This window comes from Amblyomma americanum, chromosome 1 (genome assembly GCF_052857255.1).
Source record: "Amblyomma americanum isolate KBUSLIRL-KWMA chromosome 1, ASM5285725v1, whole genome shotgun sequence".
In the NCBI taxonomy this organism is placed as follows: Eukaryota; Metazoa; Arthropoda; class Arachnida; order Ixodida; family Ixodidae; genus Amblyomma; species Amblyomma americanum.
The window spans coordinates 52,708,118-52,836,111 of NC_135497.1; the positions used below are offsets into that span (position 1 = coordinate 52,708,118).

At 47.4% G+C, this 127,994-nt stretch overlaps 1 protein-coding gene across 1 annotated transcript; it reads left to right on the top strand.

The window, feature by feature from the left end:
* The first annotated feature begins 20,600 nt into the window (after window positions 1-20,600).
* LOC144132771 (carboxy-terminal domain RNA polymerase II polypeptide A small phosphatase 1-like) lies at window positions 20,601-111,872 on the top strand. Its single transcript, XM_077665423.1, has 6 exons — window positions 20,601-20,730; window positions 55,611-55,706; window positions 55,759-55,908; window positions 76,803-76,901; window positions 97,422-97,508; window positions 111,410-111,872. Exons 1-6 carry the CDS (start codon window positions 20,653-20,655, stop codon window positions 111,671-111,673), a joined length of 774 nt encoding a protein of 257 aa, XP_077521549.1. The 5' UTR covers window positions 20,601-20,652; the 3' UTR covers window positions 111,674-111,872.
* Window positions 111,873-127,994: the final 16,122 nt, after the last annotated feature.

A 127,994-nucleotide genomic window follows, 5' to 3' on the forward strand; every position in this document is an offset into this window, starting at 1 on the left:
TATTATTAAACGACCACCCGACAAAATCTAAAGCAGTCGAGCTGTAATTGCGCCACAACGGCGAGGAAGTCAAAAATACAATATATTCAGTGAAACTAAACTTTATTCAGGTGCAAAAAAGGCAGTGAGCTTTGGCTGTTTCAAGTTCTTACCGGGCGCGTGCAACCCCTGCTCTAATCTGACCAAGGATATTGCACGACGCCGCGGTCGCCGCGCCCATGCATACAACCTTCAGGGTATTTCGAATCGCGAAGGTAGTGGCCGCTCTTATGGGGGTATTTCTTGGTATTTCGAAGGCAGTGGCCGCTTTAATGGGGGGGGTCACGGAAATGCCGTGCCTCGAGTGTGAGGTTGTGTTTGTTGAGCTCAAGAAACGATTAGCCGCACATTATAGGTACGAAGCGCGATCGTGAAAACTGAACGGTTTTGGTTTGCTTTAGGGAGGTTTAACGTCCCAAAACGACTCAGGCTATGAGAGACGCTGTAGTGAAGGGCTCCGGGAATTTCGACCACCTGGGTCTCTTTAATGTGCAGTGAAATCGCACAGTACACGGGCCTCTAGAATTTCGCCTCCATCGAAATTCGACCGCCGCGGCCGGAATCGAACCCGCGTCTTTCGGCCCAGCAACCGAGCGCCATAACCACTCAGCCACTGCGGCGGCTGAACGGTTCCGCAATGGGGGCTTCGCATGATTACTGGGCAGTTTATTTTTCTCCCCGATATGTACAGCTGTGAAGTTTGCAATGGAGTTTTTCGGCGAAGGTTTTATCGGCGCACAGTTGTCAACAACACTGTTCTAATTTTACGGTTCGAGTGTCAGTGTTCGCGCAGCGTCGCGTCCGCGCCGTTGACAGATGTCTAGGAACAAAATTCAAAGACTCTACCACGCATTTCGATCGTTTGTCTAGTCGGATGGCGCGAATCAAGCATGACCGGCTCGAGAAAATCGCCGGGGAAACATCCTGGTTTCGTTGACCCGCCATGTGGACAGCCTGACTCGCCGCTGGCGACGCTCGAATTTTTTGTGTTTTCGGCAAGTTATCGATCTATTTAACCGTTAAAAGTGCAAGGGGCGGTGTTTTATAGCGATGCAGGCCGAATATGATGAACGGCAAGCATATTTCTCGACCGGCTTCTCCAAAGTCGTCTTCCCGATTTGTTAAAAGGCGCGAATATAGTCCGACGTAACGCAAGCGAGCAAGCAAGCACACGCACGCTGCGTTGCGTTTGTGAAACAGCTCCGTCTGTAGTTCGACGCACTGCAGCGGCCAACGTAACCAGCGGCTGCCAGCCTGCCCCGACGGGCCCGGCGCATATTTTGCTCCTGCTCCAATTGGGCGCCGGCGCGGTCGACCGCGTCGGCCCACAATGCATCACGCGGAGAAAAATGGCGGGTGCCAGTGCGAGCGGCGTGAGTAGGACGAGCTGCCCAAATATTGAAATTGTGGCGGATATCGTTGTGGAACGGTTTATCGAAACCATCAAACAGCACCCTTGTGTATACGACACCAAACGGCTGGATTTCAGAGACCACCAGGGCAAAGAGAACACTTGACAACGGAGGGCGAAGCACCGGTCTCTCCACGGGTGAGTTGTTCCCGTAGAGAGAGCGATCTTTCGCGCTTACATCGAGCGCCTGCGCTTTCGCCGCAAGCGCTCATGACAAACAAGACCTACTAGACCTACTGAACTAGAGACCTGTACACTTGGCGGGGTCCTATGGGATTGCGTGCGCCAACTTTCGTTAACTTTTGGTCGTTGAGGGCGCTTGGTTGACCTGTTTGTTTGTCATGATCATCATCATCGTCTGCTTTTCACAAATTATTTCTCTCCTCTCACTGCCTCTCTCTGCATTAGTCCTCTATTATTATTTGCAAACCTAGTAATAAACGGTGCGAATATGACATTTCTTCAAATCCTAGCGGTGAATATTCTGTTTGCGCGCATGGATGGGTGAGCAATGCCTCCTGAAGGACATGCCTGAATCGTCAGGGGTTTTTCTCAGTGATCTCTACTATGTGGCTGGATGCTACATTCACGCTTTCCGCAGTGGGCGCAAGTGAAGCCACCAAAAGTTCGGAGGAATGTCCCAGAAGTTGGGTGTCTGCTGTGTATTTCAATGAAAAAGTCGCGTGTTTCGCCCTTCTGTTCTCAGTTTTTCGCTTTGGTTTCGTGTAACGTCTACTCTAATAATAAAGGAATAAGCAAGCTCAACGCGAGAAATGAATGCATTGCTTGGGGAACCCTGTAATTTCAGAGAAACCGAACAAACCAGGCATGCAGGTCTCACCATGTCGCGGCAAAGGGGTATGTGCATTAAACACTATTTTATGATCTGGTTCTTGTCTTACGAGCGTAATGAGGGTAAGTAGCGGAATGACGATCAGTCTAGGCCAACTTAGAAACAAATTTTTGTGTAGCAAAGAAAAGGCAATGGCGCGGAAATCCTGACACTCGAACTGCCGCTGTCTCAGTTTTGGTTTGGTGGCGGACGATGTCTCTTGTCATCGACGGCAGCTGATGTTTATCGCTTTAGGGTGTCATTTACCTTCCAGACGTGCTGTTAATCTAACTCAGTAGCACAGCCATGTTTCATCTACACAGCGCGAGAGAAACGACTGACAAGAAAGATGAATGCTGCAGCGCATGTGACAAGCGCTGTTAGAAGTCAACAGCACCAAGCATCACGAATAACAGCCCATTCCGGCATAATTTGCTACAGTACGAAACAGTACTTGATGCACTAGCTTCGTCGAAAGAGTAGCACCACATACCTTTTGTACGCACTAATGTGTACCAGCAGAACACCGACGGCACCCCACCAGATTGTGGCCTCGCACCCACTCCGCTTCGGTCTAAACATAATTCTGTAAAATGGTCACTGCAAATTCGGCTGCCTAATGAAGGTTTCCACCTATTCTTTCTTAAATTTATACACCATTGATGGTATAACTTGGGCTTAGAGCGCGACAACGTGCATCGAATCAAAGAGGAGAGTTGGTGACGCAAGCGCAACACAAAGCTGACCACACGAGGCTCCGTACGTACTGTGTGTAGCAACGTTCTGCCGTCTGCTAGTGTCGTCCCATAGCGATGCAATGGATCCTTATTTTTGATACGTCTTTCCCGAGGACTTTGCTGCCCTCCTCATGCAGTTTCCGGCGCAACAGGTAGGCATTGTCATGAAAAAAGACGAGAACGTCGAAAAGACAAGGTTCTAAGTGGAAAACGAAAACTAAAACAGAAAAACCGTGCCGAGGTTTGATTTCATGCACTGCCAAAGGCTGACTTCCGGGACATGCTGCGCAACTTCTGGTGGCTTCACTTTCGGGCACCCGATGCGGCATCCAGCCCCCTAGTGGAGATCAGTGGTTTTCTGCCCGCCGTAGAGCGCGCGTTTGCCGTATGGCGGCGCTGCCAGATGACCCCCTAGCAGACGACACGCAGGCAGTGCAGAATTTTTTTTGACTGCCGTTTCAGCAAAAAGTATGCCTTCTGGTGCGCTGTTTCTTAAATTATTTGTGTGGTGTGTTTAGTGTTACCGTATGAGAAGTGACGCGTCAATGACAGCAGTTGCTGGAGGGAGTAGCGAGCGAAAATGCATTGCTGTTGCATTCCGTTTTTCATGTTCAGTCAGCGAAACAATTAAGAAGCCCTGCGTTTCGTTCCATGAAATTCCTGCTGACTTATAACACCGGGAAAGACGACTCAAGACAATTCGAAGAAAGAACTGGCAGTCAAGCACAACGTGAAATTATTCTGCGGTTTGTAGCTTGCATTTCCAGCCAAGGAAATGCTACTGTAGACGGTTTGACTGCCCACCAATACAGGGGTGGACTCTTTTACCCGACGTGAGATGCTCCGAAGAGTGCTACAGCGTTTCAAGAAGTTTGTCAATATCATGCTCAAAGACCGGACGCATCTTCAAAGGCCACTGGACACATGCTTGCTCTACAACTATTGTGAATAAAATCGCGTGTGTGCCTATCCGGACGTGTGAGAATAGGGATAGCGGCCACTGAGAAGCAGTACTGCATATTATGTGCAAGAAGTTAATTAAGCCGTTGCTAACAAACCATGTATGCATTTCACATATAGCAACGGTTTAATTAACTTCTTGCAGATAATATGCAGTAGTGCTTCCCTGTGGCCGCTATCCTTCAGACAAGAACGCAGTTGCGAAGAATTACAACAAGAAACCTCTTTTGCGAAAATTCTTGAAACTTCAGTAAGAAACGATTTCCGCCGCCTTCATCGCACCGACGCATGCCATTTTTTCTTGTAAGTGCGCACGTGTCTGTGCCTTCAAGCGCAGTTTTTTTTTTTTAATATTCACAAGTCGCTCGCCATGTCTGATACTCCCCTTGTTCCAGTTGTCATTTCAGCAACGCACGTGCTTGTCGTTTGGAGAAATCCGGTCAGTAAGGCCAGCTGTGTTGCTCCCAAAGTCACTTTGCGCGTGTGCATCACACAGGAACCTAGTGAGCTGTGTTTCTTGCGGAAAGAATTGAGGAGAGGGGCATGGGTTTATTTGAAATTTGTCAACGTTATTCAAGGAGGTACCGTTCGGCGAAAGCTCGTCGGAAAAATGACCAGAAACAGCGCAGGCTGGGCCTTCCAAGATCTGCTTCACCCGGTAGAAATATCCCTCGCAATGCTCTGCAGCAAGATTGTAAGAAACGCGCGCTTCGCAAACATTTAAGGACATTAAATATGAGAGATGTGCCCCCTGCGGGAAAACGACTCCCCAGGCAGGTTACCGCGACGTCTCCGGCTTCCATCTTTTGAGCGCCATGCAGTCCTCCTTTCCCACGGGTCACCTGGCTACAGTTGAGAGCTCAGATCATTCCGGACATCCTCCTGTCCTTATTCTATCTCATGAATTATTTTCCCTTTTTGTTTGTCCAAAGTAGTTATTTATTTCTTGCCATTGCAACAGTACAATATACAACCATACACCATGCAGTGTAAATACTTATTTTGCGGCATTTCTAGCCACTTCAAGCACGTGTTTCGATATGAATGTTTCGAACATGTTCTTTTTGTTGTAAATCGTCGCAAAGTTACTGATTATGCAGCAGACAAAAACCTTAACGGCATGATAGAACGGCGTGCAGAGCACGCTTTCAGATCTCGAAATCGAAACTGATGATCCTCTTTCAGTATTATGTGGAAGTCAGCTCATACTTTTTAAGCATTTGCTGCACACGGAGACCTTCAAAAACATGTTTTTGTCAGTAGAAAAAGCAAATTTGTTGCTCAAAACCCCAAAAAAGGATAAAAGAGCACATGATCGAGAGCCTCACATCACAGTCTCCCAGCCATTGAAACCGAAATTGAGGGTCACCTTTTAGCGACGCCTAGAGGCCAGTCTGCGCAACGTTGGGGTGATCTCGCACAAAGCATCATGGGTTAATGAGTTACTTGGTGCGGGACGGTAGGTTTTTATCAGGAACACAGAGTGGCGTTACTGAGATAACCCATTCTGTACCCACGGCGCGCTCCGCGCGCAGCCGACTTCAGCGTAAAAGTAGTGTGCAAAATCCATAGTAGCAAAAACGCAACAGCACACAACGTAATAAAAGATTTTCTTTTCCGCAATGTTGTGGAAAAACCTTTTAAAACGTTGAAGGGACAACATTTTTTTCAAGAACATATATCTTTTTTAAAATGCGCCTGTTAAGCACGAAATATTGGCTTTTGAGGTCTGCAATGCCTGGCCAATAGGAGAAAAAGCCATCGCTTAATTTGAGCAAAATTTACATTTACATGCTTTTCTGCTCGTTTGCGGCGATTTATAGAGAGGATATTGAATGATAGGACATTCTTGATTATCGAACAACGTTTGTATTTTCATTATTTTTGGCCAAAATTTGTAGTTATGCAGTCGGTAGCTCTCCGCCCCATGATGATCAGAGCGCCCATGGTGGTACAGGTGGTCTCGAGGAAGCTCCATGCAAACTCCAATATGCGGGGCGCCAGCTTTCCGTCTAGTTAATAGTAACGGTTTCTTCGACTGGTCGCCCCCGTGATCCGGTTAGGATTTGGCAGAGTGGGAGCCGCTCTTGCTCTGAGAGCCTAGCGAGTTTGGTCAAGCCGAATGGTCAGCGAGTTTTTACTGCGGAAGCGCAGGAAGCAGATGGAGGACGTAACTTCCGGAACCACGACTCGGCATCGCTGCTGGCGGCTGGGTGTCAACACGCACACAGTCTGCATCGCGGTCCCCGCGTAGCCTGTATCGATCGCTATCCCGGATCTCCGTCCCGCGGGACGCTCATTTTTCGGACATCGCCTAGTGGATAGCACTGTCGTACTCGTCTGAGCTGCTGCTGAAATCGCTGTTGTCATGTGACAGCAACACATACCGCGTTCCTAGCGTAGTTATCCGGCGTCTCTTGGATAGTTTGCCTCACACAGCGTGGCACCCGCAAAGCACAACGCAGCAAGGACGCTACATTAACTGCGTGACCGCGTCCAAAGCCTACACTTGATTCTGCCTGCGCGTAGGGGGCGCCGAGGCCTCGCACCAGTTTAGCGAAATGGCGGAAGTGGCTCTGTCACGTGAACTCATCTCGGAGTCGCTCAGACTTTTTTCTCGGAGCGCGTCAGAGCGCTCTGAGCTGGAGGCGAGCGCTCAGAAAGAACCAACCGAATGTAGTCAGAGCGGCCGGTTTCGACCAGCCGAATGTGCGGTCGCCTCTCAGAGCGCTCTGGAGCGTTATGAAGCGACCAGTCGAAGACGCCATAAGAAACTCTATGGGCGTGAGACTTTCTGGCATCTTTGCTAAGGCAATGAATGAATGATGAATACTCAAAACGTAGGCAAATGACAAAACTATTACATCCTTGAAGTAAAATAAGCGACACCATATTGCTCAACAAGTTAAATCTAGCGCTACGCCGCCCGTAGCTGCGCTACCCTAGCGGCAAAAGATACGAACTAGAAGGTGCGCGCAGGATTAGTGCCAAGTGCGCAGGTCTCTAGTTCAGTAGATAGGCATGCTCTTCAGGAGGCATTGGATAGAGATTGCCGCGATGGTGTGCGCGGGGTCTCTCTACCTACCTGAAGATAAGCATGCAGTGAAGTACGTTCACTACTGTTCTTATTTTAACAGCACGAATTCACTGAAGAGCAGAAACACCATATAATGATTATATCGAGAAGACGGCGTACTTATGGTGATGATGATATGCTAAAACACTGTATGCAATAGCACGGCAAGACAACAAGAGTAAAGTTTTAGACAAAAAGTTGGACTACATAAACTACCGATATGATTTTGTGAGCTGGTCGAGCGTCAGCAAATCATCTGAAAATTTAATCTAACCGAATCCAACCGAATCCAACCTCAATCGCCTCAATCCAACATGGCGACTTCCACGGCAGTGATTCGTGCATTGCAGTGTTGCGGTGGTTCCTGGAGGATGTTAATGGTTTGCGTGGATGCTGTTTCTGCAGAGTACGCTGCCGCATTTCGCGATGCAACACTTTCTTTACAGGTGACCGTAGATAAGCGTATTTTATTGTTTTGCATTCAGTGCATTGTTTGTGTAGTGCAGCGCCTGCCTTCGGAGCATTTTCACAGAGTGCATACAGCAGTAAACGCATATAGGTATCCGTTCCCTAATGGAACAGGATTTGTGGTAGTGTTATGTCAAAGTCCGAGCAATCTTACGTATCTCGTGAGCTGTAAGCGTCGATGCTTCCTCTCCTGAGCACTGCGAGCTGTCGGGAAGCAACTGCACACTTATTTAGGATTTCTAGCTTTTTGCTATATCCCTGGCTTGTGCGGTCCGTATTCAAGTCGTTTGCCATTGTGTATGGTTTTTTTTGTTACTGATTTCCAGTTTGTTGTTTATTATTGGTTGCGCGCCATCAGTTGTGCTGCCGGCGATTCTCCGAGCTCGGAACTCTTCCCAGGCACGGGATCCTACCCACAGACCTGGATACCTTCACAGCACTCACCAGTGTTCTTTGGTATTTTTTGTTTCCCTTGCCCTTACTTGCATTGCCAGTCGACAAATGTTTGCAGTTTTTAATTGTATGTAGATTTGTTAAATGCGCTACCAATTTTTTTATGATGCTACGCTGTGCTGTCAGGCTTCTTGCTAGTGAAGACATGCTTTTTCCATTCTTTCTCCTGATTTATCCAAGGCAGGCTGGTCGCAATGTTCATTTTAATACCTAAATATTGGTGCAAGGCACCATGATGGGAATTAATGAAAATCTGTGCCTCCTATATTCAAATTTGTGTGCGGTATTTCAGACAGCTAATCTTTTAGTGTGATTATGACATTTATCCTGACTCTTCTCAAATAATGTATTTGGGTGCAGTACATAAAATCTGTTCATTTCTTTTGTCATGGGCTAGCTCATCGCTTTTTTGTTTACTTATATTTCGTCTAATTTTAGTTTCTAAAGCAGTTGACAATTTCCCCTCTTGCCATTCATGACATTGCTACAGCCACTGACAGTTGTTGCTCTGGATGTATTTATTTGCAGTTGCCAGCTGCCGGCATCTATTGGGCCATGCGTGCTTCCTGCCTTCGGCTGTGTCATCCCTCCTGAGCTGTTCATGGTAGTTATTCTTTTTCAGTGATGCATATCTTACCGGCATTTTTAGAAACTTATTTTCAACATCGGCTTGTAGCTAGGTGTAGGAATGCATGCAAACTCTACATGCACTTCACAGCAGTAGCTCAGCTTATAATTAGAGCAACTGTAGACTTGTTTGATCATAGAAGGTACTTGTAGACTTGTACAAAATATAGTCGCTCATGTAGCTCTTGATGCAGCTGCTGTTAACATAAAGGAGTTGAGCCTGCTTCAGGTGCTTTCTTTTTTTATTCAAGAAGTGTGCGATGAGGCATAAGTTGAAAAAGGAAAGGGGGGGAAGGAATGCACGGGATTGAAAGTTAAAAGAAGGAGTGAAGAACCGTTGCGCTGAGGTAGTCGCAGAGGTTGTTAATGAAACGGTTGTCCATTGTCCACTTCACGAAGTCACTTTCGCGGTTCCACCGCAGGCCCACCTCTTTGATGAGACGTTTTCTGATAGCAGCCGTCGCTGGGCACGTCCACAACAAGTGCCGCACAACACATATGTCCGGTGCAGCGCTACAGTGAGGGCACCTGTCAGGTAGTGGCGGATCTTTGACACGCCACCGATGACGTACAGATGGTGTCAGAGCCGCCCCTGACCGAATCCGGCGCACGGATACCTCCTCCTGCCGAGTAAGACTACGGGGGAGAGTGTGCGAACACGGAGGAATTAGAGCGCGTGTTCGCTGGCGCAGAACTTCGGAATCTTGTAATGAATTATCTGCACAAAATATGGCATTCGTTGACTAGACAAACTCTAAAACCTCATCAATGCTCACTCTCTCTGTAGTGAACTTTGTAAACCCTGTTAGTGACCACTTTGTTGCATTTGACCCCTTCACTACAACGTCCATCATAGCCTGAGTCATTTTGGGGTGTTAAAGCCAAATAAACCAAACTAAGCATGTCACCTCAAATGGGAGCCGCGGCTATGGTTCGACTGCAGTGACGCTTTGTAACCGTACGGCAGTGAAACGAGTCTACTACTGGATTCTGGAGATAAGAATACACGAAGGAAGGAAGAAGTACAAGTCCTAACGCAAGTCCCGTAGAATGGCGAAAACGTCATCATGGCCCTAGACGTCAAAGGCGCCTTTGATAATGTAGGCAACGTCGCCATCATGGAGGGACTCAACGCCAACTGCAGAAAGAAGATCCACCATTACACCAGGGCCTTCCTAAGCGACAGGACAGCCACGGTGGGAATCGGGGAGCTCAGAGGAGAAAAAGTCAACACGCCAAACAAGGGCACGCCAAGGCCGGTCATATCACCGGTACTCTTCAACATAGCGACGATAGGGCTAGCAAGAAGACTTGAAAATATTGAGGACATCGGCTGCACAATCTATGCGGACGACATCACGATATGAGCCAACGAGGAACGCTAGGACAAAAAGAAGCGGCGACGTGTGTGGAAGAGTGTGTGAAAGAAAGAGGACTGGCGTGCTCCACTGAAATGTCGGAGATCCTCAGAATTCAGAGAGGGAAGAAAAACCCGGAGAAGGCAGAAATCCTGCTCGAAGGAAGCCACATTCCGGAGAGGGAACAGGCCAGAATCCTAAGAATGTTGATCCAAACAAACAGGCGATGCGGATTCACAATCAACCGGCTTAAGCTGGCTGCGACACAAGTGGCAAGAATGATAACCAGAGTATCGCAAAGACGTATCATAAAAGAAAGCGACACTGATACTCGTAAGAAGTTTGATCATAAGTAGGGTGACCTACTCCCTCCCATACTTCCAAACAATTCAAGGGGAAGGCGTATAAAACGTCCCTTCATCTGCAGATGCATACAACAAACGAGAAGTTACTAGCTCTGGGCATTCACAATACATTCGAAGAGCTTGAAGAGGCACAGCTAGAGACGCAAAAGGAAGGGCTAGTGCAAACAAGAAGCGGCACAAGGAATCCAAGAAAAGTTCGGATACAACTTGGAAAAAATGCTAGAAAAGGAAGCAGACATCCCCGACAACATTTGAGCCACTATCAAAGTCTGCTCGCTCCCCAAAAACATGGACCCAAACCTACACCCGGCTACGAGAAAGGCGAGAAAAAAATACATAGAAGAGAAACTGGCGGTCAAAGAAAATACAGTATATGTGGACGCGTCCAGATATAGATAGGCAAGCCAACAGAACAACTGTAACGAAATTAGAATGTGTGGTTTAGATCGTTTTCATTCTTGGTTCAGTTGAGTAGATTGTTTTGTCTTTTTAGGTGTGCACTTTGCCATGAGACTAAATGGTATAAATATGGGTATCTTCGCCTAATAAGCGTTCTTTCGTCTACCATTCGACCAGTCAGCTTTGTCTCCCTCCCTTATCGGGCTTAGGCCCCCACCACGCTTTTTTTCTTCGATAAAAGTTATTCGCTTTCTCCGTCTACAAAGAGGAGACAAAGAACTGAGCCGGAGCATGAGGTGAGCAAGCGAAAAGGTACTAGTGGAACACGGCAGCGTTTCGATGGAGGCCACCGCGACGGTCGTGTACTGACTATGTCTATCGCCCGCTACGTAGGCGACCTCCTGAGGCTTGTCACCGTAGGTGCGTTAGTGAACGGAGCGGTAGCCCCATCACGGTCGCAACTATCCTAGGGACAAACACCGAGACGGCGGAGGAGGGTCGCAATAGCACTAGATTGCGTCGGTTCTAAAGCTAAATACGTCATAAGCGACAGCAAAGCTGCAGTCCAAAATTTTAGTAGAGAAAGAGTCTCTCCCCTCGCCGCCAAAATTTTAAGACAAACGACATTGAATAGATCAATATAATCTGGACCCCCGCGCACGAATCTGGTCCGTGGCAACGAGGCGGCCCACGAGGTAGCTCGAGATCTCTACCACCGAGCTGCACAAGACGGGCCACCGTTCGCAGATCACGGAGAGAAGGGAGACTAATCTCCTGTCAGGAAGTTACAGAATATTATAGACAACATCGCAGGTACTTTCCCCCACCTAGCAAAGCACTCAACAATCAACAGGCGGTGGCGTGGAGGCGTCTACAAACAGATGTCTACCCACACCCAATTCTAAGCAAACATATCATTCCAGAAATAAAGGACGATAATGCAAGAAGTGCGGGGCGAGAGGGACGTCGACCACATAATATGGGAGTGTAGCCAATCCCCAGGCAGGGCAAAGAACATTATTAGTAGAGACGCCTGGGAGACCTTGCTCCGGAGCACGGACCCTGAGCTCCAGCTCACCGCCGTCCTACTGGCTGAAGAGGCCGCCGGGATACAAGTGATCCCGGCCAGCATCTGACGCGACGACCCCATGCGGCTGGATCTCTCCTGATCTTCCTCCCTCAACTGAGGGTATGGGACAGGGGGGGGGGGGGGGGAAGGTCTGGATGAGGTGCTCTCATTCTGTTGGACAATAAAGGTTTTTTCACTCACTCACTCACTCGATGGAGGCCAAACACTAAGGCGCGCGTGTGCTGTGCATTGTCAGTGCATGTTGGGGATCCCCAGGGGGTCGAAATTACTCCGGAGCCCTCTACTACGCTATCTCTTTCTTCCTTTATTATTTCACTCCCTCTTTTATCCCTTCCCTTATGGCTTGGTTCAGGTGTCCACCTATATGTGAGAGACATACTGCGCCATTTCCTTCCCCCCCCCCCCCCAAAAAAAAACAATTTTCAGAAACCAATTTCCCTTCCTTTCCTTGTTATGGCGCTCGACTATTGATTCTGAGTTTCCGGGTTCGAACCCGACCGCGGCGGCTGCGTTTTTATGGAGGAAAAACGCTAAGGCGCCCGTGTGTTGTGCGATGTCAGCGCACGTTAAAGATCCCCAGGGTGTTGAAATTATTCCGGAGCCCTCCACTACGGCACCTCTCTCTTCCTTTCTACTTTCACTCCCTCCTTTATCCCTTACCTTACGGCGCGGCTCAGGTGTCCAACGATAAATGAGACATATACTGCGCCATTTACTTTCCCCCAAAACCAATTATTATTATTATTATTATTATTATTATTCCTTGCGCTCCCGTCGGGCGCTATCTGTTGGGGCAGTGGCGTACATTGCGAGGCAGAGGACGAGTAATAATTGGTTTTTTGGGGAAAGGAAACGGCGCAGTATCTGTCTCGTATATCGTTGGACACCTGAACCGCGCCGTAAGTGAAGGAATAAAAAAGGGAGTGAAAGAAGAAAAGAAGAGAGAGGTGCCGTAGTGGAGGGCTCCGGAATAATTTCTACCACCTGAGGATCTTTAACCTGCACTGACATCGCACAGCACACGGGCGCCATAGAGGAGGAGGGCTTATCGTTCACGGGGAGGAGGAGGGATTTTAACGCGACAGCGTTAAGGAGCTCGTGTCGCAAAAAAGCTGGTGTCGGCGGCGTCGGCCGTAAGCGAAAAAATGGCAGTGGCTTAGCTAGGCTATGCCAGGATATATGTAGCGAAAGCAAGTGTGAAACTCCCCGGTTAGCATTGTTCACATGTTCCACAACGTATGAAGCACAGGCATAAACGTTCAGTATGACCAGTAGGTCCATGTTTGATTTCAGCACCGAGGCTATCCAAGGATTGAAGGGGCCGCGTCACTCTTATGCCTGTTCTCTAGGCTAACGGCACGTTGTTTCTTGAGCCCTCCGCTGAAGTCTCTTGGTCGCATTCCATCGTTCATCACGGGCCGTCTTCAGTGAAGCAGGACTCAGGTCTCTCCTCCGGCTGCTATCGCTGCTGCTAGCGGTCGAGACACCGGACGTTAAACGTGCCTGTCTCGCGGCGGCATATTCACGGTGGCGTTTAGCCAGTCGTTCGGCGCGCTGTTCTGCTTCCTGGGCGATTCGTTTCCTATTTATCTCGTTCCGCTGTCGATTCCAGGCCTCCTCCAGCTTATCAGAATTGTCGCTGTCCATACTGTCGCCTCAACTGTGGTTGCTGCGCACGCCAGCTCTCCTTTTTAATCCTGTGACATCTTATCACACATGCGAAGCAGCTGTCGAAGCGAGCGCAACGACGAGGAACGCGGTGTCACGTCGTGCCAGATGGCGCGGCGAGCGCGCGAAGCACAGTAACCTTCCGCGGCGAGGCGCGCGTTGTGACGTCACGTGCCACCATGGAGTACCGCCACGGCGAAATCGCGAATTTGCGGCCAATAAAGCTTTCACGTTAAAATTCTAAGACTAATTAGTCTAATTAGCGATGGCATCATGTGAGTGTGACGTCATACTAGGTCACGTGACAGCGATGTAATGTGCCATCAAACCTAGTCACGTGACGACGCTGTAATATGACATCACACCTACTCACGTGACGATATAATTTCTCGTCATACCAGGCCCCCATCCACCCCCTTCCACCCCATTTCAAGACCAATATGGATCCCACATTAATACACATGCTCGCATGACGCATTACAGCGAGTGCCCAAAACCCGGTCGACATTAATGACATTCGGATTGTCCAGCAGGTAAACGCGCTAGTTCTCATGTACGACATACTGCAAAGATCATGCAACGACACATGCCTTTGACTCTCGAGATGATGGCGATGATAATGATGCTAGCAATGTATCCATATGGAGCCCGTGGAAGTCTGATATACCGCTACCAAATTAAAAGTTGCCAGAATATTGATTAAATATTGTATATTACCCAACAGTCGAAGACAATTATTGTGCGGTAAAATAGGAATACCTGCAGCTAATAATTAAGGATGATGATGTTGATGCTCCTGGGAGGTCAAGACCCCCCCCCCCTTTCCGCCACTTCCCTCCAGGTGGCGAAGGTAATGGTTTCGCAATCCTGGGAATTCTCTGATGACTCGGTGAACCCGCGGCATTTTGAAAGAAAGGACTAGATTACGTCTTCGAACACTGTGCCAACTATTAAAATCACACGGGCCAAAACAACTGGTCTAGAGTGGGCAGCGTGAAGCGCTCTCTGTAAAGAGCGCCACGGCTCTCCGCTCAAATTTCCCCGCAGCGAAATATTTTTCCGACCCCCCCAAATGGCGCAATGTGAAACAGGTGTAATTTCCTTTGCTTAAAACCAAATTTCATTTCGCTTTCCTTCCCTTACGGCCCGGTTCGGGTGTCCACCGAGATATGTGAGACGCGTCATTTCTTTTCCTTAAAACCAGCTTTGTTTCACTTTCCTTCCCTTACGGGGCTCACACAAGACAGTATATAATATAGCTTCGGTGATATTTACAACTGTATTATTGCTCGTTGTATGCGGAGATATGGAACCAAATCCCGTTCCAAACGACGCGCAAACCATGCAAACAATTTCAGAAAGCCAAATTTAAAATGAATTTGGTAAGCGCGAGTCGGGTCTCCACCGAGATATGTGAGACAGGCGAATTTCCTATCCTTCAAACACTTTATTCCACTTCCCTTCCCATACAGCGCGATTGGGGTGCCCACCGGGATATGTGAGGCTGGCGTAATTTCCTTTCCTTAAAACAAGTTTATTTCGCTTTCCATCTCTTACAGGCGCAGTTCGGGTGTCCACCGAAATAAGCGAGACAGGCGTAATTTCCTTTCATTAAATTGTCCAACGGGCCAGGCGTCGCGCCGAACGTGCAGTGGATTCTGTGGACCCCTTGGCAACGCGAGAGACTTGGACGCCTCCATTGCCGCCCTTGTGTAATTCACTACTCATTGCTGCAGTGTTATTTCTGATTTTTTTGCATTTGATCATGGTTAAGGGTGGCCGCGCGCACCAACGCACGCAGCCCCCACTACCAAAAATTATATGCTCCACCGAAGCGGTGGCAGGGTCAGCGCGGACGCAGTGCAATGTCGAGACGCGCCTCGACCTGGAGGTTCCCCCTTCCGATCGGGGAATCCTCAGCATTGGGTATGCATGCCAGGAATCTGCAAGCCTGGCGAAGCCCTTCTCTGCGACCGTATAGACGTGACTGCGAATATTGTGTTATGAGTGAATTGTAGATCCAACAACAATGATGTAAAGCGCTAATTTTAAGCATTTTAGCTTTCACTAGTTACTTCGTGCGAGACCTTTACTTAATGTGCTGCTTATTTGCTTTAATTGAGAACTAAGTTGTTTAGTCTTGCCTAAAACTCTTCAATACGTTTTCTTTCTCCCCTTACGGTGCGCAAGCCGTGCTGGAAGAAACTCGAGCTTCAGCACCACAAGTCCCTGCGCGTGTGCCTAGGCCTGCCCAAAAACTCGCAGTGCGCCGCAACGTTGGCCGAGGCAGGAGCGTGGCCACTTGAGCTCCAAGCAACGCGCAGGGCATTGAATCACATCGACCGGTTTCACCGCGCACCGGACGGCGGCTCGCTGCTGCAGCGTATGCGCTCGCACCCGCGCTCACGAATGGGCGCGGCGCTGCTCGAGTATGAGAAATTGACACAAGCCCCAGCCCCCTACGGCTCCTGCTACGGCCTGCAGCCTCGGAGGTACAGCTAGAGATTGTCGGCATGGCGGGAAAGCGGAGCACACCCCTCTGTGCTGTGCAGCAGCTGGCCAGAGCCGTCATACACGAGGAGCTCCAGGGCCATCTCCTCGTGTACGCCGACGGCTCAGTGGGCCGCGACAGCTGCTCCCTTGCTGCGGCAGCTACCATCCGCGCCCTGCGACTGCACAGCCAGCAACACGCAACCTTCCTGGCTCCACCACGGCGGAGTTGATGGGTATCCGGGTCGGGCTGGACCTGCTGCTCACCCTCGGACCTCCGCCGCCCAGGAGTGGTCTGCTGTGCGACTCCCGCGCCGCCCTCAGCCGCCTGCAATCTAACGGCCGCGGTACCCCACTAGTGCGCGAAATTCGCTCGCACATCAAGCGCCTCGCGCAGAGAGGTTGTGCCGTGCGTCCACAGTGGGTGCCCGGTCACTGCGGCATCGCAGGCAACGAAGAAGCTGACGACCTCGCGACCGCTGCACACCAACTACCTGCCAGCGATCTGCCCCTTGCGCTGGAGGACGTGCGTGCGGCCATCCATGACCATCTCCGAAAGCAGCACCCCGACCCACGCATCGCGGAAGGTGAGCGCATCGACAGTGTCACCGGCTGTCGCGCACTTACACGGTCACAACGTGCAATGATCCTCCGCGCGCGCATTGGCTGTGTGTGGCCCGGGGAACGACGAGTGCGTCACGGAATCGCGACGAGTGATATGTGTGACGGATGCGGTGCAATGGAAACACTAGAACACCTGCTCCTTCACTGTGCCGCGTTCGCCGATGCTCGTCGCGATATGCTCGCGGCCTATAGGGCGCAGGGCATACTACCAGACTCCATCAAGACTCTATTGCGTCCGCAGGGCAGTGCGCGCACTCGTGAGCGAACTTTGGTGAGCCTCTGTGCATTCCTCGAACACACGGGCTTGACGGCTCGTCTGTTATCCGTCAGGAAGTTACACGCAGTGACCGAACGCTCCGCGAGTTCTACCTTGAACGATTAATAACTGGACGCCCCACTCCAGTTGTAACCAACACAGTGCAACGAGCGTGTGTGATTTAATTCCTCTAAATGAACTAATCACGCGCACAACCTGGACACATTTCTTATTGTGTAAATAGTTTGTATATATTACTTCTCCCCCTATCCTCTCTTCCTGTCCCCTCACCTCTTTCATTTCATTTCTCCATTCTGCCTGCTATACTTTATTTCCACTGCCCCAGCTCAGGTGCTTCAGTATCGATAGCAGATGCCGGGGCTAACAAAAATCTTTTCCTTCCTTTTTACTATTATTTTTAATAAAACCACTACCACCTTCTCCCCTTACGGCGCGGTTCGGGTGTCAGCCGAGATGTGAGACAGATGCAGCGCCATTTCCTTTCCCCAAAATAATAATATTAATAATTGGTTTTGGGGGAAAAGAAATGGCACAGTATCTGTCTCGTATATCGTTGGACACCTGAACCGCGCCATAAGGGAAGAGATAAACGAGGGAGTGAAAGAAGAAAGGAAGAAAGAGGTGCCGTAGGGGAGGGCTCCAGAATAATTTCGACCACCTGGGGATCTTTGCCTTATTGCATGGCGCTGTCCCCTTGCACGCTGGTCCAGCTGTCGGCATGCAACGAGATGCTGAGCGCAGAACTAATTTTAACGCGATAGCGTTCAGGAGCTCGTGTCGCGGAAAAATGGTACCCATAGCTGCGATAAAAATACTCTTCGAAAATACTGCCATGTATACCAATGTTCCCATGTGTGAAACGGGACAGGGCAAAACAGTACAGCTGAGCGGTGCTCACGGTGTTAGGTTTTCGCTCGCGACGAGAGCAGTGCAAAAGGGGAAGTACAAGTAAAGCGTCTCAGTAATTTAGACTGTCTTATAAAACGGTGTCATATCATATTGCTACCAAAACTAATTACAATAAATGGAGAATGGCACGCTAGCTGTGAATATTTGTGATACTTTTGACGCAACCATTTAGTAGGGTTGTATTGTTCAGCACATGAATTTTCCTAAGATTTCAATTGATTGGCACCAGACAGTGCCTGATTTTTTCCGGTTTTCCTACCTTGGGAAAAACAGAATAATAATAATAATAATAATAATAATAATAATAATAATAATAATAATAATAATAATAATAATAATTGGTTTTTGGGGAAAGGAAATCGCGCAGTATCTGTCTCACATATCGGCCTACACCTGAACCGTGCCGTAAGAGAAGGGATAAAGGAGGAAGTGTAAGAAGAAAGGAAGAAAGTGGTGCCGTTATGGAGGGCTCCGGCTTTAGCGTTTTTCCTCCATAAAAACGCAGTCGCCGCGGTCGTATTCGAACCCTGATACTCCGGATCAGTAGCTGAACGCTCTAACCACTGGGCCACCGCTGCGGGTTCGCATTTGTACCGCTGTCATGGCATTCGCTGGACGGGCGGCTTTTGGAAGCTTACTACGTCCGGGTGATGGCACAAATGGAAGAAAAAAAACGGAGGACGTTTAAGCTTCGCCTTTAAGAGTGGAACGCGACAGCGTGTTGCAGCACTGCCAGGGAGTCCAAGGAACGCCATCGCCCGTTCGGCGCGACGCCTTGCACGTTAGACAAATCGCTCTGCTACCCACCCCGTGAAACGGACGCGCGGAGCGGCAAACCACGTAGAAGCGCTGCCAGGCGCCCTGCCGAAACGCGCCGGACTCAAGTCGTAGTCGTAGTTCGTCGGCACATCGTTCTCGACAAACCCGATGCCACGAACGCCAGCATAGCCTCCGCGCCGAATGAACGGGCAGCAAGCCGCAAGCTTCGTGGTTAACGCGCTTTGGATAATAATAATAATAATAATAATAATAATAATAATAATAATAATAATATTAATAATAATAATAATAATAATAATAATAATAATAATAGGTTTTGGAGGAAAGGAAATGGCGCAGTATCTGTCTCATATATCTTTGGACACCTGAACCGCGCCGTAAGGGAAGGGATAAAGGAGGGAGTGAAAGAAAGGAAGAATAGGTGCCGTAGTGGAGGGCTCCGGAATAATTTCAGCCACCTGGGGATCTTTAACGTGCACTGACATCGCACAGCAAACGGGCGCTTTAGCGTTTTTCCTCCATAAAAACGCAGCCGCCGCGGTCGGGTTCGAACCCGGGAACGCCGGATCAGTAGTCGAGCGCCCTAACCACTGAGCCACCGCGGCGAGGCGCTTTGGATGTGCGCTGCGTTGTTCGCCGCTCACCGCGTGGTTCCTGCGTGCCCGCACGGCCCCACTGCGCCCGAACAAGAGATACGTCACACGCGTGACTTCCTTTCCTTGTAATCAATTTTCATTGCATTTTCTTTTCCTTACGGTGCGGTTCGGGTGTCCACAGAGATATGTGAGACAGGCCTCACTTCATTTCCTTAAAACCAATTGTCATTTCTTTTTCCGATCCGGAGTTCCCGGGTTTGAACCCGACCACGGCGGCTGGGTTTTTGTGGGGGCAAAACGCTAAGGCGCCCGTGTGCTGTGCGATTTCAGTGCACGTTAAAGATCCTCAGGTGGTCGAAATTATTCCGGAGCCCTCCATTACGGCACCTCTCTTCCTTTCTTCTTTCACTCCCTCCTTTATTCCTTCCCTTACGGTTCGGCTCGGTTCAGGTGTTCAACGATATATGAGACAGATACTGCGCTATTTCCTTTCCCTAAAAACCAATTATTATTATTAAGGCCCGCGTTCACAATCTCACCGTCATTGGTTGCGAGCTATACAAGGTGTCCAGGCTAACTTTAGCCAAGGGTTAAATATATAAGGTATTTAGGTAGGCCAGGGAAATTACATACACCTACCAACCGGCTTGCGCATCATAGGCAATATTTTGTTTTGCAATTAATTAATCAGCAACTAAGATAATTTTTCTAAATGCGTAAATATTACCTTTAGACAGAAATTATGATTAGCAAAGTTGGAGAGCACTTTCAGAAACCCCCATTCCATTTATTTGCGATAAAGAAAGCCTCACGTGTATCTTTTTTTCCGAGCGCCAAAGAAAGCCAGCGAAATACAAAAAAGTCACATGACTAGCGCATTCGCGCGCCACGATTGTGCTGCTCTCAATCCTGGCTTAAGTGAATGAAATCAACTGCAGGCGTGGCGCGACGATCCCATTGCTCCGGCAGGCCGATATGTCGACGGTGGTTGCATCGTCACGCTTGCAGCCTGGCTCGCGCGGGCGTCACAACTACCGTCGACATATGGAACGAAACGCCAGCTTTTTGTTTCGCTGACTGGACATGCAAAACGTAACGCAACAGTACTGCATTTTCGCTCGCTACTCCCTCCAGCAACTGCTGTCATCGACGCGTCACTTGTCATACGGTAACACTAAACACACCACACAAATAATGTAAGAAACAGCGCACCAGAAGGCATACTTTTTGCTGCAACGGCAGTCACAAGAAAATTCTGTGTTGCACGTGTGTCGTCTGCTAGAGGGTCATCTGACAGCGCCGCCATACGGCGGACGCGCGCTCTACGGCGGGCAGAATAACCTCTGACGCTTCAGGCATGTTCTTCAGGAGGGATTGCTTATTACAGGCGGGCGTCCGCAACACGCGATTCGTCACATTCAGCGCATGCGCGTTTCTTACCGGCAGTGTCATTGCGTGCGCAAGATCAGCGCGCATTTCCTGTTGAGTGTCTAATGGCGACTTATTCTTCGATGGATTTGTATTCTTCTTGTCCCACAGCAATGTTCGTCGGCACAGCACCTACAGAAAATGTGAGTCTTTCACGTCATTTTCGTCTGTTCGACTGCACTGAGAGTCGCCCTCCAGCAGGGATCATAATAGTTTGGTTTGGTTTATGGGGGTTAACGCCCAAAGCGACTCAGGCCATGAGAGACCCCGTAGTGCAGGGCTCCGGAAATTTCGACCACCTGGGGTTCATTAACTGGCACGGGATCAAAATGATTCATTACAGCGATGTTCCGTTTCATGTGGCTTGCTCATCTGCATTGTTCTTTTTGATGGAGTTTTTATTTTTATTTTTTCAAGTTTTAAAGGTTGCCTTCGTAAGCACCGTTCGTTGTCGGTGGTAACCACGGTGCGAAGGCATCACTTCGAAATCCATGAACATCGGGAAGCAGATCCTGATTACAGCATAGATCGATTAATCTACTGAGTGTATAGAAAGCCTACACTGTCTAGCTGCAAGTATTTTCAATGGAAACCCCGAAATTAATGTTGAGTTCTTCGTCTCAATAGCTGGCGTCCGTGGGCACGTTTTCTTCACAGCGCACAATATGGCGTCTCATTCGAACGGGCATGCGAGACCCCAGTTCTACAATCCATTCGCATCGACAGAAAAAAACAGCCAAGCGGCCTTAATCCAAGGCGTAATAGAGGGACAAGTAGAAGGACAGGGCCAAGTACATAGTAGTTTTGTGGGGAACCAAAAAAAATCTTTTGTAACATGAATCGCAAGTGTACGACGGCGGCGTCCACTTCCCCGACACGTGGGAATAGCGCAAGGCGGCAGCGGTCAGACGCGAGGCCTAACGGAGCCGAGAGAGTTACACGCTGCGTAGTAGACATGGAAGGTCACCATTCATAAAAAAAAAAACAGTGACTTTCAATTTTCTTTTTTTCTTCGAGGAAGACTCCAGTTTTCTAGAAATGCCTCAGTACGCGGTTATAACGAAATTGAACATGCAGCCTCCACCGGCGTTCATACTGAAGCCGGGCCGGCCTTGGGTCCCGGTTTCTCTTTAGATGGTACCAAAGGTCGCTGTAAGAAGGGTCGCGACTGCCAGCAGAGCACAAAGGTGCACTCCTGATTTATCCCCTCGATGATTAGGATTATGGTGTCAATTATTATGCACTAAAAGCTACTCAGCCACCTGTAACGACGACGAACGCAACTGGCTAGGACGCCCCAGACGAAGAGCTACATTCTGAAGCAGATATGTTCCCTATCGTCACATGTCATCATCGAGCGCCACCGTTTTCAACGCAGATGGCAAGATCAGGGGTGGGGGGGGGGGGGGGAGGGACAATTTCCGAGTATGTTACAGCGCTCTGCGGGACTTGGTGAACGCGTGCTACTATAGCGCGTCTGAAGAGAGGCCTTGCGACCAGTTCATAATGGGACGGGCGTCTGAGAGAGTCTGTGAAAGACTATTGGTACTGGGATGATCAGTGATATTATAGACGGGTGTCCGCATTGCAACGCTGTGTAAACAAATAGTGGCAGACGATAGGTGGTTTGACGCAGTAGTGCAACTTGAGAGGACATATGCCGCACCGTCCGCATCAGAAGTGCGTCTGGCGACGAGGCAACGGACATAGTCAAGCCAAAAGAACAACTGCAACCAAATTAGTATGTGCGGTTTAGATGTTTTCATTCTTGATTCAGTTGAGTGGATTGTTTTGTCTTTTTAGGTGTGCACTTTGTAATTCGCTTATATAGGTTTCATGCGACTAAATGGTATAAATATGGGTGTCTTCGCCTAATAAGCGTTCTTTCGTCTACCACTCGACCAGTCAGCTTTGTCTCCCTCCCTTGTAGGGCTTAGGCCCCCACCACACTTTTTTTCTTCGATAAAAGTTATTCGCTCTCTGCGTCTACAAAGAGGAGACAAACGAGGGAGCCGGAGCATGGGTGAGCAAGCGAAAAGATAGTATTGGAACACGGCAGCGTTTCGATGGAGGCCAAACGCTAAGGCGTGTTTGTGCTGTGCAATGTCAGTGCATGTTTGGGATCCCCAGCTGGTCGAAATTACTCCGGAGGCCACCTCTTTCTTCTTTCACTCCCTGCTTTATTCCTTCTATTACGGCGCGGTTCATGTGCCCGCCGATATATGAGACAGATACTGCGCCATTTCCTTTCCACAAAAAAAAAACAATTTTTCAAAAATCGATTTTCCTTCCTTTCCCTGCGACCCGCCGCGGTGGCTCAGTGGTTGGGGCGCTCGACTACTGATCCGGCGTTCCCGGGTTCGAACCCGACCGCGGCGGCTGCGTTTTTATGGAGGAAAAACGCTAAAGCGCCCGTTTGCTGTGCGATGTCAGTGCACGTTAAAGATCCCCAGGTGGCTGAAATTATTCCGGAGCCCTCCACTACGGCACCTATTCTTCCTTTCTTTCACTCCCTCCTTTATCCCTTCCCTTACGGCGCGGTTCAGGTGTCCAAAGATATATGAGACAGATACTGCGCCATTTCCTTTCCTCCAAAACCTATTATTATTATTATTATTATTATTATTATTATTATTATTATTATTATTATTATTATTATTATTATTATTATTATCCAAAGCGCGTTAACCACGAAGCTTGCGGCTTGCTGCCCGTTCATTCGGCGCGGAGGCTATGCTGGCGTTCGTGGCATCGGGTTTGTCGAGAACGATGTGCCGACGAACTACGACTACGACTTGAGTCCGGCGCGTTTCGGCAGGGCGCCTGGCAGCGCCTCTACGTGGTTTGCCGCTCCGCGCGTCCGTTTCACGGGGTGGGTAGCAGAGCGATTTGTCTAACGTGCAAGGCGTCGCGCCGAACGGGCGATGGCGTTCCTTGGACTCCCTGGCAGTGCTGCAACACGCTGTCGCGTTCCACTCTTAAAGGCGAAGCTTAAACGTCCTCCGTTTTTTTTCTTCCATTTGTGCCATCACCCGGACGTAGTAAGCTTCCAAAAGCCGCCCGTCCAGCGAATGCCATGACAGCGGTACAAATGCGAACCCGCAGCGGTGGCCCAGTGGTTAGAGCGTTCAGCTACTGATCCGGAGTATCAGGGTTCGAATACGACCGCGGCGACTGCGTTTTTATGGAGGAAAAACGCTAAAGCCGGAGCCCTCCATAACGGCACCACTTTCTTCCTTTCTTCTTTCACTTCCTCCTTTATCCCTTCTCTTACGGCACGGTTCAGGTGTAGGCCGATATGTGAGACAGATACTGCGCGATTTCCTTTCCCCAAAAACCAATTATTATTATTATTATTATTATTATTATTATTATTATTATTATTATTATTATTATTATTATTATTATTCTGTTTTTCCCAAGGTAGGAAAACCGGAAAAAATCAGGCACTGTCTGGTGCCAATCAATTGAAATCTTAGGAAAATTCATGTGCTGAACAATACAACCCTACTAAATGGTTGCGTCAAAAGTATCACAAATATTCACAGCTAGGAAAAACGCTAAGGCGCCCGTGTGCTGTGCGATGTCAGTGCACGTTAAAGATCCCCAGGTGGTCGAAGTTATTCCGGAGCCCTCCACTACGGCACCTCTTCCTTCACTCCCTCCTTTATCCCTTCCCTCACGGCGCGGTTCAGGTGTCCAACGATATAGGAGACAGATACTGCGCCATTTCCTTTCCTCAAAACCAATTATTATTATTTATTTCCTTGCGCTGCCGTCGCGCGCTATCAGTTGGGGCAGTGGCGTACATTGCGAGGAGGAGTAGTAATAATAATTGTTTTTTGGGGGAAAAAGAAAACGGCGCAGTATCTGTCAGTGCATGTTAAAGATCCCCAGGTGGTCAAAATTATTCCGGAGCCCTCCACTACGGACTTATTTGTTCCTCTCTTCTTTCACTCCCTCCTTTATCCCTTCCCTTACGGCGTGGTTCAGGTGTCCAACGATATACGAGACAGATACTGCGCCATTTCCTTTCCACCAAAAACCAATTATTATTATTATTATTATTATTATTATTATTATTATCTGTCTCGTATATCGTTGGACACCTGAATCGCGCCGCTAGGGAAGAGATCGAGGGAGTGAAAGAAAAGAGAAAGAGAGAGGTGGCGTAGTGGAGGGCTCCGGAATAATTTCGACCACCTGGGGATCTTTAACGTGCACTGACATCGCACAGCACACGGGCGCCTTAGAGGATTTTTCGTTCACGGGGAGGAGGAGGGATTTTAACGCGATAGCGTTAAGGAGCGCGTGTCGCAGAAAAGCCGGTGTCGTTGGCCGTGAGCGAAAAGAATTACTGTGGATTAGCTCAGCTAATCCAGGATATACAAAGCGAAAGATATCGGTGTTCACGATGTTCATTTATTATCGCGCGACCAACGACCGCGCGGCATGTCAGCGTCTTATATACGGGCGAGAAGCAGGGAAGTCTGCGAGATTTCGTGCAAGTGCACAAATTACTCTCATGGGAGCATCATGTGCTACGCTGTTTCTTTCGTGAGGATACATGCTGTGCCGCCTGCCTCTTAGTCGCAAAATAAAAAAACAGGTTTTCAACGGGTTCCACATGAATTCAAATTGAATGCAATTGGTTCCTATTGGATAATCCAAATGGACTACAGTAGTCCATTAGTTCCACGTATATGCGTGTTCAGGAAAAAATCTAACCATTTGGAACCAGTCGCATCGGTCCCAACTGGGAACCTAATAAAGCAGCGTCAGAATGCAGTTCTTGCAGGTACTTGCGCTTCTTTCAGGGCACATGCAGTATGCACCGGCGAAAGGTCATACTGAAGATAGAAGCGTCAGACGGAGAAAGGACCATCCAGAAGATGCACAAGTTCCTCAATAATGATTTTCACCTATTGTATATATGTACCCCCCCAAAAATTATATATATATATATATATATATATATATATATATATATATATATATATATATATATATTACAGCGACAGCTCTCACTATTCCCCGCGTCTGCGCGTTCGTGGTGCTCTGGTGCTCAAACAGCTTTCTTCAAAAGGGGATCGGTAGCAAAGAAAAAAATACTGGATTGCACTTAAAGGGCCGCAGAAAGGGGTGTTTGAGCTTGGCTTTAAAATGCTTGCACAGCGTAGAGTACAGGCCACCGAGCGTCCATGCCGCGTACGAGACCTCAAAAGCGAGCGGGAAATTTACAATACATTTTTAAAAATGACCGCTTTCGCACCTCGCGGCGACGCGCTGTGCCGGGCTTTCACGCGAAAATCTGGCAGACAACGTCACGTCGTGCAAATGACGTCAGCAGTCGGGGGTTATCATTGGTTCACAGCGCCAAATTCTTGCAGACGTCACGTGCTACCGCGGTCGCGGCCACTCCGCGCGCGCCGCAGCCGGCGGAGGTAGGGGAGGGGCCGCGTGCATGCTTTCACATTCACGGCACGCAAGTAGTCCTAATTGCCCTCCGTATTTTTTCTTGCACTTTTAGCGCATCTTAAAACACAATTTTCCTATAGTATACTTAATCTCCAGCCGAGTCTGCAGCAAGGATATGGTCCACCTACCAGAATTGTAAGAAAAAAAAACAAGTGCTCTGTGCTGTCCCAACTTTACTGCTTTGCTTTTATGGTCGGTTTATTCGGGCAGAGCCGCATAGTTCTGTGTTAAAGAAAAACACATCGGGCAACATGAGATTGTTTCCTATTTCAAGCAGTAGTATTCTGCATGTTTAATTGCAAATATGCGAAGAAAATTTCCTGTCACCTTTGTATAGAACATGTACTTTTCGATGAAGCACAAAGTGCTTTTCAAGCGGACATGGTGAATTCGAGCAGCACAGTAACGGTCATAACAATACGGAGCATGCTTCGGCAATAAAACTTTGAGGTTCGTAATACATATGCGACTAAATTCAAAGCACATCTAGGGTGTGCATAGGCACTCCGGGCCAGCAGCAGCAGCAGCACATGTTAAGAGCTGGTGCAGTTAAGAGAGCCATGCTCTTTCAGCAGTCCGAACCTTCGGAGATCGGATCTCAAATTAATTGCGTGCATAGCTGGATAACTACACCATATGACATCACAAAAAAGCGCACAAAAAATCAGTGAAAATGAAACTTAACCGCCAAAAAATCCAATCCATAGCACACACAATCTACCAGATGTCAATCTGAGGCAATCTTTCCGGCATGCCGCGGGCGGCCATGGTAGATGAAGTGCAGGGCAGCCAGCTTTCGTTCTAGTCGATAGTAAGAAACTATGGCTGGCAGCGAGGGGTAGGCAGTAACGTGCACTGTGTTACGCTTAATTAAACATGTCAATTCCATTCATGCCAAGATGTAGCAAAAATAAAGTGTACTAGAAGAGCACAGTTGGCTTACTCCCTGGTCAAGCTTCTGCTAAGCACTATACTAACTATACCCCTGCTAACAATGTGCTGGGCAAATCGCCGAACGTTTCGAGACGAGGTATGTTACAATCGAGTTTTTCAGTGTAGTGAAATTTGCACAACATAATGTTGCGACTGTTGCACCAGTAGCCATGAGTTGAAATGGCACAAAGAAAACGAGTTAATTCTTATGCATCGTAACTTGCGGCCTAAGAACACCACCGGTTATGCCCTAGGCATGGCTCGCAGCCAACCAAGTTATATCCAGTGGATATTCACCAATCCACAAGATATCAATGTCCACATGATGTTCACAAAAGCACATACTACGTCCATATATCTTCAGGCTGACGATAGTGGACGTTCATATAGCATTCATATCATGCCTATATATGGCATTCCTAGACATTCAGAGGATGTTCACCAGATATTCAGCCAGTCTATTTTCAGGTTGGGGGTGGGCTGCTGTCCCATTTATTTTATGCACTGTACAGCTCACAACAAACAAATATGATGCAAAATATGACAAAGAGAGACTGAGCAAAAACCAACAATTGCTCATTACCCAGGACAGGAAACTTCCATCTTTTGTACATAATCTGGGAATCACATTTCAAAGAATGCATGCATAGCAAGAAAAGTACACAATTGTCCCTGATAAATGCGATTTCATAAACATGTCACAAAGTATCATTTTCCTGGTATGCACGTTACCTGAAATGTCATTTCCAGCTCGTGCAAGACAGAATGAACATACATGTGTAATGAAGTTGTTAGTTGGCACCCTATATGAACTTGCATCATACTCATTCTGTTCTAGTAAGCCGTACAATGCTTAAAATAAACAAGTATAATCGAACAGCAGCAGTTCTCGTTTATTCAGAATATTCCACCACATGGGATTACATGGGCAAGGAATATGCATAGGCACAGGCTTCAAGTATGGAAGAACATCAAGGAATACAGTCGCTTGTGTTTTGCCCTCAGCCATATTTATTGCCCAGTAGCCATAATGATCAGCATCTGTTGCCACCTATTCTTTTACTCCAGGTCCTAGGAGGCCTGTGAATATAACAGTACACCGTGTTGAACAGTAGTGATGAAGCAGCAGGAAATATGGACAAAAAAAATGGGTGCACAAGAATATGCTAAAGTTAATGTTTTGCCCACATGACTTGGGTATCTTTACTGAAAAGTAACAAGAGCAAAAAGCATGCGATAAAAGCCAAGTACACAATTGTGCATCCACCACCTTACAGAGTTAAGACTGAAGTAGCTGTAATGCAAACAGTAGCACAAGTTTATTAGTTTACCCTCTAAGTCAGCTAGAAGCATCAAGGAAAAAAGTGGCACTAGTGAAAAAATAGGTATGGCACAAGAGGAAAGAAAACAGAGACCGTTAGTCAAAAACACAAATATTTCGTTAGGTTTGGAGCAGTTCAAATAAAAAGGAATCCTTAGATAAAAGCAGACCAAAATCCCAACAAAGGTGTTAGTGTACCAAGATCAAATGCGACAGTGTGAATGCTCAACATGAAAAAGAAGACCAAGCCACAGCAAACTGAAACACAAGGACAATAACCAAGAATTTCAAGTAAATATATGCAACGGCACTTTTGCAGAGGTTAAAAGAAGTTAGCATGTGCAGTACAATAATGAATAATGTCGGTTGGCGACTACAGTCGGATAAAACTCAAGAATGAAGCGGCAAATGCCGCTCAAAGCAGGCCCTCCATACAGTGGCATCAACAGGTTCTCATCACATGCTGGTCAATCCACTTGCACCAGCTAGCGTGACATCGCAGATGAAAAGGGATTAACCACTGCGTCATGAAAATCGATCCACGCCATTGGCGCCAGATGTACAGTTCACCTCACCCCTATTTTTCGTTTTTTTCCTTCTCTCCCTGTACATAACCCATTCCACATTGAGACTATGTTTGCTTTCGCGGGGGGAATAATGCCACGTGCCTAGCACGCCGCGCGGCCTCCACACTTAGTCGAAAACAGCGACAAAGCGGTGGTTGGCTCTCGAAGTGCTCTGGCTCTGTGACCTGGACCCTGGCTCTCTAGTTAAAAGCTCTCAGTTTTAGGTTCTCCCCGATGCCTACCTGCACGGCTCCTCAGGTCGTGACTCATATATCACCAAATTTGGTGAGGTATGTTGACTTCGTGAGGGTGGTTAACTGATGCACACAGATATGAAGTGGCAGGTGTGACAAAAGTGCAAAAAGAGCCAGTTGTGGTCTTATGAAAATGACAAGAGGACACCTTATGGCAAAGAGTAAGGGGGGGGGGATATTAGGGTTTTTTCATGTCCATGGTACTTGCAGTATGCTAAGCAAGCAGGATGACATGCACTGAGCAAGTGTGCACATTCTTGAGGGCATTTATTAGCAGACCAGCCAGAGCCCACATAGAATGAGGATATTGTAGATTAAGTCAGACATAGGTAGGGTACAAATGCTTTTTCGGTTCCATTACAAAAAATGTGTTCTATATGCATCAGCATGCAGCTAGATTTTGATGTTATGTAGTCAATATTAGTTGGACTTATATGAATTTTTTTAAGGTTGTAAAGAAAGAAGTCAAGGCAACTATTCTTAAAATATAATAGAGACAGGGTGAATGGTTATTAGATATGGTCAAAAATTTGTAACAAAAATTAAAGATTATAGAGATATCATTAGAGAGTGTTACTGAATTCAGTACAAAGTGATGTAATGTCAGAACTATCAGTTATTTTGCAGTAGATGACACAATAAGCAGCAAAAATAGAACTAGAAACAAAACTGAATGAACTGCTAATACAGGTCAGAAAGAATAAACATGCTAAGGAACATCCTTGAGGCATGGCCGAAAGTATGGGAACACCATGAGTTGGTTGCATTAGCAGTCACATGACGCGTTGTTAGAAAGGAAATCAGTGATTCTGCAGAAAACCAAGTAGTCAATGTTGAGGTGCCTTAGTATTATTGTATAAACCTGGAGCTAACCTGGATTGTACAAACATGAAGAAATGCCTTGGAGACATCTAAAAACAAAGCTTTTTCCAACCCAGAAGCTATAAATTAAAACATTAGAAATTGTGTCTCACGAAGGTAGCTAAACATAGAGCAGGAACAAAATGACGACGAGACAGGACAAGCGTTTGTCCTGTCTCGCCGTCGTCTTTGTACTCCTGCACTATGGTTCTTTAGTTACAATGTATCAGAACACACCCTAGCCTATTATCTTCTGACTCACTTCTTTCATGAAAGCACTTGTGGAATCAAAGCTGGGACGAGTGGGAAAACAGGTTTTTCATTGCATTTATTTTTCCCTTAATGGCCTGAAGACATTACATAAGAAGGGAGCAAAATGAACATTTTTTAACAAGAACACATCAAAATAGAGAAAGAATAATTGGATAAAGGAAAACAAAGAAACAATAACAATATGCAGCAGTTAAATGATCTTGTGAGCATTGGCGTAAATCCACGCAAATTTCAGGGAGGTACATGGCTGTCCAGCCTCCCCCCACTCTACCTAACAAGTCCTAGATGTGGTTATAGACGGAGCCGCCGCCGTCAGCAGAAGCCCATCTGACCGGAGCCCTATGCAGAGGTGTTGACGAGAGAAGGCTACAAAATTTCCCGTAGTGAAAGGCCATCACCGTCCAGCTACAAACCCTGCATAGTGCCCCATGCGCACGTAAATGCAGCACAGTGTGCCGTAATGTTTAAAGGTGGATGCTTTCCATTTGAGTACAATGGTATCCTCGCTTGTGTTCCTGACTTAAGGAAAGCTGACCAATGGAAGACGCTTTGCATTTTTGGACAACCTTTGTGTAACCCATGTGGATGTGGTCCTTAGGGTTGCAGATCCCTCTCTTGGGATCTGAAGAGTGTTCGGACTTTGTAAAGCTGCTAGCCGTGCTCGAAGGGGAACTCTCTCCTTATCTGAAAATGGTATGATTCTATATTCTTCACTGCTACATGAAGTCTCCTCACTATGTAAGTAAAGCTAAGTCCATAACAATGCGCTCACAGTGCGTTAGGACGGAGTGCGCTTACGAGGGGAACAGGTAACACTTGCACTATATAGCCGTTGTGTTTAGAAATTTCACTCCTAAAGAGTTGCCTTATGAGCCACTGAAAAGGATGGCATGCAGTGCTCTTTTAGTAACACAATATTTTTTGGTTGTGCCCAGCTTGGGTAGGCACTCATCGGTGGTATGAACACGATGTAGCGCTTCTTGCTTTCTGCAACTTTTTCACCTGCTGCACAGATGTCTGTTTACTGCTCGTTAATGTATTTCTCTTTTTTTAAGAGTGAAGTTTCATCATGCAAAAGCAAACGGGCCTGCACGGGCAAGACTGAATGAGCGCAGGGCCGGACAGGTCATTGAGATTGATAGCGGTCCGCGGTCGGGTTCGGAATCTGGACCAAAGTAGTGACGAGTAGGTCCAGGCCTGGTCTAGATACTGGCCCATGCAGACCCCTAGCGCCGAGCATAAAGTTATATTCTGTACCTTCCCTCGCATCTAAAGCCTGCGTTGTGCTATTTAAGCATTCGAGTTCAACAGGTGTGCTATTTCTACATCATTTAACCAGCATCGCTTTCTCGCGCTACAATCACAGCCTCCATGTTCCTCTATTTTTGGCGCATAGGACGCGTGGGCACGAGATAATGGAAGGAAAATTTGCAATTTTCTAATTGGAAGGGAAGTTTTAAAAAACTGCAAGTGACGGCGATAGACATTGCTTAATTTGTTTTACTTATTTTCTTTTTTAAATAAAGATTGCCAGCTGATATGAAGCAGTTTTATGCATGCCGCGAAGGCAAGAATCGTGTCTATCAGCGCTTGTCTCGCGCACTTTTAAAACACTTACCGAGTCCGAACAAAAGAAAGACCCCAAAGAAAGCTTCGAGGGGTTGCGCTGTGCTAACCCTCGAACGCACAGGACTACCCTTTAACATCTCTCAATCACAGACTGACCCCCCCCCCCCCCCCCCCCTTCGAGCTTTATGCCACTGCTTGTGAGGGGTATACAATGCCAAGTGGAATGCACGGGATCGGAACAAAAACAAAATTTATACATGGAACACTCGAGCAATAAAAGAGCAACACAGTGCAAAATGCATGACATCAAAAAGAAAACTAGTAACAATAAGCTCTGTAAAGTGCCGAGATGAATATGGCGGAAAAGACTGTCCTCATGAAAAATGGTCGTTTAGTTTTTCATAGAATGATTTACGGTCAGTGCATGATGTGATGGTATTTGGCAGGCCATTCCATAGTGCTATCGCGTTCGGAAAAATGATGACTTCAGTGCTAAGGAGTGACAGTTGATGCGTGCAATGCTATGGTCATGGCTTAGGCGGCTAGACGTCCTGTGCGGGGCTTGTAAATTAAGCGAGTTAAAGAGGCCAGTGAAACGAGATTGCTTGAATATTTTATGTGTTAAGTGAGCAAGAAAGATGTGGCACTAGTTGGTGTTTAGCATGTTGTTAATGAAGAAGTTGAAAATATTTGGTGAAAACTATTTGCTTTCCTTAGTTCATGACTATAAGTACCTGAAAATGAAGTATGAAAAACAGGTTCATACTAGATGTTTGTCTTGATGCAGCAGAATGCAGCTGGTGAGTGACAAGATGCATGAGACTGTCGCTTCTCGGAACATGTTCTTCAAAGTACCTGTGAAGGAACAGGAGAGAAGAACGGTCACGCCCAGCTGCATTATACGAGGTTTACAACCAGCAACTCATTTTATACACCATGTAAACCCCTGCTGGGGAACAAAAACAGTAGCAAGAATTTTCACAGCACAACTTTAAGTGTACACACTGCAATAAAATAGAAAATTTCAGCAAAAGTTATAAAAACGATAAGCTGAAAGAAAAATATTCAAGGACCAAATATCGTGAAATGTGCAACAACTGAAATAATAGGAAATTACATGAAATGATAATGGACCAAGTTCACAAAGAGCTTTAAAAGCACAAAGATGGAAAAAACAATGCCGGCTCCCAAAAAGGCAAATTTAAACACAAGAGTATGACTAAGGCAGCCCACTTATTGTTTCAGAGAAGGGCAGCAACGAATGGGGAACTGTTAACAAATTTTACACCAACACAAGATCTGCCAAAACTGTCTTCTCGAGCCACCAGAGACTGGAAAATTCCCACCTTTGTAGTAAGGGTCATAGCATGCCAGGTGGCCGGAATGTGCTACGGAAGGTATTCCATCAAACTGCAGGCTATTACAACAGTTGTTAGAAAGCACAGCTAACTGCCACCGACACTTGGCCTTACAACTCGGCACTGAAGTCCCATGCGTGCAGGTCGCTATTTAGAGTCAGAGAAGTGGCCATTCCCGCGTCACTACTGTAACGTGTCTACGCTTCGGGGACAAATCGAGCTAACTGAACACCAAAGCCAGTCGTGCTAAACACCATGTAGTCCGTGAACCGATAAACCGGCTGGTGAAATCGCCAGCACCAAAATTGCACAATGCCACAAACGATTACCAACCCCTTGTTTGACAGAATAGTGTCGTAAAAACTCGCCACTACCGCTGTTCTCCACGTAGTCCCCCAGTACTTCGCGCAATGCGGGCTCGGGACTTTATGCAACATGCACAAGCTTGCCGCCACAACGAAGAAAATGCGAACACGCGATACGAAGACGTATACGAAGCGCTCAAAGTAGTGAGCCACTGCACCCACGGCCGGTTTCGAGGGGAGAGCGCGCTTTTCTTCGGAAGAGCGCGCGCGCGCTGCAGTTGAAAGGAATCACGGAAACAGCGCTGCCGTGGTGGCGATAGCGGCGAGTTGACGATGCCCGGGGCTGTTAGGCTGCCCAATGTGAAGAGAGTTCTAATTATGGTTCTGGTTTTGAAATCGCGGCTTTTGTGGCGGCCGGTCTAACTTGAGGAGTTTCTTCAAAATTAGTACTGTACGTGCATTGCATGCATAAAATAAAATGAAACGTGTAATAGCAGACTGCTTAAAATAATTCGTTCCTGAAACCTTAAGACTGCGAAAGCAGGAATCATTAAAATATGTATGCCTTCAAAATAAAAATTCTGGTTCTAGTACGTCCACACATTTCTAAAACATCTAATCTGCAGAAAAACACATCCATGTATGAATATCCTTTACATATCATTTGCATATATTATATCCTTTGCACGAAATCAGCTGCTGGCAAGGCCCGACGACTCCATTGCTCCGGCAGGCCATATGTCGACGGTGGTTTCACAGTCACGATTGCAGACTGGACTGCGTGGGCGTCACAACCATCGTCGAGATATCGGCCTGCCGGAGCAATGGGGTCGTCGCGCCTTGCCAGCAGCTGATTTCGTTCACTCAAGCCAGGGTTGAGAGCAGCACAATCGTGGCGCGCGAATGCGCTAGTCACGTGATTTTTTTTTATTTCGCGGGCATTCTTTGGAGCTCGGAAAAAAGATGCGCGTGAGGCTTTCTTTATCGCAAATAAATGGAATGGGGGTTTCGGAAGGTGCTTTCCAACTTTGCTATTCACTTTTGCTGTCTAAAGTCAATATTTACGCATTTATAAAAATTATCTTAATTGGTAATTAACTAATTGCCTTGCAAAACAAAATATTGCCTACGATGCGCAAGCCGGTTGGTAGGTGTATGTAAGTGGTTTCTCTCGCCTACCTCAAATATCTTTTTTTTAACCCTTGGCTAAAGTTAGCCTGGACACCCTGCATATCAAACACCGCACTCTGCGAGACAGGCTATAAAATGCGATCTATGAATGCGGCAACAAGGTTCGCTCAGTGCTACATTGGCCACACTGAGTCGGATTATAACGCAGACCAAACAGAAAGTTCCAATGTCAGTACCTGAAGAAAACGTTGGAGGACTCCTACGCTGCGCATGAGTTGACGCGATAGCGTATACGTACGCCGTTTGGTGCGTCATCTGATGCGATTCTTTAGGTTTTTTTTGCATGATTCTTTCATTAGGACGACGACATACACCGATACTTAGAACAGCAAACATTGGCTTTCCATTCTGAACAGTTTGGCACCTTTTACCGCATGCATTTTTTCAATTGTTAAATTAACTAATTGATCAATTACACACTAATTTTTGTAATTAACATCATCAAGCATTGTCTTTTCATTATGAGCATTTGACACCTTTGAATCTCTCTTTTTCCATTTTTCATTCCTATAATTAACCAATTAGAATGATATCGTTAACTTGTCATCGCCTACCACACACCAATCAGTCACTGGAACCACAAATTACCGTGGTACGATTTTTTTTACGCAGCCCGCGATTATTTCTGACACGCAGTGCCGACTACTACTACGTACGGCTTTTCGACCGAACGAGCTGTACACGCTATCGCGTAAAAAGGGCACGAAAAAGTGGTGTGCGCCGTGCCGATTTCGAACGGCGGCGGCGTGGCGGCCGTTTCTAGTCGGCGGCGGCTTCGTTGGCGCGGCGCCTGGTAATCATCGGCGGCGTGGAAAGCTAAACCACAAATTTAAAAGGCTATTTTGCTACAGATTTCCTTGCTAAAATGGTTGAAAATTTACGGTTTTTCGTACTAAGGGCTCAGAACACAGAATACAGATGGGTTGAAGGGTGAGAGAAATGCAAAATGCTCTGTAAATCTTTTGTTTTTTAGGCGCCCTATAAAAATATTAGGCACATGTCACAAGCGCGTATGTTGATTGTGTTTATATATTTCTTGCTCCCGAATGTGCAGAACCTTATTGTTTTCTGCGTCGTAGTCGCAGTTAATTGTTTTCTTTTTTGCTATCCTTCGGTTATGCAGGTGTTTTTCCATTGAGAAGAGTCAGTGAATTCGTCTAGAAATGTTAAGCCGACACCGACGCACGGGACAGTAGATATGTTAGTCGTACTTCCACTTGTTCTAAATGAGATTGCGTTCTTATTCTTTACATTATTTTTTACGTAAAAAGAAACAGACCTCCTGTAAGACCAACTTTTGCTTGGTTCGGCCCTTTACCTGACAAGCAATCAGTAGATGTTATAACACATACATTTCCGACTGGACAGTTAGTGAAATAACTTGTTCTGAATATTAATCACCATTTTTTGAAGTAACTGTTCTTATAAGGGCCTTTTCCCGCAATCAAAAGAAATAAAATATTTCTTTTTTTGCAGCAGGTGACCATTTTTGTAGCTGAGATATGTTACGATGCGTTGATGCCGTTTTGGGATATATCGCTGAGTCCACCCGCACCCAGAGTGCGCGCGACCCTCAAGTCGTGATTCCGACGTTCCGAAACAGTTGTTCCTTCTTGTTGGTCCATGTTGCGCTTTTGAACAAGTTTCGGAATGCCACGTTGCGTTGTCTGGTGACGATGCGCATGCGTAGACGAGCGGAGAGCAGGGTTGCTTTTGTTTGTTTTGTGTTGATTCATTGCAACACACTTGACATCGTATGATCACTCCTAGACATGATTGCTTAAATCGATGATGTTTACAAGCATGCAATTAACTTCACTGTTCATAACACCTCTGCTTCTTGTTTCTGAATGGCCAACTAGGTTGTACTCCTATACTTTTGTATATTAGTTGCAAGTTTCTGCTCAAAATTAATGTCCTATATTTGTGAAGTACGAGCTCAGGTGGTGCAAATATCAAGGTGTGCGATTGTGTTTGTGTAAATAGTTTGCTGAAGTGTTTTATATTTGAAGCATGCAAGTTGAGAGGTGTGTGTGCTAATGTGCCTAGTAACTGTTCAAAACATGAGCTCAGGTTCTAGTTCCTGAGTAGCCGAATAGGCTGTGTGCTGTTTTGTTGATTTGTTACGTTTCTTTATAAATTAGGGAAATAATATAAATCATGTAAGCCCATGTAGCGCATTTTTCAAGCTGTGCAAATGTGTTTGTGTAAATGTTGAGTATATGATAGGCTGTACTGCTATTTTGTATATTGTTGCAAGTTTCTGCACTGGATAGCTTACTAAAGTGTCTTATATTTGTAAAACATAACTTGAAGGGCATGTGCATTTTGAAGTTATGCTAATATGTTTAGTAACTGTCGACATTATCTGTGCTTCCAGTTCTTGAGCAGATAAATTGGCTGTGTGCTATTTTGTACAATTGTTGCAAGTTTCTGCATAAAATGATTGTCTTCATGTAAATGTGTTTTATTGAGAAAATAGCGGCATGCCAAGATAACGTGGAGTAATACTGTAGTCTGAAGCTTGCTGTAAGGCTAGTTGATTAAGTTATTGACGAAAATAGTGCTATAGAAACAAATGATGACTATTTGTAATGCGCATGCATGTATATAAATCTTTCTAATTGTCAAAGTAACCACGTGCAGTGGCATCTTCAGGTCATGGCAGCTTGCAGAATCTAAATGATAAGAGCAATGGTGCAGAGCTGATGCATATTACATTTAAGGACTTTGGAGTAAGCGGTCCGAAAAGTATGGAAAAACAATGTGTCGTGCAGTGCAGCCTTGTAAGTATTTCTATTGTACAGCAGAGGAGCAATGCTCGGTTGCTGTATATGTGCAGAGAGGTGCTCGGGGAGAGGCCCCTAGTGGGTCTCGCCCCTTACAATAGAAGGCGGAGTCCCTAATTCCGGGACCCCGTTGGTCCTGACCGCTGCGCAGGTCCGCCGAACCAGGGCCTGTTAGGCCGATGGTTCCTGGCAGCCGAACAGAGCCGCCTCTCAGTCCCCTCGGGTAAGGGAAGGGGTGATGAGGGGGAGAGAAGGATTTTGCCCGCATGCCCAAACCATGTGAAAGGTGTTGGCTACCTCCCCACAGAATGAGCAGCGGCCGTCAAAAGAAGAGTCAAAGTGCTTGAGAACCGCCGGGCACAGCAGGGTGTTTGCAAAGAGCCTAAGGAAAGTTTGTTCGCCAGCTTTACCCAGTCCCTTCATAGGAACTGGGTAGCGCCAGTGTTCGGCACGATAGTGCTCAGTAATCTCTTTAAAAGAAAGGATAGGGCTGTTATCTGGCTTAAGGTCCGCCCAAGAAACGCCTGGTGCCCGGTAAGTGAGTGCGCGGGCTGCCTCATGGGCAGCTTCGTTACCTGGCATGCCTTGGTGGCCGGGGACCCATATGATTGAGAGATGAGTTGGATCGCAGACGCGAGTGCTCTGGTGAAGAATTTGGCGAGCAAGTGGAGTGACCCGACCGAACTCAAAGTTGCGACAGACTCCGCGAGAGTCTATGAGGATGAATTTAGAGTCAGGATGTGAGGCTGCGAGGGCGATCGCTACCTCCTCCGCATGAATTGAGTTGGGCGCTCGGAACGAGAGGCCGTCCGCCTGTTTTCCCTCGTGTATGACTGCAGCCGTGTACCATTCCCCCCTGGATTGGTAGGGGCCTCCAATGTCGACGTATAAGACGTGTTTCTTTGAGCCATAGTGGCGGTGCTGGGCATCCGCCCGCGCCTGGCACCGGCCATTATGGTCCTCCTTGTCGGAAGGGGTCGAACGTAGAGGGCGCGTCTCCACAGTTCGGGCACTCGAACCCGTTCCATCGTATGGTGGCCATGTCTGACATGTAACCGGTCCAAGAGGCGGCGACCGGACACGGCCTGAGCGAGAGGCGCCTCGCGAAGTTCCCTATAGGTGTTCACCATCGCCAACTGCTCGCGTTGGGGATGACAAGTTGCACGTTGGTGAATACTAAGGAGTCACATTCACTATACGTTCACAGGGGACGCAAACAAGGCCTATAGTAGACTGCGAACCACAGTGGTTGTGCTACAGTGGCTAGAATTCCTATTACAGCCACTGTAGTTGTGCTAGGGCGCGCCATCGCGCCGAGTGAAAACGTCGGCGGCAGAGGCGGCGGCGCGCTGATCAGTTTGCGTCGACGCCGGCGGCACAGCGAGAGCAGTCGGCGGCGCGCCGATGCCCCGGCGCACTCGGTGCACGCGCAGCTAATGTCGATACCCCCCCCTTCATCCCCCTCCCCCCTCCCCTGGTCCCCAAGAGTGACGCCCTAAGGGCCAACATACGTCGGGACCAGTATCCCCCCCCCCCCTTCATGGCAACAGCCACCACTATCACCATGTAGATGTTGAGAGCGCGTGCGTGAAAACCAAGAACGTTGGTGAATACTAAGGAGTCACATTCACTATACGCTCACAGGGGACGCAAACAAGGCCTATAGTAGACTACGAACCTCAGTGGTTGTGCCCGAGTGAAAACGTCATCGGCGGCGACGCGCTGATCAGTTTGCGTCGACGGCGGCGGCGCAGCGAGAGCACTCGGCGGGCGCCCATACCTCAGCGCACACTCAGTGCACGCGCAGATAATGTCGGCATTGAGAGCGCGTGCGTGAAAATCAAGAACGTTGGTGAATACAACGGATCGAGTCACATTCCCTATACGTTCACAGGAGACGCAAACAAGGCCTATTGTAGACTACGAACCTCAGTGGTTGTGCTAGGTAGGGCGCGCCTAGTGAAAACGTCTGCGGCGGCGGCGCAGCGAGAGCAGTCGGCGGCGCGCCCATACCTCAGCGCACACTCAGTGCACGCGCAGATAATGTCGGCATTGAGAGCGCGTGCGTGAAAATCAAGAACGTTGGTGAATACAACGGATCGAGTCACATTCCCTATACGTTCACAGGAGACGCAAACAAGGCCTATTGTAGACTACGAACCTCAGTGGTTGTGCTAGGTAGGGCGCGCCTAGTGAAAACGTCTGCGGCGGCGGCGCAGCGAGAGCAGTCGGCGGCGCACCCATACCTCAGCGCACACTCAGTGCACGCGCAGATAATGTCGGCATTGAGAGCGCGTGCGTGAAAATCAAGAACGTTGGTGAATACAACGGATCGAGTCACATTCCCTATACGTTCACAGGAGACGCAAACAAGGCCTATTGTAGACTACGAACCTCAGTGGTTGTGCTAGGTAGGGCGCGCCTAGTGAAAACGTCTGCGGCGGCGGCGCAGCGAGAGCAGTCGGCGGCGCGCCCATACCTCAGCGCACACTCAGTGCACGCGCAGATAATGTCGGCATTGAGAGCGCGTGCGTGAAAATCAAGAACGTTGGTGAATACAACGGATCGAGTCACATTCCCTATACGTTCACAGGAGACGCAAACAAGGCCTATTGTAGACTACGAACCTCAGTGGTTGTGCTAGGTAGGGCGCGCCTAGTGAAAACGTCTGCGGCGGCGGCGCAGCGAGAGCAGTCGGCGGCGCGCCCATACCTCAGCGCACACTCAGTGCACGCGCAGATAATGTCGGCATTGAGAGCGCGTGCGTGAAAATCAAGAACGTTGGTGAATACAACGGATCGAGTCACATTCCCTATACGTTCACAGGAGACGCAAACAAGGCCTATTGTAGACTACGAACCTCAGTGGTTGTGCTAGGTAGGGCGCGCCTAGTGAAAACGTCTGCGGCGGCGCCGCAGCGAGAGCAGTCGGCGGCGCGCCGATGCCTCGGTGTACTCAGTGCACGCGCAGCTAATGTCGATGTTGAGAGCGCGTGCGTGAAAACCAAGAACGTTGGTGAAAACTAGGAGTCACATTCACTCTACGTTCACAGTGGACGCACACAAGGCCCATAGCCGACTGCGAACCTCAGTGGTTGTGAGACGAGCACATGCGATCATTGCGATGATGCAATACGGAATTAAGATACGAAACGGGAAAACGCACGCGCGCGCGTGGCGCACACGATTCATATCCGCGGCAGTCGAGGCACCACGCAGACCGCGCGTGCGACTACGACACGAGAGCTCCCACGCTGCAACCTGTTACAACTGGACGCTTACAACATGCCACAGCTATAGATGCTGTTGCCGCCGTTGGAATGATAGACCGCTGTGAGAATGAAGCGGCGAGATTAGAAAACAACAATAGTAAAACGGCGAGGGAGAAGGGTGGGCAAGGAAAAGGGAGAGTGAACTAGCGCCCGCAGCATGGATAAATGCGCAACTAGAGCAACTCTTGCATATTTTTAAAGGCAATTATGACAAGTTTGCAGACGAAATCGAGCGCAAAAAATTCACTTAGAGGAACACCAAAACAACAGCGCTCTAAAAGCGCCGCTGCTTTAAATAACCTGGAGCGTCTGGGCATGCGCAGTAAAATACTCGCAGCCCTCTTCAGTAGGCCTAGTATTTTTTTAACATGGACTCAGAAGGAAGCTGTGAGAGATCCTGAAACATTTTAATTTATTGCAAAGTTTATTCGTTTAGTGTTGTTGCAAGGTACCTGCAGTCGCGTAGAAGGAAATTTGGGATCCATGGACAGTACGTCCATAATTACTCAAGTTAACAGAGAAGAGGAACAACTAACAAATTTTCCTCCAGATAGAGGTAGGTGCATTGCAATATGGCGCCATCGCGGGCTCGTAGAGAGGGAGGTAGTGTCGCCGCGAAACATCGAACGAGCACAGCGTTCGGACCGCTGCGCCCGGCTGCACACGGGGTCTATGGGCGCGAGCGCATGCGGCCTACGGTACGCGGCCGTGCTTGCGGCGGCGCGTTTCGTTGGGCGGGGTGACTGCCGCCGCCAGCAACTCGGGCCGCTGGGGGGAGCGCTCACGGGGTGGCTGGCGCGTGCCTGCGAAAGGTGGCGCGGTTGCGTGCTTCTTGAAGCCGCTCTTGTTAAGAAAAGCGAACAAGCGATGCGTGTCTGGCCGGCCGCTTTGGAGCACCGGGGCGGCCGGCTGCTGTGCTCGCGTAGAGCCATGTGGCCCTAGTGTCGTAATGCGCCCGCTGGCCCAAGGTAAGCGGCGTGCGCTCGTGTCGGCGTCACTCCGAGCAGTGTTGTGTGGGCGCTCAGGGCGGCGCTGAGCTGCACGGCGCGGCCCAGCAAAGGCAGCAAGGGGGGCGGGGTGCCCACCCCGTCGACGGGCGGCTCGACCTACCCCGGCGGCGGCGCCCGGGGCCAGCCGCCCCGCAAGAGCGCGGCCGCCGGCGGTGAGTCCGGGGCCCCAGGCCAGTGGCAGGGGTCCGCGGCTACTGCGCCCTCCTCCCCCCGGGCAGTGCCCTCCAGCAAGAAGCCCCGGCAGCGCGGCTTCCTCAACACGCTGCTGTGCTGCTTCGGGAGCAATAACCAAGGTGCTAGCAATCCCGTGATTGCCGAGGAGAATGGCCAGTACTAGCCCAAGGTGAGCCCCCCCTTGACTGTGCTCCGCTGGGTGAAGGGTTGCGGGTTAAGGCGCGCTTACATTAGCGGGAAAACGCGCAACGCAGGACGTTTTCCGCGTGCCGCGTCCCGCACAAGCCGGTTTTTCTCCCGCGGACAGCCTCGTTTGCCGTCCCGCAGAGCGATGGGTCCGGTACCTATTTTTCCCGTGCCGCTGACGAGCACAGCCAATGGGCGCCGACCGTGAACCGTGACGTCGGTCCCAGTTCAGTGACCCCGTCGGCAGAGGCGGAGGCTGCGCGCGTCGGCCGGCCGGCCGGCCGGGCACTCGGCGGCTGCTTTGCCAGCACGGACATGCGACTTGAGACGGTGCAGAAGCGACGGTGCAGAAGCAGCGAACAAGCAAGTATAAGTACGATTACCGTAGCCTACAGCTCATCGTTCGAACCAGCCATCCTCGTGACAAAAAGGGCGACAGGAGGAGAGCTAGCAGACGATCAAGACGACGCCGCGAGAAAAGGGCGCGCTTTGTCACGTGACCATCCCCTTCTCTTTCTGCTCGTTCGGGTCCTCCCTCAGCGCCTCCTCTCTCCACATTCCAAGACAACCGCAGCGAGAAAACGCGCGCAGTGTGAGCGTCATTCCGAGGAGCTGCGAGGCAGCGTCGACGTTGACACTGTGCCGCTGCGGGAAGCTTCCCGCTATTGTGAGCTCGCCTTTATGCAGGTGCTGCAGTAACGGTGTGCTGCTGCAGGCTGTGCCTATTTACAGCGCCCTTGCCGTTTTGCAGCTGCATGTCACAGTGGCATGAACTGAGGTCTCCCAAAACAATTGTTGGGGCCACGACAATGCTGCAGCTAGTGCTTTGCATCCCTGCCCGTTCTACGAAGACGTTTCTCCCTTCCACAGGCGACAGTGAGGCCTGCGGGGAAAGTGTTATATGGCTGACAGTTCATTCTTTCTGGGATTTGCTCCCCACGGTGGAACCACCTGACAGCTTGCTCACATAGGCATGAGAAGGGTTTGGCTGGCATCTGCGCGTCTGCCTAATATGCATTAAATGTATGCAGTGTTTCACGCAAAGAACTGTTGCTTTTCATTACTGACCAATGGAAAGTGGTCCTCTGTGTGAAACTGCTAATTTGTTTGCTGAGAACCTGGTTTCTGCTGATGCATTTTGCATGTTCACATAGTGTCATGAAAATTGAGCGTGAACACGGCAGCGCGTGCCCGCTAGCCTGGTCTCCTACTTGTGTTGATACGTGGCAGCTGTTTTTCGCAACGTGGTGGAAACGGTTATGCCACCTTGCCTGCTTCTGGCAAGCCGAAGGACACACCTCCCTTTCAACTTTGTTTACAAAAGCGGCCGTGTATTGCCACGAGTATTGTTCGAGACTATTGTGCACGCGCTGCCGTGCACTAATAAATTTCATGACTGTACAATTAATTTCCAGATAAAGTTGGAGGGTAAGATTTAGCTCATTCATTGTGTTGCCTGTTGTCACTCAGCAGCTTGAAATCCCTTTATTTGCTCAACTGTCAACCCTGAGGAGAGGCAGTTGTCTGTGGAGTATGATACCTACCCGAGTTTTTAGGTGACCAGCTTCAAATTGAGAGATGAACTGAGCTGGTTGTGTAGTTTTCTCCAAAAGTTTAGGATATTTGCGTGTAGGGTGATCTGCGTCACTGTTACGTTCCGACATGACTCCTGCTATGAAGTCATCCAAAAGTCAGCTCTGCACCATCTTTTTCCTGGGGTTCGTACAAGGTGGGTGGCGGTATTTGCCACAATGCGCCAAGAAGCTTGTTTGCCTCACAATGTGTGGCACATTCTAGTGCTGCACTGTTTACAGTATTTACACAAACTTTTTTTGGTTAACAGACAACGAGCCACCGCACACTGCAATTGTGACACTTCATGTGCATTGTATGTAACCTTGTGATGATGCAAAGACGTCGTGTGGGCACAATTAGCTAGCATCCTTACAGGCAGGAAAGGAAGGTTGCCAATACAGTTGCAATATCAGAGTTCTGGGGCACAAAGTGCACAGCAGTGCGGGCTAGCTTAGGTACAGGTGCACACAAAAGTTTTCGGAACACGAAAATTACATGAAGGCTTAATTTCTGGCCAGCCCAATCATGCAGCTGCGAACTGATAAACGTGTTCCTACACGACCGGAACAATGCATTTTTCAATGCCTGCCTGTGCCTCTACGTAGCAAGAAAATTCAGCTTTTTCGTGACTTCGGCGCTCCGAAAACTTTTGTAGGCACCTGTATGTGTGGTCAGTAAACTCTTGGAACAAACTGTATATGCACTTGCAGCATACGTCGCTCAATACCTTGCCTAGGTTGCAATGCCTATGCATGGCATTGGTATCCAAACTTAAGTCTTCCAAAGGCATACTTTAATGTTCACTTCATGACCCTGCTGAACAATGTTGTTTTTATTGAAGCTCGCCTGTTCATTTTGCCATGGTGAACCCAAGTATAGGCAAACTGGACGTGTTGTGCAAATGTGAGTTCGTTTGTTAGTTTGTGCTGCAATTGCATTTTTTAGTTGAATTCTTGATTCGCTTGTTAATGTATGGAAGGACTATCAGTGCTTCTTACTCAAAGCTATTTCTGTAGTGGTGAAGCTGCTTTGGAACACATCCTATTGATGCTGGTTCATGTCGGCATAGATTGTGCGGAGGCCATAAGACTTAGGGATTAGAGTGGGGTTAGAGTGGTCATCCAACTTGTGGCTGTGACTATACCTTTACACTTGTTCACTTTCTTTTCCTTGCAACATTTAGTGTTGTGCTGGCACAGGGGAATTTGTCTTGTGCTGTCAGTGAAGCCTTTATACAGTTTTCACTGACTACATAGTGGCTGCCATCTTTTGCTCTTGTGCCAGAAAATGCGTTGAAAGCCTGGTCGTTTTGTTGATCTGCTAATCACTAGCCGGTTCCCGCATACGCTGTGGAAGCTAGCCTCATTATCCAAAGATGGCATCCGTGACGTCATGTGAAAACTATCTATAGCACATTGAGGGTTGTGAAATATACTGTGACGAAATGCACCGTGAACTTGCATTTTTATGTGAAGAAGTATGGGCAACAATTTTTTCCTGTGTGCAATGGTGCGATGGGGCTTGGGAATGAAAAAACTCGCAAGATATGGCCTATTATCGTTTAAGTTAATTACTGCACTGTTTTTCACTAAGTGTTGGTTTTGGTTCCTGCTAACTAATATTTGGAGAGAATACACAAAACTATCATTAGTCACTAGTAGAACAGCATCTCATTTGCTGCTTCATTGTCTGCTGCAAGCACTTCAAGCACTTGGGATGCGTGGCTGTTCTGCAATTCATGGTGGATGATGGAGTAGCGAATCCATCTCTGTTCTGTGGGAAACATGACTTGTTGAGGTTCTTTTTATACCCTCTTCTGATGTTGCAGCTCGCGGGAACTGAAAACAAGACCCTGCAAAGGACAGCGCTCTAGTGAACATTTTAAAGCGCAGGGAACATCCTGTGTCCAGTTATGTCATTAAGTTTCATGCACAGTTATCAGCAAAAGCAGAGCCTGAAAACTTGGTATACCTACTCTTTTGAGAAGTGGGCATTCAGTAGAAATGTGTGTGCATCGTGGCTTCTAAATTCCATTGACAGAGTTTGGCGTATATAATCTTGACTGGCATTGGGGCTTGAGAGTACAAGCTGCATACCATGCAGCCAGTAGCTTTTGGTATTGTGGTGTTTTGAAAGGAAAAAATCGATATCTTGAAGTGTTCAGATGCTGTTGTTGCTTAAATGTTTGCTTGTATTGTTGGAAACATAGATGATGAATTTAGAAGGAGGTACAGATCGTATGTTTTCTAGTAGGACACTTGTGCTTCTGTTCATATTGGTGTTTTTGTCAGTTTTATTTACATGGCTTTAGTGATGTGATGGTGGTTGGAAAAATTCTTGTCTGACAGGAAGTGGTATTCTGTGTTCTGTTCAGCATAGGTTCCCTGCACTGTTTATCTAACACATAGCAAAAATGTTGCTCCTAGATGCCCATTACAGCTTTTTCACTAGCAGAGTTAATGGAAAGCAGCGTATGGAGGTTGGTCAAATGGAGTGGATGTTGAAAGAACTAAATGTGGCAGTGCGAGGCATGAAGCACCTTCTTCCTTCCATTCAGCCTTTGTACAAGATTGGTTCTCAGGCGTTGCATTGGTTGCCCATTTAGCCACACTGAAGCTTCTTTGCTTTCGCATAGCTATCAATGGTGTTGCTGCATTTTGCCCTGGGTCACAAGTCTATGCAGAAAATTCTCCCTGTGGGCTGCAAAAATTTCGTCTTAACATGTTATTAACTAGAAACTATCTCTGTGGCCATTACCTAGGTGAACATTAACAGGCATGCATCCCCAAATGATTTGTAGTTCCACTCGTTCATTTGTAGATGCTCTGTTTATAACCCGACACTTTGGGACAATCACCTATATTTACCCATTGTTGTAGTGGCACATGACAGGCCAAGGGGCAGCAGGGTGCTCCGAGTGACATGGTAAATCTGGCCATTGACTCTCCTTACCATGACATGATTGTTTTATTATAGGTTTCAGTAGCATTTTTTTCTGTAAAAAGTATTGCATTTAAATATTAATGCAGTAAGGAAAAGAAAGCTAGATAAATGCGCTTTTTAGACATATAAGAAAGAGTAACGAATTGTGCTTTACAACAGAAACTTTTATTTTTCAAAACCAAGTTTTTGGGTAAAGATTGAACAAAACTTGTAAAGACACACTTGTATCTAAAAAATAAAAAGTGGTGATTTTTTTAGATGTGAAAAATGTTTGGTATTCTATTGGCCACTAACTGTGAAGAAATCACACTTCTATCTTGAATACTATTCTCGCTACAAAACAGTTACTGGAAACCATGTAGTTTGGCACTGGAGAGCCTGTGTTCCAGGCTGATTTCCGTCCTTGCTGGCTGATGCCGGAACTGAATTCTGACGAAAAGTCTGGATCTTCAGACTCTCTGCTGCTCGGGGCGTTGATAAAATCAATTGCTAACAAAGCGGAGTCTCATATTTGTGATATTTTAGAGCGTGTGGAGCGCATGCGGAGGCTGCCAAGCGACTTTTACTCTGCCGTGTCTTCTGAGCGTATTAAAAAAATGCTGCCTTGCGGGAAGAAAAGAATGGCATTGAAAATAGTCTTATTTGTCTAATTACAAGCCAAATGACTCAGCATGCCCGTAAGCAATGCGGAAGGCTCCGAAGTCAAGTGGCAAAGTTGTCAGCGGGGAATGAGCGTGGTACTGCGTCTTCGCAGTTCGTTAAAACAACTGCTGACTCGCGGGAAAAAAAAAAAAAAACATCACATAAACTTCGGTTCTTTTGACTACAGGCTAGATTCGCAGTGTGGCAATAAGGAACACGGAAGGTTCCAAAATCAGAGCGAGAAGTCATCATTAGGAGCTAAGGATGCTTAGTGGGCACGGTAGGGAAAGAGTTAAGCATTCTGCATGACTGGCAGTGCAGCATCCTCCAACCTGCCTCTCCATTACATTGGCATAGAAAGTATTGCATTGGAGCAACACGTGTGGCAGGCAGTACTCGTTGAAAGGGAGTATTTCCATAGCGTGACCATGAGCTTTTCCAGCATGACTATATGTATGTACACTTTTACTTGTTGGCATGTAATCTGGAAATGTATGCCTGTTATGTTACAGCTGTTGGGATGCGCAAGCAATGCCTGTGCTCTTTGTGATAATCATGACCTGTTCCTCACAAATTTAGAGATGTTTTCGTGCAGTCATGGATACAATTTTGTGGAATGTGGTAGTGCAGAAACAAATTAAAGCAAGAATTCATTCTCGGCCTCTGCCTTGCATTTTTCGTGATTGTCTGAAATCTAAGCTTGCCCATTGGTTTGTTGATGCTATGGTGCCCTGATGCATATGCGCCTTATGCCAGCTAGGAAATGAAGAAAGCCAACAGTCACCGAAACTGAGGAAAGTGCAAGGGAGTGTTTTTATCCTTTTAATTTGTGTTCATCAATGGTAGAATAAGAGTGTAATTACTTTATCACTTAATTAAAGATAATTTATTAGAAAGCAGCAGAAAAAATAACCACATGCCTCCGGTGGGATCCGAACCCATCACTTCTGAATTTCAAGTCTGGTGCTCTACCAAATAAGGTATGGCGACAACTGTCCAATCTTCTGCTTTCGGGGGTATCTATGTTGCGCTTAAGCTAACTTTGTGTTCACCGGTGCCGCCCTCGTCCATAGCGGCGAGTGTAGTATGTCCTGTATTATCGCGAGTGTCATGTGTAATGGGACCGAACAGATGGCTGAAGCTGTGCAAGAACCCTCTGATGCTACCTATGACATCAAGACTGCCTGAACCAAGGCCCTCGTTAAGCTGTTAAGTAGACAAGGGTAGGGAATTGAAAGGGCTCATTATGACACACAAATGAAGGGTGCCCAGATTCACCGAAATCAAGGAAGGCATAGGGAAACGCTTGACAACTATAGTCGACGACCGGTTTTTCGGACTCTGTAGGAACCACGAAAACTTCTGAAAAATCGGGCAGTCCGAAAAATCAGATTTAACCAAAAAAAATCACTTTACTATTGCCATTACCCGGGGGGGGGGCAGTAGTTTTGTGCACATTTTGAAGACCCTCATGACTAAATCTTTTCGCGCATTGCGTACACAGGCGATAGACGGCGACCGCTTTTACAAGCTTGGAATTTGATGGCTGTACTGCCTTCGGCACGTCGCCAGTGAACACACAGCTTGGGACAAAGTCTGAACGTGAAAGTGAACCCGCTGCTGCAGTCATTGTGCTGTGTCCGCAGTACGAATGGCCCGGAACGAAAAGGCGATGGTGAAACGATAACAGCTGCAGCAAGCGCTCGGTTGGTATTGGCCTTCGTAATTAGGCATGCCAGCTCAAGCCAAAATCGGTATTGCAACCGGTGGTATGCACTCAGCGGTGGCATGCGTATATTCAGAGGCATCATGTCTGCCATCAAAACACCAATTGTTGACTGTTATGATATAAAAGTCGAGGCTGCGGTATGCTTTGCTATGGGTACGCTCATTTTCTTCCACGCTCGTCTCTGTGAAGCCGTACGCCTCCCACGCGCATCTTTGCTACCTCTTCCCGTATTCGGGACGAAAAACTTGGCGTAGATGAGTTCTGTGAACTTTGACTACTAATCAAGGTTAGGCGGCAGACGACGTCCAAGAACAGTACGAATTCGAAACCACGCGGAAGCAATGTGCCGACTCACGGAGACCGTCAGCCCCGCCATTTTAGAGGCTCCCTTTTAGTTTAAAATTCGTTTTGTTGGGAACAAGGTTATACTGTACACATTATATGGCAGCTTCGGCTTTGGTGGTGAGTGCGAACGAAGTCCGAAAAATCGAGCATGTGCAGTGTGTCCGAAATTTTAGGTCCTCTTATACATTGGTGCTATGGGCCATGTCGCGGTGCCGCAAAAAAGTCCGAATTATCAAGCATGTCTGAAAAATTTGGTCCGAATTTTCGGCCATTGACCGTACGTCATTTCGCTCCCCAGACAGTTTCATCGGGCGGCGATATTGCTGTAGGTGGCGGCAGCTTTAGCTATTCGCACAAAGATACGGTACCATATTGCTGCCAGGTGTGGAAGTCTTAGTTAAGATAAAATTTCGGAACAGCAGGATCACGGAAGGACATTTCTTTCCGCTTTTCCTCTCTATACCACCAGCTGATATTAGTTCAAGCTAGTGGTGCATGCACGTCCTCTCATGCTTCCGCTCTATTAGCAATCTAGCTTGCCTGACTATACGTAAATAAATTGCTTGTAATGAATCCGCCCCCAACAAGTTTTTTGTCCACCACTAAACAGGCGAAATACTTTTGGTTAAAAGGACATATCTATAAGGTTTAACTTTCAGCCGAATGTTGGCGTTGAGGGGGGGGGATATAAGATGCAGAGATAAGTGCACACGTTTTTTCATGGCAGTTGCATATTGGTCTGTGCTAGTCTTTGTGACAAACCTTTGACGAGAATGTTAGCATTTCTTTTCGCATATAAGTCACTGGAGCCCTGTTGTGACATTCTTGTGGTGCCCCTTTGACAGTTACTTCAGTTGCCTCAAAGCACATCGGCTTTGAGCAGTGCATCTTTTGTTTTAAGCCAGCTTAGGTTTAGTTCTAGCTTTTTTTTCCATAGGTGAAGTTCTGACCACATGAGTAGCAAGTGACATTGTTTTGTTTGAAAAAATGCTTCCTGATGAACAGTGTGCAGGCATGTTCAGCAGTGTGGAAGGTACCAGAACAGAGCACTTCGCATGTGTTAAGTCCAACACATGCAGGATTTCTGGTGGGTGTGGAAGCTTGGTGTGTGCTCTTAGTGGCAGGTATTGCTCCCCAAATGTACATGCAGCTGTAATAAATTGGCGTGTGCTTCAGTGATCAAATTCGTCTTAAAGTTGTGTTAGGAAATGCCACTGGTGTGCTCGCACACAAATAAGAAACTGTTCTTCCTCCCCCTTTCCTCTCCCATGTAACGCGTGAGAAACACTGAAGTGCGCTCTGTATTATTCAGGTCACAACTGTACAGAGTTCATGCATTGTGGATGAGGAGTGGTGCCTTTGTTTTGCATTGGGTGGTGATGCGTGTTGGTGTGCTTTTGGTTTTGAAAAGTGAAGCATAAGGGAAGGAAGGCTCATGGGGCACCATGTGCTCTGTATTTGTGTTGTGCACTTAACAGTGTTTCTGATCGTGTGTATCAGGGCTTGGATTGCTGTGCATGAGGCTAGAGGCCTTCAGATAGCGGTGACTTGTCTGGCTGCTGCAGCAGGCGTCCAAGTCTTCACGCCAGTCAGCTCCACCTTGTGGCACATCGACGTCGCCCATCGCCCAGCTGCAGCAAAACCAGGAACCAGCACCCGTGTTGGCTCGAGAGTACGCCGCCCAGGAGTACACCAAGATCAGTAGTAGCAACCTGGTAACTACCATTGTGCTTGGAAGCCTTCGTTTGAGTCGATAGTCTGCCATTGGTACCGTGTTAAAAGAACCCAGTGTATGCGGCAACATTTTTAAAGGTGTGTCTGCTGCAACACATTTTAACTAATCTATTGTGTGACGAAGGGAGCATGCATTAGTGGGTTACCTGGCAAGGCTGGTTGTATGAACGCTTGCTTCTGCAGATTCAGTAAAAATATATCTTGAGGCAGGTTTATTGAAGCAAAATGTGGTATGCATTACCTGTCACGAGTATATACAGGCTATATCTGCAGAATGTGTGCACCTGCTGGGTTAGTCCTTTTGCTGCCGGCAGTCTTGTGTGGCAGCGCAGGTAGCTACTGAATGAAATATGCACATAGAAGGCCAGTGGTGCTGGCTCGATTGTTGCCGTTTTACCTTCTTGTGGGCAACTTCCTTCAAGGAAATGCTTTGTGTAGTGTTTCTTTAGCTTTGTTTATTCTGGTCATTTTTTGTGTGCCTTGTGTGTGAACTCAGTGGAATAAGTGGGCTTCATAAGTCATACACAGCTCACATTTGTTGTAATGTGCAGTCTGCATCATCCTTGTGCAGAGCACTCCAGCAGTGTGCATCACAAAGTAAAAACAAATTAGAAAGAAGCCATTTGTTTATAGGCTAACTGCTTACAGCCATCTTGCTTGCAGGTCTGTGTGGCTCTGCTTCCATGCAACCACAGGCTGTAAAATCCAAAAACCACAATGAGCTGTAGGAGTTTGTGCTGGGAAGTGCGGCGCACAGGCACTATACACAAGGGTGATGCAGGCTGTACTGGCTCCAAAACACACACATCGCTTTTATTCTATGTCTCGGATTACTTTCTCACTTGAAGCGCTTTGACTGTGAATGCATCAAGATTTTGCTTGTGTGGTGCTCTTGAAAAGTGCAGTGCCTAAACTTGCTGCTCGTAACCAGTGAAGCAAAATGTCTGGATAGTACTTTGATCAATCATGCACTGGTCTTACGGCAGGGATACTTTTGTTTCTTCACAGTACCATGAAGCCCGTGCCTTCTTTAACCTAAAAGATTTTTTTTGTTTTGCTTTGCTCGCTGAACTTGACCCGTTGCACTTGCATACTGCAGCCTTTGAATATTTGTGGGTGTGCAGTGAAGTAAGCAGATTTAAATCCATTATTTTCGTCCAGTGTTTCCACATCTCGATTAAGCCTATTAATGTGTGAAGGTGGGGCCTGGGTTTGTTGGGCAATGAACACCTAGCCAAATGTTTGAAGAGCTGAGCTGGTATTGGATAGTGGTCACTACCAACAACTTGTACACAGCTTCAAAGTTAGTGTAATGATCGGTTGCACATCCTTTTCTATATTGCTCTTGCTCGTATGTGAAAGAGCTGTCGGGGGGCTGTTGAACCATATTTACTTTTGTTAGGCCAGTGTAGGGGCATTAGTGTTCCCCCCGGATGGAGCAGCCGCTGTCGGTTCAGATTGTCGCCTCCCACCCTCTGTCCACCTTGACACCTGCTGACCGAGGCTTCAGATGGATGGAGGGGCAGAACTTTCCAAAGTGGAGGTTCTTATGCTAACTCATTTAAAGAAATTGCAGTATTCATCTCAGTGCAGCCATATAGCTGAAAGCTGTACAGCTTTCTCAAGTTATATTGAACTTTGTGTGCTAGAGTGAATATAAGCCAGTTGATTTTTTGTGCGTTGTGGACCGTTACTCCCCTTTGCAATGCCTGATTTCTGGTAGTGTCATTGATTATTAATTGTGAAATGCCACATAAATCTAAACGTCAATGTTATTTAAAGGTCTATTGTTATGAGAGTAAGGAAACAACTGTTATGCCATTTTTATTCAGATGTAGTTGTGTTGTTTTTACAGTGTGGACATTTTTGTTCGTTAATTTGAGAGGCTTCTCTTTTTTGACAGTGTGTTGGAAATTTGAAGCACTGAATATAATGTAAAGGTTGTCAGTTTGTAATTTAGCTTGGCATGCCCAGATTGATCCGAGTGAATGGAATTCATTGTGGCTGTTCATTTACATAGTGCACACTCTCCAGCTGGAGTCTGTCTGTCTGTAATTTATCCTGGCAATCCCAGATAGATGCTGAGTAGATGGATTTCAGTGTGGCTGTTCATTTAGATAGTGTGCACTTGCGAGCTGGATAGTGGCTGGCAGCTCAATCTGACCTTGTGCGAAAGCTGTGTATGGGAAGCCGCCCCGATGGTGCCCTTTCTACCTGGGCCATGCACTGCCATTTTATCTCACTGTGTGTGACGGCTGCACTGTTGAGGCATACTTTTGGCTTCCCTGATTGGGTTTTTGTTTGTACATCATGGTTGACTACAACTTGCTTTATTGTTGCATGCTGTGCGTGTACCACACACCAGTGTTTTGACAAGTAAAGACCAGTAACCAGTCAAATCTACTGAACTGTGCCATGATGGTGTCCCAAATAGTAAAGCTTTGCCTCCATTGTGCACATAGATACACCAGTGCAGCAAGAGGTGCAGCAAAAAAAAGAAGATACTGTACCAAAGTACAGTAAAACCTCGTTGTTCAGACTTAAGGGAATGGAAAAAATGTCCGAAATGTCCCAATGTTGAATTACTGAATGCCCCCCAAAACTGCCAAATGCCATTCGCATGAAAGCGAAATTTATTTGGTGAGAACCAAGGTGATTATTATCACCTTTTAAGATGAAAACTATTTGACAGTGATTTCTCGCAGTTCCGTCAAATGTTTTAGTTCATGCACTCTATCGAGAGTGACGGAAACAGATCAGCTCCACAATGGTAAAGATCCCTGCGCCTTCTCTCAGTGTACAAAACGGTAGCATTGGAACTTCTTCGCATGTGGCGTTGCATGTGAGGGGGCTTTAGCGCACTAACAAACAGCATGTTACGAGTGCAGAGTATTGGTGTGCTGGAAGACGGAAATGCCACGCAGATGAAACTGAGGGAAGCGCGCATTGGTGCTGTCACGGCAAAAAACAAAAAGATCAACAAGGCATCCGTCATACCAGACTGTGTGCGACTTGGCGCTCTCGCAGCCTATAGTCGCCCTTTGCCACGAGCTGGCGGTGAATCTCCAAAAATGAAACTATACTGCCGGACTCTCAGCCTGTTGACGGGAACCTGCTGACCGTCAGCACACCTGCCTTTGCGCGCACGCCAGAAGGTGTGGGTGACAATGTAATATGTAGTTTAGGCCCGTGAATGAATATTTGGACGATCGTCTGTCAAGCACGTCATATCTTGACATGACGCCGCTTCGGCAGCAGTCCGAATTAACGTGGTTTTACTGTAGGAAACAGCTTCAGATTGAACAAGGCTGCCTCAGTCACTGTACAGTATATATATATATATATATATATATATATATATATATATATATATATATATATATATATATATATATATGTGTGTGTGTGTGTGTGTGTGTGTGTGTGTGTGTGTGTGTGTGTGTGTGTGTGTGTGTGTGTGTGTGTGTGTGTGTGTGTGTGTGTGTGTGTGTGTGTGTGTGTGTGTGTGTGTGTGTGACTGCTGCTTTTCCACAACACCTGGGCGGGGAGTGACAAGCGGGGAGAGTGCATGTGACGTACCTGTAGGCATGGTTGTGTGCTCTACTAAGCTGCTCGGTTTTGGTTTGGCATGTGTGCATGGCCAGGACCCATTGTATTGAAGTGCCGACGAGAGTTGCATTTTAAAATATTTACATAAATTACAAATCTCAAGTTACAATGAGGTGCCAAACTGTAGGTATTAAAAGTTAATATTTAGATTTTAGTTAACCAACTTGGTAGTTAATATGTTTGAGCTTTTTCTGGTGTCTGCCGTTGGTGGCCGCACTGTGCCAAAGAAAATGTTCTTTTAACTCTGAAAACCTGTTAAATACTATTGTTAATTCTTTGGTGGAACACTCTGTAATATAAAAGCATTGGAAGAACCTTGATGCAATTATTAGTGTCTAGCTCATATAATATATATGTTGTCACATGGATACTCTGATAGCACCAACGTGCATTTCTGACTGTTGCTTCTTTTTTTGTTTATGGAATGCTGCACAGACCTTTCAAGTACTTCCGCATGTAGTCACCATGGCTTGCAGTCCCTGCGAAAGTTCTAGTATAGAGAAATACCTGTGCAAAACTATTCATATTAAGGGAGGACTGCAATTATGCAATCTTCTGCAAACATGCATTTTTGTGTGCTCATTCTGATTGTCATTTAATTTCATGTAAAACAGGTTCTTGTGCTTATGCACTATTTTATGCAAGCCTTTTGGAGAGAGCGTTTAAAAAATTTTGCTGCACGGAACTTGCTGAAATGCATACCACTGGTTTCTCGACATCAAGAAATGCAGTAAGGGTAACGTTATCTCATTGTGCTTATGTAGTCTTACAGGCCTCAAGAGAAGAATTGTGTAAGGGTTTTAAATAGGAAGTTTGTGTAAAGAAAAGTTGAAAATCATAAGCATGATTTCATTTCTGTATGGGATCCGTAGAATTTTGATGAAAGACTGTGTTGCTGCCGCTGCAGGGCAAGTTCTTGTTGCCCCCTGTGCGGTATCAGGACATGCACAAGATCTGCCTCATCATCGACTTAGACGAGACATTGGTCCATAGCTCAATCAAGGTGAGGTCCTCGTGCTTTTTGCTGGCTGTGCCCTGAGTGTGCCCCTTCGCAGCCCATCAGCAATGCCGACTTCGTGGTGCCAGTGGAGACTGGTGGCACAGTACACCAGGTGTATGTCCTGAAGAGGCCTTACGTGGACGAATTTTTGCAGCGAGTCGGCGATGCCTACGAATGTGTCTTATTCACAGCCGGCCATGCAAAGGTACGGCCTTACACCTATGTTCTAGATGCTAAATGGAGAAGATATTGCCGAGTCCGTGCAGGCAGTATTGTCTGCATTGACACTTGAAGGTCTTGGTGAATGGGGTAAAGGCTGTGTGCTTTGTTACCTAACTACAAAAGTCTTAGGCATGCAAATTAACTGCACAATTTTAGTGATTTAAACATTGTTGCAGGCGTGTGAATGTGAGGTGCCAATATTGCATGAGGAAGAAGTTATTGCAGTTTGACTGCGTCTGGGATAAGGCATTGATTCTGGCAAAATGTGCTATCACAGTGATTAGCCCCCTTAGGGCTTAGGGTCCCTTATGACATGGCTTATGGTAAGCTGCCCGCAGTATGTAATGTCCACCGTGATCCAAATGCCTTTACTTAGGTTTTATCTTTGGCAGAAGCAGTGACGCGATGGCTGCGGAAGTCATGGGATCTTTTTGGCTGCATGTGGTTGTCTTTTCCCCTGCTTTGTTAAATTATCTTTCACTTCAAAAAATTATTAGACTAATAACATCCCAATAATTACCAGTACAGTGACAAAACAAGCTTTCTTCAGAGTGTGTGTGTGTGTGTGTGTGTGTGTGTGTGTGTGTGTGCGTGCGCGCGCGCGCGTGTGTGTGTGTGTGTTTGTGTGTGCGCGTGTGCGTGTGCGTGCGCGTGTGTGTGTGTGTGTGTGTGCGCGTGTGCGTGTGCGTGTGTGTGTGTGTGTGCACACACGCACATAGTATTTTCTGGCCTCTAAGTCGCGCATAAGTGACACCATTGTGTAAGCTCTGAGTATTTGTTCGTTGGAGAAGGTGTTGAAATACACGCGTGTTGGCAGCTGCCATATACAGACTGTCCTCGAGCTCTGAGAAGTGTGCCTTCTTCCTGCAGCCTGTCTTTTTTTGTTGTCTTCATCGACTCGAGCGTTCTTACCGCGCACGAGTCCCAGACAAATTTTTTTCTCACATTGAGCTGTCTCCTTGCTATTCTGTTCCCGTTCTCTAGTGCATATTCACCGGCACGCATTTTGAATTTTGCGTTGTAGCTTCTTCCCCTTGCAGGCGGCGTCATGTTGAGCAAAAACAATGCACGATGTTTGTGAAGTGATACAAATGCAATGCTGAAATCAAAACTTTCAAGAATATGAGTGGACTAGATGCAGTGGTGGTGTGCGCTTTTTGCCTTTGCCACATTCAGTCTGGTTGTTTGCAAGATTGTTTTTCTACCTGTAGGATTAAATTTCGAATGCACAGTTTTAGCATAGCACAATCTGTGCAGGTGCGACCGGGCTGTGCAGAAACGGATCACGGTGCGCTAAAACTCTCTGATAACTTATTATTTTTCTCTTTTACACATCTTTTTTCTTCACTAACATAGTTACTGGGAATGACAAAAGGTGGTCCACGGTGGTGCGTCATTTTTTGTCATATATATCTTGCACCGCCAAAAAATCCAGAAAAAGAAAAGTGGCTTATACACCCAGACAGTGGCATGTATCTATGCGACTCCAAAGTGACCTTGGTCGATCGCAGCACGTCTTGTGACATCGCAGTGAGAGTGTGAGCCATTAGCTCGAACTACTAAGTCTCGTAGTGTCATGATGAATAAACAGCGCAAAAGGAACACGAGGGACGGAAAGGAAACGACGCAGACAAGCGCTTATTGCCATGTTTTATAAAAAGCCGCATTTTGCTTCTAAAAGTGCACGAAAGCAGGCTATTGTTCAAAAATGCCAGGTGCTGTAGGTAGCGAGCTGTTTTTAATCTTTGTCTAATGCTGGTGCAGACCAGTGGCAGCACCAACCAATGCTTTCTAGATTTCAGTGGCATCCAAAAAAGCCTGCTTCAGCATGTTGTGTACTGTCTTCCTATCCTTTCTTCCAGCCTTCGTGGCTGCTCTGCACATGCTCTCTCTCTGCACATGCTCTGCACATGCGCTGAGGAGGAGAGTGCCCCTTAAGTAGCAATGAACAACGGAAAATTAGTGATTAGAGGTTCGTTCTCTTGTCCTTTGCTAGTCAATGCTTCATAGAGGAGCATTTGCCAGCCATGCCAGAAGCGCATGGTGTGATATAAGGCACTGCTTCCCATTAGTGGTGCAATATTGTGAGGAGTAAACGAACAAAGACGTTCAAAGGGTTCCCATTGTGAAGCGAATGATGTGGCTGGCATTGGAATAGAGGTCTTATGCCAACATTCAGATTACATGGGCTTTGCGGGGGTCTTGAGCGGTGTCAGTTTTGCTTTTATGTGTAGTGAAAGATTAATCCAACCTAAATAGGGACTTGCTCAGGTTTGAAAATCGTGCACAGCCAGGTGACCTATCATAATGGCCTTCCCTAGGTGGCGTATCATAGCTATAGCATTCTGCTGCTCAGCATAAGCTTGCAGGTTTGCAGTCTGAGCTTGTCAACTCTGTTTTGTTGCCATTGCCAGTACTATGGTTTGAACTGGGTTGTTGCCAATAGATAGTGTGAATTTCAGCAAACAGGAATGCAATGCAAACAGGAGCCTGCTTGCATTCATTCTGCTTTCCCTTGTGATGCGGTGGCTCAGTGGCTCGGTGACTCGGCTGCTGAGCCGGAAGGCCTGGGTTCAATCCTGGCTGCAGCAGGCACTATTCAATGGAGACGAAAAGCAAAAAGGCGCCTGTGTGCTGTGCAATGTCAGCATGCGTTGAAGAATTCCAGGTGGTCTTAATTAGTCTGGCGTCCTCTACTGCGGTGTCCCTCATAGCTCATGTGTCGCTTCGGGGTGTTAACTCTTTCGCCACCGCGGAAATATGGACGATTTGGAGTGTACTGAAAGTTTTTTTTCACAAGAAGTGACAAACCCAGCGCATATTGGAACACATGAAATTGTTGCTTATTAGTTATTCTGAATAAAACAAAACAGCAGAGTCGTGCGTGCAAAAGTATGTGAATATTGTCGCCGACAAACGTAGGGCGGCACGAAAAAAAAGGGCTTTTGTTAATCCGAAGGCCAGGAACCCAGCAGCGCGCGTTCGAACGGGAACGTCCTCTTCTTCGCTCCCACACGAGCCCAGTCATGGCGGCGCTCGCAGTGTGGCATTGCCCCCCTCCTTTCAAGAGGCATCGCCTCGATGCCTCCGGCAAGGGGAATAAAGAGTATGGAGACACCGAAAGTGCGATGGCGTGTGGCGGCAGCACTGAATGGGAACTCCGGGAGGGGCTAACGGGCGTAATACGGTTTCATGCGGGACACGTGGACGACTTCAGACTTGGGCGGGCGAGAAGACCGGACAACTCCTTGCGGGTACACTTCATAGTTCACATCGCTGAGTTGACGTAGCACCTCGTAGGGACCGAAGTAGCGCCGCAGAAGCTTTTCAGAGCGACCGCGCACACGTATAGGGCTCCATACCCAGACGTGCTCGCCGGGTTGGTAAATCACCTCCCTGTGGCGGAGGTTGTAACGCCGGGCGTCAGTTGTCTGCTGGTGGCGAATGCGTTGTCGAGCAAGGTGGCGAGCGGCTTCTGCATCGCGAACGAATTGGTCAGCGCCTGGGGCAGACGAGGGGGTACAATCCGGGAGCAGCATGGCGTCAAGCATGGTCAGGGCATCTCGGCCATACACCAAACGGAAGGGGGTGAAGCGCGTCGTTTCTTGGAGGGCGGTGTTGTACGCAAACGTGATGTAGGGAAGTATTTCGTCCCAGTTGCGATGGTCAGCGTTGACATACATAGACATCATATCTGTGATGGTCTTGTTCAGCCTCTCAGTAAGTCCATTCGTTTGAGGATGGTAAGCAGTAGTTTTTCTATGACTGGTGCCACTAAGACGGAGGACCTCGTGTGTAAGAGCCGACGTAAACGCGGTTCCCCGGTCAGTTATTACAACCACGGGGGCGCCGTGGCGAAGCACGATGTGGTGAACAAAGAACTGTGCAATTTCAGCCGCGGTGCCACGGGGAAGAGCCTTGGTTTCACAATAGCGGCTTAGGTAGTCCGTGGCAACAACAATATACCGGTTTCCCATGGAGGACACCGGGAATGGGCCCAGTAAGTCCATGCCGACTTGTTGGAATGGGATTTGCGGTGGATCAATTGGCTTCAGAAGGCCGGCCGGTTTTGTCGGTGGTACCTTCCGTCGTTGACAATCACGGCAGGTTCGAACGTAGCGTTGGACGACCGCAGCAAGCCGTGGCCAGTAGTACTTGTGGCGGAGGCGTCCCAATGTTTTGGAAAAACCGAGGTGGCCAGAAGAAATGTCGTCGTGGCATGCAGCGAGAACTTCCTGACGAAGTGCGGTTGGGACAACGAGGAGATACGCAGTTTCGGTCGGGCCGTAGTTTTTCTTGCAGAGGACTCCATCTATTAAGCAATACGACGAAAGTCCGCGAGAGAAGAGTCTGGGCGGAGACGGAGCGGTTCCTTCGAGGTACTCGATTAGAGGCAGCAGTTCGCAGTCGGCCCTCTGGTGGTGGGCAAGGTCGGATGTGGTGACAGCGCCGAGGAAAGCAGAATCGTCGTCGGACTCATCTGGTGGGCACTGAAGAGGAGCTCGGGAAAGACAGTCTGCATCGCTATGTTGCCGACCCGACTTATACACGATGGTGACGTCGAACTCTTGCAACCGAAGGCTCCACCGTGCAAGTCGCCCCGATGGATCTTTGAGGTTCGCAAGCCAGCACAAGGAGTGATGATCGCTGACGACTCGAAACGGGCGGCCGTACAGGTATGGGCGAAATTTTGTGATTGCCCACACAACAGCGAGACACTCCTTTTCCGTTGTGGAATAATTCACTTCGGAACGGGACAAAGTGCGACTTGCGTATGCGATCACGCGTTCCACACCGTCTTGCCACTGCACAATCAGTGCACCGAGGCCCACATTGCTGGCATCTGTGTGCAGTTCCGTGTCGGCCTGCTCGTCGAAGTGGGCAAGGATAGGCGTAGATTGGAGGCGGGCCTTAAGCTCTATGAAAGCTTTTTCCTGATCTTGGCCCCAGAAAAAGGGTTCAGAGTCTTTTGTCAGGCGAGTCAGCGGCTCTGCGAGCTTGGAGAAGTTTTGAACGAATCTCCGATAATAGGCGCAAAGCCCCAGGAAACGCCGCAAGCTTCGTTTATCTGTTGGCTGGGGAAATGCAGCAACGGCGGCGGTCTTTTCTGGGTCGGGGCTAACGCCCTGAGCGCTCACAATGTGGCCAAGAAACTTGAGCTCCCGAAATGCGAAGTGGCACTTCTCAGGCTTGAGAGACAAACCCGCAGAACGAATTGCTTCGAAGACGGCACGCAAACGTTTCAGGTGCTCCTCGAACGTGTCGGAGAAAATCACGACGTCGTTGAGATAGACAAGGCAGGACTGCCACTTCAGGTCAGTTAGTACGGTGTCCATCATACGTTGGAACGTCGCAGGGTCTGAACACAAGCCTAAAGGAAGCACCTTAAATTCGTACAGTCCGTCAGGAGTAACGAAGGCGGTCTTTTCTCGGTCACGTTCGTCGACCTCGATTTGCCAATAACCGCTACGAAGGTCGAGTGACGAAAAGTAGGTAGCATGGCGGAGGCGGTCTAATGAGTCATCAATGCGCGGCAGTGGATAGACATCTTTTTTGGTAACGTTATTGAGGCGTCTATAATCTACACAGAACCGTAGGCTGCCGTCCTTCTTTGCGACGAGAACAACAGGTGACGCCCAGGGGCTCGTCGATGGTTGTATGACGTCGTCGTGGAGCATTTCGGCAACTTGGCGGCGGATAGCATCGCGCTCCTTCGACGAAACACGATAAGGACGCTGACATAGCGGTCTCTGGTCACTGTCGACGATAATACGGTGCTTAGTTATTGGCGTCTGGCGAACCTTGGATGTTGATGCAAAACAGTTGCGGAAAGAGTCAATAAGGCTTTCCACGCGGCGTTTCTGATTGGTCAGAAGGTCAGGGTTCACGTCGGTCCTAATGGCTGTTGCAGTGTCCTGTTCGGCTATTTCGGGAGCCGTTGTTGATAAGGCACATTGGCCGGCATGTTCGCCAAGTTCTTCAAAATGGGCAATCACCGTGTTTTTCGTCAAATGTTGGGGTTCACAACTAAGGTTTGTCACTAAGAGCGTGGTACGCGCGTGAACAAGGTCGACAAGGGCGCGAGCAACGCAAACTTGCCGAGACAGTAGCAGCGACATATTCGCTTCGGCAGTGCCCCGAGTACCGGAGCTGGTATCACACTGGACTGTGACAAACTTGCTTGCTCTCGGCGGTATCGTTGTGTGGTCATCAGAGATGCGTAATGGTGCTCTGTGCGGCTCGGGGTCGGTATCAACGGCTCGCTGTGTCGAAAACGACACCAATTGCTCATGCAGGTTGATGACCGCCCCATACTCTTTAAGGAAGTCCATGCCGAGAATCAGTTCTTTAGAGCACTCTCGTAGCACGGCGAAGGAGCCTGTGAAAGTTGCACCGCGGATCTTTATACGGCTGGTGCAGACGCCAACCGGCGTTACCACATGGCAACCAGCTGTGCGTATCTGCGGCCCATGCCAAGGTGTTAGAGCCTTTCTGAGGGTTGCGGCTAGGTTACTACTCATGACAGAAAAGTCGGCTCCGGTATCGACGAGTGCAGATACGTCATAGCCATCGGCGGCAACAAGAATTTCGGCGGCGGAAACAATTGTTTGACAATTTGCCGGCGAGGTTTTTGGTGCCGTCGTCGATGGGGTCGTCGCTGAGGTTGTCGGTGAGGTCGGCGGTGGGATCGTCTTTAAGGTCGGCGGGTGGGGTCGTCGCATAAAATCGTCGGATGGAGGCTGTTCACTGTCTGCGGCAGCGGCGGTCCTACCCCCAGAGGACGCCGTCTTCAGTTTTCCCGGCGTGGGGACGTACCTCTGAACTGGCCAGAGGATGACGGGCGGCCGGGCGAAGAGAACCGCCTTGGGGATGGCGATCGGGACTGGCGTCGCTGCGAGGTCGAAGATTGCACGTTTTCAGCCAAGTACTGTTCGATATCCCGTGGTCTTTCACCGTAGCGTGGTCGAGGTGAGTCAGGTGAAAACCCCCTTAAACCCGTCCTGCGGTAGGGGCAGTGGCGGAGGATATGGCCAGGCTCTCCGCAGTGGTAACAGAGCGGCCGATTGTTTGGCGTACGCCAAACGTGCGCTTTGCTCACGGGGGGCCTGAACTCCTGCCGCACGGAGGGTGCTGTTGCGATTGGCTCCTGCAGGTATTGCACAGGAGCGATGGGGGAAAAGGCTCGCATCGCTGGCCCGGGACTTCGTAGCGCCTCGCTGTACGTCATAACGGAGGGCGCCGGGTGTGGAGCTGGGGGTGACTGCACAACTCGTCGGATTTCTTCGCGGACCACGTCCGTAATGGCAGCGACGCTGACCTGTGGAGCTTCAAAGCGAAGTTTCGCCAGTTCCTCGCGCACCAGGCTTCTTACAAGTTCCCGAAGGTCCTCGGCGGGCAGCGACGTAGGCGTGTACTGGGACTGGGAAGAGGCTGCTACAGTAGCCTGACGTCCGAAGTGGGCGCCCCGTTCCTGTAAAGAGCGCTCGATACCCATTGCCTCCTTGGTGAAGTCGGACACTGTTCGTGGCGGGTCACGGACCAGTCCGGCAAACAGCTGCTCTTTTACGCCACGCATTAAGTGTCGTACCTTCTGGGCTTCGGGCATAGCAGGGTCGGCCCGGTTGAACAGTTGCGTCATGTCCTCGATGAACATCGCGACGCCCTCGTTCGGCTGCTGTGATCTCGAGCGCAGGGCGATTTCCGCTTTCTCTTTTCTTTCGCTGCTGGTAAATGTCGTTAGCAGCTCTCGACGAAAAGCCTCCCAGGTGGTAAAGGAAGCTTCGTGGTTCTCAAACCACGTTTTGGCCGAGTCCTGCAGCGCAAAGTAGACGTTGCGCAGCTTGCGCTCGCCGTCCCACTCATTGAAACTCGCCACTCGGTCAAAGCTGGCCAACCAGTCTTCGACGTCCTCGAACCTGTCCCCGTGGAACGGTGGCGGCGATCGAGGTGCGTGAAGGACAAATGGCGGGGCACTCCCGGAGTGCTGACTTGTCTGGCTAGCCGCGGTGGATGTCATGGCCCTTACCGGCGCTGTCAGTTGGCCGAACTCGGGTTGTAGGCCTCGCAGGCGGCGGCTCGCTTTGTGGACGGGTGTTGTGTCCAAGTGTCGCTGATCAGCGTCAGAGTTGCCCTCGGGGTGAGCGTTCATGGAACGATACCCAGCGGCTCCACCAAAATGTCGCCGACAAACGTAGGGCGGCACGAAAAAAAAAGGGTTTTTGTTAATCCGAAGGCCAGGAACCCAGCAGCGCGCGTTCGAACGGGAACGTCCTCTTCTTCGCTCCCACACGAGCCCAGTCATGCCGCTCGGCCGCATGGCGGCGCTCGCAGTGTGGCAATATTTATTAGTCAAATGTGGCAAAAAAGTATACAGAAAAAACAAAAAATTACCGGCTGCACTAAGCACGAACTTCATTAGAGGAAAACTGGAATATACAAACTGGTTCACATGTTTATAGCTGTCTTTCCTCCAAGTTTCAGCTCTGAGGAAAAATTATTGCACTTTCCACAGCTGGTCAAGTCAGCGGTCGTGACTGTGGTGCCACTGTGAAAAAGCAATCACGTGAATATGTGAATCAGAGGTAGACTTGAGAGGTGCTGCACATAACGTTTCATCTTTGTTCATATTTTGTTCTTAATAGTAGAGCTTGCAGTTCCTTTATTTTTCCACTTTTTTTTTGGTTGGTGACGAATGGATTCTATGGGAGGATTGGGGGCGTGGACTATTTCTACTTCATCCATACTCTAAGATTTGTTGAATGAGCTGCTTCCTGAAAGCCAGCTGACCAAATTTGGCGTTTTAGGCAAGCTCTGGAACATCAGGATGGATGAACTTTCATTGGTGTCGTTCAAAAGCCAGGACACTTTCCAGGTCTTGCCAATAGATGCAGCCGCCACTGAATCCTCAGTGTCTGTTACGTGCAGAAAAATAACCAAAGCGAAAAACTGATTTTGGAGGAAAAACGCTAAGGCGCCCGTGTGCTGTGCGATGTCAGTGCACGTTAAAGATCCCCAGGTGGTCGAAATTATTCCGGAGCCCTCCGCTACGGCACCTCTCCTTCCTTTCTTCTTTCACTCCCTCCTTTATCCCTTCCCTTACGGCGCGGTCCAGGTGTCCAATGATATATGAGACAGATACTGCGCCATTTCCTTTCCCCGAAAAACCAATTATTATTATTATTATTAAATGTTATTTGATGGCTGAAGACCAGAATAGATGATTTCTGCATTCCAATAGAGATATAGTCGCGGCAGGTCAACAATTCCCATGTGTGTGATGATTCCAATGAACTTTGCCAACGGATTCACCTCTTCCCATGAGCCGTCACGCCTAGCGTATGTTCGCCTGTCCAAAAACTTCATCCAAGCATACTTATTAGTGTTTTCGTACAGTCTTCACCTCCTCCGTGAAGAACATCAAGAAGAAGCCGAGAGGTCGAGCGAATCTCCGAACGCCGCTCCACAGCGATGCGCCGACATAAACACCTGGCCGTCATCTTGCTTGAAAAATGAGACGCGACCTTGAGCATTTGGCAAACTGTCTTGGCCGTATGTTGTGAAGGCCCGGAAACACCAAAAAATAAACCACTCTCATCAGTTACAAACTGCATGCACTGCAGAAAACAGAGCGAACGAAAACAAAACTTGCATGCGAATACACGCTGAAGTTCCAGGCCCCTGAGACGAAGTCTCGCTGTCGGAATCGGAATCGAACATTTGTACATCGTTGTCTGACTTATCACCGCTGCTTTCATCATAAAAACCGGAACCAACAGCAGCCGAAGCGCTCGGTGTCTGATTTCGTTTTCGAGGAGCTGGCGGCGACGCGGACGCCATGTTCGCCGGCTGACGCTGCTGCGGCCGTTCAAAGTTTCTTTTTTCATGGTGCCCCCTCATGTTCCAAACGAAAAACAAAAGCTGCAATTATGAACTTGGTTCCATAGAAACAACCTAGATGGCACAACGTGCCTGCAAGCGGCGAAATGAATTTTTGGAGGCTTTTTTAAATTGTCGATCAAATGTGCTGGTCGCCTATGGCGCGGTAGAGAAAGAGTTAAACTCCACAATTCTGCCCACGAAGACAAACCAAAGGCTATGTGAAATCCCGCACATAGCAAGTCAGAATGCATTCGTGATGGCTGTAGTGTGATTTTTCCTTCTCTCTCTCTCTCTGTGTGTGTGTGTGTGTGTGTGTGTGTGTGTGTGTGTGTGTGTGTGTGTGTGTGTGTGTGTGTGTGTGTGTGTGTGTGTGTGTGTGTGTGTGTGTGTGTGTGTGTGTGTGTGTGTGTGTGTGTGTGTGTGTGTGTGTGTGTGTGTGTGTGTGTGTGTGTGTGTGTGTGTGTGTGTGTGTGTGTGTGTGTGTGTGTGTGTGTGTGTGTGTGTGTGTGTGTGTGTGTGTGTGTGTGTGTGTGTGTGTGTGTGTGTGTGTGTGTGTGTGTGTGTGTGTGTGTGTGTGTGTGTGTGTGTGTGTGTGTGTGTGTGTGTGTGTGTGTGTGTGTGTGTGTGTGTGTGTGTGTGTGTGTGTGTGTGTGTGTGTGTGTGTGTGTGTGTGTGTGTGTGTGTGTGTGTGTGTGTGTGTGTGTGTGTGTGTGTGTGTGTGTGTGTGTGTGTGTGTGTGTGTGTGTGTGTGTGTGTGTGTGTGTGTGTGTGTGTGTGTGTGTGTGTGTGTGTGTGTGTGTGTGTGTGTGTGTGTGTGTGTGTGTGTGTGTGTGTGTGTGTGTGTGTGTGTGTGTGTGTGTGTGTGTGTGTGTGTGTGTGTGTGTGTGTGTGTGTGTGTGTGTGTGTGTGTGTGTGTGTGTGTGTGTGTGTGTGTGTGTGTGTGTGTGTGTGTGTGTGTGTGTGTGTGTGTGTGTGTGTGTGTGTGTGTGTGTGTGTGTGTGTGTGTGTGTGTGTGTGTGTGTGTGTGTGTGTGTGTGTGTGTGTGTGTGTGTGTGTGTGTGTGTGTGTGTGTGTGTGTGTGTGTGTGTGTGTGTGTGTGTGTGTGTGTGTGTGTGTGTGTGTGTGTGTGTGTGTGTGTGTGTGTGTGTGTGTGTGTGTGTGTGTGTGTGTGTGTGTGTGTGTGTGTGTGTGTGTGTGTGTGTGTGTGTGTGTGTGTGTGTGTGTGTGTGTGTGTGTGTGTGTGTGTGTGTGTGTGTGTGTGTGTGTGTGTGTGTGTGTGTGTGTGTGTGTGTGTGTGTGTGTGTGTGTGTGTGTGTGTGTGTGTGTGTGTGTGTGTGTGTGTGTGTGTGTGTGTGTGTGTGTGTGTGTGTGTGTGTGTGTGTGTGTGTGTGTGTGTGTGTGTGTGTGTGTGTGTGTGTGTGTGTGTGTGTGTGTGTGTGTGTGTGTGTGTGTGTGTGTGTGTGTGTGTGTGTGTGTGTGTGTGTGTGTGTGTGTGTGTGTGTGTGTGTGTGTGTGTGTGTGTGTGTGTGTGTGTGTGTGTGTGTGTGTGTGTGTGTGTGTGTGTGTGTGTGTGTGTGTGTGTGTGTGTGTGTGTGTGTGTGTGTGTGTGTGTGTGTGTGTGTGTGTGTGTGTGTGTGTGTGTGTGTGTGTGTGTGTGTGTGTGTGTGTGTGTGTGTGTGTGTGTGTGTGTGTGTGTTGTACTGCACTGTAAGTCCTGAGCCCAGAGCAGCATTCTGAGCTGTCAAGTAGTGTAGCTGCATAGTTTGTCGTGGTGTGGTTATGCTGAATTTGAAGGAGACCGCAGAATAGTTTCATATATCAATAATCCTATATACAAAAATATGTTGATGTAGCATAAAGAAACCTTAGCAGATTTAATTTCATGCGATCATTACAGGCGATATTGTGAAGTGTAGCAGCCTGACAGACAAAAACTGCACAGACATGTTGAGCACCATGACTGACATCCATGTGAACTGAATGCATGTGTATGTAAAAAAAAAGCATGCTGCATCTAAATCAGTTTTGCGTGTCCCATTGTTTCTTCTATTTATTTAGTGCTTGTTTCTTCTTTTTATTTAGGGCTTATTCTGGAAGTGGCCACTAAGTGGACATATCCACTTTGGTCTACGCGTGTTGATTGGAACATGAAACACAGAGGTGATGGCGAGTGAGTCACAGAGATGGGCATCCTCACGAGGGCGAACCCTCATGAGGATTTCACTCGGTGGGGTGAGAGTGAGGGAGGAAGGACGGATGAAAATTCTTGTGGACAAGGGTGAGGAAGGAAAGACATGGTGAGGCGAGGGAGGGCAAAATTCACTATTTGAGGGCGAGGGTGGTGGCCCGAACCGTACTCCGGGCTAACGCTTTTGTCTGTGCTGCCCATTATGAATCCTCATTTAAAAGCGCGACTTCTTAGGGTGAAGATTCCTGGGGAGGGCGTAATTTCTGCACTCTGGAGGTACACCTGGCGAGCATTAATTGCAGGTGCAGCACACCTTCTCCGTCGGCACGATGTACTACACCGCCGAAAAAAGTGCTCTTCTAACTCAAACACCCTATATTTAAAAACTGTGTAAAGTATTCGAAGAAACACCTTGTATAGTGTGCCAGCAAGGGGCCACTGGCCGGGCCGTGCGATTGGCCGCCAGTCCAGCGGGAACCATAGTACCGCAGTCAACATTTTCATTATCAGCCCAGTGTCTGTCGGATGATCAGAGTGTAGAGTAAAACACGTAGAAATTATACCTAGTAAGGCTGTTGAATTTCCGAGTTCTTGGCCTTCTTTGCCGGAATGAAGTCTTTAAAGATTTCACAGAATTGGCTGCAGCGCAATAAATGCTTTTACGAAATTCCACTGTAAAATCAATCCCTGTTGGCAGCTTTGGTGTGCCGTTTTTCATTCACGCTTTGAGTAGTTCAGTAGAGTCATGTCATTTTTCTTTTTTCTATTTTCTCTGGAATTGCGGTGTAGGAAAGCGGTGCTGCAGTGTGGTAGGTAAAGGTGACCACTGTAGTCTTACCATGAAAACAAAGCAGGAGCTTAATCACCTTGGTCTGAATCATCGCTCACTCGGTCTTGCATTGTACGGCGTGCTAAAAAAGAAAAGTCGTACTGGTTTTTAAATAACAGGATCATCTCTTGGTTTATTTTCTGTTTTTGGTGAGACGTGTGACCACAAAATCGTGCGCCTGATTATATGAACCAAATTTCTAGCAAGCATGGTAGGGAATTCACACCAACCGTTTGGGTAACACGTAGACGTGCAAGCAAAAAAATAACGGGTGGTTTAGCTTGTGGGTTAACCATGAATTATTGTGTGCTAGCACCATTAGTCCTGCTGTGCATGGTTTATCTTGACTTTCTATGTTGTTGCTTGGCCTGAAGATGCTTACTGTAGTTGATATATCATAAGATGTAAATTTGCGTGTTATTACATCATTTTAGACTTGCACTGCGGTGGAACTGGTCATTCTCTATATTCATTGATACCTGGAAGTTCCGATTCCGCTCCTGGAGCAGAGGTGCAGTGGTTAAGCTACGTGACACTGCCCTGTGAAGGCAGGTGCTGCCATCAGTGGGGCTTGTGAGACCTGTGTTGTTCCTGAGTAACCTCTCTCGACTAATCATTTATTTGAACTGCCAGGGTAGGCAGTTTAGTTCCAACCCGTGGGCAGCTTGTGATGACGTCACAATGTCACGTGACCAAAGTGGCCCACGTGCTAGAAGCAGGCTTCAGACAGACAGACAATCACTTTTCGGCGTATTGGAAGTCCTAGAGCACTAAAATGGCAACCACAGGAGTCATTCACTCCAGACTCGGGGAGTTAGTGATTGCTATTATTCAGCCCAAATGCTGCATTTTAGCGAGCCGTTTGATTTTCAAATAGCATCAATAATGTTTTATTTTAAGCGACCGCATTAGAGCCTCACTGCAGCGCAAAGCCGGCACCGCTCCGGGGGAAGAGACTAAAAAAAAAAATTAAAGCTGCGGGATCGGGATTCGAAGCAGCGACGGCACTAAAAAATCAGTTCTGCTGGCCGCTGCTTCAGACCTGCTTCAGGTAAAAAGGAAATAAGGCACGACCAGTCATATTGAAACTGCTCAACTTCCGTGAAAAAATGTCAATATCACTATCGAGCCATTAATACAAAAACACCAAAATCAGCTCAAAATCCAAGCACCAAAAAGGCTCAAAACCATTAGCTGAGGATTTTTATAAACGAGTTAAGGAAATGCGGAAATAACTGTGGAAAAGCTCTGAACAAGAGAGGGAAGAGGGCTCCAAGCTTTAAAGCTAATCTCTGATAAGTTAAGCGTTGATAGAAAGAAATCAAACTGGCTCCGTACTAAGAGATCTCAGACCCTGACAATACTAAATGTTAATTGCAGAAGTGTCCTAAACAAGTCAACTGAGTTAGAGGCTCTTTTGCTTTTGTATGACACTGAAATAGCGGTTTTGACAAACTTAGCTTAACAATACAGTGTTTGACAGTGAGTTCGTTACCACTGGCTGCAGTTTGTACCGGAAGGATTGTGATGGTAGAAGTGGTGTTAGCATTCGGTTTAAACCATCCCTGCGACTTTTACCGATGCCTGATGTACCCAATGTAGAGTGCATTTTTTGCACAAGGTACTATGGAAACGTTAGATATATTATTGGAGCAATGTACAGACCCCTCAGCTCTACCGTTTCCGTATTAGACGAACTGAAACAATATTTGTGCACAAATGTTAAAACCCGATAATCGTATTATGCTGTCAGGATATTTTAATTTGCCTGAAGTAGACAAATTTTCCAATTAAAAACCATGACCCCCAAGGTGAAGCTATGTTGGATAGTGGTTTTTTTCTTCTACTTATTGCAAATTGTAAAAAAAATAGATATGTCAGGGCAATTCTCAATCAATGCTCGACCTCCTTTTTTTCTGGCGGATCATTGCTGTCAAAACAAGTTGCCAGATAGCAGATGGAATATCGAACCACAAAGCTGTACTGCTCACTACTGGAGATGCTGCTTTAGATAAGAAACCTAAATATTCACCCTATCGAGTCTTTTCTTGAGCTTATCTCGAGATACATTATAAGTATCTTGGACTCTTGATCACTAATGACCTGTCCGATTGCTCGCACACGAAACCGTAATTCTGCCGATACTTGACTATGCATGCTTTATTTGGGATCCTTTCACTAGAACTTACTCTAACAAGATAGAAATGGATTTGAACGTACGTCAGTGACAGAACCCGTTACTAAAGCGGGCTTGCCAACATTAACGCAAATAAACCGGGTGCCATGACTAAAATTCCTCTTTCAACCTATTAGCGGCCACTATAAGACAGGTCTCACGAAAGTAATTTCTTTTTCATCTGGTTATGCCACTGAGCAACGGCATAGCTGCACAGTAACGCCATTTACTACGCGTAATAACCGTTTAAAGTATTCTTTCCACGAACAGTAATTGAATGGAATGTCCTAACCGATGACCAAGTTTCAAACTCATGTATGCTGACATTTCTTTCCAGTATTTTTTAAAATGTGTTGTCTATGCTTATTTTCCAAATCTTTCAAGCTAGTTATTCCACTTTGTTCTTGTGTTCATTGCCTGAATTATTACGTTGTTTACTTATCTGTATCCCACCCTGCTAAACTCCCCAGTGGGGATTGCAGTAGAAGGAATATATATATATATATATATATATATATATATATATATATATATATATATATATATATATATATATATTAAGGAAGCTAACAGTCACCGAAAGCAAGCTGCATAGGGGAATTTTTCTTTTTTTAATTTAATATCTAGTGCCAATGAATTATTTTTTTTAAAGATAATTACCTATAAAGCAGCAGAAAAAACAACCATGCCGCCGGTGGGATCCGAACCCACGACCTCCGAATATCGCGTCCGGTGCTCTTACCACTGAGCTACGGCGACGGCTGTCCAATCTGCTGCTTTCATGGGTGCTTATGTTTTCCGTGTAAGCGAACCTTGAGAGTGTTCACCAGCGCCACCCTCGTCCATAGCGGTGGACGTAGCACGTCCTGTAATACCGCAAGTGTGACGTAGAACGTCATCTAACGGCGAGGGCGGAAACTGGGCGAGAGCCCTCTTATGCTACCTATGGCATCAAGACTGCCAGAACCGAGACCCCCGTTAAGCTATTAGCAGACAAGGTAAATGAAGTGAGGGGCTCGTTTTCACAAACATATTAAGGAAGCTAACAGTCACCGAAAGCAAGCTGCATAGGAGAATTTTTCTTTTTTTTTAATTTATTATCTAGTGCCAATGAAATAATTTTTTTAAAGAAAATTACTTATAAAGCAGCAGAAAAAACAACCATGCCGCCGGTGGGATCCGAAGCCGTCGCCGTAGCTCAGTGGTAAGAGCACCGGACGCGATATTCGGAGGTCGTGGGTTCGGATCCCACCGGCGGCATGGTTGTTTTTTCTGCTGCTTTATAAGTAATTTTCTTTAAAAAAAATTAATTCATTGGCACTAGATATTAAATTAAGAAAAAGAAAAATTCCCCTATGCAGCTTGCTTTCGGTGACTGTTAGCTTCCTTAATATGTTTGTGAAAACGAGCCCCTCACTTCATTTACCTTGTCTGCTAATAGCTTAACGGGGGTCTCGGTTCTGGCAGTCTTGATGCCATAGGTAGCATAAGAGGGCTCTCGCACAGTTTCCGCCCTCGCCGTTAGATGACGTTCTACGTCACACTTGCGGTATTACAGGACGTGCTACGTCCACCGCTATGGACGAGGGTGGCGCTGGTGAACACTCTCAAGGTTCGCTTACACGGAAAACATAAGCACCCACGAAAGCAGCAGATTGGACAGCCGTCGCCGTAGCTCAGTGGTAAGAGCACCGGACGCGATATTCGGAGGTCGTGGGTTCGGATCCCACCAGCGGCATGGTTGTTTTTTCTGCTGCTTTATAAGTAATTTTCTTTAAAAAAAATTAATTCATTGGCACTAGATTTTAAATTAAAAAAAAGAAAAATTCCCCTATGCAGCTTGCTTTGGGTGACTGTTAGCTTCCTTAATATGTTTGTGAAAACGAGCCCCTCACTTCATTTACCTTGTCTGCTAATAGCTTAACGGGGGTCTCGGTTCTGGCAGTCTTGATGCCATAGGTAGCATAAGAGGGCTCTCGCACAGTTTCCGCCCTCGCCGTTAGATGACGTTCTACGTCACACTTGCGGTATTACAGGACGTGCTACGTCCACCGCTATGGACGAGGGTGGCGCTGGTGAACACTCTCAAGGTTCGCTTACACGGAAAACATAAGCACCCACGAAAGCAGCAGATTGGACAGCCGTCGCCGTAGCTCAGTGGTAAGAGCACCGGACGCGATATTCGGAGGTCGTGGGTTCGGATCCCACCGGCGGCATGGTTGTTTTTTCTGCTGCTTTATAAGTAATTTTCTTTAAAAAAAATTAATTCATTGGCACTAGATATTATATTAAAAAAAAGAAAAATTCCCCTATGCAGCTTGCTTTCGGTGACTGTTAGCTTCCTTAATATGTTTGTGAAAACGAGCCCCTCACTTCATTTACCTTGTCTGCTAATATATATATATATATATATATATATATATATATATATATATATATATATATATATATATATATATATATATATATATATATATAGATAACAATGAAATGTTAGAAGTGCAGTGCACATGTATGCATGCAGTACGTGCCAGAAGTAAAGGCAGAGTGATATTTTAGGCTCAACTGTTTCGGTTTTGTCTCGCGTATTAGCTCAAACAGCTCAGACACACGTACATGCACACACGCAACAGTATAAGCATCTAGCCTCTCGTCCAATAGTGCCTTCAGGGCTTGTCTTGTATGTATATTACTCAGTAATATCTCTAAGTTGCAGACTAGAAAATATAACTTGAATTTTAAAATGACTGTTAGTGAGGGTGAGGGAGGGCCGACGATGTGAGGGTGACGGAGGGCTGGATAACTTTTCAAAATGAGGGCGAGGGTGAGGGACAGCTATGAATTCAAAAGTGAGGGTGAGGGAGGAAAAGTAGATATGAAGGCATTTGCCCACCTCTACATGTGACACATTATGACCAGTCTTTCCTGTTGCATCATCTCAGCTGAAGCTGCACTTGCCATTAGATCAATGATTGTAGTTAAAAGTGAATATTAAAAAAAAGTTGCTATAGGTGCAGCAACTGCTTATGATTTATATTAAAGCATTTAAAAGCAGGAACAGGCGGCTATGCTTGATTTAAATTTGGTGGGAGCCTCTACGCGATTGATACGTTCTGATGTTTCCTTTTAAAGCCAAACCTATTCTTTAGATATGTATGCTTAGTGGACACTTCCAGAATGCAGCTCCTGATGTCAGGCATGCTTTATTAGTGGTTTCTTTCCAAAATAGTGGCAAAATTATATTTTTATAGCTTAAGATTGTAGGCTGTGTCTCTTGGGAAATCTTTTCTTTCCAAAGTTTATTTTCAATTTCCTGTCTCTTGCATCACACATGAACACAGCGCAATCTGCAGAGCAGCTGCTCTTCCTTCAACTACTACAGTCGAGTCCACTTATAACAATATTTAAGTGCCACGAAATTTCCATTGTTATAACCAATAATTGTTTTAAACGGGTTGCACGAAAAAAAGCATAACTGCAAACAGGGATCACGGATGGCAATTGACATGCGAGCTCCGCCGAGGCATCGTTTTGATGGCCTCGAAAGGGGCCTTGTAAAAAATACGAAAAGGTTGGCGCGGCCGCCTCTCAGCTTGAGAAATCTCGAAGACACGCTGGGGTGAAATCGCCACGAGCATCTTGCCATGTACTTATCACTGGCTTGCACTAGAAAACCACATGTACGTAAGCCTTGCTTACCTCACGCGAAGCTTGCAGACATCCTTCTCCATGGCGCTCTCTTTGAAGCGTTGTATCCAGCCGCCACCTGGCTGGAGGACCACATTGTTAATCAGCAGGGCAAACTGCTTTGCCTTTGTGGCCAGAATCGGCCCGGTGATAGGCAAGTTCTGGGCACAGGCACCAAGAGATCACTCGTAGAGGGCATCCTCCACCGTCTTATAGGCACCTTGTTGAACACGTTTGCGCCCATCGTCAGCCAGCACTTTAACTTCTCAGCGGAGCGGATGACCGTGGGCTGTGATAGTACGTAGTTCTTAACCAAGTCCCACACTTTCTTAGTCTTTGTAGCCATTCACGGTACTGCACTTAGTCTCCAAATCGATAGTTGTGCGCTTTCTTTTCACCATAGCATCGTCCGATAATCAGCGTGTGGATCAGCCATCTTCCGTTTCTGTGGCGATTCAAACGAGAGGGAGAAACCACGTGGCCAGGAACGATGAATCAACTAACACTAACTACCAAATCCGTTGGCAAAACTGCGCAGAATGAGGGGTGAGTGAGCAGATCAGCGCTGTTGGCACTTTGGCGAGGTCCATTTGTGTTTCGGAGGCTGGCTCGGCGTAGAGCTGTGGGCGCAGCCTATTTGTGTCCGGAGGGGCAGAAGGGCAACGGGAGTGAGGTGCGCGAGGCTGGTGATGCGGAGAAAGCAGGAAAACAGGTTCTACTGTGTGAGTGCACGGGGAGGGTGCAGTGGCTGGAATTTTTTTTCTTTTCAAGGATTTCGCATTTCATTACCTTTTGGCACGAGCACTCAGGAGCCAAAGTTCATCGTTATAACCGATAATGCGGCATGGGGGCATTGTAGTAAGCGGGTTATTTTACCATAGAAAACATAAAAATTGGACGGGGCAGCAGCTTTTCATTGTTGTAACCGATATATTGTTAAAACTGGGGTCGTTATAAGTGGGTTCGACTGTACATGAGCATAAATTTCAACTTCCGATACGTGTTTGTGAGTGAAGCTTGTATGTTGCATCTTACTGAGAATCACCGGAACCGCTGTCTGAAATGTCTTTCTTTATCTGTGATGTATTTTCTTTGTCTCATGGGTTCATTTAGAAGTGAGTAATGCACAGTGCTTACAAGTAACATAGAAGACTAAAAATTTGTAGCTTTGCGTTGGAGTCCGATGCAATAAATCGTAGGCAGCATACCTTCCTAGTAGTTGAGCAGCTATAAGTGCCCAATGCTGCTCCTGAGGAACGCCCCGCCCCTTCTTGCTCTTTGGTAACACATTTACAGTGCATTGCTAGGCTATTTATATGCCATTCGCAGGTTCTCTTTTCTGATGTGATTGAAATAAGATGTTTGGAGCCGTGCAGTGACCGGCTGTCATGCTAGCTTGATATCGCTCACTATGTGCGATGGTTGCTCAACTGACCTCATTCAGCGCATCTTTTGAAGACTGAGGCTGAATTCAGTCTGTGTCTTAGTTGTAGAGTTTAAGTGGCCTTGCCTTACAGTAGATGGCAACAGGTTGGTCAACACAGTTGTAGTATGCGAGAAAAAAGTGCCTATTTCAGCTGTTGCTTCTGAGCAGCACTGGGCATTATTGGGTTAAGGACTGCATTGAGCAGTTGAAATTGAAACCATGTAAAACTGAAGAACAGAAGGTGAGCAGCGCAAGTTGCAGAACGACCTCAAATCTTGGGTGGTACATGTAATGTGGAAAACAGAGAGGTGATGCCCTGGAAAGTAACTTTGCTAGGAGCTAAGAGGTGGCGGCACTGAAGCTCCCCTTGTGACTAATTCGGGCACCCATCATTGGTCTCCCCACTCCGCGGCACGCGGCAAGCCGCTGAAAACGGCTCCTCGCCCCATCCTTTGCGCGCCGGGTTTTGCGGCAAGCAGCTTGCCGCCGCCGGCGTGCTGCGCGTGTTTTGCTTGTCAATGTGTCCGTACCTTAAAGGGAACCACAATGGTGCAGCAGAGAGACTTGGGGAGGTACAATTAGGAAAGTTTTGAGGGAGGGTGGTCATGCAGAAAATTGGAGGTTATTGGGATAAGCCTTTGTCCTGTAGGGAGCGTAACCCGACTGGTGCTGCTTCTTATGTGTGCTTACAGTATGCCGATCCTGTGGCGGACCAACTGGACAAGTGGGGTGTCTTCCGGGCGCGGTTATTCCGGGAGTCATGCGTCTTCCACCAGGGAAACTACGTCAAGGTACAAACCTGTTGGAAATTTTGTGCTTTCTCTACCGTGACACTCATCGGACAGTGGCTATCCTCTAATGTGGTTTAGTTGGGCATGGGAAGGCGAAATTGCTGGTGGATACTTAGCTTTCTGTATAACCAAGCAATGAATATGGATGTACTATTAGCAAGAAATGAAATTCGAACAATACAGTTCAGCTACAGACAGCAAAATAAGAAGCTCTTAGCTAGGGGAAGTTTACTACTAGCGGAGGGTAATTTCACTTCGAAGGTTCGAAGACTCTAGCGGAGGGTAATCTCACTTCGAAGGTGCAAAGACTCTTTAACAGAAGTGTTAATCAACCTCGCTTGTATTTGCTCTCCAGGAGCTAATATTTCGGTGTTTTTGTGTTGACGCTTGTTTTATTTTTGTGTTTCATTCATTGCTGATAGTACAAAGAGGGTGGCTTCACCTCCACCACTTAAAGATGTGGTAGCACATGGCTGATGGGTGTCGCTTGTTAACGTGCCAATCTCTCATTCACTTGCTACCATTTCAGAGATGGGTCACTGAAGCAGTCCTCGGGAGGAGAATTTTGTGTTTGTTGCCATGAATGTCAGCGCTAGCAGCAGCTGTGTAAGGATTCAGAGTAGCTCAGTCTTGTTATGGAATGAAATCTTCGTGGTGAGCGGATTCTGACGAGCGAGCTTGTGGTGCCAGCAAGATGAGACAGCAGTGCCAGATTCGACAAGTGCATGCCTGGGGATCTGAAGCTGCTGGATGCAAGAGACTGGCGGACCATGATGATGCCACTTAGGCATCTGAGCATAAAGTCAGCGTCAGCCGAATTGGCCTTGCATGTTCAGTCTGTAATGAACACTCTAGATGCCCCAAATTTTATTGGTAGCTACAGTGCAATTCACTTATAATGAAATTGAAAAAAAAGAAAAAACAAAAAAAACAATCACATCTGGATTCGATTATATCTGGACCGGTGTAAAAAAAAGTAAAAAGAACACACTCATATATTCCCCCATGAATGCAAGTGTTACCCCATGCATGTAGCCACCACAAGTGGCGCTTCTGTCAAGGATGCACAGTGTCTTTGCACCCTGCCAAGCGATCCACCCCTGCCTGAGCACCCTTCAATAGATAAACTCCCCGATATAATTGGCCCACAGTATCTTGGCGCGCTGCCAAACCTGTGCTGCGGACAGCGCAAAAAGGAGGAACTGCAGGTGGAACTTCAAGTCAAGGAAAGCGCAGTCTTGCTTATACTAAAGATTTTTGGTCTGGGGCACTGTTGGGAAAAAAAAGTGCAGTCTCCGAGAGGCTCTGAGCAACAGGTTGTTTTCATCTGAAACAGTGGTTGGTCTTTGGTTTTCCTATCCTCCCCTCAGTCTCACTTTCTTATCCCTTCTCTTAACTTTCCTGTCTCGTGCCCACTTCTTGGCTTTCCTTTCTTTTCCTGGCGGCTAGGGTTAACCCTGTGTGGCTAACTATCGTGTTTTACGCCTTATTTGGTTATGCGCTCAAACCTGCATACATTGAAGGGGAGCAGAAAGTTGGGCTAGTTGGTTGAAATGCATACTGAAGAAGTTGGCGCGGAAAAACGAGGACAAGCGAGACAAACAAAGACGAGCGCTGCATACATTGAACTTGCAAAAATATGCATGCGAGTTCGATATAACATATAATTTGATATGAAAGTGGCAGTAAGTTTAACATCGTACAAGCATAGTGAGATGAAAAAAATGAATTTCTTTGATAGCCACTTGTTATGCGCAGATTGTTGAGCAAAATAGCCATGAATTTCTTTTTTCTTCATGTTAATTGCCTCGGAGAGAACACATTTTTAAATGTTTATCAGTGGACTCCGAACAGCTGAGACCGCAGTTTTCTATCGACGCACATTAACGACGAACCATGCTGAGCGCACGGAGCACGTCGAAGCACGGGGGCATACGTTCTTTTAAGTCGTCATCACAATTCGCTTCAGTGGTGTTTTTGTTATCCGCGACGTCTGCAATGATGTCGTTGTCCGGAAGCTGTCCCGCGGTCTCTGTGTCGTCGTCCGTAGAGACGATGTCGCCTGCGGCTGCCCGTCGCAAATAACACCAGCAACAGCTGGTTCCACAAATCGAGACTTGCGACACCTTCATCAAGTTCACCCGACAAAGAATTTGCTTCGTCTTCTCCGGGAGAGCAGAGACCAAAATGCTGGAAGCAGATCTGTATAGTTTCCTTTACATCATTCCACGGCCCACTTAGAACAGATAGGGTGCCTAAGACTTCGATTTTTGGGTCTCTTCTTGTCCTCTGGTTCTGAAGGGGCCGTTCAGTCAGATGTTTCCTAAAACCAACCTTCATCACGTGGATTATCTCCTGGTCCAAGGGTTGAAGCACCAATGTTGCGTTCGGTGGCAGGAAGCGAAGTGCAATGTTGCTTAGCGCTGCAGCGGTGGAAACAGATTCATAGCGACCTTGGCCTGTCAAGTCGTCGTTCCAAGGTCTTAGCCATTTGGCGAAAACGTTCGCGGGTTATCCACGCTCTTTGATTGGACCTGTGGGTTGCCAGCACCGGAAGCACATTCTTCAAGCATCGTAGAGACTAGAGACGTGTTTTTTCCGATCACAAGTGGTCAAAACTTCGTTGACCCATCCATGTTGGTGGCGAACAACTTTGGATTTCTTCTCAGCTTGTTCAACTCGCTTGATTATTTCTAGTTTCATGGAAAACGGGAAGTTCTGCTGTTTCGTGGCTGCCATCGCGCATGCACACAGACAACAAAAAACGTGTGAAATTCCCACTGGCACACAATGCACCGAACGTGTGAACTGCATCACAACGCGGGTACAACTGACTCAACGTGCTGAAGACACTTATTCTAGGGCTTTATTCAGAGTTTGTGTCAGAATAAAAAGCGCCACAATCTGTCACAGTGGCCGCACCTGATTGGTCAAAACGCCAGAAGCGGATGTCTGTTCAGATGTCTGTTCATTTGAGATTGTGGGCAGCGGCAGGATGTCACTGCAGTGTGATTGCAGCAGGGAAACGTCCAACGGCTCTTTTGCTCTTTGCCAACAAATGGAACGAGACCAATGCGAGAGAAGAAACATGCAGCCACAAGTTGAGTTGCCCATCGGATTCCACTGTAAAGGGGTAATATAGAAAGTTCTTTATTTGCCCAGTGGACTTCAACAAATAGAAACAATAGCTCAGATACCTTTTTCTGCACCGTAAAGGCCGGAGGTGTACTTAAAAAAGAAAATATTGTACACAACTAAGCATGGCTTTTCAGGGAAAGAAGGCGGCCGCTACAGCCGTCGATCAGCAATGGTGAATACAAGGTAGCTAGCATGTTCGTACAACACTGTGTTTTAGATTTATCTTGAGGGTAAAAGGGAACAGAGAGGAAAATTTGTGGCATGCACTCACTCTCTGCAGAATGCGTGCTCCGTGCCGTGTTGAACCAAGATGCCGTGACGAATTGCCACCTGCAACATCGCTGAACATGAGTTGCTGCAGACGGTAATTTACGCTTTTCATTCCTTTATGCAGGCACTCCAAGAACCGCGAGATGCCGCTGATAGGTTTTAAATTTTTCTGCTGCCTATATATAAAAGGGATGAGCTAAAAAAATCTTGCTGTGTTTCTCTTCATAGATGCGTTGGGAGACTTCGCAGACGAAGTTTTCATATGTTCGCCACGGTACGAAGTGCAGGCATGCCCAGACTGACTCCTGATAACTAACTTGCAAGCTAACTCGTGAGCTCAATGCAGAGACACACTACCGCGGCTGCCGAAAAACCACCTCTGGCATGTAAAATGCGTCGGTGTAGCAGCACGTCGCTGGCGACTGATCATCCGCGCACATGAGTGGTTTCACGCTGCAGACATTACACATGGGCATGATGCAGGTTGCTTAAACAGCTAATAGAGAGTTCTAGAATAGGAAATGCACATTTGCGTGCAGTAAACGCAAGTATTTTGCCGGTCAATATGATTTATGTTACATCATTCAATATACGCAGGCGAGATAACTCCAGTGATAGTGGTGCCATACGGTTTTAATGAAGAGAACAATTTCTACAACAAACCGGTGCTCGTTAGGCCAAGAAGGTACCGAATCGTCCAGCAAAATAAAAAAACAGGCCAAATTTATTGGGCATCCAATTTGTTTAGGCAAGGTAAGATGAAGCGAAAATTCCGTACCCAGTTTATAGCCAGTTCACGGGCCGAAAAACGCAGTAACTCCGAAGAGTTCACTCCGAAGCGAGAGGCTGCACTTCAGAGCGCACCGCCATGTTGTCTGTCTTCGAGCATCTGCTGCTGGAAGAGCATACGCTATGTGTCTGACGTCACCGTCAGACCTCTTCGACCCTTTTCGCTGCATCCGAACCACCACATCCGCTTCCGGCATTTCAACCAATCGTGTAGCCGCTACGGCAGATTATGACTCTTTTTATTATGACACAAACTCTGAATATGGACCCTGGTTGGCTGGGTACGCGCCCAGTGCCTACATCACGGAAAATCCACGTCATCATTGGTCTGCGCGTGCTACGTAGCACCAATAGCACCCACAAGTCCATGCAGAAAAGCTAACCTTCGGAGATGTGCTGAGGGAGAGCCAGCTTCTTGAGTCGCCCGGTATTGCCCGAAGTTCGATCTATCGGATGTGACTGCTAATTTTTGGACGATATAGCCATACATTTTGCTATTTGCCTCAGAACACGACAAATCTACACTTTCAGTGTAAACGGGCAAAAATAGTTCACATGATAAACAAATGAGAAAGATTTCTCATTGGATAAATGCTGCCTTTCCATTCGTCTTTCTCTCTCTCTCTCCTAGTGGCTGCTGTTGGAACCGTAGGTGGGCCACTCGCTGCGGCTTCCCGCTTCCACTGCAAGTTTGACAGAGATGCGCAAGCGTCATTTGCTGCCCGTGGGCATACTGTACAGTTAATTTTGCAGCGAAAGCATGCGCAAGGGAATCGCGCTGCATGAGAGTGGACATGTTGCTGATGTTACATCGCAGAGGGATGGTAATGTTTGCCACGGGCGAGCATCGCTGGCCCTTGATAGATGAGCAGCTGATCATAGTATGTCGTCTCTGCTGACAGGCATTTATCCAATGAGAAATCTTTCTCGTTTGTCACGTGAACTATTTTCACCTGTTTACACTGAAAGTGTAGATTTCTCGTGTTTTGAGGCTGTGTCAATGGACTTCTGACTGACACAGGTGCGAGGTTGTGTAAAGGCAGTGATAGTAAAGCTGGGAAGAACTAATGCACTTAATAATTCGCAAGTAAAATTGATCGCCGTTTTTTAGGTGGTAACTACGTATTTGTTGCTGAACTGAGATGAAACAAGCCTCGCTTTCACGTGCGTCACGGTGTTCATCACTTGAAGGAATGCTGACATATTACATTTTATAGCTATGTAGCTTGTTATACTGCAATTAACGTGCAAAAGCTAAATATTCAAATTCTTTACAAGAGAGTAATTTTATTGCGGCTGGTGAATTGTGCGGTCAGCCTGATAAGGCACAGAAATCGACCCTCTGACGAAAGAATTCTTTTCATTTGGTTTGCCGTATGCATATTTGAAGTTTTGCTCGTTACAAGTGCGGAGTGAATGCATGCTCTTTTCGGGGCAAGCCATTGAGATTGTACCAGAAAGGCATATCGCTGAAACGATGTCCCTACTGACCAGAGCAAACCGTTTTTTCTTAAGTTTGCATTTGAAGGGAGGGTACATTCGCTTCGCATGGCAAGGGGGCTTTCTAGGTGCAGTATCTGTTGTACAGACAAGGTGGTCCAGTCCAGTCCGGTCTATTCCATCTCATGCACAAACATAACAAATAGAGGCCAGCAACATTCCAAGCAGTAACAATGCAAACGAAGGTCTGTAAAGTTAGTGAAATTGAGCATGACACGTAAAACACTTGCAGGGCAGCATGACTAGTATGTGTGTTAGCTACAGGCACCGTAGCTCTGAAGTTCAAGCTTGGACTGCCATGAAGTCGTATTACAAAGTGCTCGCAAGCAATGGAATTTCTCGAGAAAGAGTACAGCGCTCACAAATGCAAGTGCAATAATACAGCCGCTTGAGATCGAGTGGCCGTGGTAATAAACAGTGCAGTCGGCCTGACAGATTATCATCATTTATATAGTGGAGAGCGTCCATCGATAATTTTAAAGCGACAGGCTGCATTTAAGGGTTAAGTATGGAGCGACAGTCAGTGTCACGATAAACGTGGGTACACGGTCTTGTGTGGTGCTTTCTTTTAAGCAGTCACCTGCTTCTCAATGTAGCCAAATCATTGTTAGAAGCATACAGAAAACAGTGAGCCACTCACAACTTGGCTCCGCGTCCCCCATCTCAGCTTCTCACTTCAACTTTTTTTTTTCTTTAAAAGCACACATTGAAAGGAGGCCGATGTGTCGCATTTGCAAACAGTGCGCCTGTTTTGCATTTTGCGAGCCTTAATGAGGACACTTCGTGTGAAAACGATCACTGAATGGTGGTTGGGGGACAGAAGTACAAAAACAAAAGTTTGTGCCGGGTTCAGTTTGCACGCTAGAGTGTTTATTTCTGTTTTTCTTGTTAAACAGCCGCGATCTGCTGCTGTTGAGGGAAGGTGTGGAGAAGTCACAAGAGCGTGTTCCTGGGCAGTTTATCAGCTTTTGAGCAACCAGCTGTGCAGAAGTACATTCCTTTATCTCACCGAAAAACAGTGCGCTTACACGGGACAGCGAAAGACACACACACACATCGGTGAGATCATGCACCAACTGGCCCGGCAACTATTCTTGATGCATTCCTTTATGTCACTGAAGGTGTATATGAAAATAGATTTGCGGCTAATCAATACTGAAGATGATGTAAGCTATGAAAACTCAAGCACATCGTAAACGGATGGGGAAAGCTGCACATGCGGCCTGGCCCACCCATGCTCTGCAGGCTTCCTGACAGGTAGCACAGCCATCGTAATGTGCACGGCGTATACATTCATGTTGTAGCTTTACGGTGCTTAGAAATTGATATTAACAATAATTCAGCTGTGGCGGACAAATTTTGATGGAGGAGAAATTTAGAGGCCCATGTACTGTGATATCAGTGAACATTTCTCAGTTGTCATTAGTGCTCAGGTCCAGTAAGCTTTCGGCACTTTTTCATTGCTACCGTATTTACTCAAATGTAACGCGAGTTTTTTTCCACGATTTTTTCCTCTTAAAGTCCACCCTCACGTTATGATCAAATACCGCACTTTGATTGGCCTAACGCAGAGATTCGGTGCAGCTATTTCAAAGCAATCAGCTTGGTTTCAGTTTCCGCAGTTTTGCGATCTTATGCTGGCAACATGGGTACCATGGAAGCCAAATCCTCATTCATGCAAAGTCAAAGCATTGTTGTTCCGTCATTTTTTGTGTTTGTTGCGGCCTCGCACTGAATGCGTCATCGCGTCGTGTTGTGGCAACGTTCGTTTTAACAGAAAAGTGATCCTGTTAGCTGAAGAGGTTGGGAATGCTGCGGCAGCTCGAAGACTTGTCCTCAACGAGTCAACCATCCGCGGATGGCGGCTGCAGTGGGAGGGGCTTTTTAAATGTGAGCCCGACCACAAAAGATTTAGTGTGCCTCGCCACAGCCATCACATCGAGCTGGATAAAAAGTGGTGGACTTTATTATCGAGTAGCGCAACCATCTCATGGGGGTCAGTGTCGAGCTGATCCATTGGAAAGTTAGAGACGCTGATCGGGAGATGAGAAGTGCGGAGCATCTCATGGGTGGGCCCAAACGTTCATGAAGAGGAATGGGTTCTTTCTGCGGCGAACAACATCGATACGACAGAAGTTACCGGGAGACTTCGATAGCGAAAAGGAGGACTCCGAAAGTGGGGACATGTTTGCCACGATGTCTATTAAAGGTACTTTGTTTTGCATCCTTAAGCTTCGCGTTACATTCGTGGTTTTATTTTTTCCCGCTGGGTAGCTTGTAAAGGCACCCCTCGCATTACATTCGTAGTCGCGTTACATTCGAGTAAATACGGTATATTCAAGATGGCTGCCATTGTTTGCGCCGAAGAAATGAACTACGCGCTGGGTCTTAAGTTCAGTGTTTTGAGACTGGTGATGCAGGTGTGGCGGCTGCAGCAACGTAAAATTTTCAGCTGTTCCACGCGATTTCGTGGTGCAGTTGTTTGCGATGCACGGGATTTCGCGAGACGACAACGGGCTGTGGTTGTTAGTGAAGTACTTGTTTTGGCTGGACGCCGGCGTTAGGATGACGTGCTGTGGAACCGCAGCAGTGACGACGACGGCTGTACTAGTGGGGAAAATGGTGCAAATGTAGATGAGTAGTCCAGTGACTAATACATTTTCGTTGTGGAATGTGCCCACAGGCACGCCGTGCTTTTTTCTTTTCTGACATGCGAAAGGAAGCGGGGGTCGATTTGCGTCTTTGCCGCTAAGGGCCTTGGAGGTGAAGGCGCCCGTCCGGGACCTTTGGAGCCCAAAGATGCAGCCTTCAAGAACCTGCGATCAGCATGCCAAAAAGTAAAAGCGATGAAAAAAAAATAGATGCAGCCAACAATGTTTGAAAACATCTTTAAAAATACGAATGTTGTTTCTGGCTTTGCTTTTTCTATGGGTGTTTATATTTTATGCACCGATTTCAAGACAGTAAAAGTGTTGCATCAACATCGACTGCCCTGGGGGACAAGGCAATACACAAAACCTGCTGTTGCTGATGGGCGTAGCTGTTGCAGTTCTTTTAAGGAAACAATTAGAATAAACAATTGCCTGAGCTCAACGAGTGAATATAATTCCCCATTTTAATTTTAAAACTCGTGTTAGCCGCCTCAAGCAGTGCAGCGGGTGCTAAGCCTCAATGGCTGTTCCACCTTCGGGCTGCACCATGTTGCTGTGTCCCTGCTCCTTTGAGCTTTCGCTCCTTTGGTTTAAAGAGGTGCCTTTGCTGGAAAGGCCTTTAAGAAACGCCATGTGACAGGGGTATTACAATTGTGTAAATACGGCAACTCCTTCCCACCAAGCGAACATATTAAACTTCGTGCTTGGCGCATGGTGGCCTTGGTTGCCTATGTGCCATAAAACCCCAAAAAACACACACATAGTGGTTGTCTGCCGCTGTGTTCTTCAGTGCCAATGGCAAAAAATATAGTAGTAAACCTCCATGATCATTTTTTTCTTGGGGAACCTTAGTATGAGCCTCTCCCAACTTGTAACACTGCAAAACAGTTGGTTGCGGAAAGCATTGTGAAGCAGGAGTTGCATGTGCGGAGATGGCCCTAATTGTGACAGAGGTGGAAGTGAAATTTGCTACATGTGTGAGAAAGCTGCAGAGGCCAAAATTGGCGATGCCGAAAAAGCTGCAGTTGGTAACACTGGGCCATGGTCCTTGGCGTCCTGTATTACTCCGCTGGCCAAACGCAATAATAAACGAAATCAGCTTTTTAACGTTTGACTATATTAAACAAACCAGGCATCAAAATTCTAGAGCTTATAATTTTTGCCTTGTAATTAGGTTCTTGTTTAGGTAACAGGAAAAGTTTTAACAAGACTACTTTTTGTCATGGAGGAATCTGTGCGGCGGTCCTGAATGTGGGCACATCTTCACTGCAGACATAAAGGGGCTCTCAAAGGGGCGGTATGCCAGGGATGTTAAATTACGCTGCTTCACGAATATTGTCCGGCAAGTATTTGTTTAATGCGCTTTGTAGAAACTGAGTTATCTTTAGTCAAAATTTGAATTTCAGCATGTTCGCGCCTTTCCCTCTCCTCTCGTCACTTTTTTCACACTGGAAGGTCGGCGCTCCTCCACCAGGCCCACTTCTGGCAGCGGAGCTTCCCGACCAGCCGGAGCTACGCGGCTTATTGGCCGCGTCCTTGGTAGCTGCCTGACGTCTCAAAGAATCTAACCAATAGGCATCTCTCACCTTGTCTACGTAGATGCGAGTGACGGAGGAGGGTGCGAGCATGTAAAAGTCGCCGGGAAGGGCTCGCCAAGTTTCGCACGTGATTGTGGGTCTTCTGCTGCGAGTAGAAATGTACTGCTTGGCTCAGGTGTTCATGACAACACAATGCAGTGATTGAGTGAGTTCATGTGTTCTCCTCAGAAGGTGTTTCAGAGCCCCTTTAAAGCGGCTCAGAAACACCTTTCAAGGAGATCACATCAACTCGCTCAATCAGTGCATTATGGTGTCACCAACACCTCAGCCAAATAGTACATTTTTACATGCAGCAGAGAACGCATGATCACACGCCTAAGTTAACGAGCCCTTTTCAGCGACTTTTTCATGCTCGCACCCTCCCCCATTCTCCCCCATTGCACGCTCCTGTGTATACAAGTTCAGAGATGGCTATTGGTTAGGCTCTTTCAGACGATAGGCAGCTACCATGGCCACGGCCAGTAAGCCGCGTAGCTCCTGCGGGGCAGGAAGGTCTGCTCCAGCGTTGAAGCCGGGTTACGAGTGCTGACATTTCAGCTTGCAAAAACTGACTAGAGGAGAGGGAAAGGGTGTGAAGACGCTGAAATTCATATTCTGACTTCAGATAAGTCAGCTTCTACAAAGCACATTAAAAAAATTCTTGCTTGAGGATATTCATTAAGTGGCATCCTTTACCAGGAACACCGCGCCTTTATTGAGAGCCCCTTTCAGAGGCCCTTAACCCTTTGATGCCGTACATGTATGGGGGCGGTTTTCCGTCCCGCAAGGTCTTAGCCGTACGGGAACAGTTTCAACCCTCCGTTTGAAACTTTGCACCATAATTACGTATGCTCACCGGGAGGTGCTGCCACCTCCTAGGACTTAAAAGAAGAGTGAAATTTGATTGTGCTACCTTCTTGCGGAGATAAACAGAACCGATTTCTAGCTGCAGCATGTCGCGCGGGCTGCGGCAACCCCCTTTCGTTGTTTGGGTTTCACTGCTTGATCGCAGTGGAGGCACGCAATACTTCATCACGCAGGTGATTTTTCGCCATCTGTTTTCACCTTCGACGGCTCACAATCACGGCAGGTTGTGGCCTCTTTGCTCCTGCCAGAAGCATCCGAATTGGATTATTTAAAATTTTTTTATGAAGAATTTGTGTTGCTCATCGTCATAACAAGTACGGTAGTTAAAAAAACAGGCGCATGTCACTCCGGCGCATTGTGGCTAAAAGCCTGGGCAGCCGTGGACCTCCCGGAGCTTTACCGCTTCTAGGTAATAGTGCTGCTTATGGGCCTGGTGTGGACGGACACCCTGTGAGACTATTGGTTGATGGACCCGATGCTGCTGACCCAGTTTTTTTCTGTAAACCGCTTTGTTCTGCTGTACGTCCAGCACTTCAGTTCGATAACAGAGCAATCCGATCGCCTAAGGGCCATCAGAGTTGTCATGGAGGCCATTCAGGAAAAATTTTTGACTTTTCCTTCCATCCCAAAATTTATGCATAGATGAGTGGCTGATGCCTCGGAGAATCCGCCTTTCATTCCGGCAGTACATACCATCCAAAAGACACCGGTTCGGAGTGAAGATGTTCATGATGGTGTGACCTGAAAACTGCATATGTACTAAGGTTTCTAGTTTATACAGGAACAACAGTTAGCCTGGCCAAAAGAAAGCTTGGTTATGCGAGCTCTGTTGTTGCTGACCTTCTACCAGACTTCCTTGAAAAAGGACACTCTCTGTTTGTGGACAATTGGTACACGAGCCCAGTGCTGTTTGAATTTCTGCAGAGCAACAGAACAAATGCATGCGGAACTGTGCGAATCAACAGGAAGGGCCTGCCCTCTTTCAAAAAAACGAAGGAGGGTGAAACAGAAAGCTTCCACACAAACACTCTGTCTGCTTGTCTTGAAATGGTTTAACAAGCACGAGGTCACTCTTTTGACATCAGTGCATGGACTCTAGATGCAAGAATCCGATAAGGTGGACAGAGCGACCAGAGAAAAAGAAAAAAAGGCCTGCATGTGTACTTGAATATACGAAGAAAATGGCACTCTTCGACAAAGTAGACATGCATCTTAGTTTCAGTGAAAGCACCAGGAAAACTGAAGTGGAACAAGTTGTTTTTTCACCTGCTCAACATGACGTTTATTCTCTGTCGCGTGAGAACTAGCACCCCGATGAAGCTTGATGCGTTTAGAAAGAGTGGACCCAAATATTGGAACAGTACCAGACCCAGATCCAACGAACAAGGCGCAGGAAACGTACTGCAGACAACCCGCTACGACTGTCGGCGCGCCACTTCCCAGAGAGGGTGCCTCAGACCTCTGCCTAAGGCAGCCACACGCAGCGAAGATGCCATGTGTGCCAACACAACTCGTCGCCCCAAGAGGAAAACAGACATGCGTATTATGTGTGCAGACTGCGATAATGCACTATGCGTAGGCCAGTGTTTCAAGGAATACCACACTATGAAATACTATTGAACAGTTTGAAGTTCTGAGTGATGCTGACACCAAAATACTATTCCTGATTTTTTCTTACAATTTCTTCATGGCTTTACGCATTTTGTGCATTCAAAATCTGCAATAAAGTAATTTATTTGACCATCTGGGAAAGCTTTTTAAAATTTGACCCTCAAAGGGATAAAGTTGTATACGACTGTGGACACGACATCAAGGGAGAGGTGCAAAGCGAAAGATGTCTATTGCATACATTCAACAAAACTTCGCTTCTTGCAATCATCTTGAGGTTCATTACACGTGAGGTTTTTTTATTTTTCTGGTGATAATTTACCGTTTTTCAATATTTCTCTGGAGTGATAGTAGTAGTAGACCTTTATTCGGCCATAATTTACAGGCCGAGCATGTCGACTGTCTGGGCGACCGGACGTCACAGTTCTTCCCCTTCAGTGCCAAGCCAGTCGAGCCAGGGGGTGATGGATAGAGAGAGGAGCGGATAGGAACCCGACTGCTGAGCAGCCGGGGCAGTTAGGACAGGAAGCGTCAGATTGGTAGCGATAGAGAAAGAGGCGAGAGGAGGTGATGACAGCATTCATTTGGATTCGCCGAAGAAGGCGAGCCTCCGGCACAGTGCGTGATGGATGAGAGGGAGGGTAGAAGAGCTTGTAGAGGCAGAGCTTGAGATAGACCTCCTTTATGGTGCGGCACAGGGTGAGTCTTCCAAGGGCTTGGGCTAGGGGATCAACGGCGCCCGGTAAAGAGTGTCGTGGGCGAGCTGATGGGCCAGCTTATTGCCGTCAATCCCCGAGTTCCCAGGGAAACAGCGGAGGAAAACGATGGAAGGCTGTGTGTGTGTGAAGGGGGCAGGGTTCAGTTCTGTATGTGGCGGATAGCTGTATAACAGCCTGAATACAGTGTGTACTCAGGGAGAGAGGGAAGGAGGGCAAATGACTGGAGAGCATGCGCAATGGCAAGGACCTCTAGGGACAATGCGTCCAGAGGGCGCAGGTACGGTCGCTGGTGTGGGTTTCAGGTGCAGGGAGGTGGGGATGGTATAGGGCGTAGCCACAGGAACCTCGAGGATCCACGAAAGAGGCATCCCTGTAGGCCACACCCTGAGTATCGAAGACGGGGGAATGGTGCTGCGCGGTCGCGTGACGACAGCCGGCATGCAGGACGGGGGACATGTTGGTCCGGAGGGGAAGGATATGAAGATTGGGAGCCGGGGTGGGAATAGGAGAGGTTAAGGTGGAGATGGGAATGGGACAGATATCCCCCTGAGCCAATAAGTACTGACCCTGGCGGGTAAGGGAAAGCCGGGCAAGCTGCGAGTCATGGTGGAGAGTGAGAAGAGAACGAAGAGGATGGAAGAGGCCTGTGGCAAAGAGCTTAGCGGTTGAGGTATTGATAGGGAGGTTGAGAGCTGCCTTGTAAAGGTCCACAAGGGCAGTCTCGAACGCTAAGTTGAGTCTGAGTGTAGGAAATATAGGGTACAAAGTACAAGACTTCGTTGAGGGTGAAAACATGGGCAACGCGGCATGCATGGCTCTCGTGGAGACCTGAGCGCCGACTGACCACGCGCCGCAGGAGGTGAGTAAGAGTGGCAGGTGGTGACAGCGTGGTGGAGGGCTTGCATGCTCCTTGCTTCATTCAAAGGGAAGCCACGAACTTTGCACTGGGTGGTGACAGGAATGGGACAGCCAGAAAGTTGGAGAGAGACGAAATGGTTGTGCGAGCGCTGGTATGAGGAGTGGTTGAGAAGAAGCTCAGATTTCTCCTCAGCAGGACAGAGACCGGCGGTGGTGAGAAAAGAGTTGGTTAGATCAAGGCCACGTTGCAGGGTGTCCTGTACGTGACCGGGAGAGCCAGACAAACACCAGAGAGTGATGTCGTCGGCGTAAAAGATGGCTGGCTGGATGGATGGATGGCAAAAGATGGGCTGGCTGGGAGGTGAGAGGGGCCATAGCTAGACTGAAAAGGGAAGGAGAGAGAACAGCACCTTGAGGAGTGCCGCGGGTGAGGCGGTGAGGATCGGACAGATGGGTGTCTACGCGAAAGCGAGCCACTGTGTTAGAGAGAAATGAGCGGATGTAAGAGTACATGCGGGAGGCACAGGCCAGGGAGACGAGTTGAGAAAGGGTGTGGTCATGGCACATACCGCCGAAGGCCTTGCGGACATCGACGGTCGCAAGTGCATGAATTTGGGTTGGGGGAGCTGAGAGAAAGGTGTGCTGGATAATCAGGAACATGTTCTGTGCACAGACGCGGCGTTGGAAGCCAATAAGAAAATTGGGGAAGAACTCCCTCTCTTCGAGAAAATTAGAGTGACGAGTCAGGGCCATTCGCTCAAGGGTCTTACCAACGCACGATGTCAGGGAGATTGGGCGGAGGTTAGAGAGAGAGGGAATTTTGCCCAGCTTTGCAATCCTAGAAATGAGAGAGGAGGTCCAGGAGCTCTGCAGGCAGCTGCTGTACCAGCCATCATTGTACGTCTCAAGGAGGAATTCTTTGGTGCGGTCAGGAAGGTCACAAAGTGTTTTGTATGTGATGGCGTCCTCACCGGGAGCCGAGTGAGTAGCATTGGCAGCCAGAGCCGCTTTGAGCTCCCGGAAAGTGAACGGTGGCCCAGATAGGGGTTAGGTCTGCCCAAGTATGCCTGGTAGGAAGGAGCAAGAGGGGGCGGGAGGTACAAAGAGGCGAGCAGATCAAAAACATCGGAGGGGGTTCCTTAGTGCCAAGGAGGGATTTAAAGAGAGACCATGTGGATCGCGAGCGCCGTGCAGATTCAAGACCCTCACAAAGCACACTCCAACGAGAGTGTTCAAGGGAGGCGCAGTGGGCGGCGATCTCGGCTCGCAGAGCTGTGATCCGAGAGGAAAGTTGGGTATTTTGGGGTTGGGAACGGAAGGAGCGTTGAAGACGTTTATGGCGACGCCATAAACTGAGAAGGTGATGGTCCGGGTTTGGGATTGGGTGACGTTAGTGAACGCGATAGCTACTGGACGTCAGCGCTGCGGAGATGTGCGACGTCCAGTCATCGTAAGATTGAAAGGAGTCGGAAGCGAGATTAGTGCTAAAGGCGTTCCAGTCAATGTGAGTGACCGGATGACATCGAGGGTTGTGGGAAAAAGAGGTGGTAATATGGATGAGAAAGTGGTCACTGAGAAGAGTTACGGCTGTGACCTGCCAGTGAAAGGAAAGTGAGCCCCGAGAGAAGGTGAGGTCGGGTGTCGTGGGGCGCTGCGAGACAGTGCCCGCTCGTGTAGGGAAGTGAGGAGTATTAAGAAGGGTGAGGTGGCGTTCCCGGGCCAGACAGTGGAGGAGGCGGCCGGGTTTGAGGGTTTGGGGGTAGCCCCAGAATGTGTGAGTGCCATTAAAGTCACCACCAAGGAGAAGTTGGGAGGTAGAAGGGAGAGAGTGAAGGAACTCTAATTTCATTGATGATAAGAAGTATAACATTGTATGGGGCGATGATTTTAACATTGATATGTTGTGTAATAATACTATTCAGAACAATTTTGAAATTCTTCTTTCTTCAAATGGCTGCTCAAACATAATAAAAGAACCCACTCACTTTACTTCCAACACGGCAACGTTGCTTGATCTTTTTATTACTAATTTTGATATAGCCCTTATTAAGAGTGGTGTACTCTGGTGTGGCATTAGTGACCACATGGGAATTTATATGTGTAAAGAAAAACATCGTACAAAGAGGCTGTCTGATCAGCCTTATTACCGCCAAATAATCTCTGAGCATAGACTGAACACCTTCAGCAGAGAAGTAGAAAATGAGACATGGCATGAAATTTGTTCAATAATGTGTCCTAATAACGCATACCACATTTTTTTACGCAAGTTTATCGCTCTGTATCAAAATAATTTCCCCCTTACGAAGGTAACAAAACGAAGAAGAATTAGGAAGCCATGGATTTCATCGTCTTTGTTGCATCGCATCAAGGTAAAAAACAAAATTTACTGGAAATTTATCAAAACGAGAGACCCTGATGACTGGACACAGTACAAAGCTTATCGCAACCAATTAAACCGTGATATTAGAACCGCTAAGGACTGTTACTACAGTGACATCTTTGAGAGTATAGGTGGTCGTACGGATCTATTGTGGAAACAGCTTTCCAACATCATTAACCCTTCAAGTATTACCAAAGCTCCTGATATTTTAACAGTTAATGGTGTTGAGATGAGTAGGTTTGACTTGGCTAATGCGTTTAATGATTCCTTGTTTGATAACTTGCGGTCCCAACATAACCCGGAAGCGATCGAATTTCTAGAGACTGACAACTCGCAGAGTGTTTTTCTTACTGCAGTTGACAACGAAGAAGTTCAGCCAATCTTCAGGGAACTACACAATAGCCCACCGCATGATGCGGACGGACTTCAATTTTCTCCTGTTAAGTATGTTATAGACGTTATTTCACCCTCACTGATTCATATCTTTAATCTATGTCTTAACACTGGTGCGTTTCCCACGGAGACGCAAGTTGCTAGAGTACTGCCTGTATTTAAAAAAGGTGATCGTAATAATATCGCCAACTATAGACCAATATCCCTTCTACCAGTGTTTTCGAAAAGTCTTGAAAAAGTGGTCGCTAATCGCCTGCACCAATTTTTGGATCGCCACACTATTATTACCCGATCTGAACACGGTTTTCAGAAAGGATTTTATACTGAAACTGCATTGGTGGCCCAAAAAGAATTTATCTTAGAAAACTTTGAAGAAAAAAAGATTACACTTGCGGTTTTCATAGACTTTAAAACAGCCTTCGACAGCATTAGTCATGACACTCTTCTTGCGAAAATTCAGAGATATGGTATCAGGGGCCATGTGCTAGAGCTAATTCGTTCTTATCTTTCGCACAGAAATCAATATGTCGACATCAGTGGATGCTCCTCGCGCATGACTCAAATCAAAACTGGCGTCCCGCAAGGGAGTATCTTAGGTCCACTTCTGTTTAATTTATACATCAATGACATTACCACTATTAATACGAATGCATACTTTATAATATACGCGGACGACACAGGCATATTCTTCAGTGATTACAACCCCGATGATCTCATATCCTTGTAAATAGGACGCTTTCAGCGCTTGTCCACTGGGTAAACTGTAATGCTCTACAGATAAATGTTTCGAAAACGAAAGCAATGTTCTTTCGTACGAAATGAAAAATATTAAGTTTCTCCAGACAACTCTGCTGTGTCTCGAGTAGTATAGAAATTGTTCACACCTTTAAAACATTAGGAATCTGGTTTACGGAAAAACTGCTTTGGGATACACATATTGATCATATATGCCTTAAGGTTGCTCGTGTAGTTGGCGTACTGTCACGTTATCGCCATTTTTTCTCTACCTCAATTAAACTGCTTCTGTTTAAAACCATCTTCATGTTACATTTGCATTACTGCAACCTAGTTTGGGGAGCTGCTACAAAGACCACTCTTCAAAATATTTACCTCCTTCAAAAGAAGGCCTTAAGAATTATTTTCAACCAACCTTACGATTATCCTTCCTCCGCCCTTTTTCACAATAGTAACGTGCCGAGAATATTTAGTCTCTATGATATACGTCTGCCCTTGCGCTACAAACAGGAAACACGGGACAAAATTTCAACAATATCTCAAATTGCTAACCTTGAGCTCCTTGTGCCTACATACCCGCTACGCCGTCTGGGGCACTACACACTTAACACACCACGAACTAACTATGGGATATAGATGCTTAGATATTATCTTCCCGCACTACTCAATCGTCTCTTTGATGCAGGCATTGACAATAATAAATGCAGCAATGCTGACCACCTGGCGTTCTTTCACAAATAATTCTCTTTTGTTATGGTTTGTGGTTCTTACGTATACGGTAGAAATATTCAGGCTCGTTGAATGCTTATCGTAACCCGTCAGCACGCCAATATCATGCTGTCTTCATTCATGTATGTTGAAAATTGTTCTTTTATGCGTTGTCAATGTGTTCACGGCTGTGAAATTAAGTGCTATAATCTCTGCGCATATAGAATGTTTAAATAATTCTTTCAGTGCATGCTTTGAATTTTATATATTGCTTGTTCTTTATGTTATATTGCGCGCTTAGTTTGTGTTCCCGCTGTTCGTTCACAGATTGTGAATCATGCCTTAGGTTGATGTATGCCTTTCTTGTTTGCACGTGGCCAATGGCGCCACTGTTGCTGGATGTTGTGGACCTCGGGAGCTTGTCAAGCTACGTCTTTTTTTCCCGGGGCCCACTGCTCTCTGTAGCAAGAAATAAATAAACTGAACTGAACTGAACTGAACTTGCCCAGGGCGGAGAATAAAAGAGGTAGTGACAGGGGGGTTGTAGAAAGACAAAAGGACGAGTGAGGTGCGGGAAGAAGGGTGGTAGCTGGATTATATTTTCTTTTCTGATGTGACAACTGCCGTGTGGTGCAAAAGTACTTGAGCTTTACCCATAGTTGAGCTAATACAGGGATTGGCAGAGGGCATTTTGAGCACTGCCCATAGGCGAAGAGGCTTCTATCAATGAACAGTAGTATAAAAGAAAACAAATTATCCAATAACTGACATAAAAAAAATCTAAGTAAATATGTAAGTGTCGGTATATACCCCGTGTTTCAGGAAAGCTTGCCACTAATTTTTAAAAATAGGCTTTTTGAGGTAAAAGGATGGCTTTTTGGGTAAAGTAATACCAGTTTTGACGGGAATCAGAGAGCACATGAATCATGGTCAAATCGCGAATAGTGGCCAAAATTTTTTTTGATAACTTTTTTTAATCTGGTGATGGCTCAGTAGTTATGGCACTCGGCTGCTGACCCGAAAGACTCGGTTTTAGACAGTTCAGACATTTGTGTGCGAACTGCATTATAAAAAATGAAAACCAAAAAAAGTTGCGGTGTAAAATAAAAATTGAAGATTGTCTTCTCGCATAGCATGTATTCAAAATTGGAGTGAATGTTGAACCAGTCTTCTTATACATCTTGTCAAGCCTGCAGGCTTTCTACAAGGTGTAAAAGAGAAAGTCTGTAAGAAAAAAATGTTCTTCAGATATAATGTTGAAATTTTGTTCGTTTAAGTTTGAAAGTTATGCTAACATGCAAAAAAATTTTAACTAAAATTATTCAAAAAATAAAAAGTTGGTGTTGAAAGTTATATCCCCTTTTAAGTAATAAGCTTGTAAAGTAAAATGTAGTCGTTAACAGTACAACTATACAGATAGGCACTTAGTTGCAATCAGATTTGTTGCCGACCATTAGTGATACTAGCCATGCCTGTTTTCAGACTTCCAAAAAAAGCCTAGTCTCTGTGGCTCAGAAAAAATTTTGGCGGTTCCTTACACAATTCGAAAACCAAATTGCATCACTCCGTGGTGCACTTTCCCTGTGAACTTCTCTGCCTCGCGTATGCTGCGGTGCTCCTCGCTGTTCAAGCCACCATTGTTGCTGCTGCTGTCATATGTTGCCAGGACACGCTGAGGAATACTTGTGTTGTTTGCGGATGAAATGTGTGTGGTGAAGAAGTGTTTGCCGTGTTGATTTTGGTCCATTCTCTCCGAATGTATGTTGTAACAGAATCTACTGGATATGAAGTGTAGTCAGTGACAGAGCTAGGAGGAGCTGCCATCTTCACAGATCAGTATGTTATGGCCGATTATCCGTTAAAACCTGATCCTCTGTAGCGAGGTTGCACAAAAATTATTGAAGGTGGGAATTACACGGCATTTAATTTGATATTCGCTTACATGGCTTTGCTTATGTGGTTGAACTGCTGCCTTTTGCTGCTGCTTGTATTCCACATTCAATCACTGTTAATCGGCCACAGTGCTGTGTAGATGCAGGGTAAACATTGCTGCAAGGTTTACCAGGAACCTACAGCGGAAGAGTTGTGTAGCCTTGCTTTGTGAAGTTGTGAGGAAGCTAGCCACTGTAATGCCATGGCTTTTAGCTCTGTTGCAGTCTTGTTGTGTTAAGTGCACTCCTATTGTATTGCTGCAGGAAAAGAATGTGTAAGTAGCCTTAATGCTTGTAAAATTGTTATTTAGGCATTTACAGATGTTATGTAGAGCAGATTCAGTTCTTTTTGTTTGCTGGTGTCCCCCTGTGAATGAACTGATTCCTCATGTGCAGGACCTGGGCCGGCTGGGCCGGGACCTGCACCGGGTGGTGATCATCGACAACTCTCCTGCCTCTTACGTCTTCCACCCGGGCAATGCAGTGAGTGGCTTCTCTTGTACAAATGCCATCTTTGGCAAGAATTAGGTATTGGTGATGGCTATGCCTCACATTGTTTGCAAGCATTGCACAGAGGTTGGAAAGATGAGAACATGCTAGCATCGCTGGGTCATAGCACTGTGTGCATTTGTTTAGGTTCATGCTTTGGTTTCAGATATGTGCAGGCGACTTTGTGCCAACACAAATTGCTTAGTGGCTTTGGCATATAGCGCAACGGGTGCACTGAAATAGGTGCACATACAAGTGGCTAATTTTGTTTTCTGGATGCATTTACTTCTCTTCATATCTTCTGAACATGTTTGTAACCACCTTGCATACCTGTTCATACACAGGGATGCAAGGCAGAGAGCTAGGGGAGTTGGTACTGATTCGCACTTGAACGAACAGCACAAAAAGGCATAGAACCAAAAGGCCCACGACGAGTGACGAGTGCTGACTTGCAGCTAGTGTACTGTATTAACTTGGTTCTAACATGCCCTTGATTGTTATGAGCGCCTATTTTTGACGATTGCAATGTGCGTCAGATTTTCATGCTTAAAGAAATGAATCTTCTTACTTTGATTCTCACTTTGAACAACCTTTACTCAATAGGAACCAACCACTGTAATGTCACGAAGAAGTAAACCGGGCTGCCACCTCGCTCGCTTTCCCCCATCTGGCTGGCAAAAACGTCATCACTTATCGTCGCTGTCAATGCCTCCTTGTTGCTCTCAATGGCCCTAAGCATTTCATCCTTGGTGCTTTCCATGACATTTGAACTTTCGCACATCTTGAAGGCCTTTTTGACCATGCCAGATGTGATAGTGCATTTACCAATCCCGTCAAGTCTCATGCAACGCGGCATTCTTCATCTTGTTGGTTGGTGTGAAATGTGTGGCAGCCATCTACAAACCACTCTGTGTAGAGTGTCCAAAACCTCTCCACCGGCTTGTTGAGGCTGATATGCAGCTGCTGCAGCTCTAGCGTCATGTCAGAGTATGGCATCAAGGTCAGTGTTGCATACGTTGAGCGCCCGTCCAGTTCAGGATGAGGTACGTGTCTATCCACCCTTTCTGATTGGTGGGCACAATATCATCGCTTGGGTACACTGTGCCTTTAGGGAGCATCTTGCGTTTGGAAACTAGGAATGGAGGCATGCAGCAAAGCATTACGGTGACACTCATCTTCTCTTCACCAACAGATGAAACGTGCACTTGTTTTGTCCACTTGGTCTCCACAGTTGGGGTGGCTGGCATGTCGAAGTAGAGTGGTGCTTGGTTAGCATTTTCAATTTGCACGAGCTGGTAGCTGTGCTTATGATGCAGACTCGGGACATAACACTGAAAAGCTTTCATATTCTGTTGGCAATTTGTAGCATATTCCCGTTTGCCTTTTGAGTGGAAATCCACACCTTTTCATAAAGTTTAAAATCCAGCACCTTCTGACTTGGAACTCCATCCGCATTAGTCATTTCTGCTGCACCAGCTGCATAGCCCTAACGTTTAATATTTCTGTAGTCAAAGACCTGTGGTCTGCTCGCTGTTTCATGAAGTCGGCAAACTCTTCTATTTCTGAGAAGAGGCCCTTCTTTGGCCCGCTGAAACCCTTCAGAGTCGACTTGTTGGCGAAAATCCTGTCTCTGTTTCCGCCAGCCACGAACACAAGTTCCAGGAACACCAAGTGCACGTGAGGTGGCCAAATCTGCCTTTTTTGAAAGATGTGGTGCTCTCTGGGGAGTGGCAAAAATACATCTGCTACTGGTTGAAAACAGACACATGTGGGAGACGCAAGTGCGATCAGATTCCACAAAGGGGCATTGTAGTCGGATGTTCTCGGTGCAGAGGCATGCGCCGGTGGTGATCAGTCACGCCAAGTTGGCTGTGTCTGTAGAAACCCATGCGCAGGACGTCCGACACGCCATCTGTCGTTGCTGACCTGAAAGATGCGTGGATTCCGGCCATGGCAGTCTCATTTCGATGGAGGCAAAATTCTAGAGGACCGTGTGCTGTGCGATGTCAGTGCACATTAAAGAACCCCAGGTGGTCGAAACTTCCGGAGTACCCCACTGCGGCATCCCTCATAATACGAGTCGCTTTGGGACGTTAAACCCCATAAACCATAAACCAAGTGAAGCAAAAAATAGGGGTGTGCTAATTTTGACATCCTCAAATATGAATCAGACACAAGTATGAAGAAAAAAATGCCTTCGAGTATTGAATATCTGTTCTGTATGAATAAAATTTCAGGAAAAAGTAAATGGGCAAATGTTGTCCTTCACTTTTTACATAGTGTATTGTCTTTGCAATCGAAATGAACACAACTAAACTGGCTCAGCACCATATTTAAAAAAAAAAACAATTGACCACAGAAAACATGACCTCATTTGTACGGACTTCAAAGGACTGCAACAAATACCCGAATTATCCAAAGGTCAAGTTATTAATGCCCCTCCGGCCCCCTGAAGAAAATGAAAATTCCGAAAATGCAGTGATGCCTTGTTTGAGAGGGCTGGATTGCACAAAACGGCAAAACCTCTGTGACGAGCTTGCAGGTTTGGTGTGCTGGAAGAAAAACTCTGACCTAATTAGGGGAATGCACATTGGCATCAGAATGGCGGGACTCCTTCAAAATAATTAGCCGTCGATTACGCTTCTTGGTAATGCGATTTTTAAGTGTGGCTGCTGCGACACTCGAACCATAGGCGACTGCACATGGAACACATAGTGCCGAATGGAGGCTGCACTGGGTTTCAATTTGAACACCGTGCATAGCGTTCTGCTGCCGATGAACCTCTTCTGGGCGAATGGCCAGCACGTGCACAGCATGTGCTATCCTTGTGCCATCTCTAGCTAGCGACACATACCTTACCTACGATGCGATCGGTGAGGCTACTCGGGTGTTGCGGGTTGCCGTTGTCCAACCTGCCTTCATGCTATCGCTGCACCCTCCTCCTTCGCTTTCCTTTTAGCGCTGTTTTTGCTGTCTGGCCCATGATAGCCTTGGTTGCTTATGTTCCATTAAACCCAACACAACGCAATTGTTTTTGCTGTCGCCATCTCTCATCTTCCACTGCACTCGCTCGGTTATGCGGCTCAACCCAGGATCGGGTGCATAAGAGCTGCGCTCTAGAAGAAAATAAATGCCCACTGATACGCCAGTTGGCATTTTAAAGCAGCACACAGCTAGATTGGACGGCTAGCGAATGCACGACCGATAGCCAATGTTTCTTTAGGCGAAACTATGTGGCCAGTTGATTTTTTGGCGTAGCGACATGTGCTCTCCTATTGTTGTCATGCCTGCCGTTGTGTGCACGTCACAGGTGCACACATTTTTCAGTGCACCTTGCAGGAGGCGGTCTTTCGTGACATCTCTACTCTGGTTCCCGTAGAGAGCCCAGTGCGAAATTCTGCTAGTGGGCTATTCTGCATATCTTAGTTGCCTAAAACGAGGTGGTGGAACTCACGCTACAAGAGTTATGTAGGCAAGAGGATGAGTACGATGGGTGTGAGCATTCAGCATGTAGCACATTATGGAAGGGCCCAAGAAAACCCCGCACTGCTTTCACATTGTGATTGTTGGATGCCGGTGGTCGGCCATCCTCCTCGTCGTGTGTGATATGTGGAAAAGCCCACTTGCAGAATTTCACACAAGTTCCAAGCTTAGAAGCATCCCAATGTGATCAGTCCACACAATAAACAACAACAAAGAAATTGGAGCAGATGCCTCTGTACTGTTTTCCTGAACTCGAATTTGGGATAATTTGCCCCAATATTGTGGTTATGCCACAGACAGATTTATCAAAGTTGACGCGGTAATCGATTGCTACTGAATATTCAGAAATTCTCAAGTGTCAATTTCTCTAACCGAATACTAACCAAATGAGAAACATACGATATTTACACAATTTTGAGTTGACCTTTTATTTTTTTTATTTTGAAAATTTGAATTGGAGGCGTCAACATACAATCGAAGCCAAAGCATAGTACCATAAATAAAGGTGAGACAGACGATGTCAGGGATGCTACAGCGTGGTTCACTTTTATGTTTGCTCTACGGCTCTGTCCAGTAGCATTCAGCTGTTCTGCGTGCTTGTTCAGAAGGATTTTTTTAATTTTAAGTGCGCACTCTGCGTTTATGGGAGTGTCAACAACAGTTGATGGAAGGGCCACCGTTACAATCACGGCGGCGCCGCCACTCGGTACAGCAGTGCTTCCGGGGAGTGTCTGTAGCTGATGGAAGAGCCTTTGCGCTTACGCATGGTTTCTCTTTGGCTCTGTTTGATGCATTTGACTTGATTGCTGGCCTAGTTTTTCCAGTTTTTAATGTAGTGCTTCGTCAGTCGTCATTTGTGCTCTGAGGCTGGTAAGTGCTCAGTGCTCGTTCACGGCTACATTCAAGATGGCTGTTATTTATGCCAAAGAAACGAACAGTTGTGCGCCGGGCCGCAATTCCAAGTTTCAGAAGGGATGATGCAGGTGTGGTGGCTGTGGTTGTTTGTATGCTGTGGTAGTTACTCTAGATATATTGTCATGACTGATATAAGTACAAAATACTGTAAATTTATTTTCTGCAGCTTATCATAGCTTGAATATGGATAAAATAGCATTTTATGAATATTTCACGGGCACCTAATTTCACTAATCAAATGTGGCAGGTCCCTTATTGCTCGTTAAGTTTCCCACTGTCTTGCGCTACGCGCGTGGAACAGCTATTGCAAAGGTGAACTTGCAAAGGTGAACTTGAGGAAGCGTGATGAAGGCCATTCACGCATCATGGAAGAGCACCAGGACGCTGCATAGAAGGGGTACTGCGTGGTAGATACCTGGAAATAAATATTTTTCAGTCAGCTTGAATTCTGCCTACAGTCGAATCCGGATATATCAAACCAACATATTTCGAATTATTGTCTGTATCGAACACAAAGATTATCCTCTTGAAAATACTATGTAAAAGTGTAGGACAGTTGCGTAGTATATCGAACTCCAGTTTCGCCGGCCGTTCGATATTTCGAACGCCGCGCCGGGCCCCTGCAAAGTGCGCTCTCCCCAAAGACACTCGCATCTCCGGTTGCTCAACGCGCGGCACGGAGGGCGAGCGGAGACGTTTGCAAGCCATTATTCCTCGGGAAAGAGAGAAAACTGGTCATAAGTGATGGCAGTGCCTCCTCACTGGTGAGGGAAACGAGAACTGGAAAGAGCCAGGTGGTGGTTGCGCCCGCGGTGCCCTATGACTGGCACAACTAGCACCAACGGCTTATTTCCGCTGAGTTTTCTTCCTCTCTGTCCTTCATTTCCCTTTGTGCCTTTGTCATTCCTTCGTTGACTCTGCTGACTCCCCGACTCGACCGACGTCAGTGGACTCCATCGGCCAGTGCGAGGCTGTCGCATTTTTTTTGTGCATGTCTGTTTCAACGCTCCGATTGTAGCGTGCGTGACTGCTGTCATCTAATGAGCTGTGGCACCCACGGACGTAAAAAAGAGAAAGAATCTGGAGTTCGCAACAAAGCTTGAGGTGATCTGGCACGTCAAGAATGGTGAAAAGAAGTCCTCCGCGGCACACGCAATCGGCATTCCGCGGAGCACTCTAAGTAGGCTGTTAAAAAACAAGCAGGACATCACGCTCAAAGCAGGTGAGCAAAGTCGCTCGGGAGCACGTCGTGTGCACCCTGCTGCTTTTGACAATGTTCAGAAGGCGCTGTATGCGTGGTTTTTCGGAAGTCCAAGCGAAAAATATCCCTGTGGATGGCCCCATGTGAATGGAGAATGCCACATGGTTTGCCACGGCTCTTGGTGAAGAAAACTTTTACAGTAGCACTGGGTGGCTGCAATGGTTTAAAAACCGCCACAGCATTGGGCGAAAAGCAATTTCAGGCGAAAGTTGGGCTGTCAGTAGCCAGGAGATTCAGCAGTGGGTTTCAGAGGAGTAGCCGAAAATCGCTGCAAAGTTTTCGCGTGCTGCAGTCTTCAGTGCAGACTAGACTGGTCTCTTTTGGCAAATGCTGCCGATTAAGATGCTCTATCTCGGTGGGAGCTCATGAGTAACAAAAGTAAAAACAGCGCTAATTTTTACACAAACCACACAGAAAGACCAGACAGGACGGGTGCTGACTCAAACTATGTTTGTTGAAAGCCACATGTTGCATATATATAGCCCGAAGAATGTGAACGCATGCACACTTCTTACATGGTAAAAAAGGAAAAGAAAATAAATAACAAAAAAGCACTCAAACCAAACCTACTCATTATTGCATATTGTTTAGCAATCTATGCTCACTTTCTCGTAGGGAGATAGAAGTGGTGCTGACGCACATGCCACCTCTCTCTATAATAAAAAAGGCTTCTGCCAGTTCCCGAGCTAATCTATCTTTGCTTCTAGCTAGAATTTTAATCTCGCCAAGTAATGCTGCAACGGCGGATTCCTCCAACGGCGGAGTTGGAGGAATCTCCGCTGGGATCACCTATTAGCAATAAGCTTCTATTGGTCAATCCACACTGTTTCTTCAGCTAAATGCTAGGATAAAAAGCAGGCACTTAATGGGACATTTATTTAGAGGCAGTAGCCATTAACGAGCTTTGCAAAGGTTGTATATAGGTACCAATGTCAGCAGCTTTGTCGCATTGCGCGTTCTTGTGTTTCTCATTAAATGTTTCTTTATACATTACTTAAATAAATTTACCTATGTTCTAAATCTTTACCTTCCTTAGTTCTGTATGTACAGTTTTATGGAGCGCACCTTTAATCCGAAATGAAACACACTCGATTTGCTTCAGAGCTTCGTATGTACAGTTATATTGGGGACACATGTATTTATTATAGTTCAGTAAACTGATGGGTTAGTTGGTTCATTATGCACAGATGGTGGAACCAGTGAAACTGACGCAGGACAAAGGAGGCACACGGCGGTGTTATGTGTGTGCCTCCTTGTTCTTGTCCTGCATCAGTTTCACTCGTTCCACCATCTGTGTATTTATTATAGTTTTGCTCTCAAGACAAATATATACATTTCCGCTGTCCACGTAATTACAACATAGCTAGCAGATGTCTTCATTTGTAGATTTAGAACTTCGACTGAGGTCGGCGCAGCTCTTCTCAATGGTCACAAGTAGCTCTGCCACCAATTTCTTGCTGTTTTCCTATAGATGGAGTGGAGGAATTGATTTTCATTTTCGTTATCGGCGCCTTTACAAAGTAAACTGCCATAATAAAGTCAGCTTTTACTGCAACTGGATATTTGATGCATGAAGCTTGGTCTTCAATGTGTGCAGTAAATGAGGCGTTCAATTGCTTACATAATATGCTAGAATGTGGACTTCTTGCTGGCTACATATTCCGGTAAGTCTTAGGTTTAAAAATTTATCCGCTTCCTGCTTTTTACGGAATACTTCGGCAGACTCTTCAAGTGCTTTCTTCAAATCAGCAGACTCGAGAGGCGTTCACTTTGAGTCGGGGACATCCCTTGAGGTGCATGGCTGAGAAAGACCAGACGGGCATCCTGGAAACTTTGATGGGATTGCGCCTGTGCGAAAGTGGTGCAGTGGTGGTGCTCTCTGTAAGCTCGGCGATGTAGGAGGCCGCTCGCACGATGTCGATCTCAATAAAGTGAAGTTAAACCTAGAGGGAAGCTCAATTTCGTTTAAACAGCAGCTGTAACTTGGCAAGGGAGCTATCTCTTGAAATGTTACATTCACCGCTTAAAATTGTAACAAGGTTCCTGGTTTAAAGACACTCTTATAAAATGCAGCGCTAAGTCTACCTTGTCTTTCAGAAGTGACTTTATTTGAAGACACTCCAGGGCGGTGGCACAACGAAATTCGCTCGTGGTATTGCCCTAATCCAGGCCTTCTATTCTTCATCCCGGGGAAACTTGAAAACAGGATTTTTGAGCTGCGATTTTTAATTAGTCCGACAAATGGTCACGCAGCACTTGTTATGCATATAGGCCTAGACTCTGCATTGTATTCCTTGCCTCATTTACAATGCAGGGAACTTCTGTGCAGGCCTCTTTTTGACTGACAGCTCGGGGGAGGGGGGGGGGGGACAGCCAGAAGCCCTTAACGCCTCTAGAGGGTGTTGGTCCAGCCACCCCCATTTTGAGGGTAGTCTGTTTTCTTATCCAGCTTATACGGTATTGTATAGCCACTGCTGGGAGGAGGAGAGGTGCCTCCAGACCTGTTTCCATTCACTGCAAAAGTTGACTTTCTCCCCCCCCCCCCCCCCCAATCTTGAGGGCAGTCGGAAAGGAATGCATTACTAACCTCTGTTGCGTACAAAAAAAGGTAATGCGTTATCGTTATCGAAAAAAAGTAGCGCACCTTACTGTGCAGTTACCTCATAGCCATTCATTTTAATTAGTCCTCGAATTAAGAACATGAGATAACAATTTTATAAAGCTCACATTTCACATGAAACTTGTGCCCCAAACAAAATTTTACGCGAAATCCTGATTTAACGAGAATACTTTGCACAAATGTGCCGGAGCTAAGCAATGTTATAGTGGCCTAAAGTTGCCGGTAGAGTTAGATGCGATGGCTTCTGACTCTGTGGCACATGGTGAAGCCATTTTCTGAATTTGATATTAAACACAAAATGACATTTCATCATCAATTCTAACTTCATGAAGAAAACATCGCTGAACTCAATAAATTTAGGGTAATTATGAAAAATGTGATGTTCCAAAGTGCTGTACATTCTTCCACTCCTTAGAGAGTTGTGTGTTTCAGTGGTTTGGGAAGGGGAGGTAGGTAAAGGCGAGTGTGTGAATGCGCGTTTGTGCGCGTATTCCGTGTTTTATGGCTTTTTTGTCTTTTTCTTTTAGTTGGGTGCGTTGTCAAGGGCAGGTGTTTTCTTCCATGCCTGCGAGCCGCAACAAGGGTCGTCGAGAGCACCTGTTCATTTTGTTTACTTACATCATCACTTTAGTTGCTCTGCGCTTATTTTTTCTAAATAAGGGGGCGGAGTAGGTCACAACTGGAACGAAAAGTAACTAGTAAAAATGTTAATGTAAGGACGTTACCTGTTACAGTTCCGAAAATGGTAACGAGTACGTTACTAAGTTACCAAAAAAGTAACCCATTACCGGTAGTGCCATTACTTGCAATGCGTTACTGCCAACACTGTGTATAGCACAGCAAAAAGGAGGAGGAGCCTTCCAAACCTGTTCCCATTCACTAGAAAGTCCACTGGATTTCTCCATCTACCCCTCTCTTGTGGTGTCTATTGCTCCAGGGCAGGTGAAATCCTTGGCAGGCCATGCTTCTGCCCCCCCCCCCCCATCTGGAGGGCACTCTGTATTGTATAGCACTCCAAGGAGGAGGAGGAGGGGCGAAGTCAACTTCCTTTCTGGATTTCTGCATCTACTCCTTCCTTGTGGCCTGTTGCTCCAGGAGGGGGTTTTCCTGCAAGGAGCCAACTAATGCTCTCCCATTAAAAAAAAGACAGCATAAGAACCCACAAGGGTGCTCAGTGTAAAGCTTTGTAGGGGGCTTGTTGGTCGTGCATACAGAGACTGGGGAGCGCTACAATCAAGACAAGGGGACAACACCACTTAAGAACACCACGAGACACGAGCGCAAAAACGCTCGTGTCTCGTGGTGTTCCTATGTGGTGTTGTTCTCTTGTCTTGAATCTAGCGCTCCCCATTCTCAGTGTGCTCAATGTAGCCTTTGGTCATGCAGGAATGCGCCACGAAACCATTACACCGCACCTTGATACCGCAGACTAAAGGCAGATTCACTGGACCGTGCACACCAGGACCGATTTCGTGCACTTAGTTATGGTTTCCGTAGTAAAGCGGGGAGGGAGCGCAGCAAATTGATTTAAAGCTGTCGCACGACCTCTGCGACTCCAGTGTGAACCCACCTTAAATCTGGTTTCTTTTTTTAACCTCGTCTCCTCGCCTTAGGAAAGGAAAAAAATCTGAAATAAAAGATGGTGTTATAGAAGCAAACTAGATGGTGCAGCTTGTCAAGGAGCGCAGTCTTGAATTTTGGGGGGCAGGTTCAAACTGTGGGCTATATATGGCCTATTGCCTATGGTGCGGTAAAGAAAGAGTTAAACTCAGTAGGACGCACGAAAACACTTGCAGCCACTATCGGCTGCGATGCGCGGGGGTTGGGGGGGAGGGGGGATGCCAATTCCCCGCATTGACGTAGCAGCTGCGCAAGGCCTCTGGCGCTTGGGCTCCGTCAAAGGTTGAAGTTTTGCACATATTTCGGGTTTTCCAGCTTTGCTAGTGATCACTAAGTAGCGCTTTCGCACTAAAAACATGCCGAGGCGCTCGCCGCGCCTTGCCCGCTGCCCGGGTCAGCCAGTTCTCGGGAATTGACCTCGTGCGCCATCTGATGAGTTTGTGCACACACCTTGTGAGGGGCCGCCACTTTTTCCACTACCCAACACTTCTTGTTAACTGTACCGTCTGTATGTCATCGTGGGCCGCGAGCGCGCCAGTGTTTCTCGACTGCCACACGGTTCAGGAGAACCTTTAAAAATTCAATTAGGAATTACTCGCTGCATCAAATGAGATCATATTTTGCTCCAGTTGTTCCGAGATGCATAGCGAACAAAATGAATAAACAGCTTCTACGGTCTAAAAATGATGTCATGACCTCTTCAAGGTTCAGTTGCTTTTTGCTGGATTCTGTTTATATTGCATGCATATAAAGTCGATCCCAGGTATATCGAACTCAAAGGGGACGGCAATATGTATGCTTATATATAACCTAGAATCAAGAATACTGTGCACCCACGCTAGTGACACCTTTCTTACAGTGATGTGCCGCCCACCGGTGTGCCGACAGTGCACTGCTCGCTAGGAGTCTCTAGGCCTAGCCTGCTCTGCATCAAAGCCACAGGGGACAGTGCTTTCAAACTAGCCACTGCCAATCATAAGACGTCGAATCATGATACCAGCTTGCTATAAATAGAACAATCTTCAATTAAAATTAAGGTGCAGTTTAAGTCCTTTGGCAGCCTAGTGAACAAAGAAATCCAGGTGAGGGGCGCTGCTAGGCTTCGGCCATTTAGTTTGGCTTCATCGCACGACAAGCTATGCACCGAAGGCTGCCTTTCCCACATGGAAGAAGGCTACCCTCACGCATAACTAGCCGCTGCCAATCATATGAGGTCGAATAGTGATACCAGCGTGCTATAAATAGAACAATCTTCAATTAAAATTAAGGTGCAGTTTAAGTCCTTTGGCAGCCTAGTGAACAAAGAAATCCAGGTGAGGGGCGCTGCTAGGCTTCGGCCATTTAGTTTGGCTTCATCGCACGACAAGCTATGCACCGAAGGCTGCCTTTCCCACATGGAAGAAGGCTACCCTCACGCATAACTAGCCGCTGCCAATCATATGAGGTCGAATAGTGATACCAGCGTGCTATAAATAGAACAATCTTCAATTAAAATTAAGGTGCAGTTTAAGTCCTTTGGCAGCCTAGTGAACAAAGAAATCCAGGTGAGGGGCGCTGCTAGGCTTCGGCCATTTAGTTTGGCTTCATCGCACGACAAGCTATGCACCGAAGGCTGCCTTTCCCACATGGAAGAAGGCTACCCTCACGCATAACTAGCCGCTGCCAATCATATGAGGTCGAATAGTGATACCAGCGTGCTATAAATAGAACAATCTTCAATTAAAATTAAGGTGCAGTTTAAGTCCTTTGGCAGCCTAGTGAACAAAGAAATCCAGGTGAGGGGCGCTGCTAGGCTTCGGCCATTTAGTTTGGCTTCATCGCACGACAAGCTAAGCACTGATTGCTGCCTTTCCCGCATGGAATGAAGGCTACCCTCATGCATACCCCATGTTCACCTCGTCATGCGGTTTCACAGTGCCAGCGCTTCCTGTAAGTCTCCAAGCCAACACATCCGACCGTCTCCACGGTCAAGTGATCACCTTTTATGTGAAGCGCCACTCGTAGGGCCGTGGCACACCTTCAGCATGTAGAATATTCTTGTGAACGAACAAATGCGAACTTTAGTGCTATATATTTGCACAAAATTTCCAATGGGACCGGCTGTAATACCCCGCTCAGCATCAACCGACACCATTAGTTAGCATCCTAGAATATGCAAAAGAATTGTGGATGTGCAGTGATTAAAGTGTGGCTGCATGGGTGCCATGCTGCGATTGTCTGCTGCTTGCATAAACACTACAAACAAAATGCTTATTTGTGCCCATTTTCCATTTTTCCTTTAAAATAAGGCTTCAGAAAGGGTGTGCGAAAATTTCGCCGAGATTTCGCCAGCATGTCCTAAAAAAACCCTACAAAGAACATAATTGCATATTGCTGCCTATACGTCGACCCCCCCCCCCCCCCTCTACCTCGCGGACCAAAAAAATTTGACTCCAAATGTAAGTCTACATAACCCCCTCTCTGCCACCTTGCCCTACATTTTGTAGTTTCCCACGGGATGGCATGACTGTGCGTGAGCAGCTCAAAGCAACAAACGCACAACTTTAAAATTGCAAAGCCAGCAGGCAGAGGCAAATGGCGATAAAAGGCGATAAAATGGCACCCTCGCGTGCGGCCCGGGCCGCCTGACGAGCGGTAAACTGAAGAGTAAACGATTCAATAGTTTAAGGTTCCCTAGCGTGCTGGAGGCTACCGGAAGTTTTCTCTCACAGCTGTTCATTGGGAAAGCGACTGCCAGGGCTAGTGAGTGGAGTAAACGGCGCACAATTTGATTTTTTTTGCCGGAACCAGTTTACAAACTAATTAACAATCAAAACAAAGCACTTTTATTCCGAAGGTATGACTTCGCTTTGGCCTGGCTTTGGCAGTGGCATCTTCCCTCGAGTGGAGTGGTGGCGTCCCCTCGCCTCTCATTTTTGTAGCCGCACACGAAACCACGGCCGCGCCGGTCTTCCCAAGACTACCAAGCGTGCAACCGCGTGCATGCTGGTGGTCTGGCATAGCAGCGAGTGTAAAATATGCGATTAAATGTTTTTCATAGACCCGGGTAATAAATTGGGGATGTGCAAATTATGCGTGTAAATATGATAGGCATTCCTTATTTCACGTTTCACAAAGTCTGTTGGTGCATGCAACGGTGTAAGCAGTTGGGTGAGCTGAAGCTAACCAGGAAATTGTTGATGGAGTTGTCAAAGACTACAGGCAAGTGGCTTTGAACAGAGGAAAATTATTGAAGCTTAAGTTATTAGGTAAGTGGTCTTGTTTCGTGCTTGGTTTTGGTACAGGCTGGAATCGTTTGCCCCAGTCGACGTCACACTTCCCTCTGGCCATCAAACTCACACAATCAGCTGAAAAAGCAACTTTTTGGGCAACCCATCGCTCACATAATACCGCTCCAATGGGCCTTTGAAGTATTAAGGCCATCTTGACTGAAATTTTACTTAGGCTGCAGTGGCTGTTATTAACTGCACAACATGTGAACGAAGCATTCATGGCAAAGTGATATGGCTATAAACTGTTTAAAATGCACTATGGCAAGCACTGCACTTGGCCTCATTGTGAACCGCAACGGAGATGCAACATCACGTCTTGAATCACCTTTGCTAGCTGCAATCCCTCTTGCAAGTGGACAGAGTCTGCAAGCAATGAATCTGGAGTATGCAGGTTCGAACCCGACTGTGGCGGCTGTGTTTCCATCGAGGCGAAACTCAAAAGGCACCCGTGTGCCGTGCAATGTCAGTGCACATTAAATATCCTCAGGTGGTAAAAATTATTCCGGAGCCCTCCACCACGGCACCTCTTTTCACTCCCACGTTTTTCCATTTTCTTAGGAAGTGGTTAAGGTGTCCACCGAGAAGTGAGAATTGCTGCGCCATTTCCATTCCTAACAAAAAAAAACACCAAAGCAGACCAGGGAAGGCTGTTGGTGCACACTAGCATTTCGTGTTTTTTGCTGGTTTTGTGGCGTTTTTGATGACTTCTTGCTGCTCTTGGCAGGTGCCTGTGGGGTCCTGGTTCGACGACATGTCGGACACAGAGCTGCGGGACCTGATGCCGTTCTTCGACAAACTGAGCCGTGTCGAAGATGTGTACACGGTGCTGCGAAACTCCAACAATGCTGCAGGCGGTGGCGGCGGCGGCGGCGGCTCACCAGCCTTCCCGGCACCGCTGCTCATGAACGGTGCAGCGCTGCATGCTGTGGTGGCTCCTAGCATTTCGCCAGACAAAGGACCCCACGGCGGGGCAGTGGCCCGCCATTAAACACGCACGCGTGATGCTCCCTGTCTTGTGCAGCAGTGCAATAGCCCCCCCTCCTCCGCCGGCAGTACAAAGCGCTTACGGGTCCCGTGCTAGTCGAAAGACTCTTGCCGCCCGGGAGCTTTCCGGCAGCCTACTTAAAGTGGGAGGGGGGGAGGCCGGCTGCTCCTTTGTGCCTTGTTTCTTCCCCGGTGCGGCACCGGGGAGTTTGTGTAATAACAGTGTTACATAATCTCATCTGTATCATAGATTAAAGAGGACTATTTCAGCTTGCACACCTGCCCTTGTCTGCTTCACTGCCACATGACTCTGCATTGTCTGCCTGCTCGTGGCCGATTTTCAGCACACAGCAAAAGCATCTAGCGTTTCGGTCAGACAATGCACGCGCCGCGTTGTGCCTCGATGGTTGGCCACGAACGCATCAGCCAGGAATGCTCCTACCATTTTAAATCTCTTTCGTGGCTGAGTATTTGTGGTGGCCCGGCACAATTTTGTCTACTGTGGTCATATCGGTTAAAGTATACCGAAACAAACCTTGAGTCGGCCCGCGTAGGTGCATTCTTGCCCGTGCGCGCTCTCGGCCCTTTTTTTTTGCACATTCGGTTGTGCGCTCGTGCTTCTGTGGAGATGGAACATGAACAGCAATAAAATTCAGGCCGTGTGTAGACATGCAGAGCAGCGTTCGAGAAATTTCCTGAATGTTTCTGAAACATCAAGCTGTCGGGCACTCTTGTGAAAACGGAATGCCTTCGGATATAATTACCTCTGCTGTGACTGATTTAAAACATGTCAAATTTTCATGCAAAATTTTTACTGCCAAAGCTAAAGGCACAAATAAGTTGTTGTTGAGGTGATAAGAAAACATTGCTGTTGTAATTACTGCGCTGATTATCATACGACTGTTATGAGCCTATCACAGGGCTGTGTTGCTCTGTGAACTCTTGCACAAGCACTAAGCAGGCTGTGTCACATTTGGGCAAAATTACTTTGCCTGCTTTGCTGTCCAGGGCTACTGCATACCATTCGTTTTGCAAGCTGTCGTGTTGTGCTTGCCAGGAATTCAGTTGTGGCCCTTCGATAGCCCTCTCTGATGTCATTTGGTATAGGGAGCTTGTAAGAACGCCGGCAATGATGTGCCTCCTGGGTAGTCCGCCTCCCTGCCGTCCTAGACGGCAGTCGATGCAGCTACCTCACGTGTGACACAGCAAAGTTTACATGTTCGCGTAGTGTGTACAAACGGAGCTGGCGTGATGCTGTACTGTTGTGTAGTGGGCTGTAACAGCCGAACCCAAAGCAAAGCGCAGAAACTAAAAGACATGCAGGACAGGCTGGCTGTGAGCTCATCAGGATACTTCGAATGTATTTGACCGGTCTTGCTTATGCTTGTACATTTTCCAGGTCAACTATCAAAAATTATTGATGATAGCAAACCGACTGGGCCCCCTGGGTTATGCCTTCAAGTTCCAAATCAGCCGCGCTATCAAAGCCGCAAAGCACGAGTCCATCACCCATTCAGTTCTACTCTCAAAAAAGCTTTACTGAATGTCAGCGCCGTTGACGTGCTGGCACAAACTTCTAAATCCATATTGCAGTCTGCGTATAGTGTGAGTGGGCTCTCGCCGTACCTGTTTGCACTTTGCTCACAGCGTGCCTTATTTTTCGGTCACAGTGTCGATGCGTAGGTACCTGAGGACACTGCCGACGTCTTTCGCATATGTAGGGGTGGCGCACAAGCAACTGTCGGAAACTACACGGCACTTGGAAGCCTGGCTGCGCTGCGTTGACTGCTGTCTGACTATCTGTGGGAATAATCGTGCCAACATTGGCTGGGAGGGAAGAGGGGAGGGGGCTTTTTTCAAGAGGCATTCGCAGCCATGTTCTTCTTGGGTTAACTGGAATCATTAAAAGACAATACTGCCCGGAGGCAGTAGTTTCAAGAGTGTCATTTTTTCTATATAAATCATTTTTCACCCTGAACAAAAATTATTCCATTAGCTTATATTAGGTTTTCTTTTATTTAAGCGGCATAATGAAGGCATTTGTGTTTAGGGTTTTTGACTGTTATACCTGGTGGTGAAACTTCCTATGCCTCCCAGTGGCTATGATTTACACACTCTAGCACCAATTCCTCCTTCAGTTACGTTCATAGCGGTTGGCGGCCGGATAACTACGGGGGGTGTTCGCACCTGCTGCAAGCGCGTACTGGTTCGAAATCTGGCCTGCTAGGGGAGGTGGGCGGATGTATCGCTGTCCGCCTGCTCTGCACGCAGCCGCGCGCCACGGTTTACTTCGTTTTTCATACACCAATTCTTTACTGTTGCATAATAAAATTGATTGCGCTGCTAGTCGACAGTGGTAACCACACGCTGGGCCAAGGTGCAGAGAACAGAGAACATATTTTACGTGGTTTTAGTAATGTTCCACTGACGATCAGTAGTCTTCTTTGTTGGTCCGATCGCGGATGAGAGCGGCTTCCAATAGGAGTTTGACAAGACGACGCAGGTGTTCAACAACAGTGGTATATTTTCTTGTTACATTTCCGAGTGACAAAAAAAATACATGAGGGTGCGGTTCGCCGCAGCGTCACGGCACACTTATGGCTCGCAAGCCGTTATGAATGGGCCAGCCGCACACGACTGCCCGGAAATGCGAGGAACCCTCGGGTGACCGCTCGAGCTCAACCATCTGAACTTGCGACCCGCCGCACAGTTCTCTGCTCCGTTCATACTCGCACTCGCCGCTGAACATTATTTCCCGTGTGCAGCCTGCCCACGCTTTCTTTTTAATGCGAAAGCATTAGATGGCTATGTCCCGAGTTTCGCGTCAGCTAAACTTTCTCCACACGATTACGCAGTTCTGAGAAGATAAATGTTGCAAAAGTTTGGTAGTGTTGTTGTGTGTGATGAGTCATATTGCTGTGGAAAAATTTGGTAGATGTGGTGTAATTAGTTCAATTAAACGCGAAAATTACACTTCGACGTCACAATAGCCATGGACGTCGACATAGCTTATCTGCACGTTTGTGTCCTATAAACGTGTATGTGGAGAAGTTGGATTGGTTAGATAGTGTGTGATGAGCTCTTGCTGTGGGAAAAATTTGGTTGATGAATTTTAATTAATGCGAAGATTACACTTGGACATCACAATAGCCCCGCGTATGTGTCCCCGTGTTTCCTGTCAGCAAAACTTTCTCCGCACGATTACTTCGTTCTGTGACATAAATGTGCAAAAATTTGATTGTTAGATAGTCGGGATGAGATCTTGCTGCGTGAAACATTTAGTTGATGAATTGTAATTAGTTGATTGCACTTCGACGGCACAACAGTCACGGACATCGACATAGCACCTAGATGTCAAGAGCCATGGACATAGCACCTGGACATGGAAAGTAAAAGTAAAAATAAATAGTAAAAATGTAAAAAGTACTGGGGTCGTGGAAAGAACCCGCGTGCGGGTTTACCCTCGTCGCTGTGGATCGACAAAGCTTGACTTTTTTGACTAGTTACGTGCACTGCAGGAGTTGCTTTGCCTACATGCTTTCGAAAGCGCTTGTATTTTCCCACGGTGAAGACAAATTTTGTCGAGCCACAGCGGCGAGGGTAATCGCGTTTTCAAAATTCTAAAAACTGATATGGCTATTACTAATGACCGACTACAAGTATCTGTGTGTAACCTGCAGCCTAACTGTATAGTGTATTATCAGGAATTAGTTAAGCGGCTAGCTAGTTAAGATTGACATTTTTGCTGATGTCCGGCAACGCAGGTATTATTGTGCCGCAGAAGCTGCCTTCACACCTGAAGAAGCCTATTTTAAAGAAATTTTGTTCACCTTCGCTGAAACACCTGGCAGCAACGTGAAGGTGGAAGTGGGTGATGCAGGAGCGAGAGAAATCACTTGGCTACAAATCCCTCAGTGTTCATCTCCTGCGTGTGTTATTTCCCGCTTTATTTCGGTGTTTCTGTTTACTTCTATCTTCCCCAGCCTTCGTTTTATTTTTGTCCATGAAAAAATTCATCGGAAAAACTCTGTGCACCCCAATGGACAACTTGCAAAATTGCAGGAAATTGATTGTCAGAAATTAATTCTCTTACCAAAAACCCTCATTCACAGACCGAGTTTTCACTTCCTGCTCTCTTAACAGAAAGAGCGCAAAGGCAGATGAGTAAGTCGCCCCCCCCCCCCCCCATTGTACTCTTTTTCGAAAAGGTGAGGGGGGCTTGAACGGAAATATCTTCAACGGAAGTCCGTCTGGTTGGGTTTGTGAGATAGTTGAGAGAAAACTGACGCCAACCATGTTTTTAACTTTACCCAAAGTTTCAGGATCAACTCGGTCCCTTCTTCAGGGGTGACTAAAGTGTCAGCAGCTGCAACGGGTTGCTGCCTTCGCTGTCCCTTTGTTAGCACGTGGTGCAGTCCACTAACGTACGCGGAGGGGAGCGTTCCTGGAGTCCTATTCATCGCTGCCTTTTTTTTTTGTGCCGGATGTGCCATGACTCCACATGTCGCCTCATGAACAGGTTTGGCTCCACGGCCAAAACGCTCACCTCCTCGAAGGCTATCCGGTGGTCGACGCATTCGCAGTGTTTGGCGAGGGTGTTGGATTCTGAATTCATTAGCCGGATGTCATTTTTGTGTTGCCTTATTCTTTGGTGAAGGTTTTTTGTTTTGCCGATGTATGAAGAGGGGCACTCTGAGCATGAGATTTTGTAGACGGCACCCGGCTGTTTTTCTCTGGGTTCGCGGTCTTTCGGTCGTGGTAAGAAGCGGCTTATTGTCGAAACAGGTTTGTGAGCAACGCAGATTCTACGTTTTCCGAGAATGCGTGCGAGTGCCTCGCTTGTTCCCCTCACGTATGGAAGCACAACGCGCGCGTTTCGTTGTTTCATTGTTGGCTGGTCCCCCTATCCTCCGAGCTTGACGGAGACCAACGTGTTGAATAAAGCCACGTGTGTAGCCATTCTTCTGTAGGTCGATGAGAACGGTGGCTTCTGCTTTTTTCTCCGCTTACCTTCGGTAGAGCAGATTGACTTTGCTGTTCTCAGGAGACAGGAGACGACGGATCCCTTGTGACTTGTAGGGTGGTTGGAATTAAAATTTAGGTAACGGCCATATGGGTTGGCTTCCTATAGACACCGAACTTTAGATCTGCCCCTTTTCTTCTTATCAAGGCGTCCAGGAATGGCAATGTGTTGTTCACTTCTCGTTCCTTGCGAACTGAATAGAAAGCTCGACTGAGTTGAGGTGTGCGAGGAAATTTTCGACCTGTAATGTCTTTAGAATGCAGAAACAGTCGTCGATGTAACAAATGAAAACTTTCGGTTTCTCTTTGAACGACATCAGTGCTTCCTCTTCGATGGCCTCCATCGTTAGGTTGGCAGCAGTCACTGAGGTCGCGGCGCCATGGCAGTGCCGCTGGTCTGCTTATAAAATTCTCCTTTGAATGAAAAAGCTGTGTTGCTTAGGCAAAAGTCTAAAAGCCGGCAGAGTTCTGGGTTCAGGCTCGTCCTGGTACCCAGGTCAGCGTCCGATTCGAGGGCTTGCTTCGCTGCGGAAACGGCAAAGGGCACAGGAACGCTGGTAAAGAGCGAGACCACGTCGAATGAAACCATGCACTCGTCCGCTTCCAGTTGTACGTGGGAAAGACGTTCGATGAAGTGGCTGGAGTTGCGCATGTGCGTTGATGAGTTGCCTGTCAGGGGCGATAGGACTTTGTGGAGGTAGGCCGAGAGTGCCTTAAGCAGTGAGGTGGCGAAGTCGACGATGGCGCGCAGCGGAACGCAAGGTTTATGAATTTTTGGCAGTCCGTAAAAAGCCGGGCTGAGCCGTTCCAGCAGATCAAGCGTAAGTAGAGGTGTTATGACTCCTAGTGGATGCTAAAAGTTTGTTCATTGTGGTCTGAATTAAGTTGCGAGGTTGGATCATTAATTTCTCGTAAGCTGCGCCGTCAATGAGTGTTTTGACTTTTTCTTCGTAATCCTGTTGGTTGAGCACCACCGTAGCACTCCCTTTGTCTGCCAGGAGGATGACGATGTTTTGGTCGTTGCGAAGACTGAGAACTGACATTTCTCCTCTCGAGAGGTTCTGCGGCTGGCGGCCGGGAAACTTGAACAGAACCCCGTTAGCTGTTAGCCGAACTTTTTCGCGGGCGGAAGATTCAACATGCTTGATACCGTCCTCCACAGCTGCCACTAGTTGTGCGAGGGGTGGCTTCGCTGACGTGGTGTTGAACCCGTGGCCTTTCGCCAAGGCAGAAGTTACGTTTGCAGACAGCGATCTCGATGATAGGTTGGTGACAAAGTTGGAGTTGTCTCAGGTGGTCTACTTGCCTTGTCTTTCTCCTTTTGCAGCTTGCAGAGTTTTGCTGCATGAGATGAGTTCTGTTTTTCTGCTGTGTGGAGGAAACACTTTCGGCGAATGCCTTCAGTGGGTCGAAGACATCCGCGAGTCGATGTTCAAGTTGTCGGCGCAAGAAGAACAGGTCCAGCTCCCTCCGCCTCGGGATGTCATAGCACTCGTGCATCCTTGCTTGCACCAGGCGTCCTTCAGCCTGGGATACAATCTTCTTGCCTTCCGGAGTGTGGACTAGGCACTTGAGTCGAAGGCTTTGTAGAACTAGTTGCATATCTCGGCAGGTCTTGGTAAAATCCAGGTGGGTCTTGTACGTGGCCACAGCGCGGGAGCAGGTGACAAAGCGTTTGGCCAATTAACTGTGCATGGTGTCTGTTGGCCGAAGTCAAGGCGCGCATAATGATTTGAATGAAAACATCTTCGACTGAAGTCCGTCTGGTTGGGTTTTTGAGGTAGTTGAGAGAAAGGGGGCTGTTCCCAAATCTGCGAGAACCTGAAGCTCCGATATGGTCACCGCCAGCTTCAGAGACAGTGCAAAGGGAAGTCGTTGAAAGGTTGCAATGATACATTCCCTTGACTTAGTACCTGTCTCGGCCTGCTCCTCGGGTTCGCTCCTCTGCTTTATTGTGTCCTTTCAGCAGCTTCCCTCATGCAGATAAAGGGTCCTCTCCCCCTTCCTTTTCGAAGAAGAATGCGGGATTGCCGTCTGCGAACGAGGGTTTTTGGTTGGAAATTTGTAGAGGGCGCTTGACGTTCTGCAAGTTGTCAATTCTAGGCCGATCCCCCTGTGTGGGATCGGCCACACACACACTATTGTGCGTTTTTATCATGAAGACTAAAACATTTCCAGCCTCAACCGCTGGCTCATTTACGGTGAAACTGCACACAGAGCTTGCGTATTATGGTAACTTTTGTATCGTAGCAAGTTTGCCAACGGTACTTGCTTAGTTGAGCCGCGCATGATGCGAAAGCGCAATCGTCTACGCAGAGATAGGCGAACCAAAACCCGCAAACGGCGTTTTTTTCGCTGAAGGGCGGCAGTGGCGCCGTTTGTTTTAGGCAGTGGAAAGCACTGATCCCTACTAGGGGGCTGGATGCCGCATAGGGCGCCCGAAAGTGAAGCCACCAGAAGTTGGGTGGCATGTCCCGGAAGTCAGCCTTTGTCAATGCACGAAATCGGACCTCAGCATGGTTTTTCAGTTTTGGTTTTCGTTTTCCACTTAGCATTTTCTCTTTTCGACGTTCTCATCTTTTTTCATGACGATGCCTACGTGTTGCGCCGTCAACTGCATGAGGAGAGCAGAAAAGTCCTCGGGAAAGACGTTTTAAAAATAAGGGTCCATTGCATCGCTATGGGACAACACTGGCAGACGACAGAACGTCACTGCACACAGTACATACGGAGCCTCGTCTGCTCAGCTCTGTGTCGTCCCGTTAGCTAGCGTCGCCAACGCTGCCCTTTGTTGTGATGCGCGTTGTCGCGCTCTAAACCCAAGTTATACCATCAATGGGGGATAAATTTAAGAAAGAATAGGTGGAAACCTTCATTAGGCAGCCGAGTTTGCAGCGACCATTTTGCCGGATTGTGTTTAGACCGGAGCGAGGGCAAGGCCACAATCTGGTGAGGTGCCGTCGGTGTTCTGCTGGTTAACATTAGCGCGTCCAAAAGGTATAAGGTAGTGCTTTTTCGACGGAGTGTATCAAGTACTGTTTCGTACTGTAGCAAAATATGCCTGAATGGGCTCTTATTATTTATGCTTGGCGCAGTTGACTTCTAACAGCGCTTGTCACATGCGCTGCTGCATTAGTCTTTCTCGTCAGTCGTTTCTCTCGTGCTGTGTAGATGGAACACGGCTGTGCTATAGAGTTAGATTAAAAGCACGTCTGGAAGGTAAGTCACACACTAAAGCGATAAACATAACCTGCCACCGATGAGAAGATACATTGTCTGCCACCAACCCAAAACTTCGAGTGTCAGGATTTCCACGCCATTGCCTTTTCTTTGCTACACGAAAATTTGGTTTTAAGATGACCTAGACTCATCGTCATTCGACTACTTCTCCTAATTACTCTTGGAAGACAAGACCCAGATCAGAAAATAGTGTTTAACGCACGTACTCCTTTACCGCGGCATGGTGGGACATGAATGCCTGTTCACTTCGGTTCCTCTGAAATTACAGTGTTCCCCGAACAATGCTCTCATTTATTACGTTGAGCTTGCTTTTTCCTTTGATATTACAGTAGACGTTACACGAAAACAACGCGAAAAACTTAGAACTGGAGGGCGAAAAACTCGACTTTTTGCATTGGAATACACAGCAGACACCGAACTTCCGGGACATGTCATCCAACTTCTGGTGGCTTCACTTGCGCCCACTTCGGAAAGCGGGAATGCGGCATCCAGCCACCTAGTAGAGATCAGTGGTGGAAAGCGTCACAAGGCGCCGAGCTGAGCGTTGCAAACAACATTCTTTGAAAGGTAAAGCCGCGTTAAATCAGTTGTTCTGATATTTTTTCGCGCTCAATTAGCCGAAAATGTTGTAAGCGCATGAGAGAGGGCGCTGCGATCGCCACGCGGAGCGGACGTGCGGTGCATGGGCTCCGTGAAAAGGCAATTCCTCAACCGGACAGTTCACCTGGCCACCAAATAATTTTGGCGGAATCGAAACCACAAGACAAGAGGGTCACCAGGAAACCTTTTTTAACCCGGTAAGCCAATTTTTGACTTTTCTACCGGTCTGCGAAATCGGGCCGAGTGACCGGGGGAGCTAGGCCTACAGACAAGGCCTAGCAGCTCCGCGTCCGCAGGGGCGACCGGCCATGCGGACACCCGAGATGGCTGGGGTGAAGATGCGAACGCAAAATCAAACCACGGCAGGAAACCCGATATCCGATCCAGCCCAAGATCGAGAGGAAGAATCAGAAATGGAGGTCACCGACGATGCGGAATTAGAGGATGCGCAACGCACGGAGGCGGAATGCACAGGCCCCCACAAAACCATGGAGGTACAGCAAGGAACCGATATCAGCGGATCCTACGACAGCATGAAAGACAAGCACTGGAAGTTAGTCCAATCCAAACGATTCATGAAGCAGGCTAGGCGAGAAGCCAAGGAAGCTGCCGTTTCAAAAACAATGGAGCCTCTACAAGGGAAGAACAATGGCAAGATGGCGCCAGCAAACGCAGCTGCCGGTGACGTCAGACGCGACGCAGCAACGCGGGCGCAACAAGAACATCTGGCGAAAGAGCAACGACGACCTACGCAAGCGCTGCCACCACTCCCGCGGGAGCAAGTCAAAATCATAATGAGACCACGTGGTGGACTCAAGGTGGGAGATAAATACCCATATCAAGTCGCACAGGCCATTTACGAGGCAAGCGGCGGGAAGATCAGTAGAGGAAGCTTTCTAACCAGGCTGAGACGGGATCCAATATCATTAGAGCCAGCGCAGCGGAAGAAGAAACAGCAGACAACATTAGGAAAATCAATCAGCTGACCTTCGAGGACAGAAGCTACGACGTCCATACATACGTTGCAATGCCGGAGGAAGTCAAAAGAGCAGTAACTCACGGCATACCATTAGGCCTTACGCCGAAAGAACTGTAAGAAAACCTCCTAGTCCAGACCAAGGGGGTGAAAATCTTGGCCGCAAGAGCTCTGGGAAGAAGCCGAACAGCTCTCATCACCTTCGACGGACCCTTTATACCAAAATTGGTGATACTCGACACAGTGGAGCATAAGACATATCCGTATAGACCAACCAGGCAGTGTTGTTTCGTCTGCGGCCAGCAGGGGCATCGCTCCGACGTCTGCCCCACGCCGGAAGAAAGAACCTGCAGGCAATGTGGAACCAAGAACCCGGCAACGAAACACGAATGCCAGATCAAGTGCATGATGTGCGGGGAAGCCCACATCACAGGCAGCAGCGACTGCAAGAAACGACTGAAAACTAAAGAGGAGCTGAGAGGACGGCAACACATCAGCAACGGAAGAACCATGGGACAGTCGAGAAGGAGCAGGAGCCGCAACCGAAGACCAAAATGGTTCAGCTCGGAAAGAGAAGACCACAACAGCAGCAACTTCGATGAAAAATCCAGAAGCAGAAGCAGAAGCAAGGGCCCCCAGGAAGGAACCAAAGGCAAACCCAGAGGAGAGAAGAGGGACGACTCGTATCCACCTCTAGGGAAACAACAGGAAAAACAAGACGCGGCACCGCAGCAAAAGAAAACCAACGAAACCAAGGTGAGCTGGGAAGCGGGTCCTCCCAAATCACTGTCTCCGCAGGAAAGAAAAGACAGGGAACTGGAAATGATTAACAAACAGCTACTAGGAGAAATAGAAGAGCTCAGAAGGGAGGTGAGGAGGTTAAAAAAAAGCAGCCCCCAAAAATCACCCCCAGCCCCAGAATATAGGCTCCAGCAACCTAGAGAACCGAATTTAACAGAACAGCTAAAACCACTAATTCAGGCTATGCAGCAATTTAAGCAGATACAAGAACAGCAGAGTAAACAGATAGAACAACAGAGTAAACAGATAGAGCAACTAATGCTAAAACAGGCAGCCCACGATCAGGACATACAGTACATCCGAAGCTACATAAAAACTCAGAAACACAAAAGATAACGAGTGAAGCCCGAGACAGGCTATACAACGAAAGAAGATTCAACACCGAAAACTCAAGCAGCACCTCTAACGAACTATCATGGCTGGACAAAACCAATTAAACGTTTGGCAGTGGAACTGCAGAGGATTTAAGAGGAAACCAGGACTCCTACAGCAATTCATTTACACACAAGGAACGCCACCGGGCTTCCTCCTACTGCAGGAATCAAAAGGAGCCACACCACTATCACTAAAGGATTTCACATGCCAAGAAAATGGCAGGATAGCAACCCTCATCAACAAAAGGCTAAATACGATAGATCATGGAGAGATTCCGGACACCACAATCGAACACACAATAACAGAAGTCATACCGAAACGTAAGCTGAAAGCAAAAAGCATCTTCATTGTCAACCTATACAGCCCCCAAGACAGAAGGACGGAGATTTCAACAAACTCTTTAAACAAACAAGCAAGAAAGCTAAGGACAACATCCTCGTTATAGCCGGAGATTTCAATGCGAGAGACCCAAAATGGGGGTACCATAATGGGGAAAAGAAGGGCGCAAGAGTAAACGAAGCGGCGGAACTCACAGGATGAACCCTCCTCACAGATGAAAATCAACCCACCCGCATTGGCAATAGCGTCAGCGTAGATACATGCCCAGACCTAACCTTCGTAGAAGGAGCACAGGCAGAGTGAACAAATCTATTAGAGAACCTAGGAAGCGACCACTACATAATCAGAACCACGATAGAGACCAAATGCGTCAAAAGAAAAATAGGTGCGGCCAAAATTACGGATTGGGATAACTTCCGCAGGAAATGTAAACAGATAAAAGGGGAGATCTCCTCAATCGAGGAGTGGACCCAGCAGCTAAGTCAAGCACAACAGCTGTATGCAAAGGAAATAGATAGAACTGAGACTACACCAGAGATAGACTCGAGACTAATCAGGATGTGGGAGGCAAGACGAGGCCTCGTGAAAAGATGGAAAAAGCAAAAGTGGAACAGAAAGTTAAAGAAAAGAATCGCCGAAATTACGGCAACGGCGGAGGACTACGCGATGCAGTTAGCAATGCAAAACTGGGAACAGTTCAGCAACTCACTTAACGGCACGCTGAGCACGACTAAAACATGAAGGATTTTAAAGAGTCTAATGGATCCTACCAAAACAAAGACGGAATGCAACAAGGCCATCCACCGCCTTGTCCACCAGCATGAAGGAACCGATGAGGAGCTACTTAAAGCAGTCAGCATCAAATGCTACGGCCAGGACAAACCCACGGCTGATCAAGAAAACTACAAAGGCAGAGAAAAGCCGGAGCTAGACAAACCGATCTCCAGAGATGAGGTCTACGCTGCAATTAGGTCCACCAAAAGAAACACAGCAGCTGGAGAAGACAAAATTAGGAAGTCCCTAATTCGCAACCTGGGTGACGAGGCAGTGGAACAGCTCACTACCTACCTAAACAATGGGAGGCAGGACTGGTGCCCAAGGAATGGAAGCACTCTATGGTTGTAATGATCCCCAAACCCGGAAAGAAACTACACATAAAAAACCTGAGGCCCATTTCACTCACATCTTGCCTCGGCAAGCTATATGAAATAATTGTAACCAAAAGAATTCAAAACTACCTAGAGGACAATGAGTTGTATCCCCATAGCATGTTTGGGTTCAGGGCAAACCTGTCAACGCAAGACATCCTGCTACAACTCAAACGTGAGGTAATTGCCAATTCCCCGCAGCAAGGAGAAAACAGAATTATGGCAATTGACATTAAAGGGGCCTTCAACAACGTTAGCCACGCGGCTATAATGGAAGGCAGCAACAATACCAACTGCGGAAGGAGAATCCACGACTATGTAAGATCTTTCCTGACAGAAAGAACGGCCACAGTAGGATTATGAGATATAAGAAGCGGGTACCATAGACACACCAAATAAAGGCACACCGCAGGGATCGGTTATATCGCCAATCCTTTTTAACCTAAGCATGATCGGTCTGGCAAGGAAACTTGCAAACATCCCGGGCATAGGACACGCCATATATGCGGACGATATAACTATATGTTCGAACCAGGGATCACTGGGGCAGAAGGAACAGCAACTGCAAGAGGCAGCAACCTGCATCGAGCAATACACCAAAACGAGGGGTTTAACCTGCTCAACCGAAAAATCGGAAATCCTTAGGATAGGAAAGAAACCAACGGATGCAAGACTAGAAATAAAGCTCGAGGACAACACCATCCCGGAAAAGGAGACTATTTGAATTTTAGGCATGTGGCTACAGAGCAACGGCAAATGCAACCACACGATAAACCTCCTTAAAAAATCAACGGAACAAGTTTGCCGCATGATAACCAGAGTATCATCCAGAAGATACGCCATGAAGGAGTGCGACACGCTGAAACTAGTGAACAGCCTAGTCATCAGCAGAATAATCTACTCACTACCATACCTCAACATGCTCAAAAACGAGGAAAATCAGACGGAGGTTCTAATCAAAGCAGCCTACAAAACAGCTCTGAACTTACTGATATGCTTGGGGTATCGGCACCGAGGTCTTCACCGCATGACGATGAACTCTGCAGACGACGGAGGGAAGCCTTAAGGAGGGTTGGTGAATTTGAAGGTTTATTTACATATTTACAAGAGAAGCCGGGAGACCAAAAGTCCGAGATAAAGTGCTACGTATTTACAACAGAAGCAGAGAGACCAAAAAGTCAGAGATGGAGTACTCTGAAACCAGCCAAATCGCGGCTTAAATACAGTGGATATTCCCTAGGCACCTAGCTAGGGAAACCGGTGGCTGATCAAGCGTCCAATGGGCAGACACACTCTTCATAGTCTCTTCCCTAACCGCGTGACCGCTCCGCCCCCACAAACACGTGCACAGGCGATAAGGAATCCTGGCGCCTTGAGGTCCTGGAATTGTTTCCGACCGGTTGAGCAGGTTCATAAGGTCGTTGGCTTAGCAGGCGGTGACCCCCTCCGTGGGAAAGAGGCGTCCCGGAATGTGTTTTCCGACGGATTGATCATGTGCACAAGGTCGTTGGCTTAGCAGGCGGTGATGCCCTCTGTGGGAAAGAGGCGTCCTGACGGCCCCGGGCATTCCAGAGGGTAAGATGAATCAGCCGTGTCCGCCCCCGCTTTGTCTGGCCGCACGTGCAAGCGAACGAGGCGGGTTCGGCGCCTTTGTTCGCGACTTTCTACCGGTCCACGTGAGGGCGCAGTTTGGGAGCAGTGCCGCATTCCATACTCCGGACGAAGGGATGAGAGGCCTTTCGTCACAGCTCACCGTCGCCAGGAGCCGTTCCTAATCCTCTTCTCAGGACGACAGCACCTTTGGGTCAAGCATAGTTCGATGGCGCCTGCCGGGCTCGTCTGTTCCCGCTGTCGGGGCCTCCGATCACAACATTACCAAGGAACACGTCAAACGACAAGCTGGCAGAACTGGGGCTGCACAACACTTTTGATGAGCTTAGTAAGGCGCAATTGATGTCGCAAATACAAAGTCTAAAGAACTCGACATCAGGAAGGGCCCTCTTAAGAAGGCTGAACTATAAAGAAGCCTTGGACATCGAGGACAGGTCGGAAAACAACCCAGATGAAATACGTCGAACCTTCCATGTTAGTCCCATACCCAGGAATATGGATCCAAACCTCCACGCAGCAAGAAGACAGGCAAGGGCTAAATATGTAGAAACGAAGATAGCCACACAAGATCGAGTAGTGTACACTGACGCCACACTGTATCCTTGGAATCGCAGCCAAAGCATAAAGAAAACAGTTTCGGTTGTAACAACGAAGGAAGGTGACCTCATCAGCGGTGCATCCACGAGAGATGGAACGATAGCTGAGGCAGAGGAGCTAGCCGTAGCCCTAGCGGCAGCCGAGGGCTATCGCACCAACAAATCTCTCACAACCTTAACTGACTCCCAGGAAGCGTGCAGACGCTACATGGCAGGAAGAATCAATAAGAAAGCACAAAAGATACTCTTGAAAACGAAGCGAACCAATCAAAATATCCAACATAGGATCTACTGGGTACCAGGACACGCCGGAATCAAAGGCAATCTGAAGGCAGACAAGCTAGCTCGCGTGCTCACTACCCGAGCTGGTGCGTCAAATGCCTCGAACGGCCCGTGGATGACGGTGGAGCTCACGTACGAGCTATCCTCAACCTCATTAAAGACAGAAGGCGCAAATACCCCCAGCCACACCCTCAGCTAACACAATACGAGGCGACATGCTGGAGAAGACTCCAAACAGGGACCTTCTACAAACTTCATGTCCTACATAAGATGTATCCAGAGCAGTATAGGGATACATGTCCGTGGTGCGGAGCAACCCCCACGTTATATCATATCACATGGGAATGTACACACAATGTAGCGTTCCGAAATAATAAAGACCCAAATGCGGAGCTGTGGGAGGACCGGCTAACCAGCAGCCAGCTTAATGCCCAAAGAGACCTAGTGAGCCACGCATGCCGGATGGCCAGGGACAGTGGTGCCTTGGACTAGGGGCGCCAACCACGCTCAGCCTGGAAGACATCGGCAGTCTCCGGGCACGCAACCAAACCTCTCAATTGGAACAATAAAGTTTACTCTCTCTCTCAACCATGTCCCGCTCTCCTTCTTTCTTAAGAGGCATTAACAGACTTCGGGCAATAGGAATTCACACAAAAATGCCAAAACGACTAATCCGGTAATGTCAAAAGTTTAATTTGACGGGCCCAGAGCCCATATATTCCCTATCCCATTCACGGGGCATAGTGATAGTGTGACAGTACAGTCGTGACTGCACTGTTTTCTTTACACAAACATTAGGTTATGACAGTGGTGACTCTAGAAGCTCCTTACTATTACAGCCATTAGTGTAGATGATGGGCGCTTAACTTAGGTCAGTCATCATCATCATCATCAGCAGTAGTATAACTGTGTCAGCACAGGACAAAGGCTTTTTGCGCATCTCCCCAATTAACCCTGTCTTTTGCAGCTGCGATCACCTTATCTCTGCAAACTCCCTAATTTCATCCGCCCACATTAGTCTCTGCCTCCCACTGCTACACTTGCCTTCTCTTAGAATTCACTCTGTTACCTTAAGTGACCATCGGTAATCGTGCATTCGCATTACGTGCCGTGCCAATGGACTGCAATGCTATAGCTATTCTTGATTTCGAAGAAAAAATCATTAACCTGAGTTTGTTCCTTGACCCATGAAATAATAATAATTGATTCCAGTCAGCCTCAAAATAAGCCGCACAACAGCTTGCTCACACACCACCTTGCCTGTCACAGTTCGACCTGTCCGACACCACCCCGTGGGACCGGGCAGTCGAGTTCGGTGAAGGACCCTTCGAGTGC

Excerpts from the sequence above, each read along its gene's own strand:
- LOC144132771 (XM_077665423.1), top strand. The coding sequence starts at position 20,653 with ATGGCGACTTATTCTTCGATGGATTTGTATTCTTCTTGTCCCACAGCA. Across the intron at positions 20,731-55,610 it reads GCACAGCACCTACAGAAAAT|GGCAAGTTCTTGTTGCCCCC; the intron begins GTGAGTCTTTCA and ends CTGCCGCTGCAG. Across the intron at positions 55,909-76,802 it reads TCACAGCCGGCCATGCAAAG|TATGCCGATCCTGTGGCGGA; the intron begins GTACGGCCTTAC and ends GTGTGCTTACAG.